The sequence below is a fragment of the Cervus elaphus genome, chromosome X (genome assembly GCF_910594005.1).
Source record: "Cervus elaphus chromosome X, mCerEla1.1, whole genome shotgun sequence".
NCBI lineage: Eukaryota > Metazoa > Chordata > Mammalia > Artiodactyla > Cervidae > Cervus > Cervus elaphus.
Window position 1 is genome coordinate 27,724,234 of NC_057848.1, and position 121,896 is coordinate 27,846,129.

Consider the following 121,896-nt stretch of genomic DNA (forward strand, 5'->3'; position numbering starts at 1 on the left):
CGCCGCGCGCCACCGGAGCCTCGGGCGGCGGCCTCGCCTGGAGCCAAGCGGCCGCTGCCGCCGCCGCCGCCGCCGCCGCTGCGGAGGGAAACTCCAAATCCCGCCTCCGCCGCCGCCGCCTCCTCCCCTACCGCCGCCGTCTTCTCCGCCCCCTGCCCAGGAGGGGCAATGTCGCCGGCGGAGGCGCGCGAGGAGGGAGCGGGGAGGGGCCGCGGCCTGCCCGGCGTCTGCTCCCACCTCCCCCGCCCGCCTATCTCCCACCTGCCGCCAGCGGCCCGCTCCGCCCGCGGCGGCCCCTCTCGGCGGGGGGTGGGGGTGGGGGGGATGCCCCCTGCGGCCCCGGCCCCCAACCGCCTCGCCGCGGGGTCTCCGAGCCTGGAGCCTGGGCCGCCGGTGTAGGGTGGGAGGCCCTGACCTCGGTCGGGCCTGGGCTGTGCTGCCTGGAACAGTCCGCCCTGGCACTCCTGTGGCCATCGAGGACCAGGCACATATCGGCCCCCTGGGGCCATCTCCTGATGCCCCAGGGGCTAAGGTGTAAGGTCCGGGTGAGAGCATACCAAGCGCCCAACCCGCAGTCCCCCGACTCCTGTCTTCTGCCATCCTCACGTATCAAATTCTGGCTCCTGGAGCTTTGGGGCCTGAGTGCCTGGAAGGGGTGCGGCCAGGACGGTGGGGGGTGGGGCAGGGAGGGGGTGCTGTCTGCAGGCCTGGGGTGCTTTCCTCTGGCCCTCGGGCCAGGGTCCCCCCCATCACGAGCCTCCTTTGGTTTTTACACCCATCTGGGAGTTGGAGGAGACGGTTCCCCTGCTATAGCTAGGGAAACTGAGGCAGTGGTTTCCTGGGGGTCACGCCACTGTGTGGTGACAGGGCCAGAGTGGAGGGGGATGTTGGGAGGGCTGGGATGCCAGCGGTAGCCTGAATTCTCCTGAGTCATCACCCCTGGGAAAAAGAGGACAGAGGCTGTGTGTTTGGGGATGGAGCAGACCTCACCATCTCCAAGGGCCCTCTCCAGATTTGCAGCAGTCTCTCTCCAGGGTGTGGGAGCTGGGGCAGGGTCCAGATTCCACCAGCCTGGCAGGCCCAGCCTGCCCTTTGGCCTCCTTCGACCCTCAGCACGTGCCTGCCCTTACCACCCTCCCCCCTCGAGTGTCTGGGCCCTTCGAGGCTACCCTCGCTGGCAGGTGCATCTGTGCGCTGGGCTGATCGTTCACCTCCCATTCAGCAGCAGGGTCCCAGGGGCCGGCGTGGAATCAAACTGCCAAGACGATGGCAAGCAGGCAGGCAAACGAAACCGTGAGTGGGTCCTGCCACTCTACCCCGTGCTTCTGTGCCATCCACACTGCCAGCTGTCCTGGAGTCAGAGGGCCCTTTGCTAAGATAGCAACCTGTCCTAAAAGGCATGCCGTTCAGCGATAGGACCATTTTGGTCTGTCAAAGGGGCAAAATACATGGAAACCAGAAGAGATGGGGGCCAGCTCTCCTGGGGACCCTCCCATTTGGGGAAGACACATGGCAGCCGTGCCCCTGGCCCTGGGCACTCGGCCCCCTGCAAAGGCTTGGTGAGCTGACTCACAGAGGAGTTTCTGGAAAGGTTGGAGTACTACCCACCCCCCCATCTTGTGCTTTAGTGACTCAGGGTTGAACGGCTTGAGGAGGAACATTTGGACTGGATGATGCCACCCTCACCCCTGCAGAGCTGCTATCCCAGCCCTCCCACAGGGCCTCTGCACTCCAGGCAACAAGACCCACCCAGCGCTGGAAGCGAAGAAAGCTAACCCGAACCGCCGGGCCAGTCCTGGGAGCTCTGAGGACACAGACCTGGTCCTTCTGGGGAAACGGGGTCCACCTGCCTCATCCTCAGGGGCTTGGCTAGCCAGGCCTAGCCTGTGACCCTGTTGAGGGATGAGGTGGAGAACCTTCTCGAAGAGGACTTGAGTGAGAGGCCAGCCATGTCGGAATCGAGGCTGTTTTGAAGGCATAGCTGGGCCTGCCTCTGAAGCAGCCAAGCCTGCATGCTCAGGTCCTAACAGAAACCTCAGGGTGGGTTCTCCTCTGTGGCCTCCCCGCTTCTCCCACTGGGCACCCCCCAAGCCCCCCACCCGCCCCAGACACACAGCAGAAATTGCCTGTGCAGGGCAGAGGAGCAGAAAGCTGGGCGGTGGCCGGGATGTGCTCCTGTGCACCTGTGACTGAAGGCGGCCGTACCTGTGAATATGCAGCTTTTCCAGGTCCTGATTCTGGGTCACTTTTCAGACAATCAAAGCTTTGAAGAAAGGCCTGTCTCACTGGGTCCTTGCATGGAGGCCCCGGCATCCCCAGAGCACCGGCGTTCGGGTGCACGTACACGTGAGCCTTTATTTCTGGGCAACCATTGGGTCCCACCGAGCGCAATATCCTCCGCTGAAGCCATTTGCTCACATGACAACCGCCCCCCAGGCCGCCACCGCCCCTCCACCGCTGGGGAACAGGCTTCACCGCCCCTCCCCCCTCGGAGGCGCGTAGCCAGCATCTTCTGGACGCATCTCGCGCTACCAGTTGCCATGCCTCCGGGAGCACATCCTAGGCCCTGTTCCCAGGCACCCCACTTGCCCGCCGCAGCCCCCCTGGCAGGACCATCTGCGGGCATTGGAAACCAAATGACCCGGTGATGGCTCTCAGATCGGCACTTGAAGCCCAGGTGAAAGGGACAGAGAAGACAGGAGGGAGGCAGTGTGTGCAGCGCAGCAGCGATTGATTTCTGTGGGGCCAGGACCTCGGGAGCCATTAACATCCCCATTCTGGGAGGGCTCCAGTTCAGGTTTGATAACCTGGTTATCAACCCCCTCTGGCCAGCCGTGCGGGCTCCTGGTCCTTGTCTTCCCAAGAAGCCGTGCAGCACGTGTGTTGGGATGTACGTTTCAGATGATATAATTCTTTTACTGGGAGAGAACTGGACTCCCACGCCCATTAGCTGGACGGGCAAAGAGAGGCAAGAGGGAACCGGGGGCCGGTGGTGGGAGGGGATGAGACAGAGGGCTAAATGGGACCAGGAGAGGGGAACCAGAAAGGTGGAAGGGACAGGCCAGGAAATCCGGCCCCTTTCAGCCCTGTCTCTCATCCCCTGCTGCGGGACCTGTCGTCAACCGCTCTGATGAAGGCCTCTGTGAGTGAGGCCATCACCGGGTTCTCTGGTCACATTTCCCTGTCCTCCCGCCAGGAACATGGTTCTTGACTCAGGCCATCGCCTCACAGGAAGGAATGTGTGAAACAGAACAGTGGGCTCAGGCCCCTGGCTCTGGCTCAGTTGTCTTTGGGGGGCCGGGAGGGGCTCCTGGGGATGCTGTGGGTTTTTCTCATGTCCTCCTCTTCAGGGGTCTGCCTCCTTGTATCACAGATTGATCACCTCGCTTCCCAATACGGCAAGGCCAGCCTGCGTCTCGGGAGCTCCTTGCACCCAGACCAAGGCCTGCTAGCAGGTTGGCTGGGTCACTGCTGTCCTGGGGTCAGGGGTGCTGGGCACAGCTCTGCACACATCTCCTCCCGTCGTGGGAGCTTTCCACCCCAGTCCGGTCTGGGAACACCTCAGCAGTGTCTGGGATCAATGAAGTCAGGGAGGGGGCCAAGGCCCAGGTCAGGGACCTGCCCCGTGGCTATGGCTTCAGTGCTGAAGCTGCAAGAGTCAAGGTGAGAGCGTTGCACAGGGCGAGCCTGGAGCCACTTGGCCCCTGGAAGGGAGACTCGAGTGGGCTTTTGCCATGTCAAGTCATACTTGCTGCCCTCTGTAGCCTTGCCGTCACAAAGTTTGGAGCCGGCCCTCCTTGCTGGCCCAGAAGGCTCCCTCGTGAGACCCTTAAATAATGAGAACAGTGGCCTTTTCTGGTCACCGTGCCAGGAACAAGGGCCACGAAGCTTCCATATGAGGAAACCGAGCCCCTGAGAGATGAGGCTGAGGATCCCAGCCTCTGGTGTCAGGGCTTGGGTCCGAGCCCATCTTTCTCACAGATTTCAAGGTTTTGTGGTGTCGGGAGGGGGCCCGGTAACACAGCCCCAGCGAGGAAGGATGGAGCTCCAGGTCACAGAGAAATCACAGAGAGTGGTCCACATGGTCCAAAATGGTGGCGAACAGCCAGTGGAGAGACCCTGGTCTGCCTGTGAGTTCAGACCCACCCTGGCCCGGATGAGGCCTTCTGTCATTGCCCCTCGGCCTTGTCCCTGTCCCCAAGCACGCCTCCCCGCCAACCCCTCTGCCACCCTCTCCCTACTCTTGTACTCGAGAGGCTTGCCACAAGGAAGGCCCAGGATCTCTCTGCCAACTCTGTGGGGATTTTTCCCGTCTAAATTGAGAGAGTAGCTATTACCCTGCTGTACCTGCTTCTCACAAAGAGGAGAGACAGAAGAAGAGCGAGGGGAAGGCCAAGGCCTGATGGCGGCAGGGCCAGGGGAAGGTCACTCTCTCCCCACAGATGCCGCTTCAGGCCCTTGAAGCTGGCCCTCTTGGCAGGAGGCTGTGAGGGTCAGGGGTTCCTCTCAGGGGTCCTCAGAGCTGTCTCCCTCCAACATAGTGTGTTCACCCCTCCTCAGTACCTGCCACCTGCCCCCTATCGCCCCTCACCCCCAGCACCATTTCACTATCACACAGAGAAAAGCCAAGGCCTGAGGTTGGTTTCTTAGCCATGGTGGCCTCTCTTCACCACACCTCCATTTTAGGGACCCCTGTTGGGGCTGGCGTGGGCAGGGACCATGAGTGTAACCTAGAGCCCAACGTGTCAACCTGCACGACTTGGCTCTTGGGACCTGTCCGGAGCCACAGGGACTGTGACTGGGACTTTGGCCGCCCTATGGCATCCCTGGCTTGAGCTGCCTGTTCTCTACGGCCCCAGAAGAGAAGAGGGAATCAAAGATGGAGTCCCCACGTCTATAAGCCTGAGAGGACTCTTCCTAGTCAACAGAATGAAGTCCCCAAGGTCTTGTGCTCTGGTTCCCAGTAACAGCTTGGGACGCTGTCTCTGTCTTAGCCAAGCCTCCCCTCCCCATCTCTGTGTCCTCTCCCCCCACCACTGGCCCTGTCCTTCCAGCACCAGCCTTGCCTCCACCCAAGTCTCTAAATTGCTCTCAAAGGTCCTTCTGTAATATTTTGTAATAACATATCTGGGAAAACAATCTGAAAGTATATGTATATATATACATACATATACATACATATATATATATATATGTATGTATGTATGTATCCGAATCACTGGGTTATATACCTGAAGCTAACATAACATTGTAAATCAACTATACTTCAATAAAATAAAGAAATACCTTGTGAAATTTTAAAAATGAAAGCTATGGCAAATAACACAACATGTCTAAAGAAAAGCACTTCTGCGTGTTCTTGCTCACTGCACCTCCCAGAGCCCAAGGCCGGTTGGCATAACCTTGCCTCCTTGGCTTCTAGATGTGATTTGTCCATCTTCCTGTTGAATGCCAGGACCTTTGGAGCTCTTCTTCTCAATAGACCCACCTCTCACGCCCTGGTTTTGGATTCAGCACTGGAGCCTTGGGTCTGGGCTCCCACCTCTGTCCTGTCCTGTCCATTCGAACCCCTGTGTCTCTGGGCTTCTCCCGTAACCCTGGTCCCCTCTCCACTTGGTACCCTGTGGATCCCTTACTTGCCCCTGGCCACCTTCCTTTTCCACCATCCTCAGTGGCCAGTCCCAAGCTCCATCAGTCTTCTGGAGCCCAACTGAGGCCTGACCCTTCCAGTGGGTACCTTTGCCACTCATATAACCTGGCCATCTTCAGGCCAATCGGGTGAGAGCTCCCTGGACTTCCTGCCCTTCCTGAGTCAAAGCCAGCAGCAGTTGTAGTCCCAGTGCCCTGGCATCCAGGCTCAGAAGAGCTGGGGTCTGCTGTCCCACCCCCCCAGCTACTGTCCCAGATGTCACCTGCAGAGGTGCCTTCCTATGTCCCTCCCACCCCTCTCTGCCCTCCAGGTATGCTTCCCACTACTCGGGCCATTTCTGTCAAGTTTGTCTCAGGCTCTGAGTCCTCTTCTCCCACTGCGTGTTCCCCCGAGATGGCCTCCGCTACTGTTCTGGGTGGGCTTCCCTGGTGGCTCAGACAGTAATGAATCTGCCTGCAGTGCAGGAGACCCAGGTTCTATCCCTGGGTCGGGAAGATCCCCTGAAGGAGTACCTGGCAACCCACTCCAGTATTCTTGCCTGGAGAATCCCATGGACAGAGGCGCCTGGTGGGCTACAGTCCATGGAGTTGGAAACAGTCGGACATGACTGAGTGACTGACACTTTCACTTCAACATGTTCACCTCTCCTGGGTGATGACTGTGCCATCACAGTCTCCGCGGCTCCCTGGATGACCCAAGGCCCTTCAGATGTGTTCTTTGCCACAGGGAATTCACTGTCTCCCCTCAGTTGCCTAGATCCCAGCCTCGGGGCCATCATTCAGTTCCCTTTTCTCTCCACCCCTCCCACCTTGAGTTGCCACCTCCTGCTGGGTTCCCACCTAAAGAGTGGGCATGTGCTGCCCTCCTGTCCCTGATCAGACCCTTCCTCAGTCTTGCCCTCATCCCCACAGAGTGGACGTGGTGATTCTCCTAAAGCAGAGGCTCTTGCCACCTCACCCCGCAGCATTGTTCAATGACCTTGAGTGGCCTTGTGGACTTGGGGACAAAGTCCAAGCACTTCAGCTGGCTCACATGGTCCTGTGCGACCTCTTGACTTCCAGCCGCTCTCTCTCAGGAATCTTCTGCAACCCCACTGCAGTTCCAGTGCTTGCCAGAATGCACCAGCTTTCTTGTGTCCACTTGCCTCATTCAAGATAAGCTGACGCACTGAGGCTCCAGGCACACAGGTGTTTTGTGGGGCCACTCTTCAGCCCACTACGGCCAGCCCACTGCCCCCAGTGCACATCAGCCCATGTGCAAAATACATTCCCCCCCACCCTCTCATCTCCTAGAGACTTCAACAGCCATACCACCACCACTTAGTGTTGCAGCTCCTCATTGGCCTGGTGAGGGCACACCATCTTTCTTCCCTTTACTGGTACAGAATAGTTGGGGACAGAGGCCACACCATGTTGGCGTCTCTCTCCAGCATGAAGCGCCCAGACTGGCTCTGGGACGGGGCTCCTGTAATGTGTGTGGACCCCAGGAGTGAATGGATCCAAGAACCTGGCTATGATGGCTAAACAACTGAACCGGGTCACCAGACCCTGCTGATTAAGAAGCAGGAAGACAAAGCCGGCTACCAAGGAAGGGGCCGGGAGACACGGGCGTCACTGCCGGCCACCTCCATCCTGGCCACAGGAGACCTCAGAGTGTGGGGCTCTGGTTCTCCTGGCACCCTTTGGAGTCGCGGGTCTGAACTCAGGCTGGTCCTGAACGCAGATGGATGCCACCCAGCCGCCGCGGGCCCTTCTTCGTGATGGGCCCTGGCACATCCTCTGGCCCTGCGCCACAGGACGCTGGGCATCCCGGCACAGCCGCATGCTGACACTCACTCTGGACCCACCAGGGTCGAGGCCAGTGGTGGTGGACTCTGGGCCGAGCCTCTGCAAGATGACCACTGGGCAGCTCGTGGTGGTTAGACCAGCCTGACTGTGAAACACTCGGTGCCCTCTGCAAGGATTGGCTGGGGGCTGCTGCCCGGGACCCCAGCCCTGGAGGCCCCCAGAGAGGCCCACATGGCTGTGACTCTGGGTGAGAAGGGGGTGGCTTGGCCAGGGCCCCCGGCCTCCCTCTTCCGAGCAGGAGGCAGCACTGTCGTCTCATTGCAGGGGGTGCCAGGCCTTTTGTCCCAACTCATCCCCCACCATCCACCAGCCGCTTCCTGGCTCTCAGCCTTAGTGGGCATCTGGCCGGGAGCAGGCCAGGAGGGAGCTCAGGGCACCAGGAAGGAGAAGATTTGGAACCCGGGGAAAGGCTGGCCTTCATCTCTGATGGACTGTATTGCAGGGCTTCTCTGTCTGTTGTCTGCTCCTCTGCCCGGGCAGCTGGTGAGCCCAGCGCCCCCATTGCAGGTGCCTCTGGGCTCTACCTTGCCTGGCATTGGGCCTGGGCACCACAGGCCCTCCACATATGTCTCCTGAGTGAATGATGTGTAACCCCACATGGACCTTCCCAGCACCCCCGCCCTGGCCCACTGCTGTCTGACCATGGAGCTGACCTGTGGCTGTGGCCACTTGCCAGGGCCCCTCCCTGCCCCGGGTTGTCCTCCTCCTCCAGGTGAGGACTGTGAATTCCTGGGGTTGAGCTCCGATGACTGTCTTGGCTGCCTCCTTTGTGCCCGGCTGTACCCACAGCCTGCAATCTCGGTCACGGAATCTGGATGCTCCCGCTGGCCCGGGTGCCCCCACACCGCCAGTCATCTCTCCCAGAACCCTCCAACTGCCCACACATCCCTCTTCCAGTCCAGGCAGCTGGCCGGGGCCCCGGGGTAGCTCCTACCCACAGCTGAAGGCTGAGCATGTGCTTGCTGATGATGGGGCCAGCCACCCCTGCCCTGCCTGAAGGCACTTGCTAGGCATATAATGCAGAGGAAAGGGGGGCAGGGGCCGGAGGGGGGATGAGTTGCCATGCCATCCTGTTGGCATCCCTGGGACACCTCTGCCACAGGTTCTGTGACCAGTCACCAGCCTTGGTTACTGTGGAAACCGGAGCCTCGTCTGAGTGCTTGTCAGCTGTGTGGAAGTGGACAGGCAGAGTGCATCTCTCCAAGGGATGAGGGCCAGGGTGCCCACAAGACTGCATGGAACCCCACCGGTGTCCACCAAGACCCTGGCTGGCTTCCAGGCTAACAGGGGCCCTGGATTGGGCTAAGGGAGAAGTTTAGGAGCACCAGAGGCTCCCAGTGTCAGTGCTAAAACTTGCTTCATCAGTGGTGCTATAGTAGCACAAACCCAGAACCAGGACAGTCACATGGTGTCCACACGTGAATGTGCACAAGCCTTTACAGGGCATAAATTCACCTCCCCAGGGAGCCTGCCAAGGTTGAGACACATGCGCACATGCACACACTCGTATATATCCAATTAGGATTTAATTGGACCACATAAGGTGTAGCCAACAAAAGGGACAGTGATGCAAAAGACCAAAATGTTCTAATAGGACATTAGTGTAGGGCTTGTTACGGATTGAATGGTCCCCCTCCCACCACTCACATGTTGAGTCCTAACCTCCCTGTGCCTGTGAATATGACCATCTTTGGAAACAGGGCCATTGTTGATGTAATTAACATGAGGTCATACCAGAGTGGGGTGAGCCTCTAATTAAATATCAGGGGACCCCAGCCCTTAGGCCACAAACTGGGCCGCACAGGAGGAAGTGAGAGGTTGTCTTCCACAAAACCAGTCCCTGGTGCCAAAAAGGTTGGGGACAGCTGAGTATGACTGATATCCTTATGAAAGGGGGATATTGATTTCTCTGTTGCTGCAGCATGTGGGATCTTAGTTCCTCAATCAGGGATGGAACCCATTCTCCTTGCACTGGAAGCATGGAGTCTTAACCACTGGACAGCCAAGGAAGTCCCAATAGGGGACATTTAGACACAGACACTCCCAGGGAAAATGCTGTGTGGAACTGTAAAACCAAGGGGCATCAAAGGCTGCCAGCACACCAGTGGGATCCAGGGGCGACCCCTGGGGCAGACCCTTCTCTACTGCCTTCAGAAGGAGTAGAACCCTACACACAACTCGATCTGAGACCTTCAGCCTCTAGAGCTGCGACACAATAAATGTCTTGTTATTTTAAGCTGCCTAGTTTGTGGTGCTTTGTTATGACAGGTGTAGCAGAAAAGTGGAGAGCCTTAGAGCTCTTGAAAGGCTTTCTCATCTATTGCATCATTTAAGCTAAAAGATACCCTGTGAGGTGAGAAAGTGTTAGTCACTCAGTCGTGTCTGACTCTTTGCGATCCCATGGACTGCAGCGCACCACTCTTCCCTGTCCTTCACCATCTCCTGGAGTTTGCTCAAATTCATGTCCATTGAGTTGGTGATGCTAGACAGTCTGGATACATGCTAGCTGGTGGTGAGGCAGATAGCCTTAGCATTTCTCAGATGAAGAGTTTAAGATTCAGCACCCTTGAATGACTTTCCCAGAGTAATTCAGCTGGAAGCAGACCTGGGGCTCAGTGCAACTCTTCTGGTTTAAAATCTAGATCCAGTGATATGTAAAAGCGCTAAAGTCTCCAAGCTTCCTGATATAGTCAGATTTTAATTCTGTTGTAAACAATGAATTTCTGAAGTTTTCAGCCTGACAGATACTGTTGATTGAATGAATCAAGGCAAATTGTCTATCCTTACTTTATGCACTGTCCTACCTCTGATAAATTGATTCCTTTTGAAGGAGAGAAAGAATCTTTATTTTTTTTTCTTCTTTTTTTTTTTTCTATAAATATCCCTCCTCAGCACTGCTTTAGCTGCTTCTCACAAAATTTGCTATATTGGAATTTTATTTTCTTTAATTTCGGAGTATTTAAATTTTTTTCTTTAGACTTCATCTTTGCCCCATGGATTATTTAGATGTGTATTTAGTTTCTTAGTGTCTGGAGATCCTTTTCTGCTATCTTTCTGTTACTGATTTCTAGTTTGATTCTATCATGATTGGGGAATAAACTCTGCATGATCCAGTTCTTTTTGGTTTGTTGGGTTGTTTTATGGCCTGGGATATGGTCTGTGTCAGTACATATTTCATGGTGTTTGTAAAGAATGGGGATCTGCTATTATTGGGTAGTGGTGGTGTAGTGGTGGTTTAGTCTATAAGTTGTGTCTGACTCTTGCAACCCCATGGACAGAGGAGCCTGGCGGGCTACAGTCCATGGGATTTTCCAGGCAAGAACACTGAACTGGATTGCCATTTTCTTCTCCAGGGGATCTTCCCAACCCAGGAATCGAACCTGGGTCTCCTGCACTGCAGGCAGATTCTTTACCGACTGAGCTATTATTGGGTAGAGTGCTTCATAAATATCTATTACATCGGGTTTATTGGTGGTGGTGTTGAGTTCTTCTACATCTTGTTGATTTTATCTCGTTCTTTTGCCAGTTTTTGAGAGATGAGTGTTGACCTCTCCAACTGTAACTGTGGACTTCTCTGTTCCTCCTTTTGGTTCTAACAAATTTTGCCTCATGTATTTTGCAACTCTGTGGTTTGGTGCATGCACATTTAGGAATGCTATGTCTTCTTGGTGGACTGGCCCTTTATGATAAGTTTTTATTGTTGTTGAGATGACTTTGTTTATTTTTTATGTAGATGATTTTTTTTTGCCAGTTACAGTTTTCATGATTTAGGGGATGCAGCAGAATTAGAGGGTCTTGGAAATCAAGGGAACTCATCTTAGAGGAGGTAGTTTTACTTTGTTTGGCCATTCTAGACTGAAATTAAGGAAAAGAAAAGAAAGTCTGCACTCTTTTCTGCCCCTCCCCATGGAAAAGGGAGGTAGCCATGAGTGGACATTGTCACCTGCTTGGGAATTCCAGCATAGCAGAGTTATGGATGGGGCTGGGCATTTTGATCAGAAATCACAAAGAGGTGTTTGCTTATTTTACCTCTGGGACAGATCCAGCTTTAACAAGCAGCAGCAATTCATAGTTGACATTGAAACAAGGTTCTTAATTTATCTTTTTTTTAACTGTGTCCTGTAGCATGCAGGATCTTAGTTCCCCAACCAAGGATCGAACTTCTGCCCTCTGCCGTGGATGTACAGAGTCTTAATCACTGGCAGGAATGTCTTTTTAGCTTATACTTAATTAATTGTATTCCTTTAAACCCTGCTCTAAATTATAGCTTTTCCCAAATATGCATCCCAACCTAGTAATTGATAATTATTTATGTTAGCTAAGAGCTTATCTTTAGGGAGGAAGCATAATTTAGTTGGCATCTAACAAATGCCTGTGGAATAAATGAATGAGCTGATTCTGTTGGTTTCCAGGGATAATCTAGGTCTGGGAATAGTTACTGACACGGCAGCCGAGAAACCAGGATGAAGTGGACTGCCTTCAACAAGTGGTCAACAAAATCCACAGGCTGGGAAAGAACAGGAGAAGCTCTGTATAAGGTGGGCCCTGGACCCTAGTCTTGCAGTAGGAGTCCACCGGATGGAGCAGGGAAGAAAGTGGTACCAGGCTGAAACAGCATGGGCAAGAGCAGGGAGGGAGGAAAATGCTGAACCTCTTCAAGGACTCAGAAAGACTCCCTGTGGCACATATGTGTGTGTGTCTACTTTGGGTAAAGATGAAGCTGGAGGCAAAGAAGAACTGAACGTGCAGAGCCACACGGCTGCCACATCAGAGAAGGGGACTCTGGGGAAGGCGATGCCCAAGACTGCCCCCCTCCTTTGTTCAAGAGCTGGAGGCTGCTTCCCAGATGGCAGCTTGTCTCCCAGAGCCCCTGGGACACACACACACACACACATTTTTGGGTCTTGATCACTCCCACTCCTCCCACACACTTCTGCCTGAAGTCACGGTACATGCACCCACACGTTCACAGTGTGAGTGCGAGCTCCTGGGTACCACCTTACCTGCCCTGTACAGCTGCCCGCATGCACACATGCATGTGTGTACACACACACACACACACACACACACAACACACACATACATAGAACTCTTTGCCTCCGCTGGGCAAAAAGCAGACAGACATGCCTGTCCTTGGGGCTGGACCCTTTAGCTAGTGGCCTCTCACCGAGCCTTCCCCTTGCCCCCTCTTATGCCAGCTTCTGGTTCTCTATACCCTTCCAGAGGTGGGCAAGGGGAGCCAGGCACCATGCAGCGTGACAGATCCCTGCGAGGGAGGCAAGATGTCTTTGCATCCTCATGAGATGGTGGGCGGGCAGTTTGGTCCACGGATCAGTGGCTTGGCTGCCAGCCTGGGCCAGGCACAGTGGGTCATGGATGGGGGTGGGCAGAGCCCCGGGTGAGACCAGCTCCCCCGTCCTGCCCACCCCTGAGGCTCAAGCTCCAGTCACACCTGACCTTTGTGCTGAGTTGATGCACATTCTCTCTCTTCTGGTGATTCTGCCTCCTTGTGATGCAAACCCCCAGGGCGATGGCCGACCAGGCTGGTTCCCACCCCAGGACCCTGCTTTCCCCACGCGACCCTGGCAGCCACCTTGTGCCCTCACCAGCTCTGAGCTGGTCCCCTGGGGGACAAGAGGTTGATCTGTGAACTCAAGACTCCTGAGTCACTGCCCAGCCCAGCTGAGGACACCCCAGTGGGCTGCCTGCAGCCCCCAGCCCAAGCCACAATAAGGGCAGGACGGCCCTGTCTGGTGCTGGCTGGTGCATCAGCAGAACCTCTGCCCTCCTTGTTGCCACCAAGCCAACGTGGCACCAACATCCACTTCCTGCTCCCGGCAAAGTTGGCCCATGGCCTCTTTGGGCCTGGCCTCCACGGCCGGCCCATGGTCTCCTTCTTAAGGGGCTCGCCTGATTCCCACCTATGTCGTTGCTTCACCCTGGACTCTTTCTCTAGGTTCCTTCCCCAATGGTGTCCCAAGGACCTGCTGCTGAGCTCAGTTGGTGACCCCAGCACTCCCTCCCCGGGGCCTTAGCTCCATTGACTGCCCATCCTGGGCTAGTCTCAGACAAGGGGAGACAGGATGGAGAGAAGGGGGCCTGGGGCAGCCTTCCCCTGCCCCTCCCTTCAAGCTCTTCTTCACCCCTGCTCCTTCCTGCCCCTCTGGACCACCAGCCTATAACGGTCTTGGACCTTTGGCCTGTGGCCTCCATGCGTCAGTTCGGTTCAGTTGCTCAGTCATGTCCAACTCTGTGACCCCATGGACTGCAGCATGCCAGGTCTCCCTGTCCATCACCAACTCCCAGAGCTTACTCAAACTCATGTCTATCAAGTCAGTGATGCCATCCAACCATCTTACCCTCTGTCATCCCCTTCTCTTCCTGCCCTCAATCTTTCCCAGCATCAAGGTCTTTTCCAATGACTCAGTTCTTCACATCGGGTTGCCAAAGTATTGGAGCTTCAGCTTCAGCATCAGTCCTTTCAATGAACATTCAGGACTGATTTCCTTTAGGAAGGACTGGTTGGATCTCCTTGCAGTCCAAGGGACTCTCAAGAGTCTTCTCCAACACCACAGTTCAAAAGCATCAATTCTTTGGTGCTCAGCTCTCTTTATGGTCCAACTCTCACATCCGTACATGACTACTGGAGAAACCATAGCCTTGGCTAGACATGCCTCTGTGTCTGGTGAGCATTAACTCAGAGGCCAGTAGTCGGCAGGTGGTTCAAGACTCGACTGTGAGGAGGAGACCTGAATCCACGGATGGACAACAAGGACCTGGAACAGGGCTTTGGTGATGTGTACCCAGGGGTCAGCTTCGTGGTTTTGAACACCCTCTCCTCCCTGCTCTTGTACGGTGTGATGGGCCTCGTCATTCATTCATTCATTCATTCAAAAAATAGTGAAGTACCTCTAGCATGTCACGTACTGTGCTAGGAGCTGATAGAACAGGCAACAAAGCCAAGCAACTATTGTCGAGGTGCTAATATTCAAGCAGGGCAGGCAAATGGTGACTCAGATGAAAGGCAAGTTTCCCAAAGCTCAGGGGAAGCCTGGGCCCAGGCATCCTCCCAGAGCCCCTTGGAGCCAGCATGGCTGTGCCAGATCCCCTCTGGTGATGGCTAGGCCCTGAGTGGCAGTGGCCTAGCAGCTATGAGGCTGGGTTCAGGCTAGCACACTGTCCCCTGCAGGCCCCATCCCCATGGGGGAGCCCCTGGGGCCATCCCCTCCTTGTGCATCTGGTGTCTCTCTTGACTACAGCCTTCACTCCTGCCCGCAGTACTGTTTCTGCACTGTTCTCATCTTGGCATGTAAACCCAAGGAGGCCTCAGAGAACTGGCCTGCCTGGCTGCCCTGGGTCTCCACCGCTCCCCTGCCCCCCATCAAGTCCAGGGAACACAGAGCTGAGACTGCAGACAGACAGGTAGACAGGTCGATGGGCCATCAGGCCTGTAGGGAGGAGGGTCATTGTGGAAAGAAAGGAAATGGCTGAAGTCACCAGCTTTGGCTACATGGAGGGCCTTGGCCAGAGCAGTGTCTGTAGACACTGGGTGGGTGGCCATCGAATGGGCGGAAGGCTTGGGGCTAGGGGGTGATGGCTGGAGGGGTTCCTGTGTGCTGAGTCCCAGCTGCCCAACCTTCATGGTTGGGGGAACGACCTGGGCATCTTGCTGGGTCCAGCATGCTCACCGAGTGATGGCCACCAGCCCTTGCTGGTTTGGAGCATCAGCCATCACCCTCCTGGTGCTTAGAAGGGCTCTTTCCCACATTCCTGTCTCCCCTGGAGGAGTGTCCTGGGGCTGCCTTCAGGGTCCCATGAAGGGGTAACGACCTTCCAGAATGTTCTCATCTCCAGAGCCTAACCTCATCATGTCTTTGTCCGATTGGGCCACATTCATAGGGCCAGTATGTGGACTTGTCTCTCGGGGGAGGGGGTTGCACCATTCACCCCATCAGACCCACAGTGTGTCACCCCCTCCGCTTCTGAGGGCAGTGACTTGCAGAAGGGTTCCTGGGTCCTCCCAGTCAGGCTGGAGGATGGGGCCTCCTGGCAGCTCTGAGGGGGGGTGGCCACCCTAGCCGCTGTCCAGCACGTAGCCAGATGGGAGTTCCGTCCCCAGAGGGGCTGCTGTGTTTGCAGCTGGGCACGTGCTCAGTGCATGATGGAGAGCAGGCCAGGAGGGAGGGGCCCAGGGTCCCCGTGGAGGGGCTGGCCTCACAGGGGAGCAAGGACAGGCCATCTGGAGGACTAGGGGGTGGGGAGCGAAGGGCCATGTGGGTCACGGGGATGGCCAGGGTGGGGGGAAGGAAGAAGCATTTGGGAAGCGGGCCCACCTGTACCTTGAGAACCTTCTTGAAGGCCTCACTCTATCCTGCCCCCAAACCTTGGCTCACAAGGTCCCCTGATCCCTGCCCTTGCAGCCCCCCCACCCCCCCACCCCGTGCTTCCGGGCTTCTCTGTAGGACAAGGGTTCAGCTCTCCACCCCCCACTCCAATCCCCCCAGCCTTGAAAATTATGCAGCCACGTAAATGCCATTCACCGTTAAGCCAAGCAAGCCATGGTTACTTTTCTCCTCTGCACAGCATTTTGTTTTCCCAGGAGTTAATAATTGTCCTCTGGCTGACTGTTTGCTTAGCTTCCCATGCACTTATCACTAATTCAACCCGAGACTCGTCCTGGTGTGTAAATGTTCTCTCAAGACGTTCAAACACACCAGGCATTCAAGTGATTTCATCTTGAAAAAAAGCTCTCATGGCAGAGCCCTCTGGCCTTCTGGCTGCCCGTGGCCCCGTCCCTGGGCACAGTGGGCACACTGGGTCTCTCTTTGCCATCTCCCTGGGAAGCCCCCCATGCTGCAGCCCTCAGTTTATGGTCAATTTCCCTCCTCCTTTTATTTTTTTTTTAAAGCATGTGCTTACCTACTGCTTATGTAAAGTTTAAAAAAAATATATTTTAAGAGAATGAGATTGGAGATCAGAAGCACTGGGATTCCATGTGGCCTTGAGAAGGCCTCCCTGGGTCTTGCTTCCATGATCTATAGAACCGCAGGTTTTGACTGTGGTTATTCATTAATCCTTCATGTATTCATTCATCAGACATTGGTTTAGCAGTGACTCTTAAGAAAACTGTTTATTGCGGAAAATATCAGCCATTAAGCAAAGGTGAAGAGAATCGTTAATGAGACCCTGGGGACTGACCAGCCAGTGTCAACAGTTAGCAACAACTGGCTTGGATTTTTCCTTTCGACCTTTTTTTTTTTTTTTCTGGAGTATTTTTGGGAATTTATTATTTCAGAATAATTAGATTCACAGGAAGTTGCAAACAAACAGGCAGGAGGCCAAGGCCCCCCTCCCCAGTTCTGTGTTAATTTCTGCTGTAGAGCAAAGTGACTTAGTTATAAACACACACACATATATTCTTTTTCATGCTCTTTTCCATTCTGGTTTATCACAGGATGTTAAATACAGTTCCCTGGGCTGTACAGTAGAAACTTGTTGTTTATCCATCCTAGGTGTACTAATTTGTAATCCCGTACCCCATTCCATTCCTTCCCCATTGCTCTCCCCCTTGGCAACCAAAAGTCTGTTCTCTATGTCTGTGACTCTGTTTCTGTTTCATAGACAAGGTCATTTCTGTCATATTGTAGATTCCACACATAAGTGACATCATATGGGATTTGTCTTTGTCTTTCTGACTTACTTTACTTGGTATGATCATCTGTAGTTGCATCTGTCTTACTGCAAATGGCATTATTTCTTTTTTTTTATGGCTCAGTAATGTTGCACTGGATACATGTACCACCTCTTCTTTATGCATTCATCTGTTGATGGACATTTAGGTTGCTTTCATGTCTTGGCTATTGTGAATAGTGGTGCTATGAACATAGGGGTGCATATATATTTTTGAATTATAATTTTCTCTGAATATATGTGCAGGGGTGAGATTGCTGGATCATACAGCAGCTCTATTTTTAGTTTTTCAAGGAATCTCCCTACTGTTTTACATAGGGGCTGCACCAACTTACATTTCTACCTACAGTGTAGGAGGGTCCTCACAAAGTGAGCTTTTGACTGTGGAATAATTTTGTTGTTGTTTAGTTGCCAAGTTGGGTCCAACTCTCTTGCAACTCCATGGACTGTAGCCCACCAGTCTCCTCTGTCCATGGAATTTTCCAGGCAAGAATACTGGAGTGGGTTGCCATTTCTTTCTCCAGGGGATCTTCCAGACCCAGGGATCGAATCTGCATCTCCTGCTTGGCAGGCAGATTCTTTACCACTGAACCACCTGGGAAGCCCTGGGATAATTTTACATGAAGTTGCAAACATAGTGCAGAAGCTCCTGGGTTCCCCTCACCTACCTAGCTTCCTATAAAGTTGACACCTGGCCTTCCCAAGGTACGTTTGTCAAAACCGAGAAATGAACATTGGTACAGTACCAGTAACTAAGCTCCAGACTTCATGTAGATTTCACCAGTTTTTCTACACATGTTCTTTTCTGTTCCAAGAGCTCACATCATTTCTAGTTTGGATCATTTGAAAATAAATGGTAGACTTCATATCATTTCACACATAAAGACATACCTATGGGTTTCTAAGAGATCCTGGCTTCTAAAAACAGATACTGGCTTCTAAAAACAACCCCACAAATCATGATCACACCTAATAATCGATATTAGAAATAGTCCTTAATGTCACTTAATATACACTTTCTTTGTCTGAAAGATGGCTTCTTATAGCTGGTTTGTTTAGATATGAGCACCAGTAAGGTGATCACCTAGCAGAGAGTTGATTCGCCTCTCATGTCTTATAAGATCTTGAAAAAACCATGTCCATCCTGAAGCATTCCTCACAGCCTAGATGTGTCTGATGATGATGATGATGACATCCTTGTAGTGTCTACTGTGTCGTTTGTCTCCTGTATTTCCTATAAATTGGTAGGTAGAGCAAGACGTGTCACCAGATTCAGGTTAAATTTTGTTGGTAAGATGACATGTCAGGTGGGGCTGAGCACTTCACATCCTACGCCAGGAGACACACCTCATCTAGTTGCCCACTTTCAAAGTCAAGATGGACTGGTAGGTGCAGGTGGGGTCAACCTGATACAGCAAATGTCCACCCAGAAGTTTCAGCAGGCATTGATGATCTCCATCTAGGACCATTATTTTGAGTTATGAATGGTGATTTCATGATTCTATAATTCTTCTTGCACCTCCTAGTTGGCTTTTTGGATGTAGCGACTGCTGGTTGCTTCTGTGGTGACCGATCTTTAGCTGGGCCCATGACTGTCTGAGGATAAGACTACACTTCTGAGCCTCTTTTACAATTGAGTGTGGCCACATGACCAGTTCTGGGCAGTGAGATTAATTAATTAATTAACTTTCCTTCTGGGAAATTCTTTTCAAAGGTGCTGGTATTCTTCTTGTTCACCCTTTTGTCTATTTTCTTCCTTATCTTTGTCTGGTACTATGGTTGGAGCTCTGGCTGCTGTCTTGGATCAAGTCAATGAAGACCACACTCCAGGGTGTTGGAATGATCTGGAAGGACTATTGATTGCTAGTGATTTTGTGAAATATCCATACTAGTCATGAGTGTTTTACCTCTGGACTTCATTAATGCACAAGACAAATAAATGTCTCCCTTGGTTAAGCCACTATTAAGCTTTTTCTCATATGTGTCAGTTCAATTCAGTTCAGTTGCTCAGTTGTGTCTGACTCTTTGTGACCCCATGAATCGCAGCACGCCAGGCCTCCCTGTCTATCACAAACACCCAGAGTTTACTCAAACGCATGCCCATCGAGTCGGTGATGCCATCCAGCCATCTCATCCTCTGTCGTCCCCTTCTCCTCCTGCCCCCAATCTCTCCCAGCATCAGGGTCTTTTCCAATGAGTCAACTCTTTGCATGAGGTGGCCAAAGTATTGGAGTTTCAGCTTCAGCATCAGTCCTTCCAATGAACACCCAGGACTGATCTCCTTGAGGATGGCTGGTTGGATCTCCTTGCAGTCCAAGGGACTCTCAAGAGTCTTCTCCTACATCACAGTCCAAAAGCATCAATTTTTCGTCGCTCAGCTTTCTTCACAGTTCAACTCTCACATCCATACATGACCACTGGGAAAAAACCATAGCCTTCACCAGACAGACCTTTGTTGGCAAAGTAATGTCTCTGCTTTTTAATATGCTATCTAGGTTGGTCATAACTTTCCTTCCAAGGAGTAAGCATCTTTTAATTTCATGGCTGCAGTCACCATCTGCAGTGATTTTGGAGTCCAAAAAAATAAAGTCTGACACTGTTTCCACTGTTTCCCCATCTATTTCCCATGAGGTGATGGGACCAGATGCCATGATCTTAGTTTTCTGAATGTTGAGCTTTAAGCCAATTTTTTCACTCTCCTCTTTCACTTTCATCAAGAGGCTTTTTAGTTCCTCTTCACTTTCTGCCATAAGGGTGGTGTCATCTGCATATCTGAGGTTATTGATACTTCTCCCGGCAATCTTAATTCCGGCTTGTGCTTCCTCCAGCCCAGCGTTTCTCATGATGTACTCTGAATATAAGTTAAATAAGCAGGGTGACAATATACAGCCTTGACGTACTCCTTTTCCTATTTGGAACCAGTCTGTTGTTCCATGTCCAGTTCTAACTTTTGCTTCCTGACCTGCATACAGGTTTCTCAAGAGGCAGGTCAGGTGGTCTGGTATTCCCATCTCCTTCAGAATTTTCCACAGTTTATTGTGATCCACACAGTCAAAGGCTTTGGCATAGTCAATAAAGCAGAAATAGATGTTTTTCTGGAACTCGTTTGCTTTTTCGATGATCCAGAGGATATTGGCAATTTGATCTCTGGTTCCTCTGCCTTTTCTAAAACCAGCTTGAACCTCTGGAAGTTCTTGGTTCACGTATTGCTGAAAAGCATGGCTTGGAGAATTTTGAGCATTACTTTACTAGTGTGTGAGATGAGTGCAATTGTGCGGTAGTTTGAGCATTCTTTGGGATTGCCTTTCTTAGGGTTTGGAATGAAAACTGACCTTTTCCAGTCCTGTGGCCACTGCTGAGTTTTCCAAATTTGCTGGCATATTGAGTGCAGCACTTTCACAGCATCATCTTTCAGGATTTGAAATGGCTCAACTGGAATTCCATCACATCCACTAGCTTTGTTCGTAGTGATGCTTTCTAAGGCCCACTTGACTTCATGTTCCAGGATGTCTGGCTCTAGGTGAGTGATCACACCATTGTGATTATCTGGGTCATGAAGATCTTTTTTGTACAGTTCTTTGTGTATTCTTGCCACCTCTTCTTAATATCTTTTGCTTCTGTTAGGTCCATATCATTTCTGTCCTTTATTGAGCCCATCTTTGCATGAAATATTCCCTTGGTATCTCTAATTTTCTTGAAGAGATCTCTAGTCTTTCCCATTCTGTTGTTTTCCTCTATTTCTTTGCATTGATCGCTGAGAAAGGCTTTCTTATCTCTCCTGGCTATTCTTTGGAACTCTGCATTCAAATGGGAGTATCTTTTTTTTTTTCTTTCTTTATTTTTTTAAATTAGTTGGAGGCTAATTACTTCACAACATTTCAGTGGGTTTTGTCATACATTGACATGAATCAGCCATGGAGTTACATGTATTCCCCATCCCGATCCCCCCTCCCACCTCCCTCTCCACCCGATCCCTCTGGGTCTTCCCAGTGCACCAGCCCTGAGCACTTGTCTCATGCATCCAACCTGGGCTGGTGATCTGTTTCACCATAGATAATATACATGCTGTTCTTTCGAAACATCCCACCCTCACCTTCTCCCACAGAGTTCAAAAGTATGTTCTATACTTTTGTGTCTCTTTTTCTGTTTTGCATATAGGGTTATCATTACCATCTTTCTAAATTCCATATATATGTGTTAGTATGCTGTAATGTTCTTTATCTTTCTGGCTTACTTCACTCTGTATAATGGGCTCCAGTTTCATCCATCTCATTAGAACTGATTCAAATGAATTCTTTTTAACGGCTGAGTAATATTCCATGGTGTATATGTACCACAGCTTCCTTATCCATTCGTCTGCTGATGGGCATCTAGGTTGCTTCCATGTCCTGGCTATTATAAACAGTGCTGCGATGAACATTGGGGTGCACGTGTCTCTTTCAGATCTGGTTTCCTCAGTGTGTATGCCCAGAAGTGGGATTGCTGGGTCATATGGCAGTTCTATTTCCAGTTTTTTAAGAAATCTCCACACTGTTTTCCATAGTGGCTGTACTAGTTTGCATTCCCACCAAATGGGAGTATCTTTCCTTTTCTCCTTTGCTTTTAGCTTCTCTTCGTTTCTCAGCTATTTGTAAGGCCTCCTCAGACAACCATTTTGCCTTTTTGCATTTCTTTTCCATGGGGATGGTCTTGATCCCTGTCTCCTGTACAATGTCACGAACCTCCGTCCACAGTTCATCAGGAACTGTACCTAAATGCTAACTGATGTAGTCCCTGTTATTACCTAGTGTGGAGACAGCCATTTGATGACACTGTTATTATTATTGCAAAGCTATCTATTAAAGAAAAACACAAGGCTACCCCTTAAGTATTCTTCCCTGGAGAATCCCATGGACAGAGGAGCCTGGCGGGCTACTGTCCATGGGGTCACAAGAGCTGGACACGACTTAGTGACTAAACTATTACTACTACCCCTTAACAAAAAAAACAAGAATGAGAGAAAGAGAAATTCATCTTGGATGAATTTATCGAGATTTTTGCAATCAGAATACCAAGAAGGAAGTCATTTTTATGACAAAGTACATGCAAGGTTTGTGATCTTTCAAAAGGTGTAAGTTGATTTCTGTTTTTTTCAGCATTATAAACTAGATGCTCTGTGTGACCTTTCTGATGAAAATAATTAAAGTCACTGAATAAAAGATCTAAAAAATCATCTTTTTAAATGGACCAATTAGATGGTAAAAGAGTAAGGAATCCCAGAGTCCAAAAATTCAATCAAGACAGAAACTCAGAGAGGGAAACAGAATGCTGAGGCCAGTCTTGAGAACATTTGTGGATCCTGGTGACCTTGAGCTTCAGTTTTCACAGCATCATGGATTAACTCTAGATATTCAAATGATCAAATATAAACTTGAAAATAGCTAACCATACACAGTTCAAAGATATAATTGACAATATTGATAATTATGGCAGGGAACTGGAGCTATAAAAAGAGCTGCTTAAAAATTCTAGAACTAAAAATGACAGTAATCAAAAGTAATAAACAAATGGGTGGGCTTAAGAGCAGACTATGTATAGCTAAAGAGAGTATCAGTGGACTGGAAGGTAAGTCAGAAGGAACTATGCAGAATAAACTAGAGAGAGACAAAGAGATGGAAACTAAAAAAAGAGGAAAAGAGAGACAGGATATAGAGCTAAACAAATGGATAATTAGAAGAGGAGAGAAGGAAGGGGACATGACTAGCATTAAAAGACCTAATGGCTGAGAACTTTCCAAAAACCAGTGGGGGGTACCTCAAACCACAAATTAAAGAGGGCTTAGAAACTACTTGAAGAATAAATGAAGAGAAATGTGCACCTAGAGATATCTGGGTAAAACAACTAAAAACCAAATCACTGAATTGTGAAATGTTGAAAGCATTACGTTTGAGGTCAGATACAAGATAATGCTACAGTCTAATTCCATTTGACATTGTACTTGAGCTCCTGGCCAGTGCCATAGAGCAATCCAAATTAAAAAAGAAGATTTAGACATTCTTTGCAGATGTTATGATAGTTTATGTAAAAAGCTTGAAGATTCTGCAGATAAATTATTCAAATTAATAAGAAAATTTAGCACAGTTTCTGGATATAAATCAGTGTTTAAAAATAAGCAGGGACAGAATTTATGAATAAAGAAAGATAACATTTACAATAGCATAAAATATCTACGTAGGAGTAAATACAAAAAATGACACGTAAGACCATTATTTAGAAATTGACAATCATTTGAGAAGACATTGAAGGAAAGATGAAATAACAATATAACAATAGAAATATATGCTATGTTCATGAATTGGAACACATACATATTTTTTCACTTTAACTTTTTTAAACATAACTTCAAATTTGTGAAAGATTACAAGAATAGTAGAAATAAACAGTGGTAGGGGGACATCTTCAATGTGAAATAGGGCATGTAGGAAAAAATACAGCTAACATTATACTTTATGGTGAAAGACTGAAAACTTTCCCCCTAAGATCAGGAACAAGACAAAGTTGTCCACTCTTGTCACTTTCAGGTAACATTGTGCTGGAGCTTCTAGCCAGGGCAATTAGTCAAGAAAAAGAAATGCAAGGCATCCAGATTAGAAAGGAAGAAGTAAAACTATCTCTAGTCACAGATGACATGATTTTGTATCCTAAGGAATCCACTAAAAAGCTATTAGAATGAATAAATGAGCTCAGCGAGTTGTAGGATACAAGATCAAGGTATTAAAATCAATTGTGTTTCAATACACAGTAATAAACAATCCAAATGAAATTAAGAAAACAGTTTATTTATAAATCACAAAAAAGAATAAAATGCTTAGGAAGAAATTTAACAAAAGAAGGGCAAGTCTTGTACAACAGTATGTTCTTAAAAGACAATAAAGAAGATATAAATAAGTAGAAAAACATCCTATGTTCACAGATCAAAGAACTGATATAAAGTGGTAGTACTGTCCAAACTGATCTATGGATTCAATACAATACTTATCAAAATTCTAGCTGGTGTTTTTGCAGAAATTGACAAGCCAATTCTAAAATTCACATGGAAATGGAAGGGATCCAGAACAGGCAAAATAATCTTGAAAAAGAAGAAAGTTAGAAGACTCACACGTCCTTATTTCAAAACTTCTAACAAAGTGTCAGGAATCAAGACTATACGGTATTGGCATAAGGATAGACTTATAAATTAATGTAATAGAATTGAGGTTCAGAAATAAGCCCTTACACTTATGGTGAATTAAATTTTTTGAAAAGGAAGCCAAGACAATTCAATGGAAGAAGAAATGGTCTTACAACAAATGGTGCTGGGATAACTGGATATGCACCTGCCAAAAAATAAAGTTGGATTCCTACCTCACACCATACACAGAAAGTAACTCAAAATGGATCAGAGACCTGATTATGAGAGCCAAGACTATAAAGCTCCTAGAAGAAAACATAGGTGTAAATCTTCATGACCTTGGATCAGGCAACGATTTCTTAGATATGACACCAAAAGCAGGAGTGACCAAAGATAAAATAGATAAATTGCACTCATTTAAATAGTTTTATGCCGCAAATGATACTACTGATAATGTGAAAGCACAACCCACAGAATGAGGGGAAACGTTTACAAATCATATATTGGATTAAAGGGGGTATAGTTCAGGGGCATATATTGGACAGAGGGTTTGTATCTACAATATAAAAAGAAACCTTACAACTCCATGATAAAAAGACAAAAGATTCAAATCTAATAATGGCAAAGCATTTGAATAGGTATTTCTCCAGAAATGATGTATAAGTGGCCAAAGAACACAGGAAAGATGCCCAACACCATTAATTGTCAGGAAAATGCAATTTCAAAACATCATGATGCACTGCATGGTATCTGCATTCAGCAGTTTGTTCCTGCTGGCTGTTCAAAAGACAGTGCGATATAAATTCAGTATCTGGCATCGTTGGTTTTTTTGCTTTGTGCATGTCAGACCTGGTATTTCTACTGATACAGTATCCTTTTAGTTTCTTATACTGTTCAGTTTGACATAATCTTCAATAGTAACTAATACTTTTTTTTTCTGTGGTTGTCATGAAGAACTAGACATCCCATCTCCTGACCCTAAACAGGTATTTCGCTTTTCACTTTCTGTTGCTTTTAGCAGCTTTCCTTTACTGATAGCATGCTTAGCAAAACAGTGGAACTTCTATATAGGTGCTACTGCTGCTGCTAAGTCGCATCAGTCATGTCCGACTGTGCGACCCCATAGACGGCAGCCCACCAGGCTCCCCGGTCCCTGGGATTCTCCAGGCAAGAACACTGGAGTGGGTTGCCATTTTCTTCTCCAATGCATGAAAGTGAAAAGTGTGCTCAGTTGTGTCCAACTCTTAGCGACCCCATGGACTGGAGCTGTACAGGTGCAGAAGAAGTCTTTCGCACATTCTCTTAAGCTTGGGAAACTTACTTATAAAGCCTCATTCTACTGAAAATGGGCACTTGTTCATGGTGTCCATAAACTGTTAATGTGGCTACATTGAGAAGAAAAAAAAAAAAACATCATGAGATACTACTCTATACCCACTAGCATGCTTGGAATCAAAAAGATGAATGGGGACTTCCTTGGAGGTTCAGTGGTTAAGACTCCATGCTTCCACTGCAGGGGACATGGGTGTAATTGCTGTTCGGGAAACTAAGATCCCTAATGCCATTCAGCGTGACAAAAAAAAAAAAAGAACAAAACATGTTGATGAGAAAGTGGAGAAATTGAAACCCTCATACATCACTGATAAAAAGGTAAAGTGGTGCAGCTTGTTTAGAAGTTTGATAGTTTCTCAAAATGTTGAACATAGAGTTGCCACATGATCCAGAAATCCACTCCTAAGCATAGTCCCAATAGATAACTTGCATGGCATATGATTTATATCTCACTATAGTTGTTAAAAGAATAGTAGATAGATTTTTTTCTATACCTTTCATAAAGATTTCCCAAATGTTGACATTTTACTGTTTGCTTTATTCTTGTCACTTTTATCTGTAAACACACACACACACACACACACACACACACTCATAAACACATTTTCTGAATCTTTTAAATCAATTAAGACATGATGCTACTTTATCTGTAAATACTTCAGAGCACATTTCCTAAAAACGAGGAACATTCTCCAATCTCAGCACAGTTCAGTTCAGTTCAGTCACTCAGTCATATCTGACTCTTTAAGACCCCATGGACTGCAGCACGCAAAGGCCTCCCTGTCCATCACCAACTCCCCGAGTTTGCTCAAACTCGTGTCCATCAAGTCTGTGATGCCATCCAACCATTTCATCCTCTGAGGTCCCCTTCTCCGCTTGCCTTCAATCTTTCCCAGCATCAGGGTCTTTTCCAAGGAGTCAGTTCTTCACATCAGGTGGCCAAAGTATTGGAGCTTCAGCTTCAGCATCAGTCCTTCCAACAGTTATTCAGGACTGATTTCCTTTAAGATTGACTGGTTTGATCTTGCTGTTCAAGAGACTCTCAAGAGTCTTTTCCAGCACCATAGTTCAAAAGTATCAATTCTTTGGTGCTCAGCTTTCATTATGGTCCAACTTTCACATCTGTACATGATGACTGGAAAAAACATAGCTTTGAGTATACAGACCTTTGTTGGTAAAGTAATGTTTCTGCATTTTAATATGATGTCTAGGTTGATCATAGCTTTTCTTCCAAGGAGTAAGTGTCTTTTACTTTCATGGCTGCAGTCACCATCTGCAGTGATTTTGGAGTCTGAGAAAATAAAGTCTGTCACTGTTTCTATTGTTTCCCCATCTATTTGCCATGACGTGATGGGATCGGATGCCATGATCTTTGTTTTTTGAATGCTGAGTTTTAAGCCACTTTTTTCACTCTCCTCTTTCACTTTCATCAAGAGGATCTTTAGTTCCTCTTCGCTTTCAGACATAAGGGTGATGTCACCTGCATATCTGAGGCTGTTGATATTCTCCCAGCAATCTTGATTCCAGCTTGTGCTTCATCCAGTCTGGCATTTCGCATGATGTACTCTGTATATAAGTTAAACAAGCAGGGTGACAATACACAGTCTTGATGTACTCCTTTCCCAATTTTGAACCAGTCTGTTGTTCCATGTATGACTCTAACTGTTTATTCTTGACTTGCATACAGATTTCTAAGGAGGCAGGTAGAGTGGTCTGGTTTTCCCATCTCTTTAAGAATTTTCCACAGTTTGTTGTGATTCACACAGTCAAAGGCTTTGGCATAGCCAATGAAGCAGAAGTAGATGTTTTTCTGGAATTCTCTTGCTTTTTCTATGACCCAAAAGATGTTGGCAATTTGATCTCTGGTTCATTTGCCTTTTCTAAAACCAGCTTGAACATCTGGAAGTTCTCAGTTCATGTACTGTTGAAGCCTGGCTTGGAGAATTTTGAGCATTACTTTACTAGCATGTGAGATGAGTGCAATTGTGTGGTATTCTGAACTTTCTTTGGCATTGCCTTTCTTTGGGATTGGAATGAAAACTAACATTTTCCAGTCCTGTGGTCACTGCTGAGTTTTCCAAATTTGCTGGCATATTGAGTGCAGCACTTTAACAGCATCATCTTTTAGGATTGGAAATAGCTCAGCTGGAATTCCATCATCTCCACTAGCTTTGTTGGTAGTAATGCTTCCTAAGGCCCACTTGACTTCGCACTCCGGGATGTCTGGTTCTAGGTGAGTGATCACACTTTTGTGGTTATCCAGGTCATTAAGATCTTTTTTGTATAGTTCTTCTGTGTGTTCTTGCCACCTCTTCTTAATATCTTCTGCTTCTGTTAGGTCCATACCATTTCTGTCTTTTATTGTGCCCACTTTGCATGAAATGTTCCCTTGGTCTCTCCAACGCTAGGTCTGTGAATCAAGGTAAATTGGAAGTGGTCAAACAGGAGATGGCAAGAGTGAACATTGACATTTTAGGAATCAGTGAACTAAAATGGACCAGAATGGGTGAATTTAATTCAGATGACTATTCTATCTACTACTGTGGACAAGAATCCCTTAGAAGAAATGGAATAGCCCTCATAGTCAACAAGAGTCTGAAATGCAGTACTTGAGTGCAATCTCAAAAATGACAGAATGATCTCTGTTCATTTCCAAGGCAAACCATTCAATATCACATTAATCCAAGTCTGTTCCCCAACCTCTAGTGCCGAAGAAGCTGAAGTTTAACAGTTCTATGAAGACCTACAAGACCTTCTAGAACTAACACCAAAAAAAAGTCCTTTTCATCATATGGTACTGGAATGCAAAAGTAGGGAGTCAAGAGATACCTGGAGTAACAGGCAAGTTTGGGCTTGGAGTACAAAATGAAGCAGGGCAAAGGCTAACAAAGTTTTGCCAAGAGAACACACTGGTTATAGCAAACACCCTTGTCCAACAATACAAGAAACGACTCTACACATGAACATCACCAGATGGTCAATACCAAAATAAGATTGATTATATTCTTTACAGCCAAAGATGGAGAAGCTCTATACAGACTGGGAGCTGACTGTGGCTCAGATCATGAACGCCTTATTGCCAAATTCAGACTTAAGTTGAAGAAGGTAGGGAAAACCACTAGACCATTCAGGTATGACCTAAATCAAATTCCTTATGATTATACAGTGGAAGTGACAGATAGATTGAAGGGATCATACCTGATAGACAGATTGCATGAAGAACTATGGATGGAGGTTCATGACATTGTACAAGAGTCAGTGATGCAAACCACCCCCAAGAAGAAGAAAGGCAAAATGGTTGTCTGAGGAAGCCTTACAAATAGCTGAGAAAAGAAGAGAAGCAAAAGGCAAAGGAGAAAAGGAAAGATATACCCATCTGAATGCAAAGTTCCAAAGAACAGCAAGGAGAGATAAGAAAGCCTTCTTCAGTGATCAGTACAGTACAGTTATCAAAATTGCGAAAATAACACTGAAATAATACTATGATCTTACCCTTGTCCAGAGTTTGCCAATTGTCCCAATAATGCCTTTTCTAGAAAAGGAGCATATTTTATCATGAATTACATTCAATTACCATGTCTCTTTAGTCTCATTTAATCTGGAGCAGTTCTTGGGTCTTTGTGGTTTACGGCATTGACATTTTTCAAAGGCGTAGGCCGATTATTTGGAAGAGTATCCTCTGTTTTGGTTGGTCTGACATTTCCTCACCATTAGATTCAGGTTTTACACTTTTGGTAGACGTGTCAGAGAAGCGATGTGGCGCATGAGACATGGAGGCACACAATGGCGGTTTGTCCCATTACTGGTGAAGATGTAACTTTGATGGCTTAGTTAATGGGATGTCTGCCAGGTTTCTCACCTGTTGAGTTGCTATTATTTTGAGACTATTTAAACATTTAAGTATTTAAACTATTTAAACATCCAGTTCTTTGTCAAACTTAGACCCAGCAGTTTTTTCAGTCACTGATCATTTTTGCTTGAGTCAGTCATTCCTATGATGGTTTCCAAATGGTGCCTTTCCAGTTATATCATTCCTTCCACATTTATTCTTTGGCTTTACTGTGAGGAAGAACTTCCCTTCACCTCTCCCCATTTACCTGTTTATTTAAAGCAACACTGAGTCATGGATTCCTTACCTTCTGGAGGAACAGGATGTTTTAAGATTCCTCCAGACCTTCCCTGACCCCCACTCCTAGGATCTGCCATTTATCCTAGGATCCCTAGTTCATTTTGAGTGGATAATTGTTGCAGTTAGAAACCTATTGGGAAATTACACCCACACACACTACATACATTTATGTATAACACATTCATGCATACATGTAGATGTATGTGCTTAGTCTCTCAGTCATGTCCAACTCTGTGCGACCCCATGGACTGTAGTCCACCAGGCTCCTCTGTCCATGGAATTCTCCAGCCAAGAATACTGGAGTAGGTTGCCATGCCCTCCTCCAGGGGATCTTCCCAACCCAGGGATTAAACCCAGGTCTCCCACATTGCAGGCAGATTCTTTACTCTCTGAGCCACCAGGGAAGCCCATGTAGATGTATATCTTTGGATATATATGTACACTTTCACACATCTGTATTATCAATCAGTATTTAATGTCTATCTATTCTCTATCAATGATCTATCTCTGTCTCTCTCTCCACGAGTTCATACTGACGTCTCTGATTCCAGGTTCACTCTAGCGTTCTTCCCACTTGCTTACTTGTAACTTCTCTCTCATTGAGAAAGCTGGCTCACATCACCCTCAATTCATGTGTGTATTTGCTCAACCCCAGAACACTCTGAAAGCAGTTTCAGAATTGTCAACTCATGTCTCTGCAAATAAGAAAGCTACTCTCTGGAGTTCAATATTTGTTTGTAGTTCTTTGTCTTTAACTTAAGGGCAGCAAGGCCAAGGACTGTGTTCAAAGGTTACCTGGCTTGCTTCTTTTCTTCCCCTTTAGGGTGGTTATACATTGATACATGTGTTGCTTAATTTGTTTTTGTTTGTATTTCATTTTTAAGAGATTTCCCCCTGTCCTTGTGATTTTATTTATTTTAGGTAATTTGAAATTTGGATGCTGTCTGTCTTCTGGTTATGCTGAGGGGCATGGGTTTTGTGTGGTCGTATTTGTTCTTGTTTTTCTTAATTGATTTTTGGTTTGGAAGCTGTATTGAGAGTTTCAGATATATGGACCTTGCCACCATTATCTTGGCTACCCAGAAGTCTCCAAAAAATCAATGTTTTGAGCATGTTTTGAACATTTCCATTTGATTTATTGATTGACTACAGTAGCAACCTAAATGCCATTTTAAAAATGGAGCTTGACAAGGTAGTTCTTAAATGTATATGGAAAAGTAAGCAAATGGTCAGGTGGACGGAGCTGCCTTAGCAGTTTCTGAGATGGATTCTGAAGGGACAGCATTTAAGCAGCTGCGGTGTTAGCAAAAGGAGGGACAAACAGACCAAGGTGGCAGAATAGAGACAGTGGAAGCAGATGAGCCGCGTGGAGAAATTCAATGTATGACGAAGTTGGTACTGCAAGTCAGTGGAGACAGATGTTTTTCAATGAAAAATCCTGGGACAGTTGGTTATCTGCATGGAGGATAAAGTCTGACAATATCAGGCTCTCTGGGCAAACCACGAGAAAACTCAGAGGCTGCAGGTCCACAAGCCGTGGGAAAGAGATTCATCCGATCTTAGCAGAGTGGAGGGCTCATCTGACATGTGGCCCAGGGGCCTCCCCCTGCCTGTGATCATTACAGAAACTCGCCCTGAACATCAGGACACCTGTCCATGAATGTGTCAAGCCACTCTGTTTGTAACACCACAAAAGATGGACTCAGGCCCACTGTCCATCAAGCTGACCATGGAACTCAGTGTCAGCTCTTAGGGGGGAGCATGGGTGAGTCTCAAGATTCCCATGTTCAATGAGAAAGCAGGTTCGAGAAGAATACACACAGCATGATTCCATTTATGTACACTTGGAATCTGGTGAAAGGAAACATGTTGTTGGGGGATGGACACATATAAAGGTGGTGAGACTGTAAGGAAAAGTCCAGGAGTGATCAGTGCAAAATTCAAGAAAGAGGTCCCGTCTGAAGCAGGGGGGGAAGTGAGGTGGGGTGGACAAGAAGGGACACCCAAGGTCCTTAAAGGCAATGTCACCTTTCTTTTTTCCAAGCTGAGCAGTGAGTAAGCAGGGCCTGCTGGCATTGGTCTTCCTAACCACATACGTTTTGTTGGTACTCTTTTTTTTCTTTCAATTTTTACTTTTAAGTCTTCATTGTTTCCTAAAGTGTTTAACTGTTAAACATTTTAAAAGGAAAAGCAAGTTTTCAAAATTTTAGGCCCTTCATTTAAGCACCTCCGCCAAGTCCAAAATCTTCTTCGCCATCCTGGAAGCAAGACATTCGCAAAGAACCATGTTGCTACTCTTTTTTTTTTTTATAGGACAGGATAGGATATCTTTTATTAAATTTTCACATAAAAAGAAAAAAGTACACAGGGCATTAATTATAAGTAATACCACAATTAATTGGGCATCATCTCTCTGTAAAGAATAGGCAAGCAATGTATCACTTTAGTAACATTTTTTCCTGGTCTTTCACTTTCTGTATTCTCTTTTCTTGATTTCTGATCATTGAAGACATTGCTGAAAATGTTGATAAAACAAGGTTAGAAAAGCGACATATACTCAGGCTTTAAACACATACTTCTATTACGTATTTCTTAAAAGGTCAGCTTGCTACCATAGAATAGATACATGCTGAGCTCAAAAAGTTCTTAAAAAGTGCAAAGTAGCGTATTAAAAAAGACTTTAATTATGAAACAGAGCTGAGAGTAAATCTTTGCTCTTTTAGCTGTTTTCAATGAACATGATAGGGAATTCCCTGATGGTCCAGTGGTTAGGATGCTGCGCTTTCACTGCCAAGGGTATGGGTTCAATTCCTGGTCAGGGAAGCAGCACTGTGTAGCCAAATAAATAATTAAATAACATGATAGTTATTGTTACAGAAGTAATACATACTGTTGCTGCTGCTGCGTCACTTCAGCTGTGTCCGACTCTGGGTGATCCCATAGACAGCAGCCCACCAGGCTCCCCTGTCCTTGGGATTCTCCAGGCAAGAACACTGGAGTGGGTTGCCATTTCCTTCTCCAATGCATGAAAGTGAAAAGTGAAAGTGAAGTCGCTCAGTTGTGTCCGACTCTTAGCAACCCCATGGACTGCAACCTACCAGGCTCCTCTATCCATGGGATTTTCCAGGCAAGAGTACTGGAGTGGGTTGCCATTTCCTTCTCCACATGTTGCTACTCTTTTGTGCCTTCTCTTTATCTAGTGGGCTTTCCTGGTGGCTCAGAGGGTAAAGTGTCTGCAATGCGGGAGACCCGAGTTCGATCCCTGGGTGGGGAAGATCCCCTGAAGAAGGAAATGGCAACCCACTCCAGTATTCTTGCCTGAAGAATCCCATGGACGGAGGAGCCTGGTAGGCCACAGTCCACAGGGTTGCAAAGAGTTGGACATGACTGAGCTACTTCACTTCCTTTCTTTTTTCTTTATCTAGTAGAAACAATTTTAGAGACTAAGACTTCTGTGGAATTATCTCTGGTGAGGTGCTGGGATCCTGTCCTGGCTGAAAACTTCAGAAGCCGGGCTCTGGCGCCTTCCCAGGGAGGAGGGCCCAGTGTTCTGGGCCCACGGTCCTGATCACAGCAGCTGGAACCCTGGGAAGGGCGGTACCCGCAGTTAAAATGCTGCAGGACTTCTGCACACATCAGTAAATTGCAGTTCAGATGCTCCTGGTCTGCTGCTCCCCGCCCCCATCCTGATCCTCTAACAAGGGTCGTGTGAGGCCCACGAGAGGCCCCCTGAGACCTTCTCTTTTGCCCACCCCCCCCACCCCAGGCCTGGGCCCCCGGGGTTGGCAGTATGGGAAATTGGAGCTGCGCCTCCTGGGGCCTCTGGTCTGGGAGGAGGGAAGATTTAAGGTTATGTCTGCTCACCAGGTCCCTTCGCCTCCCTGTCCTCAACCAGTTTGCCTAACCACCAGGTCACCTCCAAGCCTGCATTTGGAATTCAAATGACGGAGTTTATTTCCACCTTTTATTCCAACAGCCGCTCCAGCTTAATCAGTTTTCTAATGATCAATTTGCCTAATTAAAAAAATGAAGCATTTGGAAACCAATTCACTGACGGCCCTTCTGTCTCTGCAGTGTGTTTCCAAGCCTTGCTTTGTGCTGGGTTAGGGGTGACGGCTCTCCTGGGGAAATCTCTTGCTTCTTGCAAAAGTAGCCGTGTCTAGCTGTAAAGCATCTCCTAGAGCAGCCCGCCTGGGTCTACACAGAGAAGGGGCAAGTGGGGCAATGAGGTACTGCCCTCAGTACCTTGGTACCTGCCTGTCACTCCAATCCACACAGGAAAACAGGACTAGGAGACACGAAGCGATGTACAAAACCCCTGAATACTTATTCTTTTTCCTGGAGCAAAACAACTGTAGGGGAAGATCTTTATATCAACACACACACACACACACACACACACGAAAGTCCTTCAACTTTTCTAGGGCGGCGACTGAGTCTGTGGAGCCACCCCAAGAGCCGGAGCTGCCATATCCCCTCTTCCACTTCCCGCTGCAAACAATAAAAGGTCATTTGTACAGTAAAAAAAAAAAAAAAAAGTCCTTCAAGCACTCCAGAGATGAGCAAAGGGAAGAAAGGCCAGTCTGGACCCAACAGCTCTGCTGTCCCTGGCCTTTGACCCTGGGCAGGTCACACCAGCCTCCTCCTTCATAAAATGGGGCAACAATGGTGTGTCCTTCACATAGGTGATGAGTTAATCGGGTTAATCCATTTACTGTTTACCGTGGAGCTGGCCTGGAGATCCATTCAACGGCTGTAGAAACACAGATTAATGCGTACTGCCCTTAGTTAGAGGAGTGTTCTTTTTTTTTACATCTTAAAATGCTGACAACTTGGGAGAAAAAATCGGGCCCCATAGCTGCAGCCCCAGCCTCACAGTACTTTCTGAAAGGACCCTCACCACCTCCCTGGGATTGTTTCTGCCTTTCCCTGAAAAGCTCCATGCAGGTCTCTCCATTAGCATCCTCCCCAGGAAGCCTTCCCTGAGTCCCCTACCCTTCACGCAACTAACAGCCTTCACCATCTTTGGGGGGCAAGGCCTGTACCCCTCTTTTTGCCCCCTTCCCTCACTCAGAAGTTGTTAATGGTTTAATGGTGGTGGGGGGATCACCCTCCACCATCAGGCTAGTCACCCCTAGCCCGATGGAAGGGTGACTCAGAGAGTGTCACTCCCCACTCTTCCAGCTGCCTTCTGAGGGTGTGGTGTGGGGAGAGCTGGCTCTGTGGTCTTGGGAATGGGGGTATCCGTATCTCTCCACTGGGGTCTCAAGAGGCTTGCTGGAGTGCCCCCCCCACTTGCTTGGCCAGGAGGGACTGAGAATGCATGTTGAGAAGGAAAGCTTGGGACCCCTGCTCACCTCTGCCTCCGGGGGCAGGAATTGTGGGTGGCCAGAGGGCCAGTGTCGGGAAGGGGGCACCCACCTGGAGAGGAAGCTGGGCTGTGGACATGGCATGGGGCAAGAAGACAGGGTTGGCTGGCTACCTGAGTCCTTGGTGAGGGGGCGCTGAGCCCACCCTGGGAAAGGGGTGACCCCTCAGCAGGAGTCACAGTCAAGATGGAACAGCCCCCACCCCCTCGACCTTGGGCCGGTGGCACCAGACAAGGCTGGCTGGCCCCAGCCTTAGGAGCAGGGCGGGTGGGGGGGGTTGGGAGGGGAAAGGAGGTCAGAGCTACTTGTCTCCATTCCGGTCCGTTCCAGTCCTGGGGAGGTGGATGGGGCACTTCAAATGAGATGTGAGTCTGGGCTGAATTTTAATCACCCCCAAGGACTAGAAAAATGAATGAGTCAGGGGTGAGGGGGTAGGGACGGGGGGAGCTGGTGAGTGGCATAAACAAAGCCTTTTGAGTGAGTTCCACCGGTGGGGAAAGTTTGGGAATGACTGGTAGAGACCCAGGAAGTGCCAGAGGGGCTGCAGGTCTGGGTGTGATTCCTGTTCCAGGCTCTGGGTGCCCAGTGCCCCTGCCAAGCCTTGGGGCAACCTCCTCACCCCAACACACCATGGTGCCCTCCCTATCCCAGGAGACCTTTCCCAGAACTAAGGCTGTGGGGACAAGGTGAGTCCCCTGAGTCGTGTTGGAAAACTGAGTAGAGAGAGGGTTCCCGAGCTAGCACAGGGGCTGCCTGCAGGTTTGGAGACTGGAGGGACTCTGATTCTTGCCTACTCTCCTGGGAGGGTGGTGGGCTACCTACAGGGCATCCTTGGGCCCGTGGAGAACAGACCGGGTCCCAAAGGGAAGCTGCAGCCCCAGCTCAGAGCTACCAGCAATTTCTAGGTTCCAAATGGCAGGGTGCAGAGGGTGGGATCCCAGAGTCTGTTGCACTTGCAGGCTGTGGACACCCAAGATGTTCCTCCCACTCACTGTGTTCTGGCCAAAAGAGAAATGGGCTCCTCTGTGCCAAGAACCCATGCCCAGGGCCCAAACCAGCGGTGCCTTCTGCCCAAGCACGTGTTGGCTCTAGCATTTGGATTTTTTTTTCTGTGTAGTATTTTTTGCAAGGCCTCTTGATCTGTGTGCTCAAGGAGTGTATAATGCCCTGATGTTTACTCTCTGGCCCTGGGGAGAGATCTCTGGGACGAGGTTTTTTTTTTTTTTTTTTTCACCATTTCGCTTGCTTTTGGCCACCGCAGCTGCACACCCAGCCAGCACCAGCATCCCGTTGCGGGAAATGGCTTCCACCGCGCCCGCTGCTTGGTAGCAGAGTGGAAACCATGGCAACAGGAAGCAGGGAGGATCTTCCCGTCACCCTGTAGAAAGGGCAGCCTATTTCTGGGACCTGAGCCCAGTTATTCACTAGTTCTGCATTTTGATGTGAATTTCAGTTGTCGAGATCTGGCTTGGAGGGTGGTGGACCTGAGTTTGTGGGGGCTGGTTAAGTGGCCTGCTCCCTTCTCTCTCTGAAGGAGACCCAAATCCTGGCTCCAAAGAGGGCTGTTTGTGCTGCCACAAGACTCAATCTGTAACACCCAGTCGGATCCCTTCTTTTGCCTGAACGGGGGAGATGGGTGCTTTGGGTGTTGACTAGGGTAACAACCGGATTGCATGAGCTCTTTCTGTTCTGAGAGCCTGTGTCCAGCAGAGAGGAGGCTTTCAGCCACCGTGGCAGCACAGAGGAGGCTCTAACATGGTTGGTGAAGAAACTCAACCCAGCAACGAGCATGCCCCCAACACGCCTGTACACACACTTAGACACACACACACTCGCACTCTCCAGCTGTGTGGCCTTTGATGTAGTCGACTGTGCCCCCTGGTGGTAGGCTGTGGCCAGCACACTGGGCTCAGGGCAGCACGCTAGCCCTTAACTCACTGGGATTCCTTCTAGCCTTGACTTAGGGAGACCGTCTTTGGAAATCAAGGAGATAGGAGACTGGTCCTCGGATACTACGTCCAAGGAGAAAACTTCAGGCTAAGGTTGGGGTGGGAGAACTTCTGAGAGCATCTGCAGCTGGCCTCCCCCAAGCCATTCTTTCCACCCACCACCTGCCCACCCCTCTTTGGGTGACCTGCACCCTCTCCTTGGGTGACCGCAGCTCCCCTCATGGCTGTTGAGGCTTTTCCAAACTGGTGACAACTCTTTGATGGCTTCCCTCCTCCTCCCTAACACCTAACACCTAACCCTCACCCTTCTGGGGGTTTACATCCCAGATAGATTTTAAATAACCCACTATGATAGGCATAATTTTGACTCTCACGTCCTTGGTCCTCTGATGTCACACCCATGAATATGTTGCACTGCACAGCTGAGGCGACTTTGCAGATGTAATTAATGCTGTTAACCAATTGACCTGAACATAGGGAAGTTAGCCTTGATTATTGGCTGGGCTGTGTCATCACAGGGGACCTTAACAAGCAGAGCTTTGCTGGCTGAGGCCACAGGGGAGTCAGAAAGATTAAAAGATACTGAGAAGGACTCCACTCGCCAGCTTGAAGATGAAGGGACCACGAGTCAAGGAAGCAGGGAACTTGGTCCTTCCACCTCAAGGAAATGGATTCTGCCAAGAACCTGGATGAAGTTGGACACAGAGCCTGGAGTTAAGACCCCAGCCCCATCAGCTGCCTTTGGTTTTTATTTTGAAATTGTTGCAGATTCACAGGACGTTCCAAAGGCAATATGGGGAGTCTCGCGCGCCTTTCTCCCAGCTTCCTCCATGGTGACAGCTATGTGACCACAGCGCAGGCGTCAACTGCTTCTGCGATGAGGCTTTGGGGTCTTCACTTTGCCTTCCAGACAGAGCTGCCCCCGGGCGGCAACAATTTAAGGGTTCCCTTTGGGCTTTCACTTTTAAAAAACAGAGCTTTACTGAAATATCACTTACATACTAATTCACTCATTGAAAGTGTACAGTTCAATGCTTTTAGAATCTTCACCACCATCACCACATGGTTGTGCAAACATCACCACTCTCTTAGGCCAGAACATTTTCATCACTCGCAAAAGGAAGCCCATATTCACTGAGTGGTCATTCCCTAGTTCCCCTCCCTCCAGCCCCTGGCAGCCATGAATCTTTTTTTTTTTTTTTTCCAGTGCTGGGGGGCCAGTCAGAGCTCAGGAAGCCCCGCCACGCTGCCCTGCTCAGAACTGTTTACTTTTGATGAAGTACAATGTATCTGTGATTTTAGAGCTCCAAAATCTGCAGATGGTGACTGCAGAGATGAAATTAAAAGATGCTTGCTCCTTGGAAGAAAAGCTATGACCAACCTAGACAGCATATTAAAAGCAGAGACATTACTTTACCAACAAAGGTCTGTCTAGGTCCGACTAGTCAAAGCTATGGTTTTTCCAGTAGTCATGTATGGATGTGAGAGCTGGACCATAAAGAAAGCTGAGTGCTGACAAATTGATGCTTTTGAACTGTGGTGTTGGAGAAGACTCTTGAGAGTCCCTTGGACTGCAAGGAGATCCAACCAGTCCATCCTAAAGGAGATCAGTCCAGAATATTCACTGGAAGGACTGATACTGAAGCTGAAACTCCAATATTTTGGCCACCTGATGTGAAGAACTGACTCACTGGAAAAGACCCTGAGGCTGGGAAAGATTGAAGGCAGGCGGAGACGGGGACGACAGAGGATGAAATGGTTGGATGGCATCACCGACTCGATGGACATGAGTTTGAGGAAGCTCCAGGAGTTGGTGATGGACAGGGAAGCCTGGAGTACTGCAGTGCATGGGGTTGCAAACAGTCGGACGCGACTGACAGACTGAACTGAACTGAACTGACAATGTATCTACTTATGTTATTTATTGGTATCATATCTAGGAAAACATGAACTTATCCAAGTTCACGAATATTTAAGTCTGTTTTTTATAAAAGAGTTTTATAGTTTCAGCTGTTACAATACATTTAGGTTTATGATTCATTTTGAGTTGATTTTTCTATATGGTGTGGGGAAGGGGTCCAAAACTTCATTCTTTTGCATGTGGCTGCTATCCTGTTGTCCCAGCACCATTTGTTGAAGACACTATTCTTTCCTCATTGAATGTCTTGTCACCCTTGTTGACAATCAGCTAACCAAAGCAGTATGGGTTTCTTTCTATTTTGTGGATCTGTATCTCCATTTTCTTGTCAGTACTACATAGTCTTGATTCCTGTGGCTTTGTGGTAAGTTCTAAAATCAGGAAGTGTGAGTCCTTCAACTTTGTTCTGTTTCAAGATTGTGTTGGCTAGTCTGGGTCCTTTGCATTTTGGTATGAATTTTAAGATGGGCTTGTCAATTTCTGCCAAAAAGCCAACTGGAATTTAGATAGTGATTGCATTGAATTTCTAGACCAATTTGAAGAATATTACTATTTAAACAATTAAAACCTTTTAATATATAAACACAATATGTCTTCCTATTTAGATCTTCTTTAATATCTTTCAGTAGTATGTTTTTGCACAAGTTTTGCCCTCCTTTTGTTATATTTATTGCTGGGTATTTTATTCAATTGATGCTCTTATAAACAGAACTCTTAATTTCATTTTTGATTGTTCATAGGTATTGTGTAGAAATACAATAGATTTTTTATACTACTCTTGTATTCTACAACTTGGATGGACTATTTATTAGCTCTAGGTAGTTTGTGTGTGTGTGTGTTCCTTAGGCTTTTCTTTATATAACATTGTGTTATTTGTGCATAGAGGTAGTTTTATTTTTCCCTTTCCAGTCTAGATGCACTTTGTCAATATTTCAATGGCCTGCCTTCAACGTAATACTGTAACTCTTCAGATACTTGCCTGTGCATCTCCAGACAACTGGCTTTTTCCCAGCTATTTCTTCATCTAGCAATTTAGACCACCTCTGTTGACTGCCTGCCAAGAAAGTTGAGGGCTTTATTTCCTTGCCCAGTGAACAAATAGCAAAGACAAGATCTCTGGCTGACCACTGAAAGGTGGGTGATGACACCCTTTTCTCTGAGTCCCTTTCTAGGTGTATGGGGGTGGTGCACAGAGCATAACACCTGAGGTCGTGGGCTCAGATGTGCTGAGACTGACCCTGCCAAATGGGTGTCTTTGGGTTCCTGGGTTGGCATGCTGGTCACTGCCGATCTCCCACACAGCTTCCCTAGGAATGTGTACAGACACTGAGCCAGCCCACCCTGCCGCTGATTTGACCAAAGGTGGCTTCCTGTTTCAGAGGGCTGTGTGTTCATAATGAAGATTCATCCCATCAGATTCTCCCTGGAGATTTAGACCTTTAGAGACAGACTTGGTCAAGTGATGGTGGGCATGCACATGAGGAAAATCTGGGCTGCATTACCGCCCAGTCTAGGCAGAGGGCAGAGACAGCAATAGGTGTGTCCCTGAGCCTTGGTGATTGCAAACACAGGAAGGGCTCTGCTGGCATTGACATTGACAGGGTCTGGTATAGATCGAGATGTTTGGGGCTAGAGAGGCATACAGGAGAGCGGTGTCTGGCAAGGATGACCAAACTGTCAAGAAGTTCCCTTTCTAAGATCCCAGAGCTAACAACCCCGACCCATTTGGGCTGGCATCCACATGCTGGGAGGCTTTGAGAAGCCTCCCGACCTTCTTGGATCTGACTGCTTCATCTGCAGTCTTTTTATCTCTTTTGTTTCCCAGTGCTCTGGGGTAAAGATTATGCGCCCCTCAGGCCTTCTTCCCTCCACTGGCAGAACTTGTGAGGGGCCCACGCAGCCATCAGAAGCCACAACCATCTTCTCTACTGTCTCTGTAGCAGATGGCAAGGTGGGGCTTAATCACTCCTTCCCATACCCCTTTGTGTGAGTTTCCTTGGGCTGTGGCAACAGAGGACCACAAACCAGGTCAACAGAATGGATTCCCTCCCATCTGGAGGTGTTAGGGAAGGACCCTTCTGCATCTCTCCCTTCCGCATCTCTTCCAGCTTCCAGTGGTTGCAGGCATTCCTTGGCTTGTGGCCGCATCACTCTTAAGCCCTGCCTCTATCATCACACAGCCTGTGGGTTAAAGTCACTGGCGAGAGGCACTCGGGTCAAGATATCTCCATCAGCCCCCACTCAGGCCGGCGGATCCTGGATGCATGGAAGTGTCAGGCCTGGATGTTCCCCCATTTCCAACAATCCACTCAACTACCCTCCCCAAGGGGGAGCAAAGTACTGTGGACCATTATCTACCCTATTTCAGGACTTTGAGGGTGGGTCTGTCAGTTCACTGAAGAAGGAAATGGCAACCCACTCCAGTATTTTTGCCTGGAGAATCCCATGGGCGGAGGAGCCTGGTGGGCTGCTGTCTATGGGGTCGCACAGAGTCGGACATGACAGAAGCGACTTAGCAGCAGCAGCAGCTGTCAGTTCACTTGTCTCTGAAGAGCACAGGAACTTTAAAAATTAACAGCTATGGAGATATGTCAGATACCATAACATTCACTCATCTAAGCTGAACAGTTTGACATGTTATTTTTTTTTAACATATTTACTGAGTTATGCACTTATCACCATAATCTAATTCCGGAACATTTCCATCATGCCTTCAAAGAACCCCTGTGCCAGTTACCAGTCCCTTCTGTGGCTCGTTGGTCCCTCGCCCCCACTGATCCACTTTCTGTCTCTGGATCTGTGGCAGCTGTTTGTGCATGTCTGTGGCTGAACTGCATCTACTTCTGACCCTCATACTGACTCTCAGCCTTACTTCTGAGGCCCAACTTGGCCTCATAGATCTCATAGGTGCTCAGAGCTCATTCCATTGTTCTCCGTATTGAGTCTGTCTTCACTTGAAACTCGTGTAGTCCAAAGGAAATAATCCCAGGCAGTAGATAAACCAAGAACTGTAATCTCACCAGTGTTTGTGCCTGGGAGGACACTTGCCGGGTAAATAGAGCTGCCTTCTGGCAGCCGGTATGGCTCTTGTGGGGGTTCAGAGAGGGAAGGGCACTGATTGGACTTGGTTTTTACAAAGGTTGTTCTGTCTGGAGCCAGGGCAAGGCTACTGAAGGCAGACCCTGTCTGATCTGTCCCAGCACCAGGCCTGAGCCCGACTCGCCGGGCACTCAGCTGACCCAGGAGGAAAGAGATGAGCCAGGAGAACAGGCCCGGAATTCAGGCCCGGAATGCCCGAAGGGAAAGCATTTGGGGCAGGAGGGCGTGTGTTGTGGTCGGCGTGTGTTGTGGTCACCGTGTGCAAGTGAGATGGACCCCCCTGCACCCCGAATGTGGTTTGGACATGGAGACTGACGGCCCCAAACCCACTAAGAGGTTATGAAAAAACTCCCTGGCTGTGAGTCTGAGGCCCCCCAAGGTGCTTGGAAAACAGCTCGAGTGCATGGTAAACTCTTTGCTCTGGCTGGGGCTGGGGGGAGGGTATCCTGATCAGCTTGTCCAGATGTGGGGGGACAGGGAGCATGAGGCTTCAAAGCTTGCCCAGACTTGGGGGGCGGTGCCTGAAGGGACACGGAGCACAAATCTTCAAGCTGTCCAGGTACAGAGCCAGACCATGTACCAACCAGTCAACTGCAAAGGGTGCCGCGGGTGGGAGACAGCTCGGACGTGATCCTTGACCTTGGCGAGGGCTATGGTCTGAATAGGCCCTCCCCCAGATTGATCTGGTGAAGTCAGAAGGCCCAAGGTGATGGTGGTACCCGGAGGTGGACTTTTGGGAAGCAATGAAGCAGAGCCCTTGTGGAATTAGTCCCCTTCCAAAAGCATCTCAGGAGCTCCCTTGGCTTGTCTCTCTTGAGAGGCCAGAGTGAGAAGCTGGCTGGCTTGTAACCCTGAAGGGGGGGTCCTCCCTAGAACCCAACCCTGATGGCATCCTGGACTTCCAGCCTCCCAGAAGTGGGAGAAATCCGTGTCTCTGGTGGTTTTGTTCCAGCAGCCTGAATGGACCAAGAGGATGGAATGGGGGCAGGGTGGGGGACTGAGGGCACAGTATGGAATCCAGGGACACAAGTAGCTTCAAGGATGCGGTATTGAGAAGGGTGGGTGGGCGGAAGGCAGTGGCGGGTGGGCAGGGAGAGGGACCCACAGGGAGGCTTGAGCAGCTGCCTTCACTGGCCCGGAAAGTGCCAGTGAGCCGGGGTGGGGGGGGTGGCAGGGAAGAAACGGTGATAGTGTGATAGTGGAGTGAGAAGTTTCCAAGGAAAAGTGGCAGGGCTTCCACTGACTGGTCCTTGGGTGGAGGACCCTGGGGAGCAGGTGGGCAGGGCAGGCACTTCGGAGGTGAGCCCTGCCTTTGAAAAGCATGTGGGCTTTCCTGAGGTCCCGCCCGGGTTCAGCTTTCCTCTGTGCCCCAAATGCCTCTGCCCTCCTCTGCCTCATCTTTTGAGCTTCAGTGTGACCCTCTCACTCACTCATTAGTGGACAGCCCCTTTGTGAGGAGGTTGCGGCTCCCTCAGGATCACAGAGCACGGTCAGGGGTAGATAAGGAGTCTTGGCAAATATCAGAGTCCTCTTCCGAGATGATGTCCACCCTGCCTTTATTGGCCATCTTCTCTGTGCAGGGCCTGGAGGTTATCCCCAGGTGAGGTCGGGTGGGGGGGGATGAGAGGGGACAAGGCAGGGAGGGCCTCCATAGCAGGTGTGGCTTGCCTGTGAGAGAAGAAATGCTACCCCGAGGTTGGCTGGCTCCAATTGGTGGCTAGTGAATGATTCATTTATCAACCGCTGTGCCCAGGCGGCCTGCCAGGAGGGTGCCCTGTGACCCAGCGCTTTCAAAATTAATGTGTTCATTGAGTCATTCCCTTGAGTCACATTCACAGGCACCTATTACTCACTGAGCCTAGACTCCTCACACCACAAAAGGCTCAGGGGAGAAGGAGGAATCCCAGGGGCACTGTTTAACCAGCAAGCCCAGTGGGCAAGGAGGTGACAGGCAGGCCGATGGGCCGTGGGCCAGAGGGAAGAGTGATACAGTTTGGGTGTGTGCACGTGCACACCCCAGCGGACGAGAAGGGAGTGTCTGACTCGTGTGTGCGTCTGTGTGCGCATGCGTTTTGGGGAGGGGGGGCATGTGCGTCCTACACAGATGTGGGGAGCTGGGAGGGGTCAGGGGGGTACTGCTCTGGGCCCAAGGACAGACAGCAGTTACAGAGTGATCAAGGCATGACTTGATCACCTAGATTGCTGGTCATTTGTTATAGCAGCCCAGGAGGCTGGGGGCCCCAAGCCCCTTGACAAGCATGCACACGCATGCACACTCAGACATAATCAGCCCAGAGGGCCTGCCTCTTGCCTTGGACAGAGGGAACCAGGGAGAAAAATGTGGGGAGCAGTTCCTTCACTGGGCAGAGAGACCATAACCTTCGGGGAGCTGCCCAAGGCCTTTGCCATGAATGACCAGTTAGCAGGGTGACTCCTCCAGGACTAGAAGGTCAGGCAAGGCCTTGGGCTTTCTCCTGAGGTGAAGGGGCCCTGGAGGCTGTTAGGCCAGGCAGGGTCCCCTTAGCCTCACCTGCAAAAAACTCACTCTGGTGGCTGCTGTCATGGGCAATGGTAGCCACCCCACTCCCACCAGAGATGTGTCCATGTTCTCATCCGTGGAACCATGTGCATGTGGTCTTATTTGGCAAAAGGATCTATGCCGATGTGCAGATGTGATTAAGGACTGCAAGTTGCTACCATCCTGGATTAGTCCATAAATGCAATGACAAGTAGGGCAGAAAAAAGAGACAGACACAAGGGAAGAGGCCATGTGACAATGGAGGCAGACACTGGAATGATGTGGCTACAAGCCAAGGGACATCTGGGGCCACCAGAAGCTGGGAGACAAGGAAGGATGCTGCTATAGAGCCTCTGGAGGGAATATGGCCCTGTTGATACCTTGATTTAAAGTTCTAATGTTTTAAGTCACCTACTTTGCTGGTGATTTATTATAGCAGCACCAGGAAACCAAGCCAGCTGGTGTAAAGAGAGGACCAGGTGGGGGAAACTGACTAGGGAGGGGCTAAAGAAGGTGAAGGTTGGTCTTAAGGTGGCTTTTTCCTCTCAACCTTCCAAGCTCTCTCAAATGATAGGAACTGTCTGGCTGTATCAGAATGACCAGAGTGCACTGTCTATCAGTAGCTTGGGGGTCCCTTTGGGGTTGTACATCCCTAATGCCTGGTGCAGAATTTCCTGTTTGTAGAAGACACGAAGTGTGGGATTGCACTGGGAGCTGGATATTCAATTAACACTCACTGAGCAAACATTTCTTAAGCTCCTCCCTTGCTGCCAGGCTGGAAAGGAGAGCAGCAAGCAAGTCCCCCAGGGATGCTGGGCCCCTGGAAAAGCGTGACACAAACAGCCCTACTAACTGTCCTCATTTTGTGCACAGTGGTTCCTTCGGGGCTCATCTGTAGGTCTGGGAAACTCTGGCAAAGCCGGATTTATGTTTTAGGAACACTGAGATTGAGCCCCACGTCTTGTCTGGTTGGGAGACACCGTTGTGAGCTCTGGTAAGTGCCGCCTCGGCCCCACGCTGGGCCACCAGCCCGGAGCGACACTGTAGGGACTTGTCGCTCAGGCGTTAGGGGGGTTGTTTTCGCGCTCTGGCCCTAGGACTGTAACCTCCCTGCGCGTTGGAGGAGTAGCCTCCCAGGTTCCCGAGGCCGCCTGTGAGCTTCCAGGGGCGGAGTGTGAGTCTCCGGGGGCGGGGCCTACGCCTCGTGAGGCGGTGCGGGATGACTTCCGGAGTCCAGGCTGAGGGGCGGGGAGCGCGACAGTCGCCTGACAGACGCCTGACAGGGTGGACCTGTGCGCTTGCGCTTGATCTGGAGCCTGCGCAGTCTGCCGGGCTCGCCTTCACCCTCACCCGTGGGGGTGGGGAGGGCCGGCCCAGGCAGGGCGGGGCGGCACCTCGGCTCCCGCGGCGAGGACCCGCGGAGCCAGCCGCCACGCGTCTGGGCGCCTCTCCTTCCGGTGGGGGGCTCTGGGTCTGTGGGGCGGGGCCTCATGGAGGCCGGCGGCCCCGGGACCTGCGGAGGAGGGGCTGAGACACGGGGCTCGGAGGGGCGGCTGGCACCTGAGTCGAGGGTACACTTCCGAGTGACAAGGTTCATCATGGAGGCAGGTAACCGCGCCAGGAAGAGGGCGGGACGTGGGGGCCGGAGCCGCAGTGCTGCCCTAGCGTCCAGCCGGCCCCTAGCCTGTCACGGGAGCCGAGAGCGGGTGGGCAGGGGCTGCTGGAGTAGGGGACCCGCTTCCCGGAGGAAGGGGACCTGCCAGACGCGGAGCTGGCGTGGCTGAATGGAAGGCAGAGATCGGGCCTGTCCTGCCCGAGTGGAGGCTCGGCCTGTGCGTTCTGGCCTCAGCCTTGACGCCACACCCTGCCTCCTGGGCTTTTGGCTATTTCACAACTGGCGCCTAGGCCCCAGGAGAGGATGTGGCAAGTGACTGGCCCTAGCTTAGAAGGTGCCTTCCGACATACCTGTCTTCCAGCATAAGGGGACGGCAGCACTTGGTCACATAGAACCTTCTGGAACACGCCATTGGTGGCGCTCCTGACAGGTCCCGTCACAGTGAGGACCCAAGGCGCACCCTCTGTTCTGAACCCTGACATGGTGTCGCCTGTGCTGTTGGACGCCCCTGCTCCCGAGGCTGAGGCTATGAAGCCGGTTGTATTTCCTTGCAAGCATGTTTCTCTGTCAAAAATGCTAGGTTGTTTTCGATCTTGGTTGCTTTGTGTACACCCTGTGGAAGAGGGGTTTGAGTGTTTCCAACCCTGACTTGGCGTCCACTGTAGTGTTGAGCGCCCCTGTTCCCAACAGGCGAGGAAGCCAGTTGCATTTCCATAGAAACATTTCTCTGTCAAAAATACTGCACTGTTTCCATATGTACACTCTGGGGAAGAGCGGTTTGAGTGAGTCTGCTTTCAAGTCAACATAAGCAGACTCTGGAGAAATAGTTTAGGACCATTAATCCCAGTGGTTTGTACATTTAATTTTCAAAAAGTTTTGAAAAGTGTATAATAAGGAAGGATGGCAGTGGCCCCTCATATATGCCACACATATGCTTGGAAGGTCCATGTAAACCAGGGAAACATGCCACCCTTTGAGGCTCACATGTAGCAATACCACCTCATCTGACATCTCTGAGAATGACGGGTTCCATGTAGGAACTGTCTACATAGAACTTCACTGTCTAAGGTCAAGTTTAAACCTTGAAATGCTAAATCTAAGTGCTAAATGCTGAAAGCTAATGCTAAAATGTTTGCATATGTCCTTCCTCTCATGTTTTGCATATGCCCTTGCTCTCTGTGTGAGGCTGAATACTGGTCCAAAGAGTGCCCCATCCTAATCCCCAGAACCTGGGACTGTTACCTCATGTAGCGAAAGAGATTTTGCAGGTAGGATTAAGCATCTTGATGTCAGGGAATTGTCTTAGATGATCTGCTGCATCTGATATAATCACACCCATCCTTAGAGATAGAGGCAGGAGAAGTAGACGGCAGAGGAGAAGGCCATGTGATGATGGAAGCACAGTTAGAAGATGCTGCACTGCTGGCTTTGAAGCTGGAGGAAGAGGGCACGAGCCAAAGATTGCAGGCACCTCTAAAAACTGGAAAGGGCAAGGAAATGGATTCTCCCCTGGAACCTCCAGAAGGAACCGGCCCTGTAAGAGAAAAAGCGTGTTGTTTTTAGCCACTTTGTTTATGGTAATTTGTTCCAGCAGCTCAAGGGAACTAATACATCTTTTTAGGTAGAGGATGTTGAACACAGTTTTAATGATTATTGGTTGTTCTCCACCTTCCCTCAGTCTGGGGTGTCAAGTTAACCTTCCCTTGTTAATACTGGTCACTGTGAATTTGTTTTAGTTCTGTGACCCAGTGCAGTGATTTCATTAGTAGCTGTCTGAGGGATATAGGGCTTTTAAGGCCTAAATCAAACTATCATGCTCCAGTTTTTGAGTTCTTTCTGTTCCCTTTTCACTATCTTGCTCTTCCCTCAAGCCTGGCTGTGGCCATCAATGTTCCTTTTCTCCTGCTCGGCCTGTGGTTGCCTTTAGCAGTCACCCTGCTTCCTTTGCTTGCCTTTTCTGACCCTGTGGACTAGTACCCCAGTGCATCAGAACCTGTGGCATCTGTGTGGCACTAAGAGGCCTTTTTTCCTCTTGTCACCTTGGCAGGGTTTTGGTTACGAGCTGCAGAGGTGGGGGTGACCTCTAGTTAAATGCCTCCTCACGTGGAAACAGACACACAGCTGGTGCTTTCAAGATGTGCAGAAAGGGATATGCCAGGCACGGATCGGGGAGAAGTTTGAAGCTTTGGGGGCTTGGGAGAAGTGAGGAACCTGCAGAGCTATAAAGGGAAGGTGGCACTTGAGTGTGAACTCCAGGGGCTCATTAGCCTGTCAGAGTCTGACAAGCCTGCCTCTTAATTCCTCAGGTCAAGAACCCCGTGGAAGGGTCAGCAGCCCCTGTCAGCTGGGCCCTGGGCTCTTGGTGCTGTCTGAGCAGGCGTGTGCACCCTCAGTGCCCAACTGAGTGGCGCACCTCACACTTCACAGGGGGTGAGCTCTGGATGAAGATCTCCCCTGCGTGTTTTCTTTTGGTAGGTGCCAAGCTAGGGATGCGGTCCATCCCCATTGCCACCGCCTGTACCATTTACCATAAGTTCTTCTGTGAGATCAACCTGGATGCCTACGACCCCTACTTGGTGGCCATGTCTTCTCTCTACTTGGCCGGCAAAGTGGAGGAACAGCACCTGCGCACACGTGACATCATCAACGTTTCCAACAGGTAGCAGCTTCTGGTGTCTCCCAGGTGCCAGCAATCAAACTCAGAAGGAGGCACTTGGGTGACCTTGAACTGGGGCCAGGAGCCCCAGCAGCAGAGGCAGGAGTGAGCACAGTGTCAGAAGTCGAGGGGCACCTGTGCAACAGCAACTGGGGCCAGATTTGGGGGAAACCTCAGAGGCCTGATGGTGTGCAGAGAGGGGTGGAAAGAGGCTGTCACAGGCTGGAGCACAGGGAGCTTGCAGAGGGGCACCAAAGAAGATTCTTGAGGAGTCTTGGACAGGACAGATCAAAGCAATTGGATTCTGGGGCCGTTGTCCTATTTAGATGGTGTGGAAACTGGGTCAGAGTCACCCAGGAGTGTCTCTCGCAGCCCTGGGCCTGAGTAGCCATGTTCCTGCTGGGGAAAAACATGGGGGTCCAGCTGGCTGGGTGGGCTGTGCCAAGGCCCAGCGGGTTTGGGAGAAAAGCAGTTTCTGGAAAGTTACTGACTAGCAGTGTGTCATAGCCCTTCCAGGAACTCTGTAATCGTTAAGGAAGAAAGCTATTTTGTGCTGCTTCTCTTTTAATAAACAGTTAATGGAAAAGCACTCCCTATCCCATAAACATGACAGGTTCGCAATGTACTGAGAATGACTAGGAAAAAAAACCAGAGAGGGCACTGTTGGGGTGGGGGCAGCTGGAGTCCACCTGTAATTGCCAGGGCCCAGCAGGGAGGGCGGGTGGGCATGAGGGGAAGTTGTGGGGCTCACTAATTGGATGTGGGCACCCAGGTGGGTTCTGTGGGGAGCTCGGAAGACGAGAGGGGAGCTGAGAACAATGACTCAGTGGCTGAGAGTTCTGATCACTCGAGTGTAAATCCTGTTCCCGTACATCTTAGTGATCTTGCATAGATGGGAGTCTTGTAGACAAATAAGGTGTACACAAGGACAAAAAGATCTAGAATGAAAGAAAGAAAATCTGGGAAATAGCTGAAATACTTTCATGTTTCTGAGTGTGTATCATCCCTGTGTTTAAATACCTTCCCTGGGCCCAGACTGAGTGCCCTGGGCATTGCCACCCCCGGGTGCAAAGAGCCCATGTCTTGCTGAGTGCCATGGCACAGCCATTGGGGCTAACACTGGAGGCAGCTTCTTTCCTCCCTGGTTCCTGTTTTTATCCCCTATGCAGACATGTGGGTGGACCGTATGTTGGTCGATGGCAGAGGAGCCCTGGTGTGTGTATCTGGACACTCCATGACTGGGGGCTCCTGGGGGCACCCCCTTCTACTGCCAGCCATGTTGTTTCTCTGTTCAGATACTTCCACCCGGGCAGTGACCCCTTGGAGCTGGACTCGCGCTTCTGGGAGATCCGGGACAGCATCGTACAGTGTGAACTACTCGTGCTGCGGGTCCTGCGTTTCCAGGTCTCCTTCCAGCACCCGCACAAGGTTTGGCGGGGGTTGGTAGAAGGGCAGCAGTCACTTATGGTTCCCAGCGGCATGAAAGTCTTTGCTCTTTATCCGGAAAGTGCAGTCACCTGAGCCTGGAGCCACACGGGGCCCCAAGGAGGCGCAGTGACGCTAGGGTGGCCTCTCTCATCCCCACTCCCAGGGTTCTCAGGCAGCTCTGATTTCAGCTTCTGCCTTTCTGCCCACTCGGCTGTGGCCGAAAGCTGGGATCCGTGTGCCCTCTGAAGCCTGTGCCTGTCTCCAGACCCATATAAATTGTGTGTTCACTGACCCACAAAAGCGGAGGCAAGGCTGGTTTCATGATCTGCTGGAGTCTCTGTTCCTGGGAGTTGCTGCTCCGCCTCACAGCTCATACGCAGCTCATCTGTGCAGAAAAACCCTGAGAAAAGTCGGGTCACTGACTTCACTGTTAGGAACACATTCCTCCCAACAGCAGAGCTATCACAGAAAGCAGCCCTGCAACGGTCTCCTTTGGGGGCCTGAGGCCTCATGTGGGCAATTGGTGGGTGGACTGCAGAGAGAAGGGGGAGGCGCTGTGATGTGGGCCTCTGCACTGTGGTTTTGTCTCTTTCCCATTGGAATTTTTGTTGAGTGAGTTGTAGATTTAGAAGGAGTCAGAAGAAATAGCCCAGCCTCCCCAAATGGCATTTTGCAAAACTCGAATAAATATAAGATAACAGTCAGGGTGTGGGTGACGATACAGCACCCCTGCCCAAGTTCCGGGTGTTGCTTGCTTGTCATGTGTACTGGTGGCCACTGCCTTGGTTAACGTATGAAACAACAACTTGGTCACCATGGAGGCCTTCCTATTGCCCCTGTTATCATCTCTTCCCCCCACCACCTCCCTAATCCCAGAACCCATGGTGAAGATGCTCAGCAGTCATGGTTTGTGTCTGTGTGCAGTGCAGGGCTGCCCTACCCATGGGCTCAAGGAGAGCATGTGTTCAGGCAGAACAGGAGCTGACAGTTGAGCTGGAGGGTGTTCAGAGACTCGAGCCCCCCTGATGTCCTGTCTCTGGCTGGCCCGTGGGGGCTGTGGTCTGTTCTGCAGATCAGGCCACAGTTTCTGGAGCTTTATGTTTGAGCTGGGCCAAGGGGAGGAGCAGAATAATTGCTGATGGTGTCCAGGGCAGGGCCATGTTGACAGAGAGGCCCAGGCAGGTTTCAGGAGCTGGGTTCAGAGGACAAGAGCGGGTGAACCCGTGGGGACCTGGGGTGGGGGTTGGTGGAGGTGGACCTGGTAGCAGGGTGGGGCCAGGCCTGTGGAAGTCACTGGGGCTTTTTTCCCCAAGTGACACAGGGAGACGACATCTGATCTGTGATGTATACACACTGTGGCAGTTTAGGAGAGAGAGGCTGGCAGGGGGAGGGCCTGCAGGCTCCCGGTTAAGGAGGCAGGTGATGGTGGGGGGCGGCTGACTGGCATATGTCTTTACAGTACCTGCTCCATTACCTGGTCTCGCTCAAGAACTGGCTGAACCGTTACAGCTGGCAGCGGACCCCTGTCTCCGTCACCGCCTGGGCCTTGCTACAGGACAGCTACCACGGGGGGCTATGCCTCCGCTTCCGAGCTCAGCACATAGCTGTGGCAGTAATCCACCTGGCCCTGCAAGCCTATGGGGTCGAAGTGCCTGCTGAGGCCGAGGCCGAGAAGCCATGGTGGCAGGTGAGGTGACTGCATTGGTGTGTGTCCCCTCCCCCCCTCCTCGCCTTTTCCCTCCCTGAGGACCTTCAGCAGTCCCCGCACCAGGTGTCAACTGTCTTTGTAGTAATTACCTGCAAAGAAAGATACAGGCTACTGGAGAACCTTGAAGTTTGAAAATATCCTGTCGCCATAGCCTAAGCTGGGCTCTTCCCCCTTGATATTGTGGATGTTTGGGGGGGGTCATGCTCGGCACTGTTGGGTGCAGGGCGGCATCACCAGCCTCCACCCACTGGACGCCATGACAACCCAAGCAGTGTCCAGACATTGCCAAGTGTCTCGGGGTGGGGAGGGATGCCAAGTGTCACCCCTGGTTGAGAACTACTGAGCTCAAGCGAGCACTTTTATTGCATTGAGTGGGAGCTTTCTGTAGATCAGACATCAATAAGTCTGGCATCACATCCAAAGTATCGGGGGTGCCCTTAAATGACAGTGGCTGGTAGGTAGGTGGATAGGCGATAGATACAGAGATGGATCAGTGATGGGTAGATGGCTGGCTGGATAGATGTTAGAATGGGAATGTCGATGGATGATGGATGGGTGGGTGGATGAATGGATCAACAGAGGAGATAGATGACAGCCCTCCTCCTCAAGACTGGCTGGACCCAGGGAGCAGTTTATTGAGAGCTGAGTCAACTGTGTCCACCAGAAAGGCTGCATGCAGTCCTAGCAGGTTTCCCTCAGTAGTCCCACCATTATTTAAAATGGGATTTTGAGATCATTCTCTGTTTTTCCTTTCCCATGCTTGAAATCCGCTGTTCCTTTCTTCATGAAACGAAGCTCATTGTCCCTCCTCGTCCTGGAATGAGATTCCATGTGAGCAGACTGAATTGCTGGAAGACTCCCTCTCTTTGTGCACCACCCCTCCCCTGCGAACCTACAGTGGCTGCCTCCCCCTTCCTGAGCGCCGCCCCACCTCGGGCTGCCCTTCCTCGGAGATAGCAGCTACTCTCTGTGCTTCATTGTCCTTTCCTGCTTGTCTGTCCTTCCCCCTCCCCTGAGGCCAGGGATCTTGTCTACTTCATCAGAGGCCCCAAGCCCAGCGCCTGGGCCTGACGGGTAGTAGGTGTGCAAGTGTCCTCAAACAAAGGCATCTGTGGCCCCAACCTCAGGCCGGATGTAGCCTGATGGCAGCTTGGAGGGGGGAGCAGGAAGGGTAGCTGTGTGGACAAAAGCATTGCTCCATGCTGGACTTCTTGGGGACTTCCAGATTGTGTGACCCCCTGCATCCCCCCTCCGTTGAATCAGGTAGTGGGCCTCTTTTCTGGGTGACACACTTCCCCTGGGTGAGCCTACTTCTCTGGGCGGTATAGCTGTGCTTCCCCCGTTCTTCACTCTCTTTGGGTGGCTCTGGGCTCCGTGCACCAGAGCCCTTGGACCTCCTCTGGGCATGTGAGGGCCACTTGCTTGCTGATGAGAGACACCTCCTGCTTGCGTGCTCCCAGCTGCCACCTTTCTGATGCCACTTGTCTGCTCTGAGTGGGCTTCCCATGCTGCTTAAGAGACTTGACATCCCCCCTGAAGCCTGTCTGCCCTTGGGTGTGGTGGTGGCGATGGGGCAGACCTTAGCACCCAACTGTGTTGGTCCTCTGGGTGGATGACGCTCCAGCTCTAAAGCAGTAGTGAGTTGTAGCAGGACTCAGAATTTCCATCCTTTTTAAGGCTGAGTGCCGTTCCATGGTATGGCTGGTCTGAGTCATGTTAGTTCATCCTCTGTGGATGGACTCTTGGGTTGCTTCCAGATTTTGGCCCTGGGCTACTTTTTAATGGTCATTTCTTGGCTTGGGGTCTCCAGAAGCATTCAGGTAGTGGATCCTGACAAGCAAGCCTGTGTTTCTGAGATATTCATTTTCCACCCAGAGTGCGGGGTTGGGGGGGGGCATGGCTGGATCTTCCTGAGCTGGATGGGGAGGGCGGGGGTTTTTCCAGGTCACTGTCTCCCACCTGAGATGATAGCCCATGATGGGTTCAAGCTTCCTTGGGTGTCCATGCAGCAGGGGGGACTCAGGTCCAGCTTTTGCCCCAGCTCAGCCCCAGACCTGGAGCCCAGGCAGCAACCCCTAGGCCTAGGGGCCACAGCATCCAACCAGGGACTCCTTTTTTTGCCTTTTACTTCTGGTGTTATCAGGGGTCCCCAGGAGCACCCTTAAGCTCCATGTGTCACTGGGAGGATTCCCAAAGTTCAGAAAAATCATTATACTCATGGTTATGAGTGTCAGGGTTAGTTCTTGGGGAAGGATGCAGGTTGAAATCAGCCAAGATAAGAGGAATGGAGGTAAGGTCCAGGAGAGAGCAGGTCCAAGCTCCCAGGTCCCCCTCTCATCAAGCAGGGACTAGCAGTCCCTTCCCAGGAGCAGGGCCAGGGCCAGATCTTACTTGGAAACAGGCAGGGTTACCCCTTTCATTTGGGCCCCTGGGGACTCACCTTGCAATTTTATAAGTTCTGTGGCACAGTCAAGGGGCAGTCTGAGCAATTTCCTGGTGGTCCAGTGGTTAGGACTCTGCACTCTCACTGCTGGGACCTGGGTTCAGTCCCTAGTCAGGAACTAAGATCCCTCAAGCTGAGTGTTGCCACTGAGAAAAAAAAAAAAAAGGTGGTCTGGTCCAGGCTAGAGAGCAGGTCCATGTGTTCCTCAGGGGCTGGCCTAGGGTGGGGTGTGTCCAGTCTACTTCTGGAAATGGACCCCCCAGAAACCATGGAGCTGAGAGCCCAGGGTGGAGGGTAGGAGCTTGTGCTCTGGGCCCAGCTCTGTCACCAGCTCCCCACGTGCCCAGGACAAGTCCCCTCTCCTGTGTGAGCTGGATGATCACCAAAGCCTCTTCTGTCTGGAATGGTCTCCCATAGCAGAGTCCCCATGCCGTCCATACTCCCATGTACTATGGTTCTGTGCTTTGTGGCAGGTGCCTTGTTTAACCCAGAAGCAGTCTAACCAGAACCTGTTTTCCTTCTCCTTTCTAGGTGTTTAGTGAAGACCTTACCAAGCCAACCATTGATAACATTGTGTCTGATCTCATTCAGATTTATACCATGGACACAGAGATCCCCTAGAGCCCTGGTCCAGGCCTCCCCAAAGAGAAGCCCGGGACGCTTGGCGGCCTGGGACGGCACCGCCACAGGGCCGTGAAGGCCAGCCCCCAGAGGACCAGCTGGGAGGGCTGGTGAAGGCAATGACTGTCCCCAGCAGCCGTGGTCGGGACAGTGACGGGAGTCACGCCTTCAGCGGGCAGGCTGAGCGTGTACCAAGTGGGGCAGCTCAAGGCCAGTCGCTGCATCAACATTTGTGCTTTGAGAGGACCTGACTGCCATTGAAGAGTGATGTCATCGGCAGGAAAATCTAAGAAGCTATGGGACTGCACCCCTGGGGATTTTTTAAAAGCCAGATTTATAGAAAATATGAATGAATGTTCAACATAGATGAAATTTTATTTTGTGTAATAAAAGATGATAGAAATCAACTGAGACGCCCGGTGTTTGCTCTGTAGCCCGTGCTGCCCTGCAGGTCTGTGGGTACCATCCAGACTCGATTTCTCCTCAGAGGCTCTCCAGGTGGAATTGCCCTTCCTACAACCTGAGGTGCCAAGGGCAGGCCCTCCATCACTTCTGGAAGGGCAGGATGACACAACTTGTACCCATGTCACAATGGCACCCCCTAGAGGAGCCAACGTGACCTTCTTCCTCTGCTGGGACGCTTGCAGGGCTTGGCAGTAATTCTGCTTGGTGAATGAACTTACATTTTGGAAGGAGGGGTTAAGGACTATCATTTGAGATTAAGAAATCTAGATCTGACCAAAATGTATCTAGAAAGTTACAGATTTTTTTTTAAAATGCTGAAATGGTGAGTCTAGATGCAGAGTCTAGTTAATCTCCGGCCCAAATGTCCTTCTGGGAGAAAGGGTCCAGGCTCCACACGTACTGGTGGGACTGCCCTTCACCATGATAGTGTGGGGCCTGGTGGACTGTCCCAGACACTTCACTGCATTTCCGAGCTTGTCACCCAGGGAATGTGGGCTCTGGACGCCAGCCACTGTGCCCCCTGGCACCCACAGGTGTGGGAGCTGGTTGGCATGCCTGGGGTCCACTGGGTCAAGGGCATAAGGAGGAGTCATACCTGGGTGACAAGTCAGGCAGCAGGGCTCCCTTGAGTTATGAGTGACTGTGTTCTTTGGCTTCAGGGTGAAGGATATGAGCCAAGGTCCCCTTTTCCACTTTGTCCTTCCCTTTGAGAACAGAACTGGTGCCCAAGCCCAGGGCCTGGGCTCTGAGTGTGGACGGCAGAGGGTGAGGGCCTGGCTGGGCTCTGAAGGTGGCTTTGGCTTTCTTGCCAATCCTTTTCACCTTGTGCTTTCTAAAAAGGACCTTGCCTCCATCACCCCCTTCCTCCCCACAGGCTGGGTGTGGCCCCCCACCCTGGGACTTGCCTGGCCTGCGTTGACGAGCTCTGTCCTTGGTGTCCCCACTCCATCTGAGAGTCACAGAGCTGAACTGGGTGAGCTCTGGGCTGCGGGGCTAACAGCAGCCTCTCTGGAGGTTTTGTGGCCCTAAGTTTCCTCTCAATGATTATCAGGTATCAGGCAAGTTCCTTTGTCTCAGTGGGACTCAGTTTCCCACTGTGTAAATCAAGCAGGTTAGACCAAAACATTTCAGAATGTGATGGCTGTTTTAACTCCCTTGACCCACGTGTGTTATCTGTCACATTGCCCTGGGGACTTAGGGGGTCACTGAGGGGTTGTCTGTGTGTGTTGTCATTGGAACAGAGGTAAGGAATGGTATTGGGACATATGTGACACTTTTGGGGAATATGTGACATGGCCAGCTCTGCTTTGTAAGGACAGTTCAGTCACACAATATGAATTAAAATCCGGTGCAGAGTTATTTTCTTTTGTTTGCTTTGGCTTCCTATTACTGAGGCTTTGTAAAAGATAATAGGGATTAAAGAGATACTGTCTTCTGTTTTTTTTATTTTAGGTTCAAAAAGGTCAATAATGAGAGATGAAGATTTTCTAGAACCCCAGGCCTCCAGGAACTTTTTAGTCCAGAGCACATCTTAATTAAAGTGATAAATCTTTCCTTGGCCTGTCAAGCCAGAGAAAGGAGGGGGAAAACCAGGTCCTGGGAGGGGCTCGGTCCATCTCTCCATCTCTTTTGTAGCTGGGATGGGGTGTCTGGTGTCCCCCAAAGACATGGTCACGTCCTAAGCCCCAGAACCTGCGGAGATGGGACCTTATTTGCAAATAGAGCCTTTGCAGTGTCATCAAGGTAAGATGTGATCCTACAGGAGTAGGGAGGCCCTTGTACAATATGCCTGGTGTCCTTTATAAGAAGAGAGAGAGACAGACACATACCAGGTGGAGACACAAGCTCATAGGGACAAGGCCCCATGATGATGCAGGCAGAAACTAGACTTACTTGTCTATAAGCCAAGGACTGCCAGTGATGCCAGAAATTGGGGAAAACTAGAATCTGCCTTCTGGCCTCCAGAAACAGGAGGGAAGAAAGGCCTGCTGCTTAGGTCCCCCGAGTTCATGGCACCCACCCGTGTTCCCAGGCTGCCGGCTAATAAGAATGGCTCTCAACTTGTGAAGGGATGGGTGTTGTAGTACTTTCCCTGCCTCAAGGCATTGGTGAGTGACCAGTTTTTTTTGTTTTTGTTTTTTTTTTTGGTTTTGTCTTGCCTCTTGGCAACCTGAGTCCTATTTGCTCATGGAAGTCCACGGAAAAGAGAACTCAGATATAGATGAGTAATATCTCCCCAGAAGGCACAGCTATCTTGATACAGTGTTTGTCCCTACCTCCACTGACTTTGCCTTCTTATTTGAGAGGACCTTGTGTATCAATGAAGCCAGAACTTCTTGCTATTCATTTCTCTGCTGTTTGCTGCCATTTGCCTTTGGCCTTTTCTGGAAGTATAGCCTCAGGTGGTTGGGAGGGAGCTTAGGAGCCATTTTGCTTGTTTCTTGGCAGTTTCCCTGGAAAATGCTCCCTCTGGCACTGCCAAGTCTACCAAGGTGATGTGCACAGTGGAGGAATAGAAATATGAGGAAATAGGATGCAGGGACTTTGGGCCCTGTTTCCACGGGAGTCATTTGTAAATCATGAGTCAGGGTTGCCCTTGTGGCTCTGCTGGTGGGGCAGAGGGGCTGGGCCATGCAGCCCGGCTGTCCCCAGGACAGATGTTCACACAGCTGGCCCCAGCACAGATGTTCAAAGACGCCTGATGTGTGAAGGCATGAATGGTGCAGTGACCCTCGGAGCCAGTGAATGAGGGCAATAATGGGCTTTCTTTTCATGGCTTTGGTTTAAAGAGGAAATCTGTGACAGCAACCCTTGTACACTGCTGGGGGGAATGGAAAACGGTGCCATGGAGAATGGTCTGGCTGTTCCTCCAAAAAGTAAATAGAAGATTACCATAGGTGGAGAACAGTGTGGAGATTCCTTAAAAAACTGGAAATAGAACTGCCATATGACCCAGCAATCCCACTGCTGGGCATACACACCGAGGAAACCAGAATTGAAAGAGACATGTGTACCCCAATGTTCATCACAGCACTGTTTGCAATAGCTAGGACATGGAAGCAACCTAGATATCCATTGGCAGATGAGTGGATAAGAAAGCTGTGGTACATATACACAATGGAATATTACTCAGCTATCAAAAAGAATGCATTTGAATCAGTTCTAATGAGGTGGATGAAACTGGAGCCTATTATACAGAGTGAATGAAGTGAGTCAGAAAGAAAAACACCAATACAGTATATTAACACATATATATGGAATTTAGAAAGATGGTAACAATGACCCTATATGCGAGACAGCAAAAGAGACACAGATGTAAAGAACAGACTTTTGAACTCTGTGGGAGAAGGTGAGGGTGGGATGATTTGAGAGAATAGCACTGAAACATGTGTATTACCATATGTGAAATAGATCGCCAGTCCGGGTTCAATGCATGAGACAGGGCGCTAAGGGCCAGTGCACTGGGATGACCCTGAGAGATGGGATGGGGAGGGAGTTGGGAGGGGGGTTTAGGATGGGGGATACATGTATACCCATGGCTGATTCATGTCAATGTATGGCAAAAACCAGTACAGTATTGTAAAGCAATTAGCCTCCAATTAAATAAATTAATTAAAAAAAAGATTACCATAGGATCCAGCAATTCCACTTCCAGGTATCTACTGAAAAGCAGTGAACACAGGGGCTAAAACACATATGTGTACACCCGTGTTTACAGGTACACGCGGTTCACAGAAATCAAAAGGTAGAAGGAACCCATGTCCATCGATGCATGCCTGGATGAAGAGAACATGGTCCAGCCTCACAATGGAGTGTGATTCAGCCTTAAAAAGACAGCCACTACAACATGGCTGGACCTACAAGGCGTGATGGTCAGTGAGAGAAGCCAGACATAAGGACAGACCCCATATGACTCCATTTGTATGAGATGCCTAGAGTCGTCAGACCCTAGACAAAGAGTAGGATGGGAGGACACGGGCTGGGGAAGTAGATGTCGGTGTCTAATGGGGACAGAGTTTCCATTGGGGAAGATGGGCAGTTCTGGGGATGGCCGCACACCCACGTGAATGTACTTAATGCCACCAACCTGGACACTTAAAAATGGTCAAGATGCTAAATTTATGTTATTTGTACTTTGCAGCAGTGAAAATAAAAAGACACCATCTGCATGTGTACCAGGGTTCTGGCATTTGGGTAGTGTTCCCTACCCCACCCACCTCTGAGGATGCTAGTCTGGACATTCAGGTGAGGCCCTTCCAGGTCAAGACCATTCAAGCCTGACCACACAGAGCAGGTGAGCCGAGCACTCTCCTCCTTCCATTAGGATCAGCAAGGTGGCTGCACCCCCAGGAACCCTGCTGTTCCTGGGGCTCACCCCAGCTTAATGAAGGGGAGAATGTCACCTGTCTAGCTTCAGAGGAGAATTCACCAAATAATAAATCACACACATTACCCAGAGAGAGATTGTAGGAGCCTTGCATTTTTTTTTAATATACAGAAATTTTGGTCTAGTCTTAAAATTAGGATATTCAACTACAGACTTTAAATTATGATGCATCTGTGGTCTTCCTCATTAAGTTATTTTTGTTCATCTTTTTTAACAGGCAGATAAAAATGTAAAACAGATTTAATAACTGAACACAGTTGACCAAGCCATTCCGTATAAGATAATGCTTTAGAGAGAGGGGCTTCCCAGTGAGACAGGGCCCCCTGGTCTGAAGATGCACAGAAACGAGAGCAGCGGTCTGCACCCCACACCCCGTGGAAAGGCACCCGGGGACTAAACGGTCGCCGAGCACAGGAGGCGACTGGATAGCAGCAGTGAGGCTTGCGCTATATGTCAACCATGTGTCCTACCAGTGTGTCTACAACAGAGGATGAAAAGAAGCCCGTGAGCAAAGTGTTCTGCGTGCATCGTCTTCCATTTCAACATTTCCAGTTTGAGTTCTTGTTTAAGAACACACAGACCTGCGACAAATTGAGTTGCCCTGTTTGTTGTTGTTTAAACAAGGACATTGGGGAACAATTTACAAATGGGTAACATTCTCAATGTGCCCTTTGGAAAAAAGGGATGGCTTTAAGTTATCTGTAGCTGGCATTGTGAGTGGGATTTGCCTTTCTAACTGAAATTCCTTGGCCCAAGATATGGTGTTATGTTAACAGTGGGGACATGGTGTTATGTTAACAGTGGGGACTTGAGCGTGCTTGGGATGCCACCCATCCAGACATGCACAGACACAGGTGGAGGTCAGGCCAGCCCTGGCCAGGGGCTGTGGGATGGGCCCGGGATGGGCGAACCAGCCTTGCCAGCGGTCTAGCTAATGCCTCTCCGCCCCTCAGCTCCCAACTGTCCCCCAGAGGCTCAGCTCCTAGGCCCCAGCCGCAGGCTGTGGCTGGACCCCAACCTCCTCCATGCAAAACAGGAGACAGAAGAAGATTCTGAAGGTAAAAGAACCGCTGCTTTTTTCTGCATTTCCCTCCTGGGATATCATAAATTTGAGAAAATTGAGGGCACGCTGGGTGCTCACACTGCCAGGAGAGATCCCCAAGGGAACTGTCCGGGGAACCCAGGCCCAGCCATCCATGTGGGCTCAGTCAACCACGTGGCAGAGCTGACCTCCTCAGCTTCCCACCTTTGCAATTACAGCCACAGAGATGAGGTACAATTGCCCCCAGGGGCTTGGCATCCCCAAGGTCACCATAGGTGGCTGCAGACCCAAATCCATGCCCTCATGCATCATAGTTATCCTTGAGCGAGAAGACCAGGGTCAGGAGAGTGCTTTGGTGAGGGGTGACTGAGAATTGATCCCAGTCTCTTTAGGGGCACCTCAGCGACTTCTTGGCATTCTCCAAACCAGAGTGGGAGTCCAGCTGGAGGTGCCGACGGGGGCTGAGGTCTGTGCTGTGGCCGAGTCAGCTCCTCCTGGGTTTGGTCCCTCTCTGCTTTCTTTCTGACTCTGCATTCTGCCCCACCTGCACCTGCAGACCTGGCTCTCCTGGATTGTCCCCAGGAGGTCGGGCACATCCAGGGCCAGGCTTCGTGCTCTTCAAGTTGGAGATGCAGACAAAGAAAACCCACCCACTGGCCAGAATTCAGGACTTAGAGAATCGGAGTTGGAGCCAAAGGAAACCGAAATCAAAACTCCCCCTTCCACCTACTGGAGGGGATCATTCTCAACGATACTTTGGTATTTTCCTTTGAAAGAAAAATTTTGACTTTTTTTTTTTCTCTATAGGCAGGGGTCTCAAAGTGCAAATGTTCCCAGTGTTCTGATTTTGCCTGCCTTCCGTGACCTTCCTTACTGCTCCCAGGAACTGTGCTGGGAGGATGGGGGATGGAGGGGACTTGTGGGGGAAGAGCAGTGAACGGGGGTCCCAAGCAACCAAAAGGAGATTCTTGTAGTCTAGTTCCCTGAAAAAACAAACAAACAAACAAACAAAAAAAACCGACCCTGGCACAATAAATAATGAAATTTCAAAATGAAAATACCGGATAAGAGGAATGGAAATATCATGCCAATAAGCAGTTCCTTATTCTTGAGATATTCATCTGGTCCTCTGTGTGCACACACATGGGGCTACGCACACATGCACACACAGACCAACTGCACCCATCCTGGAGAGGGGGTGCTGGGCTGGTGGGCCGCCTGGGTGAGAGCATCCTTCCTGCAGAGTGGCGCTCCCTTGTTGAAACTGTTGATCCAATTGCTCTGCAGTGAGTGCTTCCCCCCCCAAAAATGACAAGGAGACCTCTGTCCCACCGCACCGCCAGAACAGTGAACATCTGGTGGAATGACAGTGTTCATTTAAAAAAGCTTCCATAGAAAAAAGGGGGGGAGGACACACAACTCTTCTCACTCTCTGATCTCTCCTTCCTCCTCCTTCCCCTCCCAGAATGGATTGGCTTCAGGCAAGGGTGGTCAGGCATCTTCAACAGTCCTCGCGGCCCGTGACCCCACCCATCCGAGTGCGCGTGTGTGCATGGTGCGAGTGCCCAGAGCAGTCCTGCTTAGAGGGACGTCTCCACGCTGTGGAGCGGGCTCCCGGGTCTGGAAGAAAACAGTGACGAGGTAGCTGACTTGGTGCCGCGCGTGGTCAGGTAGACGCCGCTGTCTATGGCATTGTTATTCTGGTTGGGAGAGGGCGGAGGGGGGGCTCTCAGGCGTTCCTCGTTCTCATCCACGTCCGTGTCGTCAATCAGCGGGATGTTGTGGGTGTAGTCATTGATTAGAAACTCGGGCGTCGCCATGAAGTTATGGATGGAGGTCTTGGATTCTGGTTTCTCCAGGCCTTCATAGAGGGAGCTACGGAACGCTTTCACCACCCGAATCTGAAGGGGGACAGGGGGAGGGAAGGGAGGAGAGAGGAAAGAAGGAAGAAGGAAGGAGACCATGAGCGGTGGGCTGGCGCTGCCAGTTGTGCCCACATCCATGGCAGGGGTCACTGCATGACAAACATTGGTCTTTTGGAAGAGAATGGTCGGAGCCCTCTGTCTGGGTGCGGTTACCTCCCATCACCTGACATGCATGCAGGACAAATGGTAGATATTCTGGAACTCAAGAGCAACGAATGCAGTGGACTGCTGGCTACACGGGAGAGGTGGGGAGGCAGGGGATTCCAACATGGGAGATGAGAAAGTTGACTGGGAAAAGGGAATGTGATGGGCCCTGGGCTCTCTACTTTCTCCTCCCGAAGAATCTGGAACTTTCTGGCATGAGAAAAGTCTCCAGCCTCTGGGCAAATGGCAAGCCTTCCTTGAGTGGGTCCCCCTCTGGCTTCTCCAGGTCCTCTCCTCTGTCCCCCAGCTCCGATGCCTCAGCGACTGCCCCTCTTTCTGGAAACTTCCATGACACCGCCCCTTTCTGGCCCTCCTACCTCACGTGTCTGTCTCCCTCTCCTCCACTCTTTCTTACTCTGTCCCAGGGTGCCTAGAGTGCTGGCCTGTCCTTGTCCCTCCTCCTCCCTGACCACACTGCCAGGCCAACCTCTTGGCCCTGGCCACAGCCCAGGGCTCATCTGGCTGAAACCAGGGATTGGGGCTCAGGCCCCTGCCAGTCCCCCATCTGGAGGCACCCAAGGTGGAAAATGGCTCCACTTTTGATTTCTACCCACCAAGTCTGTCCTGCTCGGATGCCCAGCATTTGACCAGGTCATCACTTCCTTTCACAGACCCTTTGCAGTGTGCTCCTAACCTGCCCCTCTTGCCTTTCTCACCCTCCTCCTTTTCAGTCTCCAAGACACACAACTTCTTTCAGTCCCTGGAATCTGCCATATTTGCCCCGTTCTCAGGTTCTCTGGCCACCTCACTGGCATCTGCAGGCCTCAGATCAGCACAGGGGTCCCCAGGAAAGAGCTTCCCACAATGCCTTGCTCCCCAGCTACCGCAGCTCCAGCTGCACTCAGGCAGCCCTGAGCCCCACACCCCCTGCAGGCCTAGCCCCTTGACTTCTGCTGGCGGCCCTGCCTTCACGTGCATGCGTGCTGAAGTCTCATCGGGTCTACAAAGCCGTAGAGCTGCTGCCTCTCTCTGCTCCTTCCTTGGGCCCCCAGCCTGGCTGCCCTCATGCTTCTAGAAGGCAGAATGGATGGGAAACCCTCAGCTGGGCCCCATGCTAACCAACTGGCCCTGTGCTGAGATTCAGAGGCCTGACCCTCCCTATGTGAGTGAATGGACACATGTCAGTTCTAAAGCTACTTCCAAGTCCAAGGTGCTAGGGTTGGATTTTCTTGGTTTAGACAAGATATTGGCAACTGTGGCCCAAGAGCTAACTCTGGCCCTCAATATGGTTTTGTTAACAAAGTCGTAGTGGGGCCACAGCCACACCCATCCCTGTGAGCATTTTGTCTGGCTGTGTTGGAGGGCAGAGATGTGTAGTTTCCACAGTGACTTGGACCACAAGCTAAAAGTACTTGCTCCCTGGTCCTTCACAAGACAACTTCACTGTTCCCTGGTTTCGATCATGAATCCCACTGTTAACAATGAGTCCTTTGCTACCCTCTAGTGTCTGGACACCAGGGTTGGCATTGCTCAACCAAGCTCAGTGCTCCATGATCAGTTTAAACCAGGAGAACCTCACTGTCAAGTGCCAAAAAATGAGCCACACTGCGCCATTAAATTGGAATTTTCTAATTGCATGTCTTAAATCCCGTGAAGATTTTCTTGGAATTTGGCGAAGACCCATCTTCTGGCTGCTAGATGGCCATCATTTGTTGTCGGCTCCTTCATTCCCTAGACTGGTTTCTGAGACAGGGCTGACACCAAAATTGAGTGTCATTTTGACCTTTTTAATGAAAAGGAACAGTTCACTTTTTGTAGCCATGGCAGATGTGGCCTCATCATTTGGAGCTTTTCTGGTGCCAGGACTGTGGGGGAACCACGGGCAGCTTTCAGGCTGCAGAGTCGTGCTGGAGGACTTGGTTTGGCTCTCAGCCACACCCCCCAAGCCACAGAAGCTGAAGCAAGTGGCATCCTGCCACCCTCAACCCTGGTGGCCTTCGTGGTAAGTTTACCAGCAGTCATCTGGTGCCCTGGCCACCTCCTTTGCCCTCCCTTGGACCTGGGTCGTGTGATCAGGCCAGGCCTCTGCTCAAACTCACCCACAGCTCTCCCAGTCCACCCTCGCCAGGGCCGTCGTCCTGGCTGTACTCAAAGACTCACTTGAATGCCTGTCACTAGCCTTCTTTGCTGCCTGGTGCCAAAGCCTGGCACAGAGCAGCTGCTCAGTCACCAACACGAGGTGCCAGGACTGCCTGCTCAAACATGTGCCCCTGGCTCAAGTCAACCTGAGTGTGTTTATAGCTGACCATGAGTCAGCTTCCCTCCAGCTTCCGTTTCCCTGTATCCTAATCTTGGGCTCTTAACAAATGGCTTGAGATGGGTCTTACGATGGGATGTTTTCAGGCCACCTGCCACCAAAGGGCACAGCCAACCTCTGGGGCATGGGTTTGGTGGGAACTGGGAAGACAGGACCACCCTGGAGGCCTGGGCTCACACCCGGGGGCCTGAGAATGTCCCCATGGTGGAGTTGGTGCCTCCCTGTGAAAGCCCGGTCACAGCCAAGTGGGTCCAGCACCCTTCCCTAGCTCCTCTCCTGGCCTGGGACTGTCCCAGAGGCTGGGGCAAGGCCCTCAGGTCACCTCTCCATCTCGAGAACCCCAAAAGGATGTCACTGTGCTCAAGGCTGCCAGTGTCGCCCACGGCTCACAGACTAAGTTGATGCCATCAACACCCGCTGTACCACGACCACCTGCAGCCAGGACCCACCCTTCCTGGCACCTGCTGCCCCTGCACTTCCTGTGGATGGCTAATAGGCCTCTCGAACTGAAGGAGGTCCTGGAGGGACCCCCCAGCCTTGCCTCTGCTGACCCTGCCCTTTGCCTCGTCTTCCCATCCAGGGGGCAGGGCTCCGGCTGAACCTTGGAGGCTCCCAGCACTGCGATCCCAGGACTGAACATCAGCGTGTCTTGCGGCCCCTAGTTCTCAAACCTCTCCCCAGTGGAGCCTTTCCCACCTCCATGGCTGCAGCTGTGTTCCCCGGGGACCACAACCCCCAAGCACAGAGACGCTGGGAGCCAGGCCCTTGGATCTTCCCTGGGTCCCCAGGGGTCTTCCTTGTCCCCATCCCTTTTGTCTGACACTGAGTCAGGCCCTGCCCTCGTGTCTAGCAGGTGAGGACTCCAAACATCCCAGCAGCTGCTGAGGTAGCTCTGGGTCCTACTGTGGTGGCACTCACACCAGTCTGTGCAGTATGGGACACCCCCCACCCCCGAGTCCAGATGACTGTAAGATAATTTAAAGGTGAAAGAAAGACATGAAAAGCACTAGCCAGTGAAGAGGACTCCTAGGTTAGGGCAGGTCTGGCTGGAGCTGGACGCCGTTTTGCAGTTTCTTGCCCCATCTCTCATGAGACCCGTCGCAACCCCCACCTCCTGGCATCTGAGAACTGCCATGTTTTCTCCTTCACTGCCTGGGCGTGCCACCTGGCCATCTCCCTGTCCCTCATCTAGGTTACTCTTTGCCCCTCTCTTGGTGCAGTGGTCCCTCCAGCTGTGGCCACGCAGGGCCCCAGCTTCATTTGGCTCTGTTCTCTTCTGTCCCTTGCTCTCCACACCAACCCCTGTTTCCAGGCTGGACACCGGGTCATCCAGGCCTTTTCTTCACCCATGTCCATGCATCTCCTGGGTGCTTCTAGCTGTCTGTCTGGTAAGGAGGCCCCATCTCTATGTCCATACTCAGGGCTCTGCCTGCTTTCTTAACTTTACCTCCCACTCCCACACCTCCTCCCTTGTCTGGCTGTTGCCGCTCTTGACCTCCGCCCTCTCTTGGCATGGAAGCCTGAGCCATGTTTACAAACAAACACAAGTCAGACTGCGTCTCACCCTCCAGTGCTCCAAACCCTTCAGTAGCCCTGTCTCCCTCAAAGGAAAAGTACTGCCAAAGCCTGCCTCGGGCCATTGTCTTCCTCTTCCTCCTTTACTCTCTGCAGCCCCCTGGCTCTTCCTCAAGCGGGACACTCCTGCCTCAGGGCCTTTGCACTGGCTGTTCCCTGTGTCAGGAAGGCTCTTCCCCAGTGAGCCTCATGGCTCCCCTTCACCTCTTTCTGTGTGTAGCTGCAATCCACCCATCTTCCTCAGCAACCCGGCACCTCTTCTGCCTCCTTTTCTCCCCAGCACGGTTCGCCTTCAAACAACTCACACATCCTATTTATTCTCTGTTTCCTGTCACTGGAACATAAGACCCCTGAGGGCAGGGGGCCCACACATACTGGCACATGTCTCCCATCATAGCTTCCCCAACCAGCACTCTCCACCTGCGTTGCTCAGAACAGTTAGTCTGAGTGTCCCACAGGGCCATCACACCTGCCCCCTTCCCCCACCTAGACTTTTCTTCCACCAGGTCATCCCGTCAGCCTTGTCTCCTCATTTGGAACTCAGCTCACAATCCACCCTCTAAGAGGCTGTCTCAGACAAGCTTTATCCCAAACAGTGCCCCTAAAGTTTCTCTTGTTCTCCTTCCTTTTGTTCTGAGGCTGGTGAGCATCTGCACTGAGCGAAAGCTTACTTCTATATTGTCTGCTGCCTGGGGCCTGCTTTCTCCTCACTCTGAGCTCCTTGAGCAGGGACCAGCTCCTGACCCACAGGACCACCGGAGCCACATGGAGGAGGGGTGCTTGTGTCAGACTCTGCCATGGGGCATGCTACTGATGAAGAGTTGGGGTCTGAGGAGGCGGGGTTGTGAAGGTCACGGCTGAAAGTGGATGGACTGTGCTTTGGTTTTGAATTTTAATCGCTGGAGTTTGCAATGGAGGTGCTGGTGGTGGCAGGGAAGGGCCATGAAAGCAGACAGGAGGTGAAGGACTGAGGGAACACCTACCCTATTAAAGGAAAAGAAAAGAAGAGAAAACTAAAAGCAATGACAACAGTCACAACAGAAACTGGGCCTGACGCCTTCTGTCCTGTGGGATGAACAGGCCCTGGGGGGTTGACATCCTCTCTACCCTCTGCTCCTGTCTCAGCACGAGGCTCACAGAACTCAGAATTTTTCTGGCCAACTCCTGCCCTGTCTTGCTCTACTCCCTGAAAGCGTGTACATGATTGATGGACATGCTTGGCTCTGGACCAACCACTAATCCAGACTTTCTGTAGGAGGAAGGAAGCTGGCAGCTTCCCTGGCACTGGGGCTTTGGATTTAAAGCAAATTCTGAACACAGCAGCCGGGGAGAGCCATGAGGCCTCCATGAACTTCAGGTTCTCAATTCCCAAACCCTCCCCATAGGCATGAAGGTGAATCATGACTTGAAAGCAACACAAAGACATGTAAGGTGATGGAACCACAGTTGAGGGGACAGAAAGGGGAAGGTTCCCTTTCCTCAACCATGGAATTAGGAGATGTGAAAATGCAAACTCCAGAGTTGGCCCTTTCACTGAGGTACTGAATCCCAAACAAAAGACGGATTTGTGGGTGTTGGCCAATCGAAAATGCTGGTGACTGGTGAGATTGTGAAGATAACCCCCCATTCTGTGGGCATGTGTGTGTGCCCAGGACTGGACAGTCCACCCTCAGTGGCTGGCATCAGTACAACATTGCACTCAATTGACCCAGGCATGGAGAGTCTTGGGCTTTTGGGGATCTTGGCCTTGCCTCTCACCCCAGCCATCTTCAGCTTCAGGATCTCAACTAAGTCTCTTGAGCTGTCTCAGCCCTGGCTTCCAGCCCCTGGAGTTGGCCTGGAAGTGCCTACTGGGAAGGGCTCCAGAGCAGGGCTTCCAGGGTCGGCCTTAGGCTTTCAGCTGGTGTGTGCTTTTGGAATTGCCTGCAAGGTCCTTCCACATGGTAGGGCCCCCGGCTGCATGAAGGCTTGGGCAGGGTTGATACTGCTCCTAGTGTGGAGACAGTGTCCACACTGTCAAAGAGCCAGCTGCAAATGCCAATACACTATTCCCAGAAACCCACAAGGGCAGAGTTGGCTCGAAACCAATGGATTTCCTGAGAAGGAAGCAAACTCCAGCAAATGAGACAGCTTTCACTTGCAAGACTCCTTCCTCCATCTTCCACAGGGCTGCCTTAACTACTGCTCTGTGAGCATGTGAGGAGCATGTCTCCCTGCTCTCCAGAAGGGCATGTCCACAGAAGACCCAAGGCCCCACCTAGTGGGGCTTTGCCAAGTTGGATGGAATGTTTTCACATTGCAAAAGCCAATTAAAATAAAACAACTGCCATGATATGTTTCTGGCATGGTTGATCAGAACAAAACCGCCCTGAGGGAGTCCTTCTGGCCACATCTGACCAAACTCACAAGCTGCCCCTGCTACAGTAAACACTGGAGTATGGATGGCTGGACTGATGTGGAACAGGCTTTGGATGTGTGGCTGGGGAGGGCCTGGGGTGTGTCTGTGTGTCCCCCCTCACACCTGGGAGCAGCCACCTGGCACCCTGGGCTTGCTGCTCGTAAGTAAACCTGAGTAAATAGACACTCCCTGTCTGGTTGTACCTTGGGCATCCTGACAGCCAGCATTATTGTGTGAGAGTGTAATCAGGGCAGGAATGGGGGTGACTGACACACTAACAGAGGATAGGATTTCACACCCCTTTCATTTCCAAAAGACTGAAGGTGGTTAGTAAAGGATGGCATTTCCCTAAGCCACTCAGATGGGTGGCCTCAAGGCCAAGCATGGCTGAGGTCCTGTGAAATGAAGTGGCAGGCCAAGAATGAAATGGCTGTGGTGGGGCAGCCACTGAGCCAGGCGGGAGAAATGGCTGAGTGAGCAAGGAGGAGGCAGCCAAGGGCATTGTGGAGCTGGGAGGTCATTGCCTGTGACCAGGGGTGTGGGGACCGAGTTAGGACTCCCGAATCCAGGAGCAGCAAAGACCTGCATGCACATATGGGCATGGGGAGCCCGGTTGGGGGGGGGGTCAAAGGTTGACTAGGAAGCGTGGGTGGCTGTGAATGTGGGCACGTTCAGCCCCAAGGATCACTGCATCTCTAGCCTCCCCCCAAAACACCCTTTGGAAGGATTCTCCTCCCCTTCAGATTCTGAGGACATTCTCTGGCCACTTCTTCCATTGATATTACATGCTGGGACCTGCATTGGGTGATCTGTGTCATGTTTCATTCTGGCCTTCAGGCTCCTTGTCCATACCCTGAACCGGGCCTTCCACCTAGAGAGCCCGAGGTTCTCCGTAGAAGTGACACTGGGCTGGGACTGGCTGTGGTGCTTAGGATGAGGCGTGGCCTGGCCAGGTGGTGGGCAAGGCGGACAGGAGACTTCCTGAAAGAGCCAGGTTTTCCCGAGGAAACCTTGTGCCCCATGACCACTGGTAAGTTCTGAGAGGGAGAGTGAAGGCCTGGGGCTGTCCTCTGCTCCACCAGGCCTTCCCCTGATTTGCATGATGCGGGTGCCAGGCTTGGTGATTTCTCAGGGTCTTTGAAGCTCAGACTGGGAACCAGTTCAGAGTTCCAAGCCAACCTGCCACGTGGTGATGGTGGGAGGAAGCAGTTTTGGTGGGCAGTATCTGGAATCTGGGAATGTCCCCTGGTGTCACCTGGTCCTCCATCCAGCATCTTCCTTCGCAGAGGGGTCCTTTCCGAGGTGCTGTGCCTTTGAGGCCACCCCTTGTGAATCAGAACATCAGAACCCTCCGCAGGCCGAAGGCACTCATCTCCCAGTGGCACAAGGTGTGGAAGGGACAGCGAACCTTCTTCTGGCCAGGAGCTACTTGGGTCCCTGTCGAGTGGCTCCTACTCTGCACTGCTGGACTCCCAGCAGTGGGAAGGGAGGTGCGGCACGTGGCCACAGAAAGAAGGAAGGCACTAGGAGCCAAGGAAGACACAGGAGAGACACTGCCCCAAGGGAGGAAGCTGGAGGCACCCAGACAGACAGGCAGATGGACAGACAGACAGAGAGAAAGCACAGAGAGAGATGGCAAAGGAACACATGGAAGAAGTGGGGCAGGGGGAGGGCAGCAGCTGCCCAGTGGGCCCTGGCCAAGCCTCCTGTCTGTCTTCCTGGGTGGAGTGGTGGCAACTCCCCTGTGGGATGAGGCTGGAGCTTTCCAGCTCACCCATGAGGGCCATCAGCCAGTATTTGTGGCTCAGGTGGGTGTCTCAGTGAGCATTCTAGGTAGCCGGATGTATGTGTGGCCTGTGGGATGGAGAATGCATTTGTGTGTGTGTGCGTTCACGTGTGTGACATTTTCAAAGGGGACAAGGTGACCCCAGTGGGGACCAGTGCAACCCACACCACTTCCTTAAAGGGCAGAGTGGCCTGAAACGACATCTTAAGCAAGAGGAGGGACACTCTCCACTGGGGACCTCTCACCAGTTCCTAAAAAAAAAAAAGAAGAAAAAGAAGAAGAAAACAAACAAACAAACCAAAAACCAAAAAGAAAGTACAAGACAACAGAAAAAAAGGAAAAGAGAAGAAATCAAGGTAAAGGAAAATCCGAGTCTGGTGGGAAAAGCATAGTTAACGACTCTTGTCTGTGGGGAGTGGTGTGTTCTCAGAGTGAGAGCTGCCAGGTCCCACTGGAAGGAAAGGAAAGAGGCTCATACCTGAAGGTTTACTGTTTTGTTTTTGAAAATGTCAAGTTTGTTATGAGAAGTAGGTGACCCTGGGTTGGGGGGCACACATGGTTCCTTGCATTGTCGTTTGGGGGACCATGGGGTAGTGGATTCAATGGTCCAATGGCTTTTCCTTTGCCTTTGTGAAGAAATGTGAGCAAATGTGGAAGTTTCTACCTCTTCAGGTCCGCCCCTGGGTTCCTTTCTAAATGTGATGACATGGCGGGAAGTTTTCAGTGGAACGTATAGCAAGGAATCAATGTCTCCCAACTTCTTGAAGGAAGGAGGACAGAGAGTACGGACCAGATCAGGTTAAGACCTTCCAATCCTGAAGCCTGCTTGGAAAGAGCAAAGATGCATTGGGGACAAGTGGAAATGTGGCCGAGGGTGGATCTGGGGCATGAGGAGGGCTCCTGGGGACACCTCTAATGCCTGGTGGCTCAGGTCTACTGCCTTTGGAAACCACTTCAAGGAGAGTTCTGGAAGCTGTTTCTTTAGTCCCCAGTGGGTGGGCTGGGTTCTCCACTGTGAAAGATGCTGCAAAAGCTTCTCCTTCGAGTCCCAGAGACGGCCCTGAGCCCGCGTGCCAACATCATGCTGCCCCGCAGAACACTGACCAAGTCCCCACCGAGTCCCAACGCCACCAGAATACGGCCCAAGTGAAGAACCATCAGCAAAGGCAGACCAGTTCAAGAAAAGAAAACCAATGACAGAAGGAGCACCAAACGAAAATTAAAAACATAAAATAAAATAAACCAAACAAAGAAAAGAACGAAGGTCCAGCAGTGCCATGGATTCAATACATTTCATAAGAGGCTATGGCTTTGGAGCGACACACCGTCTGGTGGGAAGGACTGAACGGGGCAATAAAGAAAGAACGGAAAAGCCACGGTGCGCGGAGGATGCAAGACTGGAAAAAAAAGAGAAGGAAGAGTTGGAGGCTTTTTCCTCCCTAGAGATGCCATTTATGAGAGAAAAGGGGACTCAAGACTCACTCCCAGCGGCACTGGTGGGATTGGCAGCAGAGAGAATTACGTGAGTAGGGGTAGAAAGATTGGTTACGTCATGGAGCTGGCTGAGGACCGAGGACCGCCGGCGCACAGCACCCTGAAATGAACCGCTTCTCTTGAAGGTACTCACTACCTCCATCTGTGGGAGAGAAAATGAGATAAAGGTTGGCTTGCACTGTGGTCCTGGGGATCGCATGGGGGTGGGGCTGGGTGGGGACAGGGACCACGCTGGGCACATATCGTGACAGCAAAGCCTCATGGGGGTCGCCGCGGTGCTTCCGACGGGACCATGGCCGAGGCCCTCGGCCTTTGCATCATCCATCAAGAGACGATTTGCTGAGTGAATGATTTGGGCTCAGAAGACTTGGGGCACTCGGGGATTAGTGATGGATCGGGTGCACCACAAACGATTTTAGGGAGAGCCATTTGCATTCACGATATGCTCATTGCAAGCCACTCATCAATAAATACCTGTGTCTGGCAATACTTTGTTATCCTAGGTCAGTAGTGCTCAACTTTTTTGCTGCCCCAACACACCTGAAGGATGTGACATGCTCCCATTAGGAACGAGGTCATGGATGGTGGTGACAGCTGCCCTTCCCTGCCCATCCTTGCTTACATGGCTCTAACCTGGCATCACTCTGCTTCTGTGGCTCATCCAAGTGACTGAGGGGTACTTAGAGGGAAATCTCAATGGAAGAATGGATTTTACAAGAGGGGGAGGGGTTTCCCCAAAGCCCCCGCTTTATCTTATCAGAACGCCTACCCGCAGAGCCACAGGCAGGGTGGGAGGAAAATGGAGAGCTAGGTCTGGGGAGCAAAGATGGCTTTGGCTTTGGCCCTCACCCCTTAAGCTTCCAGGGAGCCTTTGGGAAAGAAGAGCCATGGGGGTGAACTTGCCAGAGACACAGTGTCTTCAGATTTCCCGACCCTGCCTTTGGCTGGCAGGGGGACTGGGGGTGGAGCAAAGCCAGGCATGGGCTTCCAGGTAACTGTGGGTGGGTGGGCACTATGAATGTCCCACTATCAGAAATCTATCTGTCTAGATTCTGGGATGCCAGCCTGCTGTGACGCACTTGGGGTACTTCTTAGGGAATGACCTCTTGGGCGGGCTATGTGTGTGTGTGTGTGTGTGTGTGTGTGTGTGTGTTTATGGAATTTTTTGGCGTTAGAAAGTGGATCCGATTTCTAGAAAGTGCCTATCTAGAACTATTTCTAGAGAGTTCACTAGATGATGTGATCAGTATGCATTTCTGGAGCCCAGAGCACACTGGCTGCCTGCTCTGGGCACAAGGTCATGGCCCCTGCTCGCAAGCCCCCAGGTGGCTACATGGTAGCCACCAGGGTCAGTGGTGTATCTGACATAGGGCCAGGCTCTAGGAAGAAGGCAGCTTGAGTGCTCGGACTCCCTCCATCCCAACCACAATGAAGATGTCCATCATTTCAACCTTTGGATGCACTGTGAGACAGATACTTATTGTTGTGTGCCCACTGCTGAGTGCCCATGGGGCTGGCACAGTGCTGAGCACCCCAGTGCACTGAAGGAAGACGACCCATGTCATGATGTTGCCGTCTCTTTCTATTTCTTCCCTAGGTTGAGATGTTTCTAAGGCTACAGAGATAAATCTGTCTCAAGAGGGGACTCTTACTGTGGAAAAGGCAACAAAGGAAGGAAAAAACGCCTTTCCTGTCTCTGATTGGGCCTCTCTGGGTGGTGTACCGATGGGATGATGGTATCAGTCAAAATACCACATCATTTTCCCCTCACCCCCACCCCATCCCAGAAGCCCCCACACTGGGCCAGGAACAAGGCCCAGTCACTGCTGAAGCTTCTCTTTGGTTTACAATGGAATGCAAAATAGACCGTGTCATGAATGCTTCGAAAAGCCCCAAGTCCTTAGTTTTGAGGACTCATTCTGGAATGAGGGTTCCCTGATAGCTCAGCTGGTAAAGAATCCACCAGCAATGTAGGAGACTCCAGTTCAATTCCTGGGTCAGGAAGATGCCCTCGAGAAGGGGTAGGCTATCCACTCCCGTATTCTTGGGCTTCCCTGGTGGCTCAGACAGTAAAGAATCCACTTGCAATTTGGGAGACCTGGGTTTGATCCCTGGATCAGGAAGATCCCCTGGAGAAGGGAATGGCTACCCACTCCAGTATTCTTGCCTAGAGGATTCCATGGACAGAGGAGCCTGGTGGGCTACAGTCCACAGGGTCGCAAAGAGTCAGACACGACTGAGTGACTAAGCACAGCACTACACGTTCTCAAATGATGTCCTGCCTGGCTGGTGCGCTGCCATGATGGGTGGGCAGCAGGTTAGGAAAGGCCTCCATTTAACAATGTAAAAAGTTGTGGTGGCCTCTGAAATCTTGGGAGCAATTCTGTATTTTGCAAAAGTCAGAAATAGGCTGGCTGCCTAGACAATGGCTCTCTTGGCTAGGGGTATATACAACCTGAGGGACTTTAATTTTCCTGGGCTTTATTTTCTCATTTCAAGTAGGTATTTTGAATAAAAAAGAACTTTTAAAAAGTGAGCTACAGTAACGTTGGTTCAGCATTCTTGAGAAGCGTGGCGGGTTCGATGTGACCAAGTCAAGGGGAGGGAGGCTTGGGTGACCTTAGGTAGGTCCCTTCTCTCTGGGCCCAATTTCTCTGTGTGGAAAGCAGGGGTCAGAAGTGTCAGACTCTGTCTGAGGGGACACAGCTAGCTGGGGCACCAGGGAACTCCACCCAGACACCTTGGATGGGGGCAGGGCGGCTGCCTTCAGCTCATTGATGGGATTGAATAAGCTCTGCCACACAACCTGCCTGGCATGACACCCCAGAGCCGGTCGGGGCCGGGACAGGGTGGGTAGGGGCTCACAGATGAGCAGCAGGAGGCCACAGGGTAGAGCTGGGCAGCTGGTATCAGAGGCTCCTCCCATTCTGGGTACTCGCTGTTATGGCTGGGCCGAAGACATCCTTCTCTGGCCATGCTGGTGCTTGGGATGCCAGGAGGCATGAGCCAGAGGCCGGGAGAAGCCCCTTGGGACCCCAGGGAGCTCCTTCACATGGTGCTCTTTGATGCCCCCTCATCCAGCCCTATAGGATCCCAGGCTCTGGGTGACCCAGGACCCTGCAGCTTTGGAAAGTCCCCCAGGGCATCCTGCCCGCCTCTGATGCCAAGTGGAGGCACAGATGCCCTGAGTGTGTGTGCCCTGGTGGCAGCAGGGTGGACTCTGAGAAGGCTTCACAGGATGAGGAGCTAAGGAGGCCTGGGGCCCAGAGAGCAGCCAGCTTGGAGGCACAGCAGCAGCATGGAGAAGCAGAGAGGAAAGTCTGGAAAGGCAGCAGGGATTCTCGGGGCACAGGGCGCATGGGTTAGGAGAGAGGCTGAGAGCTTCTGGCCAGGGCTGGGGGAGGAGAGAGGGGTGCCTGGAGGCTAGGACCCCAAGGTCTGTGCGGGAGCAGCTGGTGAGCCATGCACACCAGGAGGGAACTTTGGGATGAACCCATGGTGATGGGTGAGTTGCTGCAGGCAGATGCCGGGGAGAGCCGTGGGCTGAGGTCCCCGTCAAGGCCAAGGGGCCCATGGCAGGAAGTTGTCTAAACAGGGGTTGGGCAGTGTTCTTCTCTTCCATGGGTCTCCAGTGGAAGAAGCAGTTGGAGCTGGCTCAGGGCAGTGGGGCTGGGGGTCCGGTACAGAGTGTGGAGAAATGCACAGGAGAAGCAGGGAGTGGTAAGTGTCACAGACTGGCTAGGTTGACAAAGAGCTGCAGGGGTCCAGGGTGGACACAGGAAACCTCAATCCAGGCAGAGACGTGGGTGGTTAGGCCCAGAGGAGGCCGGCGGTGGCTGGACTGCAGATGCGTATTCGAAGGGCCATGGCCATGCACCCAAGTGTTCAGGGACACAGGAAGGGGGCCAGGGGCAGCTCCAGGTTCTTGGCTTGTGCAGAAGTGATGGAGCCATCCATCAGCAGTTGGGGGTCTGGGAGGTGGTGGGCTTGGGGTGGTGGGGCCTGTGGTCTGGGCTGAGCAGAGCCCCGGCCCAGGGCTGCTGGGTATCTGGCCAGGAAGAGGAGGAGGTGGTTGCCATCTGGAGGCTGTGCAAGGAGGGCCAGGCCACGGGGAGTGGGAGCCCCCACTCCCCCGCACCCCAGGGCCTATGGGATTTCCAGCAGCTGGGGTCACAGCCAGGAGGCGGGGGCAGACCAAGATCTCAGCAGGGGGTGGGAGTGACAGGCAAGGAAGAGGGAGAGGGGACAGGAAGTTGCCAGGAGAGCAGGGCAGACTGCACTTCCGGAAAGGCGCTGGGAGGCAGCAGGAGGAATGGAGGGACGGCCCAGCTTGGAAGCCAGGAGGACGTCTCGCAGACCTTGGTGAGGACTGATGTCAGGCCATGATGAAATCACCAGGGAGTGCCAGGGAAGGACCCGGAGAAACAGCAAGTATGGAACATTCTGGCAAGAAGGCTGGCCGGGAAGAGGTGGGGGCAGGAAGTGAGGGTGGCTGTGTCAGGCAGGCTCTCATGAAGCCTTCGCAAGTGCCTCCAGGGGTTACCCATCACGACTGTCTGACTTTCTAGAGGACAGCTGCTGATGGCCTGGACCTTGACTGGCACTGACATTTGGAGATTGGGATGAACAGAATGGACCACCTTGGTGGCCAGAGTGTGCTTCCCAATGAAGTCTTTCCCTAGAATTCACAATATAACCCAATAAATGGTGAGCTCATCAAAGGCTACTTGGAGTGGGCATCTGCCTCAGCCTGAGAAGGTCCCTTTCCCGTGACCTGGGACCACCCCCAGGAAATAAAACAAGTCTCAGTAGCTATTTGAATAGCAGGTGGACTGTGCCCTCGCCTCCCCAAGACACAGCTCTTGGTCACAGCAAACACTCTTAGCTGCCACCTGCACCCACTCTGGGGAGGGCCACTTGGGCTCTGAGGGGGTGTCAGGGAGAGGCCTTCTCGGTGACATTCTGTCCCTGGGCACTGCCAGAAACTGCCCTTGCGCTCATGGCGACCAGACCCCAGGGCCACCCTGTGGTCTTGGGCTCACCTCACCCATTCTCTACCTCTGGCTTGCTGGCCCCCATCTTAAGGCAGGAGAGCCGGAGTGGCCGAGCCCCTCGGTGGCTTACCTGTGTCTGGATCCGGTTGAGGCCCCGGAACCAGAGGATCTGGCCCCTGCGGAGCTCCCGCTCGGCATGGTCAATCTCTTCTTCTCCTTCAGCCAGCTCCTCGTCAGTCATCTCATCCTTCCCGGGACCATGTCCTGCTTCCTTCAGGCACTTGAGCTGGCTGGTGGGGATGGTGGCGATGACCTGGATTGCCGGAGGTGAGGGACAGCAGGCAGAAGTGACTGTCAGAAGTGGGAGGGCCGCTGGGGCCGGGAAGGGACACACACTGCCCACCTCCCTTGGACCCAGGCCAAGGCCGCTCCCATCGCCTGCCCTGCACCATGCTCGGCTACTTTCTCAAGGCTTCCTCCCAGTGAGGGGGCAGTGTGCGTGCCCAGAGGAGCAATGCATGTCACCTTTCCACACAGCATGTGATATAAGGGACTCGCCTTACCAGACCAAGGTCTGGCTCTGGCCTGGCTCCTGGGAGGAGACCTCTAGGGCCCTGCCTGATGAGTGGGTCTTGGTTTGCCCGGGGCTGAGGGCCAGTGGTCTATGCCACTGGAAATCATGGCAGCGTGATTTCTGGCAGGGCCCTGGACCTCATATACCAGCTTGACTTCTGGGGCCCAGAGATCAAGAAACTGAGGTGAGCCACATGGGTGCTCCAGGCCTCCAAGAGTGACTCCCCTTCAAGTCCCCAGATGGCACTGCTCAGGGGAACTTCCCTGGTGGTGGTACCTGTGCATGTTGTTACATGTCACTTTTGGGAGAAATCATGCTGCTGGCGGCTCCTGTGGTGGGGACCTGGAAGCCTGTGCCTGCCCCCCTCCTGGATCTGCCCTAAGTAAGCTTGATCTTGGATGTCCAGCCTCTAGACAGTAACATCTGACATTGAAGCTGCTTGGTCTATGATACTTTGATGTGGTGGCCTGAGACACAGGGTAAAGCACATGCTGGTCTCAGCCTCCTACACCAATGTTCTAGAACTCTGAAGAAATGCCCTTAGGGGCCTCTTGTGTTCCCAGGGCCTGATCTGGCCCCTCCTGGCCTCTGCCCAGTCCCAGTACCCAGGCCCCTTCTTCCTAATGTAACCTTTGGCACTAGGAACTAGCTTTAGCTGCAGCCACAGAGCCAGAAGTGTGAGACTTGCCCTCTGTCAGCTCAGAGGATTTCCTCATTTCCCTTGAGATATTCTCTTGTCCTCTTGAAGGTTCAGAGAGGTGTTGTGGAGCTTCAAATATATGAGCATCTTCCAAGTTACCCAATTCTAAAGCACGATTTTCAACTCCTACTGTATAAAAGGGAGTGGCAGGTGGTTTTACCAGGGCCTGTCACATCCCAGCCATGGTCGTTTGCATGCTCTCCACTGATGCTTTCACTTGTGGCTTTGCACCTAGGTCATGGCCTGTCCCAGAGGCAAGACAGGAGCCCCTGGGCTGTCTGCACTTACCCAGACAATTGGGAAGGAAGCACAGGGCTGGAAAAGTGGCCGAGGCAGATGCTTACCTGTCCCCAAACCAGTTCCCCAACACCGACAAACAGGCACCAGAGCCACTGCTCCGTGGACAGCGGGGAACAGCTGAAGGGCTTTCCACCAAACTGGACGATGACAATCTGTGGGAGAGGGGTGGGCAGGAGGTGGGTCCAGCCAGCACCTCTAGCCCTCGGGGTACCCCCTGCCTGTGGGCCCAGCTCAGGGAGTCAGAGGGGCTCCTGATTCACCCAGAGAGACAGGCCATTCTTGGGAGAATTCCTTTCTCCAGGCTCCTTCTCTTCATCTCCCTCTCAGTCAGTGCTGAAAGAAGCTTCCCAGACCAGCTGACCATAGGCCGTGGGTGCCATGCCAGATGGGCTCAGGGCCTTGCTTGTTGCCAGGAGCCTGCTGACCCTGGTGCCCCGGACCATCCTCTTTCCAGCATGCAGGTGTGTCTTGGCCATGCTAGCCAAGTCCCCAGCATCTGTGGACATGGTGTTTGAATGTGCTAGGTGCTGGACACTCCAATGGGCCTCCTGCAGCCTCATCACTGCTCCACGGAAGGTAGCCTCTTCCCAAGGGTGAGCTTTCCAACTCCAGACAAACTGGTCCTGAGCTTGCACTCCAACTCCCTCTGTTCTGGACTCTCACCCTCCAGGTCAGTGTCCTCCTGCCTTAACCACCCAGGGCCAGGTCTTAGACCATGAAGTAGACAGCCCTATACCCCAGAGCCCAGAAATTGTTCTTACCATCAGACCCTCAGCCTGCTCCCCCAACCTCACAGGTCCTGCCTCCATTCCCCACTCTCCCTCTGCCTCCCGAGAAGCCCAGGTGCTTCCCCGGGTGTTCCCGTGGTGTGGCAGGCCTTCCTCTGAAAACTGCAAGGAAAAAACTGTCCTGGCCTATTGGCCTCGCTCTGCCTCACATTTTCTATCAGCATGTCCTGGTTTTGAATGCTCAGCACCTCCTGGAGAGCTGAATGACCAGCCTGACACAGGGAGAATTGCCACAGGAAACTTCTGGAGCTAGGGTGGCCTCTTGCCAAGGAATCGAGTGCTAGACATGGGAGTGGCATATGTGGAGTAACCTGTGAGAAGGTCAGCTCTGGGGAAGATCCACTGAAACCCTCTGGAACTGAACAGGTGAGCCTGGGGCCATGCCAGGGCTTTTGAAGATGAAGATGCTCAGAGGGCTGGGCATCGGGGAATGTGGGCAGGAGGGGCAGAGAAGCCAAGGCTGGTGTGGAGAGTCGGGTGATGGTCCCCTCTCCCCCACCTTTTCCAACAGTGGAGCCGCCCATCCTACCTGGATGGCAAATGTGCCTAGCACGATGGTGCAGAAGATGGGGTTGCTGAAGATGCCATGGAACACATTGCGCTCGCCGTGGATCTTGCGGGCGTTGATCTCATTGAAGAGCTGCATCATGACGAAGGTGTTGAAGATGATGGTGTAGTGCTCGGAGGGCGGCGAGTGCAGGGGAGCATTCCGTCCACTGTCAATGTCAAAGAAGAGCTCCCCTGCAAGTCCAGGGCCACATGAGGAGAGCCGGACCCAGGTGGGTGATACCTCACATCGGGTGATACAGGGGGAAGTCATGAGTCCCCCAGCCCCCCGGGCTAACCCACATTAGGTCACAGCAAAGGCCGGATCCTGACCAGGGGAGCTGTCACCCAGGACAGGAGTGTCCCCAGGACATGAGTGAAGACATTGAAACCCATTTGCACATCGGCTTGAGCTAGGGAAGGAATGGGAACTGAAGTCTCAGGGCAGGCCTGACCCTCCTCTGCCCTGCCTGTCCTGCCACAAGGACCAACCTTGGCTCAGCCATGAACAGCTTCTGCTCCCAAGATGGCACAGAAAGGTCCCATGAGAATACGCCCAGGGGCTGTCTTTTGGTGCCCCCAAAAGATGATTTGCATGACTATTACCCTTGGCCAGCACCATCCCTGCACTGAGCTTCACGTCTGCTCCCAGGAATGTGTGCTGAAAGCTGAGCCACCAAGGGTCACCTGACCCATGGAGAGCCCCCTGATGTCAGGAAGAGAGGCCACGAACAGAAGTGACGATCCCACTCCATGTAAATAAAAGAATCACCTAAAAGTTGCTGATGCCAGACACAGAAGAAAACTCCCAGGACAGCAGTGAGGTGAGGGCTGAGGGGTCCTCACTGGAAATCAGATTCCCAAGTGCCTGTCCCTTCCACTGCTACACAGGGCCACCAGAGCCTTTGTGGCCCTGGATTAACCTACCGACGAAAAGTAGGGTGAAGATGATGGTGAGCTGGTAGACGGCATGGCCCAGGATGTTTTTCATCATGGTCCGTGAGATCAGGGGCTTGTCCCGGCCGTATGGCTTCCGCAGCAGCAGCGACTCAGTGGGTGGCTCTGTTGCCAGGGCCAGAGAGGCAAATGTGTCCATGATCAAGTTCACCCACAACATCTGCACGGCTTTGAGAGGAGAGTCCTGTAGAGAGCAGCCAGTCACCCCAACATGGGCCTGGAACCCTCACTGGCACCCCCCACCCCCTGGGAAGAAACTCAGCTAGGGGTCAATGTTACTGGAATTTAATTCAAGTGAAATTGCAACAAATCCAGCTTTCCTGTAACATTCTGACATTTCTATCCCTATGTTTCCTTAAGGTGAGCAGAAAGTTTTCACTGGCTCTCAGATTGCTGCTCTTAAAATGTTGCTAGTCTCCCTTCTTCTCTCACCTGCTGGCATTGATGTAGAAGATGTGGTCCCAATTGTTAGCAGGAGGTTGCCACCCCCTTGTCAGTTGCCCCAGACCATAAAAGAGCGTGATGGATGGGTGCTCTCCTGTGCTCCCATGCCCATGGGCCAGGAAGAGGCAGAAACTGCACTGGGCCTTCCTTCTCATCACTTCTGACTTGTTGGTTAAAAATGAGCTTCACAGAAGATAGACACCAAGGACATCCTGTAGGAGTCCATTCCTATGAAACTTCCAGAACTGACAGATCCATGGAAACAGAAAGCAAAAGGGTGGGTGCCAGGGGCGGGGGGAGAGGAGAGTGACGTGTGGCTGCTTAGTGGGTACAGGTATAGGTAACAGTTGCACAAGATGGAGACAGCATCAAAAACCACTGAACTGTACACTTTGGTTCAAACGGCTATTATGGTACAGAAGATGTTATGAAGATTTTATCTCAATTAAAAAATACCTTTGAGAAAAAAATACCTTTGAAAGAGAGACAAATTCTGAATACTCACTAATGGGGAGAATCGGATGACAGAAAAAGGGAAAGAGGCTCCTGCAGAGGTTAACCACAGAGTTCCCAGCAGACCCAGGACAAGACTTGCACACACAAGTCCACAGTGGCCACAGGTGGAAACAACTCAAATGCCCACTGAAGAAAGGATGCAGAAAAGCTAGGTGTTCCATCCATAAAATGGAACATCAGTCTGCCATCCATAGGAATAAAGTACCTGCTACAACATGAATGGATCTTAAGAACATTGTGCTAAGTGAAGGAGCCAGACACAAATGACCACCTATGATTTGCTTCCATGGAGTTGAAATGTCCAGAACTGGTGGGAGGTGAGTGGGGAATGACTGCTGATGAGGATGGCGCTTCCTTTGGGGTGATGAAAACACAATGGAACTAGACAGAGGGGACGATGGCACAGTGCTGCGAATGTACTTAAAAGTCACTGAATGGTGAATTTTTTGTTAGGTGAATTCTATCTAAATGGAAAAAAAGTCAGCAGCAAAGAAAAACCTGGCATCCTCCACTGAGCCCTGAGGCCAAGGCACACCAGGTGGGAGGGCTGTGGTCACAGAAGGGAGAGCCCCATCACCCACCTGAGTGATGCAGGCGCCCGTGAAGGCCACGATCACGGCCACCACGTTGACCGTCAGCTGGAACTGCAGGAACTTGGAGATGCTGTCGTAGACGTTGCGGCCCCACATGACAGCCTTGACAATGCTGGTGAAGTTGTCATCCGTCAGGATGATGTCCGAGGCCTCCTTGGCCACGTCCGTCCCTGCAATGCCCTGGGGGGCACACACATACCGTGTCCATAGGCCCCTTCCCCAGCCCTCCTTGCCCACTCCAATCGTGTCCTTGTACTAGAGAAGTTTGGCTCACAAATGAAGGAGACACCACCCCTGCAGTGGCCGCCCCCTGGTTTCCTATCGGGTCCCTGCATAAGGGGCCCCGGGAGTCCCAGAGTGAGAACATGGCTTCCTAGCCCACACAGGTCACCACGGTGCTGCCCAGCTGGGTTCCCTCAGTGCTGGGAGCTGGGGCTGGGCCCCCTCTGGATATGGCCCTGGGAAGGACTGCTCTGTGCCCCTGGTGCCTGCACTCTGAGGGCTGTGCCCCTCCTTCGAGGTGGGCTGGGAGAGGCCTTGCTTGGTTTCTGCCTTAGGCAGCTGAGCACAACCTGTTTCATGCCAAGGCCTCCCTGCTCAGCCATTTTTACAGAAAGAACCAGCTCTATTTCAGCCATGAGAGAGATACACAGAGGAAAAGCTCATGTGGGGACTCGGCTCATCACACTTGGGGCTGAGGTTCACTTGAACTGGACCTGGAGATGGTGAGGCAAGTGCTCAGCAGACAAGTCCCCGTGACCCCCTAGCAATGCAGCCAGTCCCTCGTCACCTTGGGTACCATCACACCAAATACCTTGGCACAAATCACCGGCAGAGGACTGGGTGGTCAGGACATGAGAGAAAGAAATGTCTAGCACTTGGAAACTTGTCTCAATGCTAGCTCCCACATTCCTGCCCAAAGCTTACACATCCTATGTCATGCGGCCCCACCTGGCACAGTCACCCAGACTGGCACAGCAGGCGGCTTACCATGGCGAAGCCCACATCCGCCTTCTTGAGGGCTGGCCCGTCATTGGTGCCATCTCCTGTCACGGCCACCACCTGCCGTTGCTCACCCGTGTTGCTGTCGATGATCCCTGGAACATAGATCGGGGCAGGGCACGGCTCCTGCCATCTGTGGCCCTGGGTGACCAGCCCAGGGGCCGTGGGAGGCCAGTTGGCTCTGGAAAGCCTTTGAGATTGCCACCAAGCCTACTGCCTCCAACTCTCCATGCACTCCATCACCTTTGGGACCAAGTCTTGCATCTTGATTGGCAGCTGCATCCTGCTTCTCCCACCCTGGTCCCTCACCCAGTGAGATGATACAGGGCAGTGGGATTTGGTACAAGGCAGGGGCCTGGCACTGAGTGACTTGGAAAAATGTCTCCTTCTCCCGGGCCCCCATTTGCCCATCTGCTTTGATGAGAGGCTGGCCCCTACTGGCATCTTCCATTGATACTGTGAGTGCAAGAGAGTGGAGGGTTGAGCTCTGGCCACTCAGCCCTTGGAGGGAGTCTCCATTATTATCCCCATTTTCCCAATGAAGAAACTGAGGTTCAGGGAAGACCAGTGACTTCCCCTGAGACAAAATCTCCAGGAGCCATGTGTCCAGAGCTGAGTAGCCTGCTTTGTAGGCAGGGCCCAGAAACCCGATTGGAAGCTCAGCGTTGGGCATCTGGGAACAGACGACCCACAGTCGAGGTGACAGCCACACCCCTCCCCTGCATCATGCCACCTGGGCCAGGGGGAAAGAGGGGCAATGAGCAAGCCCACTCCATTACCTTTAACCAGAGTATGTTTGTCGGTGGGAGATGATCGCGCCAGGACCCTCAGCTTAGGCCACACCTTGTCCAGACGCTCCTGCTCTATCTGCGAGGGGAAAGCATGTAGATGCTGCAGAGTCTTGGAGGGGCTGAACCGAGGGGCAGGGTGAAGAAAGTGCCAGAACCCTGGACCCCCCGGGGTGCTGATGGGCGGAGAACTACCTCGCCTTTCTCGTTTCGGATCCGACGGTTGAACTCTTTCCCCTCCAGGCACAGGAAGTCCTCCCCGGGCTGGATGATGCCGCACTTGGCTGCAATGGCGCGGGCTGTGTTGATGTTGTCCCCCGTCACCATGCGGACTGTGATGCCGGCCCGCTGACATTTGCGGATAGCTTCAGGGACCTGCAAGGGATAAGATGGCTGGGTGCAGCTGTCCAGGACAGACACAGCAGTGTCTGAGCTCTACCCTTTCCTCTGTCCAGATCTGCGGTGCCCCTTGTCTCAGCACGGGGCCTGGAGGTGGTGGGGGAAGTGTCCTGACCCACAGGGAGCAGGGTCCCCCCATCCCCTGCCAGGTGCCTCCTTCCTTGTGCCAGTCCTAGGGAGCAGCAACAACTCAGACCCAGGCCCTAACCCCACGAGTAAGGCCGAGAGAAGCCACGGGAACGCTGTTGAGCAGCACCACTGGGGCCATGTCCAGCAAGGTGACTGTAGAAATCACCCAGTTTCCACCAGGGAAATGGAGACCCACAGCAGCTGAGCCAGGTCCAGCCCCATTAGCAGGCTAGCTGGTGGGGTACCGTGTCTGTGAGTTCCAGAAGGACGAGAAAAGAACTTCTGGTCCCAGTTGCCCCATCAGATGGCAGGAGCCATCATGGGCCTCCCCTCCCAGGCCTTGATTCACTTGTCTCTGCATCTCTTCTTAGTTTTTTTTTTTTTTTAATAATATAAAACCTAAGACTTTAACAGCTTCCCTGGTGGCTCAGATGGTAAAGAATCTGCCTGAAATGTAGGAGACCCAGGTTTGATCCCTGGGTTGGGAAGATCCCTTAGAGAAGGGAAAGGCTACCCACTCCAGTATTCTGGCCTGGAGAATTCCATGGACTGTATAGTCCAAGGGGTCGCAAAGAGTTGGACATGATTGAGTGACTTTCACTTTCACACATATATATTCACACACACACATACACACACAGATGGGCTTCCAGGTGGCTCAGTGATAAAGAATCTGCCTGCCAATGCAGGAGATGCAAGAGATGCAGGTTTGATCCCTGAGTCAGGAAGATCCCCTGGAGGAGGAAATGGCAACCTACTTCAGTATTCTTGCCTGGAGAATCCCATGGGCAGAGGAGCCTGGGGGGGTACAGTTCATGGGGTCACAGAGTCAGCCACAACTGAGTGACTAACACAGGACTAACTTTGGTAAAGAATCTTTCTGCAAGGCGGGAGATGCAGCTTCGATCCCTGGGTGGGGAAGATACCCTGGAGAAGGAAATGGCCACCCACTCCAGTATGCTTGCCTGGAGAATCCCATTGACAGAGGAGCCTGGTGGGCTAGTCTAGAGGGTTGCAAAGAGTTGGAGACAGCTGAGCAATGAATGCTTTCACTTTCAAGACTTTTAGAGCCAAAGGGTTGACATGATTAGGTGTTCTCAGGGGGAAATGGGCCATCGCTGTGGTTCCTCATATCTCCATTTTCCTAACATAAGAGAAGATTCCAGAAAAGATAGAACAAGATATCCCTCTGGTGCTGAGGGGAAAATGGGTTGTAGGGAGAGGAGACCAACTGGGAGGTGGTGCCCTTGTTCCAGAGAGTGGAGACACTCCTGTTTTTTCGATGAGGACGGGCTGGTGAGCCCTGAGATGGCAATGTGGAGGGGAGCCAGGGTGACAGTGCCTGAGGGCCGGGAGGGGACAGGAGTCTCAGAGCTCAGGGAACTGGATTAGGAGGTGAGACCTAGGCCTGTGACATGTCCAGATGGGGGTCTGGTGCGGGGTGCAGCCTGGGGAGACCCAGCTCCCTGCTGTGTCCACTGGCCCCAGCACAACCCTCTGTGAGCTCCTAGTGGGCACCGCCAGAAGCCTGGGGACAATGTGAGCCTGGGAACAGAGAGTGAGAAAGTGCGCCATGCCCTGGGTGTGGCCTGGAAGCTGGGCCTGGGCACCGGGGACAGAGGGGTGATCGGGGACACACATGTGCGGTGGCTGGGGAAGCATGGGCCAGGGGTGGGGGGCAGGGCATCCATGAGACCCCAGGGCAGGTGGGTGGTAGGTAGGGCCAGGTGGGCTGTGGGGGAGCCCTGGCCTGGGAGGTCGGGGCACTTGCGAGGCTGGGGGCTCCCCCAAGACAGGGGGTGGTGGCTGTGATTTCTGCCATGGAGAGAGTGGGGAGAGGATGGGTACCCAGGACTGTGACAGAGTGACCTTACACATCTTGCCAAGTGGCCTAGAAGCCCAGCCCTGGGGGCGTTGCATCCTGCCCCCTCTGTAATGTGTCTGTCTCCTCGCTCAGCCTCAATTGAGGACCCTTTCTGCTCTTGGGAGCTGCCAGGAGACACCGTCCCTTCCAGCAAGTTCCCTTCTGGCTCTGAAGCATCTGGTAGCTGGCTCTCTGCTGCCACCCAGTGGTCATGATGCGCCTGAGCATGCGGAGCTTCAATCCAAGCCTCTGCTTGTCTCTGCGCGGCTGCGGCCCCACTGGCTCCCTCTCTGGTCTGAAAGGCCCTTGGCCTCCCAGGCAGGTAGCAGGAAGCTCCCCTCCATCTGCAGGTGCCTTCTCCCTCATCGGATGACTGTCCTGCCTCCCTGCTGTCCTAGTGGACACAGCCCTGGTCCACTGATGCCCAGTGGCTCCATGTCTGCACGAGCCCCTGCGCCCCTCTGGCGTAAATACAGCATGCCTACAGGGGCCAAGTGATCCCCCAGGGGCAGAGACATGCCACTGCCAGGCCATCTTTGGGTTGCAGCTCTCCCAGGCCCACAGACATCCTGACAAGTCTAACAGTGCTATCGGTCTTCCTGCCTGCCTTTGGGACCCAGGGTGTCCTCCTTGGCCACTGCCTGCTGGCTGATCCCCATGGTGGGGGGTGGGGGTCCTGCCTGGCTTCCCTGTCCTGGCTGTGTTGGTGCCACCTGCTGCCTGGCCTCTCATGCAGCCATTCACCAGCCAGAGGCGAGCCATCTTGCCCCCAGGGCCCCTTTACCAAGGCCATTTCTGGTTCTTAAACAAGCACCCCATTACTTTGCCTTGAGGGTTCTCCCCCCCTCTGATTCAGCCCACTGGGGCAGCCACTGAGGCTGAGCCTTCATGGTGACCTTCTTGGAAATTTTATCCAGGTTTTTTCTAAGATGAAGACTTTTTTTTTTTTTTTAATGTATCTCTGAGAAGAGCACCAACACGGAAAGGTTTAGGCCTTGCCCCACCCACATGCTGGCCTTCTAGACTGTTCCATCTAGCCTCCACCCCGGTCCTCAGACTTGAGCCACCATGGACCTGCCTCTGCAGTTCTGTCTTAGGATGTATGCATACATCTCAGGCATCCAACCTTGTATCAATGACCAGAGCTTCAGTTTGCAATGAATATTTATGTGGGAAATGAAGGGAAACTGGAAGGGCTCCTTGGCCCAGGGAGCTGAGGTGGAGGGGCCGGATGGCCTGGTTATGATGCTGTGGACATGGCCTTGGCCATGGCTCTGGGAATCTGGGAACCTCATCTTCCTCTCTGATAGCTAGGTGGAAAAGTGTAGAGCTGTTGCCGTTGATACTGGGGACAGCAGTGGCGAATGGCTCTGTTCAGAGGGGGAGGCCATTGGTCTAGGCAAGGGCCACATGGCTTTAGGACTCGGCTTGCTGTGTGGACACAGCCCTCCTCTTTGCCTCAAAGTTTCTCCTTGGTCCGGTGAGGGGAAAGGCTTGCTTCCTGGGGCCCCTGGGGTGGCCCTGCCACCCTCAATGGCACCTTCTCACCCTGCTCTCCTGGGGAGCTCCTCCCACTGCCCACCTTCTCTGGGCCCACTCCAGGGCCAGCCTAGTAGGCTCTCTTCCTCCAAGATGGAGTTTCCCATCTTGAAGGACCCACACCTCTACCCATTGCTCTTCCTCTCTGGGCCCTGATTAGCTTCTGCCCTGTTGGTGTGTTTCCTGTTCAAGAAAGCTCTGAGTGAAGTCATCTCCAAGCACTGGCTCCCTGCGCCATTCCACAGGACCTGCTCAGCTCAGGGTGGGACATGCCACCCGCCCTCTTGCTCCAGCCAACACGTTTCCCATGGTTTCACCCCCCTGCCTGGCCCTTTCCTTTGCAGGCTCCTCCCACCATCTGCTCGGCTACCCTCATGACCCTAAGTTATGTAAAGTCACTTCTGGACAATGTCCCTCTGGCTAGGACCTTTGCTCTGAGCTTTCCACCTAACCACCTCTCCCTAGGGATGTCCGGAACCCCACTTGGCCCCAGTCAAAGCCTCAATTGAGAACTGTCCTCCTCTCTCCCAGTGCTCCCCAAGTATCATGTACCCAGTTCTCTGAACCAGAGCCCAGTCACCTGTCCCTGGCTCCTTCCTCCCCTCCTCCTCATCCCCTCTGGTCCATCACTTCTGCTGGCCTTGGCAGCCATCAGGGTTCTACCTGCTGTCCTCTCTCCCCTGGCAGAGGGTACCTGAGACAGGCATGGATGCCAAGCCAGAGGGGACCTTCCAGAGGGCAGCACAGAGCCTCCTGAAGGGCTCCAGGGCCAGAGGACAAGGGGGCTCCAGGGTGCCTGGGAGGTCTGACCTGGGCCATGGCAGCCACGCCCCTGAGGCTCTGCCATCGTCCACCCTCCTCACTTGGTCCAACTCTGGCCAACTGCCGTGTGTTCTACCTAGAAAGCCTGGCAGGGAGGGGTGTGATGGCTAGGAGGGCAGGAGGAAGGGGCAATCCCCTCCTTGCATTTGTGTCCCAAGGCCGAGGCCCTGTGCAGACAAGGATGGCTCCCCCAGCCATCCTGACAAGCTACCTCGGGCCGCACGGGGTCCTCGATGCCCACAACGGCTATGCAGGTGAGGTCGCCCACCACCTCGTTTTCGTTGTCCCAGTCAGGCTCCTGGGCGGCGGTGAAGTCCCGGTAGGCAATGCAAATGGTGCGGAGCCCATCGCAGGCCATCGGCTCAATGATCTTCTTCACCATGTCATCCCGGTCCCGAGGGCGAAAGCTGCGGAGTTCCCCATTGCTGTTCAAGATGTTGGTGCACCTGGGGCGGACGGAGCAGAAGCCGGTATGAGACAGTGTAGAGGGTTTCTCCGGGGTGGGTGGTGCTCTGTTGCTGCGGGGGCTTAAAAGACCCCCCACCTTGTTCTCCCCAGAACCTCAAAATGTGATCTTATTTGAAAAGAGGCTTGTTGCCAATTTAGGATGAGGTCATCCTGGATGAGTGTGGGCCTTCAATCCAATGCCTGCTGTCCTTATAAAAAGAGGAGAGGCCACATAGAGACATAGACACAGGGACAAGGCTGTTTGATGATGGAGGCAGAGACTGGAGAGATGCAGCCACAAGCCGAGGAAGACCAAGGAGACACACCAGGGAGCATCCTACCCTGGAGGTCTTCCGGGGAATGTGACCCCGCCCACACCTTGACTGAGGACTTCCGGTTCTGGCACCAGGTTTATGGTACTCTGTTTCCCCGGGAGCCAGGAGCTCAGACACTTGCACAGCACATCTCTGCACACTTGATGGGACCTGGTGGCAGGGGCGGGGGTGTGTTACTCTTGCCCTGTTGAGCTTTGGGGCAAGAGGGGGGATGTGAGCAAAAACCCAAGGCCCCAGAAGGGCTGGGATGGGGAGGGCTGACGGGATTTGGGTGCAGAAAAGGAAGGAAAAAGGAAACCTGAGCTCCAGGGGCCAGCATGGCCATTGGACAAGTGGAGGCTCCGAGAAGACTGGTGAGGAAGGAAAAAATGTTGGTTATGGAGGTTCTGCTCAGGCCTTTGTCCTGAAGGCTCCGGAAGGTGGTGGGGGCGGGGGGATGGAGGGGTGAGCACTGAGGTACAATTAGGTCAAGTCTTAGGAGGTGGCTCCTCTGGAGAAGGCAGCTGAGGAGCCAGGTGGGTGGAGGAGGGTGCTTGAAGGCCGCAGAGGTCAAGGCCAAGGGAAGGTGTGAATGCTGAGGGGTTGGGGGGGCAGGGCACTTGGCAGGGCACTGCCTCAGTCTTCCTAACAGCTCTGTTGAGATCTAATTCACACAGCACACGACTCACCCATGCAATGGCTCCTAGTATATTCATAGTTGTGCTGCTATTACTACTATCACCTTGAGAACATCACTAACCTCTAAAAGGAACCCAGCAGAAGCTACAAAAGAGGAGAGATAAATTGGACTTCCCAATTGAAAGATATTTGTGTGTCCAAGGACAAATCAAGATAAAGAACAAGAAACCTATCAAGGGAGTGAAAAGACAGCAGCCCACAGAATGGGAGGAAATGCTTAGAAATCAGATACGTGTTAAGAATCTAATATTCAGAACATACAGAGAACTCTCACCGCTCAACAATAAAATGACAAAGAATTCAGATCCAAGATGGGTAAGGGCTGGAATAGACATTCCTCCAAAGGAGCTAAACAAATGACCAATAAGCGCATGAAAAGGCACCAATATCCCTAGTCATCAGCAAAATGCAGATCAAAGCCACCGTGCGATCCCGACAGCTATAGCTATAGCAGCAACAATAATCAGGTAATAACGGTGAGGATGAGAAGCTAGAACCCTTAGGCACTGCTAATGGGAAGGTAAAGTGGGACAGCTCCTGAGGAAAACCGTTTGGCATTCATCAAAAGATGAAACACGGAGTTACCAGTTTTGCTCCCAGGAATATACCCAAGAGAGCTGAAAATATGTGTTCAAGCAGAAACTCTATGCGAGCCTTCAAAGTGGCACGACTCACGGTAGCGAAAAGGTGGAAACAACTCAACGGTCTGCCAGTGGGACAACTGGATAAGTAGAAGGTGGTTCATCCATGCAATGGAATGTTATTCCATCGCAGAAAGGGATGAAGCACTGATAAGGGCTGCAATTCAGATAAACCTTGCAAACCACACTCCGTGAAAGAAGCCAGGTACAAAATGACACATCGTGTACGATCCCTTCATATGAAATGTCCATAATAGGTAAATTCACAAACAAGAAAGCAGATGTTGTTGGTTATTTGTTTGGTTGTTTAGTCACTAAGTCATGTCCGACTCTTGTGACCCCATGGACTGTAGCCCACCAGGTTCCTCTGTCCATGGGATTTTCCAGGCAAGAATACTGGAGTGGATTGCCATTTCCTTCTCCAGGGGATCTTCTCGACCCAGGAATCGAACCCGAGTCTCTTGCAAGAACTGGGGGGATGGGGATAGGCATGGGGTTTCCTTTGGGGTGATCAACTTGTTCTGGGACTGAATGCACTTTAAAGTGATTTAAAGGGCCAGTTTCAGGCTACTGTCTATTGCAATAGGAAAACCAGAAACGCCATAGCCTTTGGCTAGCCCCAGTCCCATCCACTCACTTTTTCAGCAGGATCTCTGAGGCGCCCTTGCTGAAGAGGCGGAAGCCGCCGTCAGGCGTGCGGATGACTGTGCTCATGGACTTGCGGACCGAGTTGAAGGTGTATACTTTATAAAGCTTATCTTCGGGAATCCGCTCCCGCACCGGCTGGAAGTCCCGCTTGAGGTCCAGGACGAAGCCAAGCAGAGCGCACTCCGTCTTGTTGCCCACTTGGCGTGGGAGGGCGCCTTCCTTCTCTGGAGGCTGTGAGGTGAGGAGAACCATTGTGGCCCTGGGGGCCCCAAGTCTACCCACCTTACTGTCCTTGGACCCCAGGCCAGCCTTGGCCTCCAGCGTGGACTAGATGGGCAGCTTTCCCACCATTCTCTGGGCTGTGAAGGGCTTCCAGAACCTGTAGGTCCTGCCCAGGTTCCACAGATGAGGAGGGAGCCCAGCACCCCAGAAATGATTGTGGCCCTGCCCAAAAGAGTCCTTAAGGGAGCCTAGCCAGCCCCTGGCAACAGCCCACCCCACAGCCACGCCTTGCTGCCCCTGCCTGGGCCCACCCGCCGCTGGCTCCCAGCTCACTAGTATTTTGGTGGTGTAGGCACTGTTGATGGAGATGGCGTGGACCAGGAGGTCGAGGATCTTGGGGGTCAGGGCACTGGGGGCTGGAACCTCTTTGTAGTGGGTGTCCCCGAGGTAGGACTGCACCACGGTCATGCGGTTGGTGGTGAGTGTGCCCGTCTTGTCGGAGCAGATGGCTGTGGCATTGCCCATGGTCTCGCAGGCATCCAGGTGGCGGACCAGGTTGTTGTCCCTCATCATTTTCTGTAAAGGGCACAGATGGAGGCTTGGGTAGCCAGCTGTTCTGGGGGAGGGGGTTGGCCCAGGGCGTGGGGGAGCAAGAAGCACAGCTCAGATGGGCCAGGATGATGCCCCTGCCCAGTGCCCCCTCTCAGGCAGGCCCTGTGGGTTCTCCACCCACCACAATCTCTGCCTTCATCCCCTGTGTCCCAAGGGTCATCCTTCCTCTTCTCTCCCATCTCAACCCCCTGCCCCCTGGGACCCTGCCCTCATCTGGCAGATGCTGGCTTGTCGTGCCCCCATGCTCAGGAGGCTCAAGGATGTCCAAACCCAGCTCTGTGTCCCTGCTCGCCACCCACCACGTTCTGCCCCTGAGTGATCCCAAACTTTATCCGGTCCTCGCTTGTTCAAGCTACTTAAGGGCTTTGCGCCTCGAGTCCTGGTTCTGTATCCTGGTACCACGGGACTCGTATCCATGGTGTGTTGATTTTATTACCTTGACGGAGTAAGCTAAGGAGATGGTGACAGCAAGAGGCAGGCCCTCCGGGACAGCCACAACCAGCACGGTGACACCGATGATGAAGAACTTGACAAAGTACTGCACATAGACAGGCGTGCACTCCGCCAGCCATGCCCGGCCATCTATGACGAAGGTCTCGATCACGAAGTAGAGGACCAGGATGATAACAGTGATGGCGGACATCACCAGCCCTGCCATAGGCAGTGGAGATAGGAAGGGAGAGCAAGACGGAAAAGATAAGGGATGCTGCAGCCTGTCCCTGGATTCTTGGAGGGTCACAGTCCATCCTCACCAGAAGGGGCAGAAGCGGGCCCTGAAGGCCATCACGTGTCCCTGGCTGGTCCCCTGGCTGATTGGCCCATGGTCCCCATCACTTTTCCCTTGCCCACTTGTTCTCCTTGGCCCAGCCTCAAGCCCAGGAGCCCAGCATCCTCCCTGCCCACCAGGTGGCCCCCTGGGCCACCCCGTCGACAGCCCCCACCTGCTTTCCCAATCTGCACGGCCAGTTTGGTGAGCTTTCCCTGTAGGACCGACTTCTCCTTCTTGGGCACGTTGGCTTTCTTCTTTTCCCGCTCCTCCATCTCCCCACCCTCTGCACTCTTCAGGGGCTGCATTTCCATGGCAACGGCCCCATCCTGCTTCTTTGCTGTGCAAAAGAGAAGCCCGAAGCCAAGGTTAGGACCTGCCTGCTGGGGTGACGGCTGCAAGCGGGGCTTTCACAGGGCAAGCAATGGCACGCCAGCCCTCCTCTCTCATCAGCCCAGGCCCTCCTGAAGCGGGCGCTGTCCAGGGCAGGACCGAGATGCTCCTCTTGGGGCCTCGCAGGGGAAGAGAAGATAGACAGAAGCACTGCTAACTGGGGCGTGCACACAGCATGGCCAGTCCTGTGACGCCCCAAATCTCAATATCCGAGAGCAGAGACCTGGGGTCCATGGAATATTCCAGAACCCAGAGCTGACTCTGGCACACTGGCGTCTAAGCCATGTCCCCACTCCCCTCAGGGAGGCCCAAGAATCCCCGTACTGTCCTCCCCTGCTCTTGGCTCAGGCCTTTGCTCCTCTCCACTAGCTGTCTGCCCACCTCCTCTCTGGAACTAGCAGTTCTGTCACAGCGCCCCTGGTGCACCCTAACTTAGTGGTGCTGTTTCTCATCACCCTTTATGGTCCCTCCACCACCCGGAGTGGGCACCCAACGCTGACACTTATCCTCGTCTCCACTCAATGGGCTCTCAGTGACTCTGCACGCCTCCTGCCACCTTGTGGGGTCAGCCAATCCCTGTGGCCTCATCTCCTAGCCCTTTGGCTGCAGCCTCAGGGACACTCAACATCCCACCTAGCTGGACCACTCTAGCCTCTGCCCCCAATGCAGTCTGCCACTCCCCGTCCCAGCCTGGGGCTCTGGCCATCGGACTATCCTCCAGTCCCAAGTGCCCTCCCAACCGCCAGCAGCCTCTGAACTCTGTCTGCCTCATCTGAGATGGCAGCAGGCCTCAAAGCCTCAGCAGAAAGGCCATTGAGCTGGGAACCCACTGGCCCCACGAGGACTTGAGTGAGTCCCCCTTCCGGAGCGTCAGATACCTCACCAGGATGCAGGCTCACGGGCCATCTTTGTGCACTCCTGGTGGGGTCTGCTGACCAGCCGCTCGCCCCACTCACCTGGCCTCCAGGTCCTGCCCCTGCAGCCGAGGCAGGCGGCCCCCCCAACCCCGTCTGGCACCCTCTGCCACCCATCCTGAGTGCAGAGAGCCCATTACCTTTGGTCTGGCTACTCTCCATCGCCCCATCCTGCTGCTTGCCTACAACGGAGAGGAACGACAGACACGGAGACTTGAGAACACCACGTGGCCCTGGTAACACACATGCACACGGGACAGCGGGGCACAAGACACTGCAGCCAGTGTGTGTCGGAGGAGGGGCAGGCGGCGAACCCGCGGGCCAGAACCAGCACAAGGGGCTTGCCTGGATCGGCGGTCCCCAACCTTCCTAGCCCTGGGGACTGCTTTCATGGAAGACAACGGCTCACGTCCTGCTGTGCAGCCCAGGTCCTACATGGAGCAGTATCCATCCGGGGCTCGGAGGGTTGTGGTTCCCTGGCCTAGATGGTTCCTAAGCCCGGTGGCCTAGAGATCAGCTTTCTACTCAGCACGGCCATGGAGAGAGAGGAGTTGGCCAGGGTCAGGACACCCACAGCACTGGAGGGAGCATCAGGGCTGGACCCCAGGTGGATCTGTGCAGGGGTCTTTCGCTTATGTGCTTTGCCACCATAAAGCCTGCAGCTGGCTGCTAGGAATGGTGGCAGTGACCGACTTCCCTGTGCCAATGTAAACGGTGCCAGCCATGCCTCTGGTTTGCAAGGTTGGCAAGGACTGTCCTGCTGGGAGGGCTCAGGAGAGCCAGCAGGTGAGGGGATTCGGGCTTGGGAGTTCGGGTTCTGCACCCCAGCTTCTCTTGCTTCACCTGCACTCAGGAGAGCTCTCCAGAAGACACACATGGACAGCCCCATATCCAAAGACCACCGACCCTGGGCAGGAAGGGCTCGTGTGGGCTGGCTCATCAGCCCCCATGGAATAGCTCATGGTCATTGGAGATCCTGGGATGCAGACTGGAGGAAACGTAGCTCCCAGGTGGTGGGGTGTGGTCTGGGGGGTTCTAGGCAAGCAGGAGAGGACCCCTCCCCACCCCCATGGGGGGTTGGTTGGGCCCCGTGGGGGCGTTCAGAAGTGAAGGGGTGGGTGACAATCCGGCATGAGGAAGGTGTGTTGCCCTGTGATTGGGAGAGCCTTCTGGGGGAGGGAGGGAGGTTTGAGAGGAGCACAGCCAGAAGACGAGGGCTAGACCTGGCCTGCAGAGGGGGCAGGAGCCAAGGGAGGGGAGGAGGAGGAAAGACAAGTCAGCCCAAAGTGGACCACGAGGAGTCAAGCCAGAAGGCAAGAAACAGCCTTTAGTGGTCAGGGAGTGCTGAGCCCCGCAGGCAGGATGGATCTCAGTGGAGGTGAGGAGAGAGTGAGATCCCACCTTCCAGTCTCCAGTGTGCAGTAGTGGGTGCAACGCCCCCTCCCGGAGCCTGGCCAGGTTGGCCTCCCCTCGGGGCTCCCTTCCTCTAGAAAGCCAGGTGCTGGGGATACCTCCTACCTGACATAGCAAGCAGGGGACAGGAGCTGGGGCTGCGGGGACCCAGGGGACTGGAGGTCAAAGGTAAGGGGCCTAGGACTGAGGCCTTCAGGCCTCTGACATTGAAGGGACCTAGCATGAGGGGAGGAGCCTGGGAAGGAACGTAGAGTGGGGGCGACCTGCCAAGTAGTCATCACGATGTCACTGGAGGGTCACCGGGGACTCCAGTCCAGCCTAGGGGAGGTCTGGGGCCCGCCTACCCACCCACTGGTCCTCCTGGGGGCCCCAGGGTGCTGACTGTGCAGAGACACTGGACTGAGCCCTGCGGGGAGGAGAGCCCACAAAGGGAACCCAGGCCCAGGCTGCCAGGACCTGGGGCCCTGGTAAGCCTCTAGGCAACAGCAGCTCACCTATCTCCTCCAAGGAACACAGTGGCCCAGGGAGGGGGACATGAGGATGTCTTTCCTTACATTGACCCGTCCCCGTGTTCCTGGGTTGGCAGACTGATCCCACCTGCACTCAAAGCCCAGTGGCTTTGATTGACTGGGGTGGAGCTGGTGACTGGTGACCTGCTGCCCCTGTCCACAGGACCCTGGCTGCAGGTTTCTGGCACACAGTCCCCCCGTACCAGTGTGTGTCTTTGTACTTCTAGTGGGCCCAGGGGGCTTCACAGAGAGGTGGGGTGCACATGGAGCAAACACCATTCCTCACCTGCTTTGTCACAGGAGTGGCCTGAGGGGAGACCCAGGTCAGTGCAAGGTGAATTGTGAGCAGATGTTGTGAGGACTGCAGGGGGCAACTGCCATGTCTGGGGCTCAGGATGGTAGCAAGGGGAGGCAGCTGGGTAGCCATGTGCCAGGGTGGATACAGAGCTGGGATCTCTGAAAACATCTGTACCTCGACAGTGCTTTCCCTTGGGGTGAAGGCCCTGGCCCCCTCTCAGCTTCCCCTGCCATGATGGCCTTTAGAGAGGCCTTCCTACTTGGGAGCCCTCCACCTCGGCTGTGTTTCCCTAGCTGTCGTGGCCTGGACCCTCAACACCTCACCATGGGGGCTGAACACCCCCCCCAGGATTGCCCCGAAGCTCTCTCCAAAGCCAGGGTGGCTGGTCTCTGCCCTCCAACTCCCTTCCTACTCAAGCAGAGCCCTCCCCACACCCTGGTACACCTGCACCCGGGCACACATGCCCCAAAGCCTTCAGGGCACAGCCATCCAAAGGAAACTGCCTTGCACAAGATTTGGGGCCCCAAACTGCTGGACCTGGGGGAAAGACCTCAGAAAAGGGGCCTCCAAAAGGAATTCCAGGAGAGAGGGTATGGGTTCCCACCCGCTGAGGGCTGGTTCTCATCAGTGCCAGAACAGGGATGGGTTGAGCGAGGGACCACCAGCAGGCAGGCTCAGAAGAGAGAGCAGGCTTCATACAATGGTTAGTGCTGCATTACCTTTCTTATCCTTCTTCTCTTCCTCCTCTCCACCAGCTCCAAGCAAGGTAAAGATGATGCCCGTCTGGGAGTTCACACCCACAGCCGTCACCACCATTCTTCCAGAACCTTCCATGACATGAGTGCCTGGCACAACAACACAGAGAGGCTGAGACAGACACCTGTACCACGGGGCTGGGAGGTATGCTCAGCACCTCCAGGTCTTGTCCCAGGACCAAGAGCCCTGCTTCCCCCTGGGCTCACCTGACAGCAGCATGGGGTCCTTGTCTGTTGACTTGCGCACATGGTCCGACTCGCCCGTCAGGGAGCTCTCATCGATCTTGAGGTCGTTGCCCTGGATGAGCACGCCGTCGGCAGGCAGCAGGTCTCCTAAGGCCGGCCAGGCAGCCAGAACCACAGACCGTCCATGCGTCTGGGCAGCCTTCCTCCGCACTGCCTCCCGCCACTCCCAGAGGATGTCCCTTTGGGCCTGGGTAGCCACCCATCCCCAGTCCTGTCGTCCAGCTGCCAGGGAACCGGGCCCACAGAAGCACCCAGCTGGGTGCGCTGGAGGGGCTGCCCTGGGCGCACTCACCATACTTGACCTGGGCGATGTCCCCCACCACAAGCGCAGCCACGGGCACCTGGAGGAGCTGCCCGTTCCGGATGACGGTGAACTTCTGCTCCTGCTCTATGCGACTCTGCAGGCCTCGGAACTGCTTCTCTTTGCTCCAGTCGTTGAAGGCCGTGACCAGAACCACGCAGATGACAGACAGCAGGATGGCGGCCCCCTCGATCCAGCCCGCCTCGGCTTCCCCTTCATCTTCCGCCCCAGCCGACACGTTCCCACAGGCTGCGCCCACCCGAGGACAGAAGGGAAGGACGGAGGCGGCAGATGAATTCCTTCACTGGCTCCTTCCTGCTGCCGGTACCTCCTGGGACCCCCTCCTGCCCGCCCCTCGGTGGTGCAGCCCTCGGGCCCGCTATGCGCCTCCACGCCCCGTCCCTCCGCGTCCGCCCCACCCCTCCGCGTCCGCCCCGCCCCTCCATGCCCCGCCCCAACACCCCGCCCCCTGCGCCCCTCCACTCCACTCCCCTTCACGCCCCGCCCCGCCCCTCACCTTCGCTCTCCTCCCCCGGAGGTGCATAGAATGAGAGGCCCAGGGATACGATGGCGGCCACCTCCAGGATGATGAGGGTCACATCCTGCAGGGCCTCCCACACCAGCTGTAGGAAGGTCTTGGGCTGCTTGGGGGGGATGAAGTTCTGCCCATAGATCTGCCTGCGCTTCTCCAGGTCGTTGGCGTTGTCAGCCAGGCCTGCGCAATGCGGGGACACAGAGCAGAGGCACAGAAGGAGACGATGGCACACACCCCCCGCTCCCTTCTCCGCATCCGCCCGCCTCCCCCTCTAGACTGAAAACTCCCAGGAAGCGGAACCACACTGGCCGAGCGCCTGGAGCCCTTCTGCAAAGCCTGGGGGGGCACATAGGGGGCGCAGGCAGCATCTCCAGCTGCCTGGACGGCACAGGTGTACGAGCACGCGATAGTGAGGAGTCCCCAGCACGAGGAAGGGCTGGACCACCCTCCCACATGCCTGGGTGGGGCCAGGAGCTAACACCTCCCTCTGCATCCTCACAAGCTAATGTGTGTGGGGTGGCAGGGAGGGAACGCGGGGTGCAAAATCCACACCCACAAAGGGGCTGTCCCAGGCACTCATTTCAGAATCTGTGGCCTGACTTCTCATTCTGGGGACAACCCACTTCCTACCCAGGTCAGCACCAAGGCCTCTGGGTCTCTGCTTTCACAGGGTGAGTCTCCTCAAGCCCATACCTGAAGGCAGCGAAAGCTTCCACGTGGGACTGGCATTCAGGTCGCTGCCTCCCAAGGCCAGACATCCGCTTGGCCATCTTCCCCAGGGGTCCCACCCTCGGCCTTTGGGCTTCAGCTTCCTTCCGGGCCCTTCCACAGGACCCCTCCACCCCAAAGCTTTCTGGCTTTTCGGTGCCCCCAAGTGTCTGGCCCCACACTGACACCTCATGGACTCCGTGGCTTGCAGTTGCCAGCCCTGAGGAGCTACAACTCCCAAGGCCTCCAGTGTGGAGGGGCGGCGGTTGGGGTGGGGCAACCGGAAGGGCTGGGGTCCCAGCCCATGGGGTGCTCCTTGTGGCAAGATGTGGTCCTAGATGACTTAAGAACATGAAGGTGCTGAGGGTGGCATAGAGGAGTCCGAAAGAAGGAGGGTGGGTGTGTGCTGGGTAGGGAAAGGTGGTTTCTCGGGAGGGGATGATGGAGCCCCTAAGGGTGGAAGGACCAACAAGAAAACACCCTCTGAGCTAGGCTGTGACTGCACACTGTCTCCCCCACCCAGCAGCAGCCACAGCTGTCTCTGCCCTTCTCCGCTGGCTTCACTGTGCCTGGGCCCAGCCGCGGGTCAAGTTTTTGGAGGCTGTGGTCTCCCACTGGGAGAAGCTGAGAACCTCAGCTCCTAAGGGCCCGGGGACCCAGCTGAGGGCTTGTGTCCCACTCCCCTGACCTACAGAAGATATGAAAAGTGGGCTTACTACTCAGAAGGTTCTTGAACCCTGAGTCTCCCAGACACCCAGAGTCTCCACTACCCCCACTCTGGGAAAGGGCGCTGACTTGGAGCCACCAAGAACCACAGAGGCCCAACCCACCATCTAGAGAGCCCCTGGGCCCCTGTCACGCCTCAAGAATCTGCATGCTGCCTGCCCAGCCCCATCTGCCCAGCCGGGCCCTCAGGGCCCCTTTCCCAGGAGTTTCCTCTCTCCCTCCCTTGGCCTGTCCGTTGGCCTTGGTTTGCCCTTGATGCTGCCGCAATGCTTCTCTCTCCCTTGCCCGACAGCAGCCCGAGGGCCTTGGCCTTCCTGTTGGCGCTGGGGTCTGGAGAAGTGCTCATGGGGGGTGACCCAAGACAGCCAGCAGCCCCTCCAGTTCCGAGCACACACTGGTCCGGCCCAGGTCCAGGCTGCAGGGGCAGTGGCCGGCGGTTGGCATGGACACAGATGGGCACCCTGCCCGGACCAGAGGCCAGATGCCATCAGAATTGGATTAGGACCACATCGTGCGGCTCTCCGCTCATCTGCCCCTCCTTTCCATGAGTGTCAGCGGAGGCCAGCCAGGAAAAGGGCCACTCACCCTAGCCTGGCCTAGGCTCCCAGCTTCTGGAATTCTCTTGGATGCACTTACTGCTGGGAGGAAACCCAAAGTCCCCTCCTCCAATATAGCATGCACCTGCCTGGCCTGCTGCACCCCCCACCTTGCCAGGGGGTGTGCGGGGACCCTGGGGCTCAGCTAAGCTGTACCCCACCACCCCCCATCCTGGAGCTCAGGTCATTGTGTCTGAATGGCAGTGGGAGCATCTAGGTGGGCCAGGACCTGCGCCTTCTTCCAGATGCAGAGTGGGCTGGCTGGCTCCCTCTGCCATGGCTGGGCCACCCACCTGGGCACCTGCTCTTCTCTAGGCCTGCCCCTCCACCGGGTGAGCGCCAGAGCCGCTGTGGCAGAATCGGGCATGTTCCCAGGGGCCTTGACATTTTAAATATTTAACAAGGCCTGACAGGCAGAGGAAGGAGCTGCCAGCTGAAGCCCATCTGCTTCCTTTCATCTGGGAGAGGCCAGAGCCCTGGTGGCTAAATGGCCCTCTACCCCAGGCCTTCCCCCAGCCCCAAGTTGGGGGTGGGGGGACGGGTCAGGAGGAGGGGAGGATAGAGATCCTCTGGCTCTGAGCCAAGCCATCTGCCCCTGATCGATCACACACCCGCACCAGGCTGGGGCCCTTGAGAGCACAATGCAGGAGGGACCCAGGCGGGCCCTCAGTGCTCCTGACCTGGCCAGGTGGGTGTGCTCTCACCTGGCCTCAGGCCCACCTCCTCTGCGGGGAGCAGGGGCGCATCTCTACCCCCTGTTGCAGCCCTGGTGTCACCTGCAGACAGATGGAGCCAGGGAGCAGGAGACAAGGGCAGCAGCCAGGGCACTGGTGTGCCAGCCGAGACAGGGCTGACGGGATCCATCTGCACTGGCTGGGGACTGTCCTGGCACCGGCCTGGGGTAGCCCCAGTAGCCCTGCCAGGGAGGTGGCAGCTAGGCCAGAAATGCTCCAGCTGGTGGAATCCGGGGCCAAGCCTGGCTCCCCCCAGGGGGTCCTGGCCTCCCAGCAGACCCATAAGGCCTCCACACCCAGAACCTTCTGGAGGACACAGAAGGGGGACAGCGTGTGGGGAACACTTGGTCAAGGGCCACCCCGCTCATCTCTTGCTGAGGTTTCAGTTTATGGCCCATCCTGCCAGCATGTGCCATTCAGTGCCAGCTTCCTCCCTTACTCAGCTTGGGTACTCCATTGCTATTTCATCCAGAGAAGAGATGCGAGTGGGAACCGCTGGTGATGGAGGCAGGGGGACAGGGGGGAAGGTTGCCCCATGCAGAGCATCTCCTGCTCTAGGGGAAAATGGTTGCCCAGGGAGGGCACAAGGGCACAATCGTGGTCATGGTTTAGTGAAGAGTGCCTCTGGGAAGCAGCTGCAAGCCCGGTCTGCTCTGGGGCTATGGAGCCTCTTCAGAGAGGAGCGTGGGGAGGTAATGACCCTGCACCACTGGCATACCCACCCTGCTGGCAGACTTACCCTCGGTGGGTGAGGTCTTCAGCCTCCTGCAGAGCCCGCTCACATCCCCGTAGGCCTCCTGGACTTTCTGCAGTGCCTCAGCCCCCCGGAGCTCCATGAGGGAGCGCAGCTCGGCCAGCGTGCACCCGAAGCCGCCTGCATGTGGGGCCTCCCGCTGCTGCTGGGGTTTGGGGTGGAACTCGATGGAACTGTTGGCCACGTCGCCCATCCTGCCTGTGGCACGGGAGGGGGTGGTGTTCTCACAGGTGCAGCCTCCGTCTGGGGCAGGCAGACCCCCGAGGTCCCAGCACCGGGGTGAGGTGTAGCCGGGGCGGCCAAGTGCAGACACCTGGGGAGAAGGAGGTGAGAAGCGCAGTTGAGACGAAACCAAGGTCCCCTCTCTGTAATGTTCTTTGCAAATGTGCACTCATGTCGAGCCACAACTCACTGGGTGCAAAATTCCCCCACCCCCCACCACCCCCAGGCCACGCCAGGGCCCCTCATGCCCAGCAGGCCTGCCTGCCAGGTCACCTCTCAGTCCTGCCCACCACAAGCACACAAGCTGGCAGGGCTTGCCACTGGGGGCAGGAGGCAGTGTGAGAGCCTCCTGGTGGGGACCTGCTGTCAGCAGCAATAGGCAACCTGGGACATGGGGGCTCTCGCTGCCTCCCAAGTCCACCTGGGCCCCCACACTGGAGCAGGTGCGACATGTTGGGATGGAACGAACAGTGGGTGGTCCTGCTCCGGCATAGATGCTCCGTCACATTCCCTCCCTTGCCTGATTTAAGACTCGCCCTGAGTGGCAGGCATGCTGTAAGTCCCTGGCGGCAGTGGTCTTCGGGGGGGGGGGGCCCTGCGGTTCAAGGTTTCAGGCCTGCGGGGGTCCAGGGAACAGGGCAAGCCACGGTCAGAGCCAGCTGGGCGCTAGGTCAGGGCTTAGTGCACAGGTGTTTCTGCTGCCCTGGGGGCACCTGGGGTCCAGGGCTAGGAAGGGAGAGGGTGGGGTGAACAGGGGAAAAGGAGGGGAGAGGGCCAGAGGGGGAAGGAGGCAGGGAGGGAGGGAGTGGAAGGGGAGGGTGGAGGAGAAAGCGGAAAGCAGCCACAGGTCACGGGTGACTTCTCTGTCGCCCTGCCCCACAACACAGCGCCACCCCGTCCCCCATACCCTCCAAATGGCAAAATGAGGAGCTGGAATCTCACCCAAATTAACAGCAGCTGGCTAAGTCCTGGGCCACCCACCTTCCTCCTCCATGGAGCATCCTGAAACTTGCCTGAGGAACTCTGGTACCCCTGGCTGCCCTGTCCACAGCCCTCACTGGGTCTGGTGGCACAGATCACGGGGGCCTCTGGGCTGCTGGGTCCTGGGTCCCGAGCTTCTCCAGCTAGTCTCTCCCCTCCTCTCATCCCGGATGGCAGCCTGCACGGAGTGGCAGCATCACCAAGGCCACGCATTAAGCTCCTGGAACTGAACAAGTCTCAGTGCATGTGGCCTTGGCCTTCACACCAGTGCAGACGCCTCCTGGCAACGTGGCTCAGTTGGGCTGGATCCCTCACCTTTGGGGAAGCTCCCGGCTCACAAGGATCCTCTTGGAAGCAGCTCTTGGCTACCCACCCAGGTTTCTGATCTAGAACTGCCCATGGAAACACAATGGCCCGGAGGCGTGCAGCCTCTGATCTCAGGAGAGCTGTGGCTGCTCTCAGAGGCCGGCCAATGCCAGGAGCAGGGACGTGCCCCAGTCCTCAGGGGATGAGACCAAGTCTCTGGGAAACAAGGTTCATTTCCTTCATTGCCCACCGGCCCAAGGGGGCTCAGAACACAGAGGGGCTCTCGGTTCCTCTGGACACTGAGGCAGTCCCTGCCACAGAGGTGCAGCCTGAGAGGCATCTCAGCCAATGGCCATCTAAAGTGAGCCAGGTTGTCAAAGTCTGGGCACCTAAGTGTTAACTCTCTAGACAGTTTCTGCACGAAGCAGCCTTCCCTGCCGGAAGACGTGGGAACAAGATGGCAGACTCGCGAATGCATGGTCCTCTCTGGCTCCCACGCATCTCCCCACTGCCTGTCCCTCTTGTTCGCCATCTGACCGAGCTTTCCTGAGCACCTACTCTGTGCCCATGCTGGCCATCCCTGCTGGCTATGGAGGGGTGGGCAGGACTGAACAGGTCCTTGCACTCTCTGGCTAGGAGGTGGGTACCTAGCGGGTCCCGCTGCTGAGACACGTGGCCATAACAGCTTTGGAGTGTTGGGGGGGGCACAGTTTCAGCTGGGGGCCGGGATGGAGGAGTGAGCCATTCTTTTTGGAGGGAAGAGTGTTCTGAGACCAGGAAGGAGGCAGGTAATGGGACAGGGTCCCGGACAGGAAAGCGGGCTGCTGACCCCATGGGACCAAGAGTGGCAGAGGCCACCACCAAGCAGAGGGCTGCTGGCTGATGATGGATGATAGGGGAGGGAGGCAGGAGATGAGGGCTGGGGCTGCAGGAGAGGGGGGAGTGGGGACCCCAGGGTGCGCCTGGAGCTCAGGGGACTTGAAGGAAGTGAGACTTCCAGGCATTAGTCTGGGGCCAGGTGGGCTTCTTCCGGGATGCTCTGTGAAGGCGCTACCCACCCAGGCAGGCACGGCAGGAATCCCCCTCCCATTTGTCACTTGGGCAGGTGAAGGGGCAGAGACACAGGGATACCTGGGTCTCCTGCTTCTGACTGCAGGCTCTTTCTGGAAGCGCTGAGGCTGAGATGGCAGCTTCTGACTGTCAGTAACACTCCTGAGTCCTCTGCAGATGCCCCGAACTGTCACCCCCCCCTCCCCAGCTTCCTTCTCCACCTTCACTTAGGTGCTGCCCGTGCTGGGATACCTGTTTGCCCTGCTTTCTCTACCTTGAGCTCTGTGTCCGTGCTTCGGCACTCCCAGTAGGGAGCACCCTGGATGAAACTGGCCAAGTTGGGCTCAGTTGCCCCAGCCCCTTGCCTATTGGTTGCTGGAGGGGAGAGGGGAGTCTCGTCCATCCGCGGAGGCCCCAACTTCGGCTTTGATCAGCCCTGGGCCCACGGACAGGGCACCAATGCCCTCAGGAGTCTGATCCCGGAGCTCAGACAGGCAGCTTGATCTGGGGGTCCTATGAGTTCGGGAAGCTGGGGGGCATCCAGCAAATATGTGAGTCACTTGTCCCTGAGCAGAGTTCCCAGCTCTGGCCGGCACTCACCCCAGGCTGTGATGTCCTTGGCAGTTAGGCCACTGGCCTGCATTCCAAGATCTTGTGAGTTCGACCCCGGGGTCCCAAGGACAAGCTAGGTGACTTCGCGGCCCCCCCCACCGAGCCACCTCCCCAGTGCTTTGTTCTAAAAGGGAAGCTAGGTGAACAATCTGTTCCTTTTATCATTTTGGCCTCTACACTCACTCAGACAAGACTTAAGGCACCCAGGCCTGCCCACATGAGTCAGGTGGGCTCATCCAGGTGAAGGTTGCACCCTTCTAGGGCACAGCACCCTTCCTCCTGGCCCTGACAACCAGGGTTCACCCAAGGGTGCCTTTATCCTCCTCCATTAAGCAACAGCAGTTGCCCAGACCCAGCCACACTGGGGCTCTGAGCTGCTCCTTACTGTCATTGCTGTGGCCTTACTGGCTCCAAAGTGACTCCTGGTAAGGGGACCAGGCAGAGATTTGAGGCCTGGCCTTCTTCGAGGGCACAGAGCTCTCCTAGCCCCTCGCCACGGTCCCTTGGCTGGATTTGCCATTGCTCCATGCTGCAGCTTGGCCTCCTACCTGCAGCTGTGGAACAATCCCTGGCCCTCAGCGCCTGCCAGGCAGGCCCCAGAGGTCTCCCCATCTACTACCCCACAGGTCTCACTCCAGCTGGGTGACTGGTCACTACGTGGCCTCGTTCAGAAGTTGTCAGTCTGTGCCTCCAAGCTGCACTGCCCAGAAAGCATGCCCCAGCATCAGTCCTCCTAGCCCTCCCTTTTGCACATTTCTTCAAAGGCCCCCTCAGCTCCTGTCCTGTGCTGGTTGGTCAGCTCCATCCCATAGCCCGGTCAGCACACCGTCCTGTCCCCCACTCCCCTGAAGGCCTCTGATGAACCTGAGTGGCAATTCACATGGACGGTTCTCCACACAGTTCTGCCCAAACTGACTGCTGCTGAGTCTAGAATCCCAACAGCCAAATCCTTATTTCACTGTTTGCCAGGGTGCCAACCCGAGAGTGGGTCTGTCCTGTGCTTGGGTCATCATCCCTTTGAGACACGTGGTTGTTGAGTGGGTGGGGAGCCCACTTTGTGGTGGGCCGTGGCTGCGGACGGGGACCTAGACAAGTGAGTGAGTGGAGGCCTGAGTGGTCTGAGAGAAGCCAGGGGCCCATCCTGGCCCACCATCCCCCAGGAGGTGGGATGCAGGGATGATAAGTTGACCCCCCAAGTTGGAGAGTATGCTCTTGAGAATGTTCCTCTTCATCAACTCCACAGGCTACCAGGTACAGGAGTCATCAGTAAGATCAAGACCAAACAGCATATCCTTTGGTTTCCCTGTAAGCCTGGGGGATGGCCTCCCTCCGCCTGAAAGAAAGGACAGCAGTCATCCTGAAATGGCCAAGAGCAGAAGTGATCAGGCCTATCAGGGCTGCAGGCCTGACAGAGACTTTCTGGCCTGGGCTGGCTGCCTAGAACGGTTTGTAGGCACCAAAAGGGCAGGGAACATACCATTTCTGTACACTTCCATCTCTCAAACCTTAATTGGCTTAATTGAATTGTAAACCTCCATGGAGGGGGAACTCAGACTTTCTGGCCTTTGCTCCATCCTGGCCCAAACTGGCCAGCACTGGTGGGGTGGCAGGAGCCGACCTGCTAGGGGCTTCCTGACCTACCTCCCCCGGTTGTGTGACTTTCAACAGGCTGCTACCCGGGGGGTGGGGGGAGGTTGCGTGGGGCACGGCCGGAGATTGCTCAAGTTCATGCTTGGATTTTCCGATGCCTCTTGCCCCTGGGCCCTGTGACTCATGCCCACCCAACCAGAAACCCAGGAGTCTTCTCTGCCTTGCACCGGCCCTCCCTGGCCACCGCTGACCGGCTTTGTGAGCTGTCCCAGCACCTCTGACTTAATCTGCCTGGGTCCCCCAATTCGCCTCCTGTGAACCCCCTCCCCCCGGGGCCCTGGGCAGCTAGGAGCTTTCTGAATGAGATGGTGCTTCTCTTCCCAAGCCCCGGCTCCAGAGACTTCCCTCACTGCCTCTTCACAGACACCCCATGAGGGCGAAGAGATGCCTTCGCTCCATTTCAGAGAAGGCAAAACTGAGGCTCAGACCTCCAGGCCTCACCTTCCATGTCCCCAAAGGGAGGGTCAGACGACCCTGGGCTACCCGGAGAGATAGCCCTTCCGATTCCCCAGTGCCTTCGAGGAGGAGACGAGGGGTGGAGGACATCTGCGCCCACAGGGCTGACCAGGCAGCCCTGTAATTGGCACCACCCTGTAATTGGCACCACCACCTCCCTGGGGTGGACAGATCATGGCCGGTGGCCCTGGGCTAGAAGTCCCTGGGTCCTCCTGGCAGTAAGCTCGGGCTGAGAACACCCCAGCCAGGGAGCAGAACCCCCACGGTAGAGTCCCCAGTCCCATCTGAGTCCCATCCAAGTCCCATCCGAGGCAGAGTCCCAGGGCACCAGATGCCGCCTGACGCCCACCCCGTGCATGCCCTCCCGGCCGACCCAATTGCGCGGGGACCAGGGGGCTGAGCATCCAGACTCGCCATGGGGATTTCTTGAAATAACAATCCCTTCCTCTCGCTACATCCAGGCACCTGGAACCTGTAGATGGGCTTGGGGCCGGGAGCCCTTGTAGACTCAGGGAAGCGGGTGTCCTCCCCTCGTCCGGCCTGGGAGATCCCCGTAATCCCAGGCAGGTGGGCCGGGGAGCCCAGCAGCCCCTCCCCCTTGACTTCACCCACGCCACCCCTCCCACCCAGGCCCTTGCCCTCCTGCTGGCCCTACACCCTCCCTTCTGCATCATGCACCTTGGTGACCACCAGGGCAGGGGAAAGGAGGGATCCAAGGACCAGGCCTGCTTTCAGCCAGGGAGGGAGGGAGGGAGGCTGGGGGGGAAGGCGCTGAGGCAGAGAACAGCCTCATTAATATTTCAGAGGCACCATCACTGCAGCTTCTGGGCCCTCACAGCTCCGACACTTGTGCTAGTGGAGGGAGGAGGATGGGATAAAAGAAGGAACTAAAACAGAGAAAACAGATTTAAAGGGACAGCCCAGCTCCCCCACCCCACCTCCATGCCTTCCCTCCCTCCCCCCCACCTTGTTCCTGGTACAATCTGTGCACCTGCCAAGTGGCTCTCCCAGGGAAGAGCTTTGGGCAAAAGCAATAACAGCAGAAAAGGGTCAATCCTCTCCCTAAACCCGCTCCTGTCTCCACCCACGTGGGGCTGCTCCTTTCGCGCTGTGACCAGGACACCCAGGCTGCCCCAGGGACAGACTCAAAGGACTGTGTGAGGTCAACCAAACCACAGATGCATGGACTCTGGACATTGGAGGTCCCCACTGAGCACAGTCCACTCCAGAAGGATTCTAGAACCCGGAGAAACACAAGTCTGGATTCCTAGAGGTGGCAGGGACCAGGCTCTCCCTGATTCAGCTCTTGCCCTTGGGTGGGTCTCAAAAATGTAGACATACAATTACCATAGGATCCAGCAATCCTACTTGAAGGCGATCTCCCCAACAGATGGGAAGGCAGGGACTTGAAGTGATACTCGTTGCCCTGTGTTCACAGCAGCCTTATTCGCAATAACTAAAACATTTAAAACCACCCAAGACTCCATCGATGTAGAGAACGTGGTCCAGCCCCACAATGGAGTGTGATTCAGCCTTCAAAAGACACCTGCTACAACACGGCTGAACCGACAAGGTGTGATGGTCAGTGAGAGAGGCCAGACACAATGACAGATCCCGTATGACTCCACTGGTATGAGGTGCCTAGAGTTGTCAGACCCTAGACTGAGAGGAGGATGAGGAGGGGGCATGAGCTGGGGGGGGAGTTAGAGTCTAATGGGGCAGAGTTTCCATTGGGGAAGATGGACCGTTCTGGGGATGGCTGCACACCCACGTGAATGTACTTAATGCAGCCAACCTGGACAGTTAAAAATGGTCAAGATGCTAAATTGGAAGTTCTGTGTGCTTTCCCACAATTAAGAAACCTAAGAGGCCACGTGGCCCCTTTGCTCTGTATCCAGATTAGCTTCCTGTGGTGCCCCAGGCCATACAGTCATCACAGAATTTCCACTGCCTTGATAGGTAGATCAGCTGACCATTCGGCCCACGTGAATGTTAACTTCCTGGAGCAGCACCTGCCTGCACAGAAACCTAAGCAGACCTTTCTGCACCCCAACCCTGTGGCCTCAGGGGCTTTCAGCACCACCCATAGCCTGCCTCAGCTGGGTGGCTGCCTCAATACATGGCAGAGAAGCAGATGAGCTGAGAGGCCAGGCTTGCTGGCAGACACTGCCACCACTCTTGTCCCCTTCTGGAAAGCCGTGTGGCCCCCAGGGCCTCTGTGGGTGCCGTTTCTCTCCTTGGTGCGCATGTGCACTTCCTCAGAGGTGCTGATCCCATCCTGTCCTCCGAAGGAACCAGAAGGTGGTGTGGCCAGAGCAGACAATCCAGCCTTAGGAGCTGCTCACGAATCCCCAGGAGCTCGTGGCAGAGACTCGCTAGACTTTCCCTGATTTCTATTCCCGTCTTCCCACGTCGTATTTTAATCTCTAGCTAGGAGTCTAGTCATCCAGCTAACGACTATCCTCCCCCAACTCCAGTGTGGCTACGGAGGACCATGTGACTAGATCCTGGCCAATGAGAGCAAAAGGGACATGGAACTGCGTTACTCCCGGGCAGCACTAAGGGTTCTCAGCACATGGGACAGAGCCAACTTCAGGGTTGTGTCCTTAAAGAGAAGGATGTGTTCTCCCCTGCCCCTCTCCTCCTTCCTGCCGGCTGGAATGCTGATGTGAAGACTGGAGCAGAGGCAGTTATCTTGCCCCATTTGGCATGTGGAATCCATATGTCAAGGATGGCAATGCCATGCAAGGAAGCCAGATCCCTGATGGCCAAGTAACCCAAAGTTGCCTCCCTAGACTTTTACGCACAGAAGAAATCCTCTCTCCCTTTCACTTTTATGTCCATTAAGCTGGGTCTCTGTTACAGAGCTTAAACCTCTCTCCTGGGTAATTCAGGTGTATAGGGAGGAACTCACCAGCAGGTAATATGCCTGCCTTCCCTCCCTGACCAAAGTCAGCCCTGGTTCTCGGAGAGCCAGGAGGCCTCCCTGAAGTTTCCATGACCTGCTAACCTGTGACATTTCCATGGGTTCCCTGGAACATGGGGTGGTTCCGAACTGGGCTCCCTCTCATCTGTGTCATTTGATATTGTCCTAGAAGTTCTAGGCAAAGGAGAAGACAGAACCAGCAGAGTACCAGAGAGAGAGACACAGACAAGCCATCAGGTCATAGGCAATACTGAGTACCCTTCTGTGTCGTGGCAGAATTCCACATTCCCTCTGTGCCCCAAGCCTCGAAGGCGGGAAGAGTCATTATCCCCATGTTAGGACTAAGCTGCTGAGGCACAAAGAGGTTAAAGAACTCACTCAAGATCACACAGCCAGGGACTTCCCCTGGTGCTCCAGTGACTGGGACTCTGCACTCTCAAGGCAGGAGGCCCAGGTTCTGTCCCTGGTTGGGGAACTGGGAGGTCACATGCCGAAACTGCAGCTCCTACATGTCTCGGCGAGGATCAAGGACCCTGCAGGCTGCAACGAAAGTCTGCTGCAGTCGATAAATCATTCTTAAAACAGAAGAGGATCACACAGCCAGCAATGGGCAGAGGCCAATGTGGACTCAAGTAGTCTGATTCTGGAGAACTCTACATTGCTCATCTGCCAAGTGACGGCCCAGAGAGTCCCAGAAAAGCGATGAACACATGGTTTAAACCAATTAAAAGAGTTCACCAAAGTGACCAGACAGGAAATCTATTTCCATATACCTCAGAGATTGGGGGTGCCAGGGCTAGAGTGAGGCCCAGCACAAATCTCTCAACCTCTCTTGGTCTCCACTTTGGAATCAGGGAAAGGTGCCCTTGTTCCTCCTGGTGGCATTGCTGTGAACTCTGCTGTGAACTCACCACCACCACACACTGCCCCCCTAGGAAGGGCCCCAGAGCCCCGTTTCCCTGGAGGGTTTTCTCAAGCCCAGCAGCCACACCTGTAGACCAGAATTCATGGGTCAGGACCAGGCTCCACCAGGGAGGCCAGCCCATTCTGCTTGGCCAGGGGCTGACCCCTGGAGGGGCCTTTCACATCCTCCCCTGTTTCTGGGGCCATCCTCAAGCCAACCCAGGCCCCAAATCCCTCCTGTGGACCACAAGGGGCCTGGAGAGGAAATGAGTCCCTAGGATGCTTCTGGGGGGAAGTCCACACTCCTACATGGGTGGCCTCGCATCGCTGGGTACCCCTCCATCCCGAGGGAAGCGGGAAGCCCTTTTACTTACTGGGGCCTTGCAGCGTTATGGGGGTCATGACTCTACCCTGGGGGTGGGGGGACGGTCATTTGTTTTCTGCCAGGGAAGGCGACAGCGTGAGCGAGCAGGAGCGGAGAAGCCCACAGGCAGGAAGCATAGTGACACTAATTATCCAATTACGGCCGCTGTGCCAGGAGAGCGCTGCATTGCAGCAGGGAGCCCGGGCCAGCAGCCCCACCCCCGCATGCCAGGCTGCCACACTCTGCCCTCCTGCTTTACCCTGTGAGCGGGTGGCAGCCACTGAGGTCCTGGGCCTGTTCCGCAGAGCGGGGCCTGGCTGACGGGCTCAGGAATAGTGGGCTTCAGGGGCGGGACCCAGAAGCACTCGGGCCTGGCCCCTGGGGCATGCCTCTGGCCCCCCAGAGGGCAGAGAACACATGCGTGGGGCTTGCGGAGCCCTGACCTCCAGGCTTTCATCGCCAAGAACACGTGGATAGAATGAGGGGCCCTCAATCCTGATCCCCACCCCACCAAAAAAAAAAAAAAAAAATCTCCCTGGCTCTGTCCATGGTACCACAGTGCCCACCCCTGCCAGCTTCCAATCCCCGGAGCCAGCTCCAAGCCACTGGAAGCAGCCAAGTCCTAAGCAGGTAATTAAGGAAATTACAGACAGCTGGAGGCCATGGGATGCTGCAGGCCCAGGGGGACTAGATAAGGAGACTGTCAGGACACATGCTTCCTCCTAGGGACAGCCTCTGTGGGGACCCCATTATGGGTCCTCATGGGGATGGGTCTGCTTTCTGTCTCCCCTTGGGAAGGCGGGCTTGGAAGGACTCTTCAAGTTAAGGTCAGGGGCTGGGGGACCGTCAGGGAAGAATCCCCACTTCCCCTTGGCCAACAGAAGAATCCATAAGGCCAGGCTGCAGATGGGGGACCTGAGATGCGTGGGCTAAGTTGGGCCCCACCTAGGGGGTCTCTGAGTGATGGCAAAGCAGGTCTCTTTGGGTCCCTCATAGGACCCAGCTTGCCCAGAGGTTGGAGGTAGGTTTAATGGCCAGGAGAAAGAAGTGATGCGGATCATTACCATACAGGGACCCTGGGCATAGGCCACACCAAATATGTAGCAAAGACCTTGGTCGTGGACACCCCACTGGGACGGGTGAATGGCAAGGATGCTAGGTGGGGCAGAGGAGACACGTTCAGACTGAATGTGGGAGTCCAGTCCAGCTGACCTTCTGTGACCCACACATGAAAAGCTAGCACGCTGGAGTGCTTGGGCCACATTTCCAGGCTGACCTGCTGCCAAGAGCACGGACAGAGGAGGAGAGAGTGGCCGGTAGTACCACCCTGGAGGACAGCTCAGAAGCTGCGGCCCAGGGAGGGGCATCTGCATAACTCCCAGGCTCTGCTCCAGCATCCTTACCAACCACAGCTGGCAGCCATGGCAGGATCTGAAGGTCACCAGAGCATCAGATGGCAGGGGCCTGGCTGCCATCTGAATCATGGACCCTATGCCCTCCGGTTCCTGAAAGCTATCTCTGATGGAGGACCCTGCACACAAATGCAGAAGCCTCTCCAGTGAAGCCCTGCAGTCCCGGGGGGGGGGCTCGGGAGGGAGTAGGGGGTCATGCAGAGCCAGGAGGGCCCCCATCACAACAATACAGGGTCCGAGTGCCCCCCACTGGACTGATCACGGCCCACTAAGGCCGAGAGCCAGGAAGGGGCTGGTATGGTGGGGGATGAATTGGTGGGACAGGTCTGGCACCCCCTGCAATCAGATGACAGTGCCACCTCCTGCTCAGAAGAGGGATGCCGGGGGCCCTGACCAAGCCGCTCCCTTCCTACCCAGAGCTGCAGCCACGTGGGCCTCTCCAGGGGCTGCCAGGGCCAGGGTCCCAGGCAGCAGCCCCCAGCCAGTCCTTGCCCTCCAGCCCTGTGGTTGGATGGGGGTGCTGTGGGCACCCTTGCTCTGCTGTGCTCCCCATGACAGAGAAGGGGAGCACACCCAGGGCCCTCCCACCAGGTCCTGGGAGGAAGGGCCTAGTCAGCGGCTCAGGAGGGAGGGGTCAGGTAGGGTGGGGGGGCCCCCAGCACCGCTGGAACCCCAGCACCAAGGGGCCTGGACTCCTGGCCCCAGCTCACAAGCCTCCCTCCCAGGCCCCTGGCTCCAAACTAACACAGGACACTGCCCAGGCTCTTCTAGCAGGAACAGAGCTAAGGGCTGAGGAGTGGGAAGGTCCCCCTGGGCCCACCTGGCAGCTGGACGCCTGAACGAGGCAGGGAAGCAGGTGACCCAACTGAGGGCACCGAGCGTTCGCGGTCGGGCTGGTCCCACCACCACAAGCTGCCCAACGGTCATCTCGCAGAGGCTCGGCCTGGAGCCCACCGCCGCCAGCCTCACCCCCGGGGGGTCCAGGGTGGGTGTCAGCACGCAGCTGTGCCAGGATGCTCAGCACCCCATGGTCTTGGGCTGGAGGACATGCCCAGGCCCCTCGGGAAGAAGGGCCCATGGTGGCTGGGTGGCATCCACCTGCGTTCAGGGCCAGCCTGAGTTCAGATCCGTGACTCCAAAGGGAGCCAGGAGGACCAGAGCCCCAGGCTCTGAGGTCCCCTGTGGCCAGGATGGAGGTGGCCGGCAGTGACGCCTGTGTTTCCTGGCCCCTTGCTTGGTGGCCGGCTTTGTCTTCCCGCTTCTTAATCAGCAGGGTCTGGTGACCCTGGGCCGTCTGGCCATCCTCACTGTAGGCCTTTGCCTCTGATCATGCTCTCCCACCCTCCCCTGCCTCCCCTGTGTCCCTCTGTGAGGAAAACCCAGTGTCTGCGGACAGCCAGACTCCAGCCAAGTCTGCGGGGAAGCATCCTTGTTCCAGAGGCTAAAGAGACCCAGACAACAAGAGCTTGATTCGAGGGACTGGACAAGCAGCTCTAAAGGTCAGGGGACAAAGAGGCAAGCAAGAAGAGCAAAGGAGTTTTGCTTTCAGATAACTGACATGGGACCTGCAGGTCAGGTATCAAAGGATACAGGGTGTGGGCAGACGACCCAGGGACAGGCCCTACCAGACATCAAGATCACACATTAGCCAGGGAACAAATGTTTTAATAAAAGAAATGGGAATGATGGCTTACCACTTGGGAACCTCACCTTGTACTATTCCCCAACACGCTTTTTTTTTTTTTTTTTTATTAAACTGGATTTGGCAAATTCCGGCCTCAAAGCCAAATCTGGCTGTGAAGTGTTTTTGTGAATAAAGTTTTATTGGTACACAGCCACAGTCAGGACAGAGACATTGTGATTTGCAAGGTGGAAAATATTTACTCTCTGACTCTTCGAAGAAAAAGTTTGCCGACCCCTGGATGAAAGAATTAGACATCTTAAAAATGCAGCTACACATACGCTCACTCACACACACACAATCTGTGTGTGTGTGTTAGTCACTCAGTTGTGTCCAACTCTTTGCGACCCCATGGACTGTAGCCCACCAGGATCCTCTGTCCATGGAATTCTCCAGGCAAGGATACTGAAGTGGTTTGCCATTTCCTCCTCCACACACACACACACACAGATAGGGCCAACCCAGATAGCTCTGGACAGTTCTCAAGTTTCTGTAAGGGATTCTGTAAGCCTAGAAGCAATGGAAGGGATCACACACACAAAATTGTGAGACAGAAATCGTTCACCTTTTGCATGAAAACATGAAAAGGCAAAGAACAAAGGGGATTTAAAACTATTTGCAACCAGGATGCTAAACTGTCTGTATCTTTCACGGATCAAGTTTACCCAGAACCGCAAGAAGAAACACTTGGTCCTTCATAAATAAAGGTGAGGAAGAAATAAATCACTCAACAAGAAGAGAGACAATCAATAAACATGGAAAAATGCACACCCTCGGGAATAATTCAAGACAGAAACTGAAGTAGATATTTTGAACCTAGATATTTATGCCAGGTTGTTTGATTATAAAACTTGACACTGGCAAGGCTGCCTTGAGCCAGCCCTTCAGACGCCCAGAAAAGCCCTTTAGAGCAGAATTTGGCAGAACGAGCTTCCGTCTGGGCACTCTCTCCTTGGGACAGAGGGAGTCACCTGCCGAGATGCTCAGCAGAGCCTCACGGAGGATAGTGAAATGAATCCGACCGCCTGAATCTCCACAAATAGCCAAATAATTAAGCGAATTACAATCTCCTGAGAGAATATTATTCAGCCATTAAAATTTGTAATTACAGCCCTGAGGAGCATCCTGATACATCCTGGGTGCTTGAGAAATTGCTATCAAATGAGTGAACCATCATGTGTCATTCCTTCAAGTACTTTATTTGTGCGATAAGTACTGACTGCTTTCATAATCTTAAAAAAATTAAACCATATCCATTTTGAAAAAAAATCATTTAGAAAGGAATTGCATTAATAAAAAAAATGCTTGTGTGAAGTAAAAAATAGATTCCACAATGGTGCCCACGGTATAATTACAATAATGTGAAAATAAATAGACCATGCAAAGAAAACGGCGCAGAAATGGGTCCAATGAAATGGGAAACACTGGCTGGCATTTTGGTGATAGGATGGGGAGGGCTGTTTCTACATCTTCTACTTCTCAGCGTTGCATGAATTTTCTGGTAAGAGCATGCATGTTAAGAGCATTATTTTAAACTGAAAGGCATAAGTGTTATTAAAAAAAAAAAACCCACCCAAGAGCCTCCCCCATCTGCAGAGCTGCCCAGATGCCTCCAGCATGCCCAGTGAGAGATCCTGAGCCCAGGGCAGGAGACAGATCCAGTTTGCCCAGTTCTGTGGGTGCATCTGGGCTGGCCCTTGGTAAGTATGGGAATAGACTCAGGGTCCCCATGAGGGTCAGTCTGCATTGGCTCTAAAGTGGCATGGGGTGACACAACATCCTGGACTGATGGAAATGTTCTGTGTGTGACTTCTGAGCACTTGAAACATGGTGTGTGGCCAAGGCCTGGAATTTTCAACTACAGTTTTCATCCACTTGCACTTGTGGCTAGTGGCTACCACACTGAACCTTGGCCGCTATAGGAAGCACATTTCTCATCTGAAGACAATGGTTCGCCTTTACTGAGGAGCCACCTACAGAACATCAAGTCAGGCTCAGGACCACATTATGTAAGGCGATCCCCAAGGATACTGACCACAGTACCCACTTCACACGACTCTGATGTGGACCTGAGTTGCCCTGGACTTGGGACTCAGTAGAAACCTCTTGCTCTGCCCCCCAGCTGCACTGGTCCCCCTCGTCCTGTGGTTCTGGGTGTTGGTTCTGCTACCTCCTAGCCACGTGACCTTGGCCACATCCCCTTCCCAAACTTGGGCAGTCTGATGATCCCCAGCCCCGACTCCTCTGGCAGGGAGCCTCTTTCCTCTGTCCTGGGGATGTCTGGGCTCAGATCCTGCTCTCCAAGCGGCGCTCCCAGGCCCACTTCCAGCACCTCCCACCCAACAGAAGGTGCACAGGCAGGGGAGGGCTTTGCAACCAGGCACTGCTTGGCCTGTCTTCTTGCAGCTTAACCAGGGCAGGGCAGGGAGAAACAGCCAGCAGTCGGGGTACCAGCTAAAGAACTGGCCTTCTGGGGAAGCATGGGGGTGAGACAGCATCTGTGCAGTGCAAGGGTCTGCTTGCTGTTCCCAGTAAAGTAATCACCGAGCCTGGCCCCCTGAGCCCATCTCACAGGCGGCACGCCCTGGGTCAGACTGAACCGTCTGCCTTCGCTGCTACAGCCTGGGTCTCCATGCATCAGCAGACACCTACCCACTTTTGTAGAGGTGCCCTAGAGGGGTCCCAGGGAATAACACTGAAGGATAGATAGTCCCCCCAACTTGTTCTGGACTCATATAACCCCACAGTTCGTCCATTTCCCTCAGGGGGTAGCTGGGGGCCCAGCTACTGGGTCATTCTGCAGACTCAGTGAGGTGTGAGGTGTAGGGTCTTCCCAGGACTGGAAGCGCCCTTGACCCGAATAGGCTCATGCATCCAACGCTCCGTTTTGCTGAGTTCCACCCAGACTCCTAGAGGCGACGGAACCAGTGGCGACACGCACAAACCAGACTCGAGAGTCTGACTGGCCTGCCTTCCAATCCAGCTTCGAGCACCTTCTCCTGGCTGTGTGACCTTGGACAACTTGCTTAACTTAATTCTGGGCCTCACTGGCCTCATCTGCAAAACGGGGACAGCAACAGTTGCTGCTTCATTTGGTTGTTTCACTGAAGTGAGAGAATGTCTGGGAAGCCCTGACCACCGTGTCTGGCACAAATTATCATCACTGTCAGGGCTGACATTAGTTGACGTGCTGGTGACCTCTGACAGAGACAGCAGCCATCAGTTAAATACATACAGCCTCAGTTTACAAACCGAAGGGAGTGCAGCAGGCAAAGTCCACATGTATGCTGACAACTCTGTAAGGTGGTAGGAGGAAGCTGGGCTTGGCTTTGCCCAGCTGGGAGAGTCCCAGCTGGAGTTGAGCTCTCAAAGTCCCCAGGAGCCCAGGACCCTCTGATCTCACCCACTAAGGAGGCGAGGGACTCTCTCTAAAAGCCACACTGGAGGAGGGGCAGAGAGGCTGTCGCTGACCCCAGCACCCTTCGCTGCCTCCTTGTGCACCAGGAGAAGCTGCTCTGGACTGGACGGAGAGCGCACACTGAGTCACGGCTGGCCTCCCCATGCTCCCAAATGATTCAGTCTCTGAAGCTCCAGCTCTGAAGCTTGAAATGTCAGCGGAGTTCACCAAGGCCCACCCCCGGGCTCCCTGGGCCTGCAGCGGGAAGAGACTTAGCCAAGGTCACAAAGACCAGCAGGCCCAGAGCTGGCACCAAAGCGGGGTGCTTCTGGCCACCTTCTTTGTCCCCTCGGGGCCTGCTGCAAAGTCCCCGCCTGCCAGCTGCCAGCGCTCTTAGCCTCTGGGTCTTCTTTCCCCAGAGGACTGGTTTCCCTTCTGGCTCTGCACAAAGCCCCCTCCCACGCCACCCCGGTTCCATCTGCCTGTGTTACTCCCCCAGCCCCCAACTTTTGTGCCAGAGATGCCTGCCCCTTCACTCAGACCACCTGGTGGCGCTAGGCATGGACCAGGTTGGTCTGATACAGACTGCCTGTGTCCTTGGCCCTCCTCCTTGAGGCTAGCAGCAGGGACAATCCATGCCCTCAGATCACAGCTGCCCATCCCCCTCCGAACGACTTGCTCTCCAGGGACTGGCTCCACCCTCAGACCCTCTGCTGAGCCTCAACTGAGACCCTCAGGGGCCTGGGCAGCACCCCTCAACCCTTCCCTCCGTGGGCCAGAGCAGGCCTGGGGTTCCCACTGCCCAGGTCTGCACCCCAGTTCCCCTCTCAGGAGCCACGTGGCCTTGGCTTCCCCAGCTGGGAAAGGGGGTGATGGCAACAGTGGCAATGCTCGTTGAGACTCAGCTGGAGAGTCTAGATACCCTATGAGAACCATGCCAGGACCTCTGGAGCTGCTCCCCCACCAGCCACCTGCTCATCCAGGCAAATGCAAGCCCTAGTCCCTTCCCCTCTTCAGGTCTCAATTATCCCATTGGGAAAATGGGGACAAGAATGCGGGCCTGGCCTCCCTCCCTGGGTGATTCTGCAGATTCTGTGAGGTCAAGGTCGAAAACGTGCCATGCAGAAACCCATGCCCACTCTGAGTCAGACCTCCTGTGCTGGGCACCCGAGCACTCTGTGTAGATGACTACCCAGTCCCTGCCTGAAGACACTCACCGACAAGTGAGGGGTGACACCAGTGGGTTGAGAGAGGACAGAGCTGGGGGGCAAAGGAGGGGGCTGCCTCCCAGGCTGGCACTCAACTCCTTGGGGCAGCCAAGGGAGATCAGAATGATTAGGGTCAGGCTAGACCTGACCCCGTGGCTGGCAGCGATGCGCCTGAGGTTGGGGGCCCAACAGGCTCAGCTTTGATCCACCAAGTGGACCCACTCCCCCGCCCTAGACCTGAGGAGTGTCAAGTGCTGGATTCGGGGGCTGTGGCCCTGCCCTGTACTTTCACGGAATATCGCCACAGTCTCTCCCAGCCCCTCACCAGACCCCTGCCCTGGGCTCCCCAAGGCTGCCTCTGGTCCTGCCAGCCCCATGCAGGGCCCCCACCCATCCCCAGTTGACCAGGCCGCTAAGCCCTAAAGGGGCCAGTGGCAGGAAGGAGACCAGGTCTGCCAGAGTGCAAAGAGGAGACCCAGGGCTCCCAGCCTCAGGGGGATGTGCCACACCAGTGCTCCAAATGCCAGAATCCGAAACCCCAGAGAATGCGGCAGGACCCTGGAGGGAGAAGCCATCTGGCCAAGGTCACCCAGGTGAGGGGGGGGGAGGACGGCGGTGCACCGAGTGATGGAAGAGTTAGCCAAGTGTGGCCGGGGCTGCTTGCCCTTTGGCATTGCCCGGGCCGGCGGCAGGGTCGGCCCAGCAGCTGTGTGGATGTGCGGGGGTGGGGGGACAGTGTGGGAGCGTGTGAGGGTTTCTCAGACTGTGGGTCCGGGAAGGATGATATAGTGTGAGGGCGCGGGGTGCGGGGGGTGGGGGTGGGGGAGGGGGTGCCTAGAGGCTCCAAGAAGGTGCGTGTGCACGCCACAGCTCCAGCCGAGGCCCGGCGCCCCGTCTCGGGCTGTGCGCCCCCCACTTTCCTGGACCCGCCCGCAGCCCCCCGGCGGTCTTTCTCCCCAGACGCAGATGCGCGTGCGCGCAGGATGCGGGGCGCCGGGCGCAGGTTGCGGGGCGCTGCCCGCCCTCTCGGCCGCCCAGGGCCCCCAGGGGTGACGCTCGGCCGCGGTGCCGCAAGGACACGCAGGCCAGACGCAGGGCACAGGTGGCTCGGGGCGGGGATCTGGGTCCCCCCACCTGCAGGTCGGGCCACCTGCCGGGCCGCCCGCTCCGCCTGCGCCCGCGCCCACCCCGGTGGCGGCCGCGCGTCTAAGGCACCACTTACCCGGTCATGGGCACGGCCGCTCCCGCGGCCTCGGTTCAGGCGGGCGCTGTCTCTAGTCTCTGCGGGCGGGCGGCCCGGCGGGCCACGATCGGCTCCGGGGACCGCAAGGCCCGGGCACGGGGCGGCCTGGCCGGCGGCGCGGGCACGACCCTCCGCGGCTGCCGAAGGCTGCGGCCGAGTGCTCCCCACGCTCTGCACCGGCAGCGGCAGCGGCAGGCGACGCGGCGCGCTCGGCTCCAGCCGCAGCTCTAAGCGCGGAGGGAGGGAGGAGGGAGGGAGCGGGAGGGGGGAGGAGAACGGAGGGAGGAGGGAGCCGGCGCGGGGGGCGGCGCGCGGCTCGGGGGCCGCGGGGCGCGAGCCATGGGACTCCGGGGCCCCGCGCCCATTGTGCGCCCAGGACGCGCGGGGGTGCCTGCCCTTCTCGGTTTGGCAGTGACCCCCAGAGGGCGGCGGCCGAGGATGGGGGTGGGCGCAGGCTGGTACTGGGGGACCCTGGCACCCGGGAGCTCAGAGAAAGGGCGTCGAGAGCGGCAGGCTGCCTCTCCCTCTCCAGGGCACCGCCCGGAGTCTGTCTCCTTGACAGTCGAATGGGGCGTGAAGCTGAGTTGTTGATTTGTAATGTGGGGGTCTTTGCTCTTCTCCGGCCCCCGACTCCCACCCCGCGG

General features: G+C 53.4%; 3 protein-coding genes and 1 non-coding gene across 14 annotated transcripts in view; 2 read left to right on the top strand and 2 right to left on the bottom strand.

Annotated features, from left to right (window-relative positions):
- Positions 1-106, bottom strand: part of DUSP9 (dual specificity phosphatase 9) — a 9,010-nt gene extending 8,904 nt beyond the window's left edge. For both annotated transcript variants that reach the window (XM_043897698.1, XM_043897699.1), the window contains exon 1: positions 1-106. This exon is cut by the window's left edge and continues 92 nt beyond it. The gene's annotated coding sequence lies outside the window, so the exon portion shown is untranslated.
- A 24,966-nt stretch (positions 107-25,072) lies between these two features.
- On the top strand, positions 25,073-25,209 carry LOC122691091. Its single transcript, XR_006340330.1, has one exon. It is a non-coding gene; the product is annotated as a small nucleolar RNA SNORA8 (small nucleolar RNA).
- Positions 25,210-45,945: 20,736 nt separating this feature from the next.
- Positions 45,946-55,529, top strand: CCNQ (cyclin Q). 4 transcript variants are annotated; one of them, XM_043896840.1, is made up of 7 exons: positions 45,946-46,259; positions 47,612-47,802; positions 48,742-48,925; positions 50,218-50,350; positions 51,810-52,037; positions 52,854-52,889; positions 55,033-55,529. In XM_043896840.1, exons 3-7 carry the CDS (start codon positions 48,756-48,758, stop codon positions 55,120-55,122), a joined length of 657 nt encoding a protein of 218 aa, XP_043752775.1. In that variant the 5' UTR covers positions 45,946-46,259; positions 47,612-47,802; positions 48,742-48,755; the 3' UTR covers positions 55,123-55,529. The 4 variants fall into 4 exon arrangements, with proteins under 4 accessions (XP_043752775.1, XP_043752776.1, XP_043752774.1 ...); XM_043896841.1 differs by lacking the exon at positions 47,612-47,802 and having other exon boundaries at positions 45,946-46,255; XM_043896839.1 differs by lacking the exons at positions 47,612-47,802; positions 52,854-52,889 and having other exon boundaries at positions 45,960-46,259; positions 55,093-55,529.
- A 4,518-nt stretch (positions 55,530-60,047) lies between these two features.
- On the bottom strand, positions 60,048-121,465 carry ATP2B3 (ATPase plasma membrane Ca2+ transporting 3). 7 transcript variants are annotated; one of them, XR_006339721.1, is made up of 23 exons: positions 121,232-121,465; positions 102,827-103,154; positions 99,306-99,503; positions 98,780-99,037; positions 98,449-98,574; positions 98,206-98,331; positions 95,407-95,448; positions 94,135-94,299; positions 93,630-93,844; positions 92,915-93,157; positions 92,349-92,590; positions 89,822-90,056; positions 85,053-85,232; positions 84,849-84,936; positions 84,058-84,164; positions 83,056-83,247; positions 81,485-81,698; positions 80,541-80,752; positions 79,268-79,375; positions 77,780-77,962; positions 77,014-77,110; positions 72,644-72,797; positions 62,779-62,917 (listed from the first exon to the last, which is right to left on the bottom strand). XR_006339721.1 is itself a non-coding variant. In XM_043895228.1 (23 exons), the coding sequence occupies exons 2-22, from the start codon at positions 103,032-103,034 to the stop codon at positions 72,712-72,714; spliced, it is 3,525 nt and encodes a 1,174-aa protein (XP_043751163.1). In that variant the 5' UTR covers positions 103,035-103,154; positions 121,232-121,465; the 3' UTR covers positions 62,779-62,917; position 72,711. The 7 variants fall into 7 exon arrangements, 6 of the variants coding, with proteins under 6 accessions (XP_043751160.1, XP_043751161.1, XP_043751164.1 ...); XM_043895228.1 differs by having other exon boundaries at positions 72,711-72,797; XM_043895225.1 differs by lacking the exon at positions 77,014-77,110 and having other exon boundaries at positions 60,048-62,917; positions 72,711-72,797.
- Positions 121,466-121,896: the final 431 nt, after the last annotated feature.

Excerpts from the sequence above, each read along its gene's own strand:
- CCNQ (XM_043896838.1), top strand. The coding sequence starts at position 46,142 with ATGGAGGCCGGCGGCCCCGGGACCTGCGGAGGAGGGGCTGAGACACGG. Across the intron at positions 48,926-50,217 it reads ATCATCAACGTTTCCAACAG|ATACTTCCACCCGGGCAGTG; the intron begins GTAGCAGCTTCT and ends TTCTCTGTTCAG. Across the intron at positions 52,038-55,032 it reads CCGAGAAGCCATGGTGGCAG|GTGTTTAGTGAAGACCTTAC; the intron begins GTGAGGTGACTG and ends TCTCCTTTCTAG.
- ATP2B3 (XM_043895225.1), bottom strand. The coding sequence starts at position 103,034 with ATGGGCGACGTGGCCAACAGTTCCATCGAGTTCCACCCCAAACCCCAG. Across the intron at positions 79,376-80,540 it reads TAGGCACATTTGCCATCCAG|ATTGTCATCGTCCAGTTTGG; the intron begins GTAGGATGGGCG and ends CCTCTCCCACAG. Across the intron at positions 77,963-79,267 it reads GGGAACTGGTTTGGGGACAG|GTCATCGCCACCATCCCCAC; the intron begins GTAAGCATCTGC and ends CCGGCAATCCAG.